Below are 144,179 nucleotides of genomic sequence, written 5' to 3'. Positions count from 1 at the left end.
TACTTCAGAAATAATTAAAAATAGATTATTTTTCACCAAATCTAGAGCTTTTTTCTCTTTGAGGCAGGTCAATATGGATTAAATTAACTGCAAATAATAAATTAAGGGAGAATTGAAAGCTAAATTCAGAGCAGAGAGGTGCTCGCAGCCTGGCAGTCAATCTTTGTTTGCAGTTGTTGGGGCAGAACCAGCCACATATATATTGTCTGGTTTCAGCCAGGAGAGACAAAAAGATTGAACATCTTGGGCAAAGGGTCTCTGAGGCATCACCCCTGTTGTCCAGTCTCATGGGAAGGATCCATAAGGATCCTATCCCAAAAGCCATCTGGGGATAGAATGGTGTTACCTAATCAGAAAGTAAATTTTATTTGCTTACTCAGTTCACTGAGTGCCACTGGGAGCCAGGCAAGCTCCCCTAGGAAATTCCTATGGAGCCAAGCAGCAGCCTGGATCCCCGACTCTTCTTTTAGGATTAAGACAGCAATCCCACCTTGTAGCCTGGTGCTCGGGATGCAGCCGACAAAGCCCCGTGGAAAAACAGCTTTTCGGCTTGGCTGCATCCCTGATCAGGTGTCAGGGGCTGCGTGCTGCAGAGCAAAGGATCGTCTGGGGGGGGGTCACTCACAGCTGGAAAGTGCTCTCTGACCATCAAAAGCAGCCTCCTGCTAAAAAGCTGTGAACCTGCCAGCAACATCCCGAGTCCCAGCCCTTGGAAAAGAAGCTCAGGAGCAATTTTTCTCTGCTCATCAGAGACTTTCCCGGTGCAGCTCATTGATCTCCAAGGCCAGCCAGGAGACAAGCAGCACATTCCACATTCTCTTTAAGCAATTTTCATTTCTGCTTCTGTCAGGTTCAGAGGGCCACGGCTGCATCCCTTCATGCAACAGGATCCAGGATGTCCTGCAGTTTTAAATGCTCACAGTGGAAACCGTAGGAAAAAGAAGAAATCTTTAGGAGCTCTAACTTTTTCCATGGCTCCAAAGTACTGAACAACTTTCTGCCAGTGTATATAGCCACCTTGGGGTCTATTATTTTATTAAAGGATATTTGAAGTGCTCCATGACATAAGCAAATCCATAATTTGTATATATACAGTGCATATGCATATGGAGCCATTTACAGAGCTAATCTTTCTAGCCCTGATAGTTTATAATGTAGAAGACCTTTAGTCTGGCATTGAACCAAAGCCAAAAGCTTCATGCGCTCTTTAAACCAGCATAACACAGAGATGTTTTTCTTTGGAGCCTCAGTGGAAGCAGGATTTCATGGAAGGTTTTGCTCTCAAAATGGCATCTGTCTGAAGGGTTTGGATTAGTGTGAGAAGCACCTGTAAAAAGGGTGTGCAGAGGGGCTGTTGGGGTCATCGAAGGGCCACGAGAAATCAGATTACTGCGTTTGTCTGTGGTGAGCTGTGGAGTTTCTATCGCGGTGGAAGGCGTCGGTGGATCGATGCCGCCGTTTTTCCACAGGGTCCCTCGTGGAGACGCTTTGGCCACACTCTGCCAGCACCCACACGTGCACCAATCTCACCCTCACAGGTAGCCACAAGCACCCACTCACACACACAGTCTAAGCACGAACCGGAGACGAAGAGGCAGGAGGGGTTCTCTGGGTGCGATTCCGAGGCGTTTAATGGAGCCAACACGCTCGAAGGGAACAGAGGCAAAGAACCAAGAACAAAGCCTGTGTGTGGTTTTATCCCAAAGGGTCCCAGGGGCGGGCAGAGCATCAGAAGCCAATGGTCTGAGGGCTAGGGGGCAGAGGCAAGGGTCAGTGACATAACAGGGGCCAATGGGAGAAGGGAGGAGAGGGGGGAGAGGGCCAGTGACCAGTGGGATCTCGGTAAAGGGAGAACTTTCTAGCACGGTGGTGTGGGGAGAGACCACCTCAAAGCAACATGGGGGGTGTAAAGTGGACTTTACACCGCAACAAGTCACCACAGCTGCACATGTGATGTGGGTTAGCATTTGGAGACAGAGCATGTGAAAACAGGATGTACCCACGAGGCCTTCACAAGGACCACAGCTGTGCCCTGTGAGGGCTGCAATCCCCTCTTCCCTCCTGTTCTGGCTGTCTGCTAAGTCTTCTTTCTCCCAAGAAAGTTATCATACAGGGAAAGTAAAACCCAGCTGGCTTCCCTACCAGCTCTCCTTGCACTAATGGCACAGTTTTAAGACCGATGAGTTGTGGTTTGCAATTTTAATATCAAGACTGACACCAACACTGCAATTACACATTTATACCATGTAGCCAAGTATTTAGTCCTAGAAAGTTAGACACAAGGATCGTCTACATCCCAAAGCTCTAATGTAACTCCATCAAGTTTTTCCTTTTTTTCATTCTGCTCTCAGTCTCTCAGCTTTTCAATACAGAAAGGGTGACCCTTTGGAGGAATGAAGAAACTCTGGAGCATAGCCTGCCAACAGGGATTCCCTGAGGGATCCAGGGACATCCCTGGCTTGTGCCCCAATCTCAGGTACACCCTGGACAGGAGAAGCTGGAGAGGTGATTCAGAGCATATTTTCCACACCACAACCAAAGAGCTGATCTGCAGTTAACACCCGAGTGTGGAGAGCAGAACAACTTCATCAGAAAAGAGAACAAACCTCAGAGGAGGTACCAGGAGTGTTGCAGGAAGCAAGTCCCAGTTGGCATTGTAATTCCCAGTTGGCATTGTAATTCTCAGTTGGCATTGTAATTCCCAGCTGGCATCAGCAGCACTGTGAAATAAATGGAGGTGCCTTCAAGACATCCTTTTCCATCACAGCATCAGCCTGGTTTTTATCTCTCAATCATCCAGCTGCTTCCCTCAGCACACAGCTTCTTGAGCTAAGCAGCCATCTGGGAGAGCTGTCTTTTGCAGAGGTGGCTGGAAAATCAGCAGGAGAGGTATGTGGAGACCACACACCTGAGTGTGGAAAGAGTCCCCAGCACATTCCAGCAGGACCCAACCATGCTGGCACCTGACTGCACCTTCCTGTTTAGTCCCTGAACTGTGTGGGGGCTCAAGGAGTGGGTCTGTAGGAGATAGAGATGTGTGGCAGGAGGGCACACGAGCTATGGAATCCATCTCTGAGGTTGTGGGGTCACTCCTAGAAGCCATTAAGCCTACAGCTGAGCTTAGTGGGACCAGGCTAGGCGTCAAAGGTGCACCACAGGAACCATCAAGAAAACCCTCTCTGATCATCACCCCCTCTTCCTTTCTTTCACCACTCCCATTTGATAAGTTCCTGGAAAGTGCAAGGTCAAAGACGGAGAAAGCAGTAAATACTTCCAGGGACTCACTGCAGGGAGGTGGCAGGGCAGAAAGACCACTGAGAACAAATCCACCCTGGGCGTTTTCACCATCTGGAGCAGCATTCCCTCAAATACACTCCTTGGGGGGATTACCCCGTCACCTTCAAGCTCAAATTACAATTTATGAAGAAAATACAGGAAAATATCATGTCAAATCTCTGCAGAGAAGGAAAGCGTCACCAGGTTGTCCCAGGATAATCTCCTGCTCTGCCTTTTCCTCCCCTCTGTGCAGCATCAGAAAGGTACCAGGCATTCATCCACAGCCACATCCCACCATCAATCCACCTGGGTGCCCATCCTTGCTCCAAGGAGGTGCAGCTGCACAGAGCCAAGGAGGAATGCTCGAGGCTGCCCTTATTGCACCTCATCTGCCTGAATCCCTGAGAGCTGCTGGGAATTTGAGATTTGCCAGCATTTCCCATCTCACATTTCCTACTGGAAATCCCTCCAGCAGGTGAGATGCTGTAATAGGTACTGCTTAGCCAGCTAATTAAACCCATATGTAATTGTCAGAAAGATAATTGACACATTAGGACTCCGAGATGTGCATTTGGCCTTTTTGCCATTTATACCTCGTGGCCTGGCAGCTGCAGGGATGGCAAACAGGCAGCATTTAACACCACTGCAGGCGTGTCACCTTCCCTCCCCACGTTAAAAGTTCTACCTGCCTGGAAAGCTGCTTTAACACAGCACAAAGGAGCCCACCTAGCCCTCATCATTCCCACCTGCAGCTGAAGTTGTGACCATCCTAAATACTTTTATAATCTGCAAAGTCTCTCACTTCAGCCTGCATTTTGGTCACAGGGAACTCCGTCAGTGACCATTCTCCAGCAAGAAGACTGACCATTTATTCCTTAGCCAGATTAAGCCCAGGGAAGGACATGGCTTCATCTCCCACCCTGACTTAGTGTTAAGAACCTTTGATGAGAGCGCTCGAGTAAAGATTTTTTGGAAATCCAAGTAGATTCTGCAGTTTGGATTGAGCTTGTTTGCCAAAAATATAAATTCAATGCAATCGCCTAAAGCACATTTTCTACAGGTTGAGCATGAGTGTCCCTGGGCGGAGGGAAAGCCAAACCCACCACACGGATCTTTGCATCCAAGGCCCTTGGTTCAGGCCAAGGTATGACTTTAAAGGAGATCCTCTGATTTTCTGTAGGAGCTCCTCAACGTGTGAACGCATATCCAGACAACCACAACGCATTTGGGCTGGGATGTCATCTGGAAATCATTACAAAGCACAGACTTGCCCATGGGATTTCCTGCACTTCCTGCCTGACATGGGAACAGCCTGCTCCTCATCGTTGGGCTGCTCCTGTTCCTCGACACATCCACTGCAGACAGGAGACACAGAGCAAGTGTCTCCACACTGTGAGCTGCCTTTTCCTCCTGCCCTTTGGAATTGTTCCTTTGACCCAAGCTTCCAGCAGAGTAATTCCCCTGCTGGCATTCTCTGAGGAGTATTCCTCCTGCCAGAACAGGGCGATGCTCCACGTTGGAGCACACACAGCCCACAGGGACCAGGGCAGTTTCCAGAGCTCTTGCCCAAATGGAATGGAGAGGTTTGGTTTTCCAGGTCTTCTTTTTTGGTTTTTTTTTTTGAACATACTTTGCTAAGCACAGAACTACGCAGAAATAGCACAGAATATAAACTTCTTTCCTTTTTCAATTAATTTCACAAACTAAACAGGATCCATAGCCTTCCTGAGCTACCTCAGGGACTCCCTGGAGTGTCTCATATGTTCATATTTCAGCCTCCTTTCTGTCTGCATTTTATGCATTCCTCCTCCCAAAATTCTGAACTCCCTCGTCTCTCTCTTCCCTGCTTTTAGAGATTTTTACAGGCATTAAGAGGCTCCAGATGAAACACAAAGAGCCAAATTCTCTATTGCCATATAATTTTACCAGTCACTTCCACTACTGAAAAGCAAAATAAAATGTCAGTAAGGACATTTCTGATTTTTACTCACTTTCTGATAACTAATGGAGGCCAAAAAATGCTATTCAGCTGCATATTCTGAGTAATTCTCCTGATTTGGTCACACACATTGAAGGTGGAGAAGCAGCAGGTAATGCATGTTCCAACAGCTTTGATAATTATCAGATGACCTCCCAGTCCTACACTGCAGAAGTCTGACAAAGCAGGAACATCTGGAGACAGCCAGAGCAGTTCATGCATAATTACTGAACAAGCTTATTTACCATCTAATTGTTTCCAAGCAGTTTGATCTTCTTAAAGCCATGTCAAGAGCAAAGACAGAGCACTCTACATGTTTAATGACTGACTTAAAGCCCCACTATCAGCAGTCACCCAATGGTAGAAGTAACACTACTCTCTGAGCTTCCAGCCAAGCAGAAAACACCTCCAGAGAACTTTCTGCAAGGGGGTGGATGAGTAAGGAGCTTGAAAATGGAGACCAGAAAACTGAGGGCCAATGAAAGACAGACAAATCATGTTTTTAAGAACTCATCATAATTCACTGAACTCCTGAGTGAGTTTTCCTGATGGAGGGTTTGGCTCATGCCATAAACAAAGGTGGAAGTGGCTGCTTAGCCCCACACACTGAGCAGTTGTAGCCAAATGGAGGCCTGGCTGGGAGTTTATAGAAATGGAGAGTGACTTTTTACATGGGCAGACAGTGATAGGACAAGGTTTTAAATAGGATGTGGCTTTAATCTAAAAGCAGGGAGACTTAGACTAGATGTTAGGAAGAAATTCTTCCCTGTGAGGGGTGGGCAGGCCCTGGCACAGGGTGCCCAGAGAAGCTGCCCCATCCCTGGAAGTGTCCAAGGCCAGGTTGGACAGGGCTTGGAGCCACCTGGGATAGTGGAAGGTGTCCCTGCACATGGCAGAGAGGTGGAATGAGAAACACTTTAAGGTCTTCTCCAACCCAAACCATTCTGTGATTCTACAGGGGATGGATGGATGGATGGATGGATGGATGGATGGATGGATGGACGGATGGATGAGCTGCTGAGCTGTTGGTCCTGCAGCAAATACCTCAGACTAGCTAAAATCAGCAACAACTCAACAATTTTTCATTGACAGCTAATGTGTTGCAAAACAAGGAGAAAACAAACAAACAAACAAGCAGCCACTTTTTATTGCCACTTGAATGTCAGCTGGCATACTCTGCCTTGGGAAAATGTTCCCTAATTATACAGCCAGCCTTCCAAACACACTCTTCAACTCTCCCACATGTGGCATTTACAGTTGCAGTAATAACACAACAGCCAGCCGAGAAGCAGAGCCTAAGCACACCTCTGACCTGCAAGTGACCCTCTAATTAGTGGATGCACGAGGTTAACGAAAGGAGCGCTTCTTACTGGAAGGCGTGTTAGCAGCTTGAACTCCAACCTCAGTAAACTGGGAAATCTATGCCAGCAGGTGTTTACACATTCATTAATGGCATTGGCAAAGCAAAACACAGCAGAAAAGCCCCTTTGTGGTAATATTTTGCTCAGAGTAAAATGAGAGGTCTCTTTTTTCTGCTCGCAACAATTACTGCAGAGGCAGAATGGTAACCATGGAATTAGGTGTTGTGTTTGGAAGCTGCAGGCAAGCAGTTCCCCAGTCAGCCCGGGATACTTTGCCAGGGTTTGCCTACAATCACTACCCAGTCACAAATCCCTTGTTTTATTTCTTTTGTTGGTAGTAAAATGGCTCTGGATGCTTGAGATTTCAAGTGGATTAGCACTTCCAGAGAGCTGGAAGCATTTGGACTTGGTTTCAGAGGGCACATCTGGCCCAGCACAAGGGGGAGAAACTTGGACAGCCCCAAGGTCTGCACTGGGGCAGGCAGAGCAGTGCTTCTGGAGCATCCCCCAGACCCAGGAGGCTGCATATCCACCCTCACTCTTTCTCTCCTCCCAGAGGCAGAATTATATCGCAATAATCCAGAAAATCAGCACATCTGATTTCTCCCCCAGTGCTGGATGGGTAGAGATGGCTCAACCCATCAAAGAGCTGTAACTCAAGACACCAAACCAGAAGCTTCAGTGTAAACGGGGTGAGATTTCCCAACTTGCCCGTCAGTGCTCCTATCAGGACAGAAAGAGAAGGCTGCTGCTGTCTCCAGTCAGATATATCAAAGCAGCTCCCAGCTCTGTGCTTGCAGTGGCAAATCAATAGCAGGCTTATTACTACAAACTGCTGATCCCAGTTTCCATCAAACAATGACACGGGCATGTCCCAAAACGTACTCAATCCTCAGTTAAACCTCCTAAGGCATGATCTAGAGCTGCCAAGAGGTATAACAGGTGAAAATTGCAGAGAAACTGATGGGAGTAGAGGCAGCCCAGGACTGTGCAATCACAGCAGCACACACGGGTGAGGGATGGAGCATGAGCAGCTTGTTATTAACAAAAGGGAGTTTGTTATTAACAAAAGGAAAACAGCTATTTTTGTCCAAAAAGTAATTTTGGTGGGAAAGTAATTTTTTTTGACAGAACACCAAAAATCTGGAAGCTATTTTAAAATTTTCTTTTTAAGGAGGAATAATGTAAATACTTCTAGCTCACTCATCACAACCCCAATGGGCTCCAAGGCTCTCTCATTTGAGAAAGGGAGTATCAGCTCTGTTGACAAAACTGATCATCTGAAGTTCTGCTAATATTCTTCCTGCAGAAATGAGGCATTTCTTGTGCAGCCCATCACTCCCAGAGCTGCCTTGGTGCTGCTGGAGTGACACAGCCCAGCGAGGGACCAGTGCCAGGTGTCCTGGCTTAAACCTGCATCCTCCAGCACTCCTGCAGCAAAACCACAGAGGAGCCAGAGAGGAGGATTTTACACTCGAGAATCCTCTCTTCTCTGAACAGCACTGATTTCTTAGGAGAGAGGAAAAGTCTGATTTTCCTGGCAAGTCCATGAGCTCTATCCAGTAAATTGATCTTTCTGTTGCTGCCAATGTAAGGAAAGACTTCCTGTATTCCTCCTGCTTTAAGGGAGGTGAGGAGCAGAGCAATACAATACAGACAGATATTTTTCAGCTGCATTTGGAAGCAAGGATTCCCTTTGACCCTTAGTCTGAGGTGGGATTTTCAGCAAAGCTGCTCCCCCCGAGTTATGGGAAGCAGCCCCACAAACTTCTGGAGGGAAGGCTCCACGAGGGAGCTTCCACATCATCCCCAGCGCAGCTGAGAAAACCCAAACAAAGGCAATGGTGGCAATTAGCTCAGCAGCAAAGGAAACAACCGGCAGCCAGAGGCTGAGGAAAGAGAAATCAGAGCAGTTTGGAAGGAGGGGTGACAGGCGGCACCAGGGGTCAGGGCAGAGACAACCCGGTGCAGTTTGCCACACTCCTGATTTCACACAAGGATAAAGCAGCAGAGTGGTTTTCCCTGGAGAGGCTGGGGTTGAGTTGCCGGGGGCTGTGGCTTATTGACTCCGCTCCAGCCGAGCAGGCACAGAGCAGCCTCTAGAGGGGAAAAAAAAAAGAAAAAGAAAGGAAAAAAAGAGCTTTCCCCCCGCTGTTGGAAGATGAGGGGATTTTTGTCTAATCCCTAAACAAACACATTTAATGCCATTAAAGACTCTCTGGCATTACTGACACGTATCATTCTCATGCTGCTGCATGCAGAGCACAGGCTGGATTAGTTGCACTGCATTCACAACCTGTCCCCAGTGGTAAAAACAACTCTCTTGTCACCGTTCCCTAGGAGTAGGAGGAAAGTGGTAAGTTAACTTCAGGGAAATGGATACTTTTCAAGATTTTATGACCCAATATCTCTAAGTAATTACAACGAACTAGTGCAAATCTCAACCCAAAGTAGTTCTCTCTTCTTTCTCTTCTTGTTCTACAACCTTTCTCTCCTTTATCTCAGTTTGCCTCTACTCTTCTTCCCAGCAATTAGTCCAGCTCAGGAAGGAGCATCTCTTCTCTTGTAGGGCAATAGGGAAGGGAACCACAAGGAAAAGAAGGAGCCCCAGCTGGACAGGGTATCTATCTCCCAGCTCCTGACACTTCAATACAAAATATTTTCTTCTTCCCATCTTAAAACTGAAGCCCAAAAGCTCTATGAAGTTGCAGAAGCCAACATCAACCGAATTGAGCAGATGTCAATATTTTTTATCAAATGACACCAAAATAGTATGTTTCTTCTCTTTTTTGAAGGAGAAATATTAACCTGGATTTTGTTTCGTTACGAATTAGTGATAATGCCAAAGCAACCAGCATTTATATGAAAAGAAAAGTCATTGCTGAAGCTGGGAGTATTTAATTCTGTAACACAATGAAAGTCTAATTATCTCTTAAAATGATCCCTCTCCCATTAAGGGCTATTTCAAAAACTGGATTTCAAGACTTATATTTCCCAGACATTCCTGACCAGCTCTTCTCTGAGTTACATGGATAGAGATGATTATGTGGTTAGGAATTCAAATCACTGACATGATGAGTTGGACAGGGGTGGCCCAGCTCCAGCTTGTACTCAGAGCCTGCTACCACTTGACTCCTGCTCCATGGCCTGAGGGCAAAATGAGCTCTGCAGACGCTCATCCCTTGCCCATCACTGTGGTAGGTCTTTTGCAGGCTCCAGGTGAACCAGTGATATTCACAGTGGTAAATACTTGCGAAGAAGACAATTTTGGAGAGGATCTGAAATCACATTTTTCTAGACTTAATGCAACCCCTCTGCACAAAGAGCATCTCTACCCCAGCTCTTCCCTGTTCACCATTCCCTGGAGCACATGGCTGCTCTGAGACACGGGTTTGGATCCTCTGGGAAATCCCAATCTTCCCATGAAGCCTGTAAGAGAGACAACACAGTGCAACTCGCCCTCCATGGAAGCAGCAGGAAGAACCAGCTCAGCCTGGTTCCTGAGGACTGTGCCTATCTCACACCCTCCTCCTGCTGCAGCCTTTCCTCCTCTCAAAACCCCACCTCCAGCTGCTCAGGAGCCCCTCTCTCCTCCCTGATCACAACAGCACAACCAGTATAAACAGCAATTCTTCCCTGGTCAGACCAGCTTCACCACGGACAGGGCAGGGAGCAATTACCAGAGCAGCTTTGCTGGTGGACTTGGGGGAGAGGATGGACAAACAGGCAGGAAAATAACCACCATTGCCAGCACAGCTGCAGCCTGAGGACAAGTCCCCAGCCTTACAAATACCCTCTGGTTTAGGGCACAGACACTTTCTTTAGGAAGTCTGATGGATTCTGGCTCTGTCTTCTCACCCTGCTCTGCTCCTCGGGCATCCCTGCAGAGATGAATGAGAGGCCAGCACCTCATTGTCCCCAGCACAGAGAATAAAACCCGTGGAGCTGCCACCGAGCCTATGGCATCGCTGCAACACTCCTGCCTGAGCAAAATAAAGCCACAACCATCCCTTTAGAAGAGGAAGAAAATGGTTTTGTAGGGCTGTAACGATGACGAGGAGTTCAAATCTAACCACACATATAAAACTTTAAAACTCTCATAAACAGATTGGAAAGGGAGCCAGAGGCTCTGGCACAAATGTGAGCTGCTCCAGTACAAAGCGGTATCAAAGACGCAATGAAAAACCCGGGCAGGGAGAAAGAAAGAAAGAATCAGTGAAGGGTTTTCCATTTTTGTGTGTGCAGAAATAGCTTGAGCACAGGATATTTTATAAGCAGGGAGAGATTGGGTTCATTTTCTTATTTTATTTGATTTTTTTGCACTCCTGATTAATTGGTAAGCACAGCCAGAACACAGACACGTGCCAAATGCAGATGTGTCAGGTTCTTCACGTGGCCCCTGGCCAGGTAAATATTTGACTGCAAAGCCCACCTAATTTTGGTGGGCTGAAGTCTGGAAAAGTGATTAACTACAGAAAGGCCAGTGTATTGCTTTGTACCTGGGGAATGAGGGAGCAAAGCAAAAGCTCTCAGGTCCTAATTAAGAAACTGCCTTTGCACTCGGTGGAAAGCCAGAGTGCCATGAAACGAAGGAAGCTGGTGCTTTTCCAACAGTGCTCATAAAGCTGTCAATAAGTGAAGAAAGTGGCCTTGATGGTGTGAAAAGCCATCTCCAAGAAAAAAAAAAAAAAAAGTAAAAACAACCTCTTTGCTGTCCAATAAGGCCTAACAAATCATCCAGGAACATATAAATGGCAAATTTAACTGCAAATTAGCAGTGTTTAGGAAATCCAGACAGCTAGCCAGCTAGAAAATATGAAAATCAGGAGCAGGAAATTCAAATTCAGCAAATACTTTTGGGTTTTTTCATCCTGGGCTTCTCTATTGGGTACTCAAGACAGCAGGGAGTTGTCCTCTTTTTGGAAGCAAAATGTTCCTTTTGGGAACACGATGCCAACAGCAAAGCCACCGGGCATGGGTCACTGCGGGCACAGGCAAAAGTGGGCACCTCCCCATCCCCGGGATCCCACCGTGGGGACCTTTCTCCAGCAGGATGAGGTTTTTATGGGTTTCCTACAGATCCATGGCATGGCACAGACCTGATTTCCAGATGCAGCTCTCGCAGCTGTGAGAAAAGTCCATCACCTTATCTTTACAGACTCCAGAGCTTCCAGAGGACTCAAATGGCCACTTCTCTTCATAAAATTAATGGTGTGCTTTTTATGGATTTCAGCTACAGCTGGGAGCCTGATTCTGCTTAGAAGGGACTGTTAATACAATTACCAGGCTGGTTTTACACCGTAAATTCTCTGTTGTTTTCTTTGCACTGTTTAGGAGTTTCATTTAGACGTGCCGTGGAAATCAGGTCGGGGTGTTACCACAGCTGTACTGAAGGCTATGCTGGCACTTGCTTTATAAAAAACATATTTTCAAGGTTTATAATAGCAATAAAATTTTCCCCTCTTGCCAAAACTTGGCATTGACAATTCAACAGAGCTCCAGAGGACACTTTTTGGACAATTTTGAAGCAAATAGGCACACACTCCATGCAGTTTTCAGGCACAGAGGTTTTAGGGGCCAAACAGGACTTGGGGGCTGTAACTGAGGTCTGGGGGCATTTCTACAGCATCCATGACATGGCACAGGTTACCCTCCCAAATACGGGCAAGCCCAAAAGGGACTTTAATCGTTTGTCCTCCATTAGGAAGTGTTACCACATTAACTTAATTGCAAGCTGATAAATCTCCTGATGTGAATACAGTTATAAATGTTTATTTTGAGGTGCTTTCCATCTTTTTTTAACTCTATTTCCTCACAGGAAAAATAAATTTTACCAGTGTAAGTCCTTACATTATTATAATTATCCCAACACAATTTTGAATGTGCAGTTATTAAAAATCCCACAGTTTTATCCAGTGTGACCATATAAAATATTAAATATAAGCCACACTTAATCAAATGAACAAGGAAGGGGGGGAGAGGAAGCACAGCTCAATTTAAGCTTATTTATTTACCACTAGAAAAACAATCAGGAAACAATTTTCTCCTCCCAAAGGAGTTTGAGATTCCCAGGCAAAATCAGATGAAAAGTTAATCTCAAGAATATTCAGGTGTTGAAAGACAGGAAGGAAAGGGGAAACTTCACTAGATGCTTGAAAATGTGAGAATATTTTGTTTTGCTGTATCTTTGTGTGGCTTGTTTGTTTGTCTTTAGGCAAGATGCAATTTTCAGCCCGAACCAGATTTTTTAAATTAAATATTTCAGAAGATGTTGACTTAAGCCATTTAGAAAGCTAAGCAAATACAAGAGGACAAGAAGAAAAGTTCTTGCAAGGATAAACCCTGTCTAGAAGCCAGGAAACTGGGGATGGTCAGGTGGGTCAGACCTTGCATGGAGCCCTGGAGAGGTCTGTGCCATTAAAAATGCACGTTCAGAAATGATCCGGAAAAGGGCGTGAGCAGTGAGGTGGGAAAGTTTGCTGACAATGCTAATTTTGAGAGCATCATAATGAGTTCCAAAACAATTTTATGATACGTTGTCAGGTAATTAAGTGGCAGATGAAATTCAATGCACGTAAATGTAAAGGGAGTCACCTGGGAAAAAGTACAATCTAAATTTCCTGTGTGAAATGATGGGCTCTAAGCTGGCCATAACCACACAGGAGCAATGCCTTGGGCTGTGAGAGATGGATTTGTGGAACATCAACTCATTGGTCAATTTAAAAAGAAAAAAAATCATTGGAAATTATTAGGACTAAAGAATAAACCAGGGAATACCTTTACATCCCTGTGTAAGTCTGGGCTTCACCTGCAGCTTCATCACCGTGCCCAGCTGTTGTTCCCTCATTTCAGAAAAGATACTGTGATGTTCAAGCCCCCACACCATTATTTTATTGATTTGGGGTTTTGTAACCAGTTATGCAGCAGGTCAGAACTTCCCAAATACTAGGATTTCTACAAATTTTAAACTTCAGGACAAAGATCAGCATAACAGATCTATAACCAACAACACTGTGTCCACTATCACATCACATTCTGCCCAGGACACCACATGGTGGTGAAGAACAGCTGGGCAGAGTTCAGACCTGGCTTTGATGGGCCACTGCTGAGAAAGACATCAGAAAATAAGACCCGAGGGCTCTTTATGGGAAAAAGCTACACGGCCGCGTCTGGTCTGCCCCTTTCTTTCAATATTTTTTTTTCCTTTCTGTGATTTTCCTTCTCATTTACCTCAATCAATCTCTTCTCATTTCCAGGCCAAAGACAATTCTGTAGGGATTCATTGCAGTTGTTGTTTTCACGGGACAGCAGCCACGCCGAGTGCTAAATTAATTAGCCATCACCTTCCACTTCCTCTGCTTCGGGCAGATTGGAACAATTACTCCTTTTTAAAGCCCACCTTCACCCCTGCCATCACCAACCTGCTCAGAGGAGACCCAGCCAGTCTAGCAGGAAGTAAGAATGAACCCTGAAAAGTCTTTGCCGTGGTATTTTTAGGATCAAGACCCCTCCATTAAGAATATGCTGCCACTGTGTGTCCATTGATTATAAGGTTTGCAGTTTAAATTAGAGTAGGAGAGCTTTTGACAGCATTGACACAATGAAGTAAGAGGTGGATATGATCTCCCAGGTTTATGAAGGACATCCTTTTCCTGTAGATTGTGGTTTAACTACATAGCTAGTAGAACTGGAGGTTTCTATCCCTGTTCCAGGATTTTTTATCCCTTAGAAATGAGTAAGAAAAGCATCTGATTTGCACAGGGAGTTCCACAAAGGGAAGGAGAGCATTTGTAGGTTAGGCCTGAGTGAGCTCTGTTGAAACAGCAGCAGCAGAACCTCTGGTCACTCACTGGATGAACTTTCTCCCTCTATCAAAACCTGGCACCAGGCAGAGCTTCAGTGTGCCCAAAGATCCTTCTCTGATGCATTCTCTGCTTGGCTAGTCTGGCTTCCTGCTCTGCACTAAGCTTAGCCCTGGGCCAAGTTCTGGTATCATTCACATCTCATCACTGTGATGATGCTAATTTGGGTGCCCTGTTACCCACATCTGTCAACTTTTTGTGATAAGTGTATTTCTGATCATTGCAGTTCCCCTTTATCCACAGCCAAGAAAACGCCTCTAGCAACATCTCCAGCAGGTCTGGTCCATATGTTTGGGGTTTTTTTTTTAGCTAGTAGCTGTTAATAGAGCAAGGGGTAGCCTGGGGATGAAAGAGACCAGAGGAGCACTGCAGAGTCATCTGCAGAGTATCAGATGGACACAACAATGAACATTATAGCTCATTTTTAGAGAAGAAAGACACCTCATCTCTGGAGCTTTCCAACACTGAAAATACCTGTGCAACCTTCCCACCACTCCTGGCAGAAGTCCCAGGTACCTGCAGCCTGGATGAACAGAAGGCACTGAAAATGCATTTCTGTTCCCAAAGGCAGCAGACAGCAGCTCCTGTGGGGAGAGGAGAGCAGGGCAGTCTCGTACACCAACGTGGCTCTTTCTGCTCCTCACAGGGAAGGTTCAGGGCACGTCAGGGCATTCCTCTGCAAATCTGAAAGCAGATCTTTCAGGGCTGCTCTCTCTCTCCCAGGAATAGATTCCTAACCTGACCTTACCTTAAGGCAGAGACCACCACTGTGAAATAAAACATGACTTTTGAAGTTGTGTTTTTATGATCTATGAAATCACCCAGACCTTTTGGGTAAATAAATTCTGGCTATGAAGCTGACCTCTTAGCTTCTAGCAGATCACTAAAGCCTTGGGGTTTTTCATTAGGCTTCAATAACATCTAGAAATCCCTGTTCTCTAGTCTTTCTTAAAAATCCCTGGGAAGTAAAGTCTCATGCTAAATTTTGCCTCAAATATCAACCAGAGATACAAGTCCAATAAGTGCAATATCTTAACTGCAGAGTGCCAGAGGCAAGCAGTGCTAGTCACACAAGGCTTTTGCAATGTTGTTTCACTGTGCAGCCTATATTGTCTCTAAAATACTCTGTCTTAAAGGTGGGCTTCACAGCTCTGACTGATTTCAGTCACCAAGCAAATGAGGAGCAGCCTAGGCCCAGAGAAAACACCAGATTTCCTCAGCCTCCTCTGTTGTCTGCCTCCAAAGCCCAACTGGGCATCAACTGAGGGGCCACAAATAGAACGAATAATGGATTAACACAGAGAGGAAGGACAAGGGTGAAAATCAGATGCTGAAGAAGTCATCCAATGAAGAACGTCTTCAGTCAAAAGGAAAAGCAATATATCAATCTCTGCATTTCTTACAGGCAATATTCCAGCACGCTAGAAGGTGCAAAACTGAAATCCAAAGAATCATGCAATTAAGCTGCAGAATTGACTAATACAAGAAGTTCTTCAGGCAACAGACTCAGCAAGAATCAATACAATTTTTTATATTACTTATTAACATAAAAAAAAATCCCGTAAGGATACTAGAGCAGATATCAAACCCACCTAGACTTTTTTCTCAGTCAGCATGGGGCACAACCCTGTCCTAGAGACAGGATACAAAACTGTGCAGGTCTGACTAGTCCAACACGATCAATTGTGGCATGAGGTTTTCAAGAAAGACTTGATTATAGTGAGAGGTCTAGTGACAGGCAAGACCAGAAAGAGCATTCCATGATCAAGGGACAAAAACTCCAAATATACTCTGCAGACCAATTTCTAGCACCTCTCTATCTCCAGAAAATGGATAACATTACTTGTAGAGAAAAAGTCCAGCTGTTGCCAATTATAACCCAGCATATCTGTCTCTTCCAAAAGAAATGTGGTTGAATACCTCATATAAATCATGGCTTTCCTGAAGTCAATGCCAATTTGCCGCTGTCCAGACTGAGCAGGGCTGTGTTTTGGTCTGGTCAGATTACAGTAGGTGTTGTGCCTATGCTCCTCAAGCACTTTGGAATTCAAACACATTGACATGAATCAAGAAATCTCCTTCTGGCTTCCCTTGTGCTTGAATCAGCCTCCACATGTCCCCCTCTGATGGAACGGGATGGGGGGGGGGGCGAATCCTTTCCCCTCCCTACACAAGCACTTGGTTCACATTAACTATAAAACCCACATAAGATTACAGAGGAGTGATTCACAGGGAAAGGCAGAGAAGGAGGAATGGCAGCTCTCAGGCAACAAAGTCTTTATTAGGAGACTGGGGGCGAGGAGGTTGTCTGGAACACACCCAGACCTTGTGGGATCCATCTTTCAGCGTGATGTAACCGAGCACACCCATGTGCCAGCTGGTTTGTGTAAAGTCCCTGCTATTGCCCTCCAGCCATTCCTCCAGCCCCTGGTATGACACTTTCCCAGCTTGCTGAGCTCACTTCCCCTTGGAAGTAGGAGTTTTGATGAAGTGGAGCAATGGTAACCACATGGCCTTATTCACCCTCACCAAGTCATTTGCTCCAGCAGGCGTCTGCTCAGGGGATGCAGGATTTCACACATTGGCTCGTAAGGCCCCAGAAGAAAAATAATAGACACTGGGGATGGAGTGCACCTTGCTGCCTGCATAATTTTTGGGTTTGGTTGGGTTTTTTTTTCCTAAAGGTCTTCATAGTCCATTTTCCTTCTGTTTTCATTTGTTGATTCAGCTGCACTCAAAGCCTGAGGCGATGGATCTGGCCTGGCAGGGCCTTCATTCCTGCAGTTCTGTTGCTGGTAACAGCTGGGATCACTGCAGGTCTGAGGGTCTTCAGGTTCTGATTTAAACAGAGGGAAAAAAAAAAAAAAATGCCCAGACTGCAGGCTAGAAACATCTCAGCCACGTAACACTGCCGTGTTTAGGATTTCCTCTTTTCCTCCACACGTGTTCTTTAAGTCATCAAAGTTTGTTCAGCCTAAAGAAGAGGAGATTGAGGGGAGACCTCCTTGTCACCTTCAATATCCTCATGAGGGGCAGTGGAGGGCCAGGTACTCTCCTGACCAGTGATAGGATGGCCTGAAGCTGATTTAGGGAAGGTTTAAGTTGAATAGCAGGAAAATGTTTTTCACCCAGAGGGTGGTTGAGCACTGGGTCATGGTCCTAAGACTGGCAGAGCACTAGGAGCGTATAGACAATGGTCTCAGACACAGGGTGGGATTTCTGGGGCATCCTGGGCAGGGCCAGGAGCTGGACTGGATGATCCTGATGGGTCCCATCCAACTCAGCCTCTTCTAAGATTCTGTGATGAAGAAAAGGAAGACCAGGAGATGGTTGATAGCATAACCAGAGCTATGCTGTGGAACTGAGGAGCAGTTATTAGGGCTAAAGAGCTATTTGTGATTAGTTAACAGGTAATCTGCTGTTACCTGCCTGATCAATGACATATCCCAGACGTTACTCTAACCATGCCTTACTATCACCTTCTATTTCTGAGACATAACCTCCCCCAAAATAAAACTTGGCTGAAGGTGTTATATGAAGCTGTCCTCTGTACAGTCTTTAGTTGCAAATTATTCCCGTCCTGATCCGTTGTCACACCCTTAATTTAAGAAGGGCTGCAAATTCCAGGAGTACTTTCTGCACCAAGATGTTCCTGCTAGTCTCCCTCACAAAGGAACCATTTGAGCCTCAGAAACCAAAACTGGTGGGCTGAAAACAACATGAAAACATTGTGGAAAATACCTGAAATCCTCTCATTAACTCTCTTCCCAGGACTTGATGAGATCCTTCACATCCAGAAGACTCTTCGGCAAATGACAGCTTCCAATGTGTACAACATTAATTCATGGCTGGTGTAACTCTCCCTGAGTCACTTCTGCTCCAACACTTCCCCCTGTGAGCTCTGCAGGTGGGATACACACGATTTATGCGTACAGAATAACTATTTATTGGTCAATATCCCCCGTAGTTTTCTAGGAGTTACATCCTACCAGGATAAGTCTTAGCACACGCGCTGAGTTTCTGCAGGCCAAGGTGGAAGTGTGCTCCCCTTCTTCACAAAGGCTGATTCCCAGTCTTCACAGTTGCTGTCTTATTCTACATTTTTCCTACACTTTTATAACTTTCTTTTTTTTTGTAACTTTTCATGTCAACAGTTTCCCTCTTGAATCCTTAAGTCATTATCCCAACAATGACTCTCTGTTTTCCCTTTTCCTACCTTGCATGCCTTTAGCCGATGGACTTTCTCACAGCTCAGAAACAATTTTCTCAGCAAAACAGAGCCAAGGTCACACAGCTGTGCTCCTCCAAACCAGGCCTTAGGTCCGAGAGAGCTGAATTCCTGGGCTGCAGGTTACATTGGGTCATCTTGGCAACCCAGGGCTCATTTTCCTGGCTTAAAAAGATCTCTGCTGATTCCCAGGGCAGAAATCTTACATGGCCATTTGAACACTCAGTTTGAAGCATGAGCAGCCAGGACAGAGCCCCAAGGGCCAGACTAAGGCTGGGCTAAGCCCCACAGCTGCATGTGTGTGTCCCAGCACACGAGGGAGAGCCTGACGTAGACCCAGCCACCAGACCCACAAGCGGCGTGTGGTGACACCACTGGTGAGACATTTCCAAAAAAAAAGACATCATTATGTCCTCAAGGCTTAAATGTGCTGAGTGGGGAAGGATGTGTTGTTGCCATTGAAGAACAGCAGCCACTGAACACCCCTGAGGTCAGTAGTTGCTGCCTGGATGCATTTCTTTCAAGGAAAAAGGCAGAAAGAAGAGGGGCTGAGCTCTCACAGAGCTCTGTCCTTCCAAACAACAGCTGGGAATTCACCCCCAGGAGTGCTGTGCTGAGCCTCACTGCACCTCGAAGGCCATCATTGCATCTGTATAGGAAATCACTGCTCTAGATGAGGGCCAGGGGATACCCACCCCAAAACAGGATGGGTGTGAGCCAGGAACGAGCATCATTTTTACATTTAGTCAAGTCGAAAGCTCTCAGCGAAGCATGGGGAGAGTGGATTCATGGGAAAACTTTGATGAAAGTGAAAGGGGTTTGGAAAACTCTAAGCCTTCCTGTCAAATAGGAACTTTTACCAAAAATACGTTGACCCTTTACATACACACACACCCCAATAGTTTGCAATACCAAGCTAATGTCTCAGCAAAATTTTGCTTCAACACAACCAATCTCCTACTGAGAAGAAATTTTAATAGACAGTTCTCAGTCAGCCCTGTCCAACAGATCATATGTTAAGAATAGGGCTGGGTAAAATGAACTTTCTTCCTTCTGAGCCTCAATGGAACCAGCACAAAACAAACTCCATCACCATTTCCCACTCTCTATCCCCTAGATCAGTCAAACAATTAACTGCAAGTAGCAGCCATCGTGGCTTCAATCTTCATCATCTGTGAACTAGGCCATGAGTTTTTGTGAGGCAGACCATGACTTCATTCCTCAAAGCTGCTCACCCCAGAGCTGGAATGAATAATTTTCATCCAATGGACCATTCACACCAGTGTGGTTGCTCTTTATTACCCAAGTGTGAGACTGCCCGTACAGGTCACACAATATCATTCCTACTGCCTTAGTGGATAATAAACTAAATTCTAAAGATAGAAAGGAGGAAACAATCCTTCTGTTCATACAGGAGTACTCTGTCCTTTCAGAGGACAAGAAGAAAGAAATCCAAAACAAGGCATACAAGTAGGAAAGGATTCTTATAGCTGTTTGAATGGCCAGAGATAATTAGGAGGATCAGCCCTAGGCAAGACAACTGATGTCATTACTAAAAGAGATGCAGACATAGACTTTGCCTTATGAAAATGAGAAATCCACCTAAAACCAACTAAAAATGTCTAAAGAGCCCAGGATATCCTGTACAAAATATCAGGATGATTGGACTTCAGCATTACCACAATAACATCCCCCAAATGCAGCTTAGATTGTCGTTAAGAACAGGTTATCATCCAAGATGTTAAAACATTACAGCATGTTTAACCATCCGAGTTATTTGTATCTTTACACGTGTTCTTCTGTCCTGGTGGTCCCTGGGGGTCATAAACCCCAATGCTACAACTGGCACACTCCAGTTGGCAGGGCACTGGGGCTGGTGAACCTCCAGTTCTCCTCCTTACACAACGGGCATTGTGCAGCTCCCCAGGACAGTGGTTTTTGAAGAACAAGCATTGTGTGAGCTCACCAGGTGTAGACAACTCATCACCTGGTAACAATCCCATTGCCAGGATTTCCATGGCTCCTAGCAGAGTGGATACCTTCTACTGCATTTTCTGTCCTTGGAAAGGTTCATCTTCAGCAGCTTTCAGGCAGTGGATGCTTCTAGGTGGAGAGGGACACACCTGCCAGGTAATGCGAGCTGTATTCCCATCCACCTGGGAGCATTCCCAGCTGGAAGCTTGACATTAAAATGTCACTCCTAGTCCTACAGCAGAGCTGGAAGGAAGCTGGCCCACAGAAAAAGTAAGTTGCTAATACACCTGCTCCAGATGAGAACATCAAGATTTAAACAGGCGCCACATTTGCATAATACCCTTGAGATAAGCAGCACTACAGCAAAGCCTTGCAATACATGAAGGATTTATTTTGTCTCTTACCCATTTCTGTATTCCAGAAGAGGCCATTCATCATTGTGCCAATACTTCAGAGATTTAACTGAAAGCCCCAACAGCTCTAGATTATCAAGGAATTATATATTTTTCCCCACTGAATAATCATTCCCAGAAGCCTGCGAGGAAAAATAAAAATCACATTTTCATCCTGTAGGCTAATGAGACTGCAAGAGATGACATTCACTTTTAATGACTGCCCAAAGACACTGAAACCTCTCTTTTTGACCAGTTGAATGGATTTGTTCATTACTGCTTCATTTCCAGCTAGATAAACTCTCAACATCTTACAGAGAGCTCTTCCTCAGTGCCCTGGCTACACAGGACCTCTACAAATAGAAAAAATTCCAAGAGTTATTCCACTGTCACTGTAATGAGAGATTGATCCCAAGTCAGGAATATGGAATGGATATTCCTGTTCTTATGGCCTCTACACTCAGCTTCTTATGCATGGGTCCTACCCCCTGTGCCACTCTGGGGACCCCACACTCACACCACAGCAAACCCAGGCTAATCCTTGCCTGAACACAGGGATGCATCTCTGACAACTCACCATTGCCTTCCTTGGCACTTGAGCTGGCCGACAAGAAACATGTCCTTGTCAATGGCAATGCATTTAATCCAAGAGTGACTATTTTGTTCACCAGTACAACATCAGAGGAATCTGGGACAGCCAACAAAAGCTCAAAACTTGTGGACAGGTGGGATATTTAGAGAGGTAGAAACTTGTATTGCAGTGGTTTGAGGGCTTAACTCACTTAAGCTCCTCTTGAGACTGGCAGGCTCAGATATATGGTGATGAGGCTATAAAACTTTCCTGTTGAGACTCATGTATTGATCAATCCAGAAGCTACATGAAATTTGTCCCATCTGGAGAGAATTCTATATGAGATATCTTGCTGTCAGTAGTCTGTGATAGCCTTTAAACCTCCAGCCTCTGCTTTGATATACATGTGGTTTAACTCAATCTGTTCCCCTTAAATAGAAAAGTGAACACATCTGGTGGTGATGTTTAGACTGGGAAAACCTTTTGATAAGGGGAAAGAGGTTACTGTATATCCAAAAAGCCCTGTACCATCACTGCTGGAATCAGTGGAACTTATTGCTCTGTTATTCCCTTGCTCTGAATCTTCTGCTGCTTCTGCAAAGAGACCCTTGGAAAACAGTATTGCAGACAGCTTGCTTATGCTTTAAATGGATGCAGTCATGGATCACGGACAAAAAGTGTCCACAAATGTCAGTACTATGATCTCTCTTACTTGCAATGCCTGTTAACACTCAAAAAACACCTTCAAAGACCAGTAAATAAATATACACAGTCTCTCAAAGGAGGAAGCCAGTGTAGGAAGTGGAACCACTTCAGGAGCTTCCTTGCTCTTCTGCTTTCAGCCTGAGTGATAAAATCAACTTGTTAATTTGGATCTTCTGACCTTGCTGTGAGACCATGGGCCTTTCTCTCCCACCCAGACCAGTGACTTCTGAGCACAGTGACCTTCACCACCCAGGCCCAGCCACAGCGTGGAGCTTTCGAAAGCACAACAGGCATGAAGATATGTGCTGAAAGACCTCATGAGACAGCTTGTAGCACAAGCCAAATCTTTATCAAGCACCGAGGAATCCCAGGGAAAGATACATGGTTTGAGTGCTCAGAGCTATGGGAACCCTTTCCTGTGGTGGGCACCAAAGAACCCAGTCCCAAAACTATTCACAAATCTGAGTCAAATCCAGGGAGCCATTACTTGCAACCTGTGAACAGCAGCATTTTGCACAGTCACCTTCCATGTGGGGCCTGCCTGGTTTTGTCACAAGCTGAGATGTCTCTGAAAACGCAGAGATGGAATAAAGGGGCCCAAACCTGTGCAGTGCACAGTCAGGCTCAGGACAGATCCCAGCCCCGCAATTCGCCCCGTCCCACAACCCAAGCTGGATGACTTCATCCCTTCTCACTGCACAGATCCCCACTGGGCTGGTTAGCAGGACAGATGTGCACTGGTTTACAGCAGGAAGACTCTTTGGTAGAGCAACAACGAGAAATAGAATCATTTTTTAAGTGAAAACCGATCCAAACCTGACAGGGATGCCAACAGAGACTAAGAATCCCAGAGGAGAGGGATTGCTTGGGAGATTTGTGGAATTTCCTGCTTCTGGACCAATTAGAAACTGTACAAGATCATAACAATATATTCTGATGACAGTGCACCATGTCACTCATCATTTTGGCCTGAAAATTGGAATTAGAGATGAAATAATGGGAAGAAGAAACTTTTTTTCACACTTGCAAGGTTTCCTCAAAGACTCTTCAGGGAGATAGGAGTGTTGTTCTTCCATCTGTATTCTCTCACCCATCCCATCTTTATAGACGCTCACCTGGCAAATTACATCTGTTTCTGGAACGTGTGCTCAGGAATTTGAGTAAAGGATATTATAGTTATAAATGAGAACATCCACACTGCCTGGCAGACAGTGCATTTGCTGTGTTCAAAGAATTAATCAACACATTTCAGAGTGCCCCAGAAAAAAAGGGAAATTCAAGGGGTCATTGATCCCTGTGGATTAGGTACTTCCCACTGTTAAAATTTCCGGTCACCTCGTAATCTTTCATACATCAAGGCCATCAATAGCCCTGGGAGAAAAGGAAGAGCTATTATCCCACTCTTCTGATTGGGGAACCAAGAGATGTGGAACACGGGCTCAACACAAAGGAAGATCTTGACTGTTGGCTTTATGAACTCTCAGTGGATACCTTCACACTGGGCAAGGCTTCCTCTGAGCTCTGTTGAAACCTGATGAGCCCTAAATCTGTCACTGCCTCAGATTTCGAGCTGGGAGAGGTGGTTTGTGCTGACTAAGCTGCCATTCCCCACCCATTCAACCCTGAACGTTGCAGCTTCCAACTCTGACGGCGCCATGGTTCCTACTGCTCTACAATCCAAGCAAACACTCACGTCTGGAGTGTTTGCACTGTGTGCCCACATAACAAAAGTAAAGCTCACAGCCTCCAAGACCCCGTGGCATTGCTGAATCACCCATAAGAAAGAAATATTTTGTGCCTAGGGTGGTGAAACACTGCTAGGAAAGAGGTTGCCCAGAGAAGTTGCGGCTGCTGAGTCCCTGGAAACATCCAAGGCCGGGTTGGATGGGGCTTGGAGCAACCTGGTCTGGTGGAAGGTGTCCCTGCCCATGGCAAAGGGCTTGGACTGTGTGACCTCGAAGTCCCTTCCAACCCAAACTGTTCTGGGGTTCTATGATCCAGCTTTGCAGCTGGAAAAAGGGATGATGTCCATAGGAAAGGTAGCTAAGAAATGGCTGAGGGCAGCCAATATCATTTACACAGCCCACTCCTCGCCTGTGTCTGAGAGGCCCTCAGGAGAGCAAGAGGCTGGGAACGGGCTCCAGGCCAGATGAATTGTCCTGGCAGGCCAGATGCTGCTCGTGAGCCAGACACCGGGCAGCCCAGCTTGAGACTATTAAACAGCAAAATCTCATCACTGTTTATGGCCCAGTCCAGGTTCACACGCAAGCCCTGTATCCCAATCTTCTGACCCAAACGTAGGCAGCAGGTTGTCAAAATCTGGACTCAAGCCCAGAACAGAATTTTCAAGCTCTAGCCACCTTTTTTCGCTGGTGGTTTTGCATTTCTGATGTCAATATCATTTTAGGTAATAATATGTTTCAAGTCAATTCACTGTCTGGCCTTCATACACATACAAAGTCTGACAGGCAAATAAAGAAAAGAAACATATATTTGGTAGATTTAAAAGCTGTTTCCATTTGGATTTCCTTTTAATAGAAACATTCTGTTGATCTTTGGTTTTGTGGAAGTTGAGGGTGCTGGATTTTTTTAATAGAAAGTAATTCAGGGGCCAAATTTGCCTTAATGGGGTCCTGTCAATCCCTTCAAATACCACCTTGGAAAACTGCAATTAAAAAAGTATTTCAAAACAACAGCACAGACACTAAGTGGAAAGGGTAAATTGTAGAAATAGCCTCCAGCTCATTGCCTGGGTTTTTGCAAATTCTGCATGATAGAAACATGCATTTAAAATACAGAGGCAAGTAGAAGAAAACAGAGAAGCTTCATAGGCAGAGGTCATATGGGTCCTGAATAACCCAGAAATAGTTGCCATTCAGGACTTGAGAAGAACACTACCTACCTGGGCTAGAAGTTCAAACCCATGAGGACACAGTGACCAAAACAACATAGGAAAACCTAACCCTGCTGGGCAAGTACAAAAATATTTACAGGTACATTTTTGTTTACACAATTCAACATCTCAAAGTAAGTCTTTGATAACAGGGTAACACACCCGTCATGTCAGCATCACCACAGCAATAAAATAAAAACAAATAAAAAAGGTCCCTAAGGACTAGAATACCAATTCTAATGTCCAAGGGATTATAAAACATCTAATGGAGGAATGGGTTTACAGGCAGAGAAGGCTGCTGTATTTATTACAATTCTTACTGAAAAACTTTCTTTTGATAGATCTGTGTTAGCACAAGTATCTGGCACAGAGAGTGATGCCAGTGAAGTTGTTTCCGTTGCCCTTGCCCTCTCCTTGGAATGGTCCAGCAGAAGCCTTGCTGCTCCAGAAGGCAGCAGAGCCAAAATCCTCAGCAATGATCTGCCACAGAGAAATGCTCAACAAGGTCTCCTGGCACACAGCTGAAGGCTGCACCCACCTCCACCCTTCATGTGAGCTGCACATCAAACACACACATAAATTAGTAGCAACACAGCTTCCAGGAGCCAGAGTCCAGCAAATTAGTTCAAGGAAAGAGTCTGCCAAATTTACCAAGCAGGAAGGCTCCCAAACCTGCCTTGAGTTTTGTGCTATTCTTTGATTATACTGACATCTAAAGGTCACCAAATTAACTGTTAAACTTCCTGGCACATTCTTCCTGCTTCTGTTTCCCTTATCTGATGTCATCTCTAAAAATCAATGAACATTTGCTACATCGTTAAGAAAAATGGAAAACTGGTAATACATTACAGACCTTTCACTGGTTTGGTTTTTAAATAAAAAGAAAAAAAACCCAACAGAAGTCTAAGTCTGTTTGTACAAATATATCTGAAGGACCAAGAAGGTAATATGCTATTTATCATACATCAGAACTGCAGGCCTGATTCCTGATTTACTTCTGCATTACCCCATTGGCTCCTAAGCAGGAATTGCAGGTATTCAGCAATACACGGAAGAATGAATCTGGCCCATATATCCTAAGTTTCAGCAGTAAATCTTCCTCTTATCACAATTCTGTGCAAGAGGGGGGCAGGGCTTTGTTTGCACAAGCTGAAATCCCATTTTGTGCCCTGGAACACCCTGGCATCTCTCTTGATGCCCTGTTCAGTGTTACCAGCCTGCAGGGAAATAAATGGGGAACCGAAGAGCAGCTGTCTAAACCAGCCATCCCACAGGCAGGAACTAGCCAAGTTTCATGCACATTGTCACTTGGTGTCACACAGCAAATGCAGATGGCTCAGCTGGACCAGCCCAGTGCCCAGGATGGGTAAAAGCAGCTCCACAGTCAACTGGAGCCACAGCAACTTGCACTGGTGGGGCCAGGAACCGGCTCTCCAGAGAGGGGTGTAAGCAGATAAAGTCACAGCCCTATCTTGGCCAGCCCAGTGTCCTCCCACAAGCAACAACCTGGAAAAGCCAGGCAAATGACCAAGGACCCTTTGAAAAGAAAGGCAGGTCTCAAAAAGGGTTAAACAGAGGACAACTAACTTATTCACATATAATGTCTCCAAAGGGGGGACATCCAAATTAAACAAGTCGTTCGCTCAGCCTTAAGCCCCCCACCACTCCTCTAAAGGACAATAACCCCTTGAGTTTCCTTCCTGCAGACAAAGCAGAGCCAAGAGCTCAAAGCCGTGCAGTGCAGGAGCCCCAGACTCTGCCCCCAAGTGCTTTGAACATGTTCATTATTATTATTATTAATAATAATAATAATAATAACAGTCCTGCACACATGGACACAAGGCAGCCATCAGCTTCTCAGAGCCAGTTCCCTTGAGGGAATGAGCACCCTGCACTCAAGGGTAAACACCAGCTCCTGAGCCCCCTAATCCAGGCTGCCGTCAGCAGACTGGCACTGAATTAGACACTAATCAGATTAGGATAAATTGCTTTAATCTGACATTCAGGAGTGAAAAGCCCCCACATCTCCTCTACAGGGGCAGAGCCCAGGGCTTTGAGCAACCCTGACTGCTGCAGCTTCACACCCAAACCATGAAGTATTTGCCTTATTCCAGCTAGCAGTTTTATCATCTTAATCATGGATTAAACAACTGTATTTGCGGGCTCAGGGAAGAAATTGATTGGGTTTAAAGAGGCAGAACAAGGGATGCTGCTCGATCTCACAGGCAAAACAGCACGGCTGGGGAAAATGTCCCCAGAATGAAGGTGGCAGAAAGTGGAGGGGTCTGAGGCAGCCAGGCTGAGCAGGGGTGAGGATGCCCTCAGCATCGGAGTGGACAGGGGGAAGCAGGGTCAGCAGCACTCATGGTGGGAACCTTGGAGATGCCCAGCAACAGCCATCAGGAGGAGCAGACACCAGAGCCTGCACACCCAAGCAGAGACACCCAAAGGAGTGCACATCTTGCTGCAGGGCTGCCTGAACAGCTGCCTCAGCACCCCTGAGCTTTGCTTCACCCACACACAGTATTTGAGAGCAAGAGGAGCAAAGTCTGGGGTTTGGGGCTTATTAAAGCCTGAAAACACAAACACACACACAGAGTCCTCCTTGTCTCCTCCCTGCAGTCACATCTTTCCACTCCTCCATCACCTGCTTGCAGCAAAGAGCCGTAGGCCCAACAGCTCTGGGACCTCTCTCCCACCATCAGACCCTGCTGCAGTCGGTTCTGAGGCTATTAGAGAGGGCTGCCAACAGAAAGCAGCAGACTTGCAAACACAGCGACATAAACCTTGCTTCCTTAGGGGATGGAACAAACAGAGCAGCCAAAGATGAAAGCAGAGAGCACTGCTGCTTTGTCCTCTGCTACAGTCAGGCACAGCATCAGCCCGGCAGCAACGCCAGAAAATTAAAACAACAATGCTGCAAGAGTGCAGTTGGGTGTTGTAACTCCACAGGTACCTCCTCACAAGTGCCCAGAGCAGAGAGGCTGACACAGGACTGATACCTGCTGTTCCCCCAAACCACCACAGAAACAGCCAAACAAACACAGGACAAGCAAAACCAACACATGCTTTTTATTTATAAATGCTCACCCTGCAGAGGCCGTATCCTCCACAGCACACAGAGGCCCAGCCCTGAAGCAGATCTATCACAGGCAAAACTTTCAGTGAGGATCACTGGGATTTTTGCCCAAGTAACACCTACAGGACTGGGCTTCAGCTGCTTTGATTTCCCTGGCAGACTGATGTCATTGCCTCCTTAACAAGGGCTTGAGTTGCCTTCCTTGCCATGACCTCCCCTTGCAGAATTAGGAGGTTTATTTGTTCTGAGATAAAGTATGGTGACACATTAAGGATGCCCTCGTTCCTCCTCTTAGATCAGCTTGACATCTGTTTCAAAAATGTTATGAAACACTCTCCGAACCTGCTGCAGAATTGAGTATTATGGTATTTCACCAGGACGCAGTTCAAGCGAACTTTCACCTCCAAGTGAAAGTTTGAGTGTCAAAAGTGAAAACAAACCACTCAGAGCCTTTCACTGGGACAGACCTCTGGGTGACACTGGATGTAGGGAAATAATTGCAGATGGTATTGTTGTGGGGGAAATATCACCTGCCACGAAATCTCACCCTGAGCGAGCACTCAGTTGTTGTAAGACCATATCATTGTGCTGCTTCGTGGTAACACATCCAGGCTGGAGCAAGGTCATTCCACAGGAAGCCCTCACACAACAACAGGGTTTTGTTCATTGTGGTTAATGGTACTAGAACGGGGTGTGGAATAAAAGAAAAAAAGCCTATCCACAATTTTTTGCTACAGATAAAGCAGGCTTTGGTGAGAGGGAGTGATTTTTCCATACCCACTTACATGAAGAAATTTCAGGTTTACTACAGAGAAACAAAGGCAGCAAAAACGTGATGTTTGGTGAAAATGAGAGAGGGGGTTTTTAACCAAAACAATTTAAAGCTTGGTATAGAAATCATGAAAAAAAGGAGAATGTTTGCCATCTTAATGGAATTTTCTCACATATAACAACCCAACCATTTTGGTGTTCCTCGCAAAAATATCTCTCTCGAAGCCCCTGGGTGAGGCAAGATTTCCACTCCTTCTGTGGAAAGGAACCTGGAAAGTCTGTTTTAGCCACACAGAGGAGCTACAACAGAAGAGTGATGCCAGCAGAGACACAGACACACACTGGAGAGCATAAAGAGGATGGGGTTATCTTGGTGAGGGTCTGGAGAGAGAGCAGAAAAAACTCATGGTCCACAGTGGAAAACTGAGGATACCATGAGACTCATCCATGATCGAAGCTGCTGCAAGCAAGCTCCACTTTGGGCTGAGTCTGCTCAAGTCCTCACCTCCATAACCACTAAGCCGTCCTTCAAATTCCTTTTTTTTATGAATTTTTTTAACTGCCTTACTAGTAGTGCCCCACCCCCAAAAAAGAAAATCCTAAAAAAATACTTTACAACCTGTTAACAGCTAAAGAAACAGCCCAAAACCACGTGTCCACAAAAGCAGATGACTGTGCTTTTAATTAAGATTCACAATTTCTTTTCTTCAAGGTGGTGCACTGTAATGAATTCATTCATCCACAGGAGTCAGCTCACCCTGTGCTGCCTCCATCATCCAGCCTCTCTGGGATAATAACGACTCCATTCACACCTCGGTGCCTTCCACCTCACACCATCCCACACCCAGGAGGGTGAAGCTCTGGGTGGCCTCGCACGAGCAAAGTGACACCAGAAAACACTTCAGTGACTTCAGCATCATCCCTAAATTTGAGTCTCTGGGAAACCTTGCTCAGCACAGAAGTGTGAGAAATACCAAACTGCCCCCCAAGGAGCTTAATGTGGGATTACAATTCCTCCAGCGGTCCCCATCTGCATCTCTGAAATGAGCAGGCACCCAGGGCACGTCCCTTGGGCCAGCAGCACACATGGAAACAATGGAAAAACCAAAAAAGTGCCCCTCCCTCTCAGTCACCCTCACTGGGGAGCCACTAAGTGCCTCCTGCTTTTGCTTTTTTTAAATCTGTGGGTGATTTTAAGGGCCACAGAAGGAGATGGCTGGACAAAGGCACCTCCTCAACACCACATCTGCCCTTGCTTCAGCATCTCCACAGAAACACCCTGCCTCTCCCGAGCCTCATGGGGTCCTTTCATGGCTCTGGGAAATAAAATCCCTTCAGATGAGCCCAGAAGCAGAGACAAACAACTGCTGACATAGCACAGATGCTAAACAAGAAAACGGAGAGCAAAAGGCTTAAGGGGCTTAGATATACTCTTACACTGAGGATGGTCTCAGGCCCTCTGAACACTGTCTGCAAGTCCAACCTATCAGTTACTGAGAGCAGGGGCTCCTCAGCCCCTCTGAGTCCTTTCCAGGACTAAAACAACACGACAAAGGTGATGCACATTGACCTCTGCAGTCACGTGTCACTACCTTTATAGGGATGGGTATCTCTTCCTTAATGTAGTGCTCTTGCAGCCATATGGCCTAATGATACACAGCAGGGAACAGCTCTGCAGGAGGGTTTGCAGGCATTAAAACCTTGCCTGTGTTTTCCAGCTATGTCAGGTGGGCAAATAAACCATTACCTGTGGCTCCAGCCTGAGCTTGGCCTGGCCAGTGTGTCTGGAGCTAGCCTGCCTTCTTCTCCATCTACTCCCTGTAGTGGCATTCATACAGAAGGAAAGGGTTCCAAATAAAAAAGTAACACTAAACCCTTCTAAATTTAGCCAAAAACCCAAAGAGAGTCTGAGAATGAAGTGTCCAGACAAGCTTTGGAAAACCAGCACTTACAGGGGCACATTTCACAGACATTTTCCTGATTAGGACTGAAAGCTTCTAGAGTTTAAACACAGGAGTAACAGCCTGACTTAAAATTCCTTATATAAGGCTGTAATGGACCCCAAAACTCCCCTGAGCTCAGGTGAGAGTGGGATCTGAAGTACCCAACAGGTCTGAGCTGCGTCTCCGTATCAGAGCAAAAGTCAGTCTGGTGGTAATGCACTGCTCCATCTGCAGTATTGCTCATGGTCAAATATTGGAGGGCAGCTTAAAGAGTTCCTGAAATGACTCTTATCTGCCATCAATCCATAAATCTCTCCATTTCTAACCAGAAAGACAACTGCCAGCCCCAAGACTATGGGCAAATCCTGAGGGAAAGAGCTGCTTGTGGGACATGGGAGCCTCTGTCAGCACAGCGAAGGAGGTGAACCCTCTTCCTCAGGAAGCCAGCAGCACAGCATCAAGGTTATATTGCACTTTTTCACAACAAACATGCTTAGACAGAGAGGAGGAGAAAGGAAAAAAATCCTCTGTGCCTGAGCCTACTGCAGGTGTGATCTGTGCCTTGGACGCCAAGCAACAGGCACACGGGTTTGCAGTGTTATGTAGCCAAGGCAAACAAGACACAGCAAGGCCCAACGTTGGCCCCCTCAGGATCCATAAAGTGGCCTCTGGGAGCTGTGGGGGGCACGTTATTCCTAATTGTGTCTTGTTTAACTTGGCTCTTTAAACAGCAAATCTTTTGCTGTCTTGGCTGGAGTCCTCAGTCTCACACCTTGGTGGGGCTTACCTTTTTGCTTGGATTGGTAAGTTAAAGAAATCCCTTATGTTGACACATGTTAAATGTTTTTGATCAAAACCCACTAATTTTTATAAGAAGTAGTTAGGATGACATGCTGAGAACCTTCCCAATGCATAGGGAGAATTCTTCGCACAGAGAACAGGATACCCCCTTTCATACTCTGATTGCCATCACCTTTGCTGGCATTTTCCCCTCCTAACCAGCAGCAAACAGAGACTCATGCTCAGCAGAGGTGATGAACATTCCTCTGTACACACAGGTATAAATCCCAATAGCCTCATTCCTCACTGATACACAAAGTGACCTGAGGAGAGCCCTACTGAGCAAGAAGCACACAATTTTCAATTTATGCTAGGCCTGCAACATCCCCGAGCTACAAGAAGTGAACTGCTGGTAGTTTTCCCACAGGAATAACACTGCACCAAACACACTTTGGAGTGGCAGGACCAGAGCCTACTCTAATGAGTCCAAGAGGGTAACTCCCCTTTTCTGCAGTCGTTTGTCACCAACCACGTCAAGCAGCCCAGGGATGCTGAAGCCTCTGGACCAGGCAGCCTCCACAGCAGCCTGGAAACTCTATGAAAGTATGTGAAGTCCCTGGCACTGGGTATCTTCCAGAGCAATCTTTCCCTCTGTTTTCCCTCCACGTTTCTTGTTTTGGCCCAGTGGGGAGCACAACTGTGTTGTGGAAACCGAACTGATCCAAGTTTGAAAAATGGAGGATGAGGTGTGATACTGTCAAGCTGCCAAAGTTTGAGGGATTTGTTAGTCTACTGCAGAGATGAAGAAACCTGAGGTACAAAAGACAAAACATTTCAGTCCTTCCTCCTGCAGACCTAATGAAAACAACATGACATTCAAAGAGAAGTTTGCTTCATGGCAAGTCCCAGGCTGGGCAGCATGGCTCCTGCTGGCCCACTCAGCTCTGCTCACTGCAGGAAGGGCTCAGGTGACACTGCCCTGCCCTGCTGGGCTGGCTGCAAAGCTCACAAGCAGCCACGGCCCAGAGGGATGTCTTAACATCACACCTCGTCTATGTTTTAGTCTATTAGTGACAAAGTCAAAGAGATATAATGGTCTTGAGGTCCACTGCTCCCATTCTCCCAACCCCTCAATGGCTCTGTGACCTTATTCCCCCTCTCACCTGCAGGTTACCCAACCAAATCCCATCCCTCTTACCCAGGAGAGCTCCTTCAGCCATCCCTCCACTCTTTCTGCAGGGGCCAACCCTCCCAGTCTTGTACAAGTCACCTTTGCTGTTGTACCTGTAACACCTGCCTGCTTCAGAAGACAGGAGTTGGGGATAAACACTCCCTTTCATTCCTACAGCAAAAGAAACCATCACCTGCTTGGCCTGTGGTGTGCTGCATGCAGGGGCAGTGCAAAAATACACTGGTTTTCCCTGAAATAGGAAATAAACTAACCACAAAACCCATCAGTTCCTTAATGCATTGCAGGTTCCTCTCTGATCTGCTCAAAGCTTTCTCAGCCCTGCCAACTCCCAAGCATCTTCCTCTGCTGTGTATGTCTTGGATTATCTTTTCACAGGAGAGTTCACTGCTTTTTTTTCTAGTTTGCACCTCCTTTCCTTATTTCTGTTCTGTATTTCCCACACTTTCTGATCAGTCAATACACTGAACACAAGGAATGGAAACTGGATAAATCAGCATCACACCTTGTCCAATTACCTCCCATTATAACCACATCCAGATGCTACATTTGGAAGTTGCAAGAAATTCCATTGGGGATGGTTATAAAATTTAAAGGGCATCTATTCCATTCCTCTGTTATCAAGTGGCAATATTTCCCCTTTCAGCATCAAATGCATATATAATTTGCAATACACACAGCCCTCATCCCAAAATAGCAGGGAAAATGCAGAGTTGGACATTTCCAGTATCTGCAGACCAGACCACACCTTACACAAAGCCAAGGCCAAAACACAAGGAAATCTGTGCCATGAGAGAACACAAGATCTTGTTTACATAAAACAACCTGTTCCTAATCTTTTACAGCATCCAGATTTCTCTAGACCTGCTTTCACTGGGATTTTTTCCTTCTTTGAAAGCTTGCAAGCAGAAGTACACCAGGATTCCCAGGTCACCGTGTCCCGTGATGTTAGTGCTTCCTGATGGCTGCTGGTGGGAGCCCGCATACGGCACTTCTGATTATATCAGTGTCTTGAAGGCATCTGTGATTGATTTACACAGACAGTTCCTTCACTTCTGTCACTGACAGCCAGGGAGGCTCAAATTCACAGCAAAAATTCCTGATCTTAATCCATAAATTCATCACCTTGCACTTACATGTCAAACCACTTCTATTGCTCCCCCTCTCCAATCCTCCTCCTCTGTTGATGCCTCCCCACAGTCCATCATCAGCAACAGCTTCACTAATGGAAATATTTAATAAAATCAGCCATAAAACCCACTTCACAAGACTCCACCTCACAACATATTTAGTCCTGACAACTCTGCTATCAACAAAATCCATCACATGTCCTTTAAGCAGCTCCCTGTAGAATAACTTTTAAAATCTTGCTTTAATCCTTTTTTTTCTCTGACTAAACTAATGATTTCCCATGTGGCACAACAGCAAATACTTGGGCAACCACAAATAAGATCCCTGGCTTTTTCTAGATAAAGACAGTGCAGTTTACAGAGTTGTCATATTTGACCAATCTGATGCTCCTAAACTGAACCTGGAACCCACTTTCCAATCCCCTATGTCTTTAACAATCTTTTCTCCAATATTCATTGCAAAGCTTTTCCTTCTATTCAGGTCAAACCCAAAGGCCTACAGTTATTCACTACCACTAAGTCTTTTGTTACAGTCACTATAAAAACACAATTAAAGCTGGATTATGGTGTGCTTATGCAGAACAGGATGTTAATCCACAAAATGGTCCTGTGGAAGCCACGTTTGGAGTCAAGTCCTAGCTGGTGCAAATAAGAAAACTGGAATTGCGCCCAGAGGAGATTAATACAAGAGTACCTCGCTAATTCACAGTGCAGGCGAGGAAACCACGCTGAATATTTGCCACTCAAAGGAGTAAGAGAGGTACAAATAAATGCATCACAAAATGCTCTCACAAAATGCTCTCCTTTTCAGTTTCAAGTAGCGATCTCTGAGCGAACATCATGGGGCACTGCAATGAGAGGAGCATGCTATATATAGCTAATGAAATCTTGCTAGCATTAGACATGGCTACAGCATCTGTTACTAAATCTTTGCTGGGGAGTGTACACAGACCAGCAGTTTCTAGAGAGCTTATAAGAAAATCAATGTACTGAAATGAAGCTTTGCCAGTTTCTATTGTGCGTAAACACAACATTAAATTGAGATTTGATATTTACTGCTGTGTCATCTCCACAGGCAATTATCATCAGTGCCTGAGGTGAGCTTCAGGTGATGCTAAACACTGGAGCACCAGTGATTTCACTGGCTGTCCTTATTACTCCTCAGAAAATTTTCAATCAACACGAAGGAAATTATGCCCAAGGTGCAGCTGTGAGGCTCGGACCCGCTCTCATGAGCTCAATCTGCATCCACAGGATGGCCTGTTCAAGGAAATTCTCACCTTAAAAATCTCTTCAGCATCTTCCACATGCTGAGCATCGATCCCACAGACCCATCCTGCAGGAGCCCCTTGCCACACTTGCCCCATAGGCTCACTGCTCCTGATCAACAGCAAAGCTGAGCAGGTGCAGCAGGACCTTATACAAGAGAAGCAAGAAATTCAAAGCTACAGGTAGGTTGGGAATCCACTCAGACACGAAGACAGCAGTGGTGCTCACTTAAATGCAGGAAGCCCACAGCAAAATATCTAGTCCCTGACAATACCTTCTGGATACCTATCCTTCATTGCCATGGTGTTAAGCAATAACAGTCAATAACTCCCTGGCATCTTGGAGAATATTCATCTGCACCTTGCTTTCTAGTGAGTTACAAAATTTCTGCCTCGCAGGACCCCAGCCATTTTTTGTGGCAGTTCTCCCTTCAATTTCACACTTAATTAAGTCCCCGGATCAAGTCTCAGGATGGATTGCTCACTAGACCAGCAGCCAGAATTGATGTCGTGTCTCACTGATGGGGCCTGAAGACAAAAATAAAAGAGAGAGCAGGAGTGATAACGAGAGAGAGAGAGGGAGAACAGGGAAAGCTGCTTTTATTTCAGGGTTAAAAGCCTAATCTTCTACTAAAATTGTATCACATGAGAGGGAAAGAGTCTCTTATCCATGTGATACTGCTGACCTAGGCTTGGTTTAGAAGCTGTAATACCATTCCAAGAGAAAATTATGTCGGCAAGTAAGTATTCTTCGGAGGCAAGTAAAAGGAAACAACTCAGAGAGAAGACAGCACAGGATGGAAAAGGGGGCTGACACGCTGAACCTCTGATGAGGAACAGTGTATAACCAGACAGCAGTCATGGGAAAGCCTACAAGGGCTCAGCGTGATGAAGTGCTCAAAAGCTTGGGTGTTTCCTTTGAACTTTCTCCAAACTCCCCAGTTTAGGCCGAAAACCTGATGAGCTAAAACCTTCCCAGGAGATTTCTGGAAGTTGCTGTTCTTTTTGGAAGTATCACGAGAGGGCTTCGTTTTATTGCTGCAGTTTGGCATTACAGTTTGCAGCATGGTCAAACCCAGGAAGGCCAAAGGCAATGAAGAAGCAGAGCTAACATTTTCTGAGTGCTGTGAAAGACTGAATCCGGGCCGTAAATCTAAGTGTTCCAGGTCAGTTTTATTGTGGGCATACACGTGCAGTTTTTCATGACAAGCAGGCTACATCCTCTCTTTAGGGCAATTCAGGGAAATAATAAGGCATCTTCCAATGTATCCCAAAGACCCTGGTAGGCTGCTGATGGATAAGGAAACAAGAGAGGACTGTAGGGGTTTCCAAAGTCCTTTGCTGGTGCTATACAATATTGTACCTATGCACTGCTGTCTGGGGCAGTTGAAAACCAGACCATTGATCATATTCAAGTTTACTGAACAAATTACTACAACAACTGACTGAAGAAGTTCCTCCACTAACAACTCACAACCCCTTTCTCCAGTTCATTTATTGACTCAGCTCCCCCCAAACACACTAGATAACCTAGATGTGATAACACATCCCAGGTACTGCAAACACTACCCACCATCCATCACACATCACCTGCTTTTCCTTCACATCTTCTTCATCTCTTGAAATGTCACAAGAGTGAATTTAGAGTTCTTTGGCACAAACCTTTTGCTGATTGGAGCACATTCCTGTCCTCAAAGTAAGGCTACAGACTCTGTTACTAACCACCTGTCCAGAAAAGTGAAAAAGTCTTACTCATTAAAAGTAATTAGGTGGATTTAAGCTGGCCACTTGCCCCAGACCTATAATGGGGCTTTCCGTTTGGTATTTCTGGATTAACAAGCAGAGAAAGAGAGGACAGATTAGAAACAGTTAATGATAAATGTGACACTTCAAACAGGTTTTGCTATCAAGCTTCTGCAGAAGCATCTTTACTATCTGGTCCCATTTTTAGCCACACAGAGAGGTGGCATCTCAGCATCAATGAAGGGTTAAGCCATGACCTCATCAGCGTGCCCACCATGAGATACACCTTCCATCCTGTAACTCCCTGGCACCCAGAAATCTACAAGTGCCAGGGCTGAGCAAATTTCCAGTACAGGAATGCCGTAAAGTGTTAACAGCAAAGTACCTAAATTCAACCCCAAAAAATCACAGTATCTGGAGGGGAGTTGGAAAAAGCCATGAAAACTTGCCCATAATTACTTGAGGAATTACAGGTTTGTTCTCTTGGTTTTGAAGCAAGTACAGTGACAAAGAACATTTACTGCCTCGAGCATGTTTATCAGAATCCACTTCTTCAATGCAAATTCTGTTAATTCCAAGGAACCTTATTCCTCTCTTCCCTAAACCAAAGTGAAAGATGGGATGGAATGAAGTGGCCAGAATGGTGTGCGTGGTCAGGGTTATCCAGATCTGCCCCCAGCTGTAGAAGATTAATAATTCTTGCAGTTGCCATATGAAGACAGCTGGTTCCATATGAATCCGCAGCACAGATTACACCCAGGTAATGATTCCAGCACCAAGGAAACCCCCTCATATCCAGGAGAAGTCCTCCAATCCCAGCAACACGAGCTGAAGAACTCAACATGAGCTGCACACAGACCCTGAGTTAACACCACAGAATTTTGACTGGAAACTGTGGATAAACCCAGGCAATAACCCACCTCCAGGTCACTACAATTCCTGCAGGGGGCTCAAGCATGGCCACGCATCACCACACTCCTGGGGACAAATGGACATCAATTACTGCCACACGGGCCAGATCCCCTGAAGCTACAGCAAGAATTTGTGGCTGCCTGAGATTTCTCTACAATATCCTGCACTTTAATTGTGCTCACACACACAGGAAGCTGTGTGCTTATTATTTTATTTGCCTGCCTGTTTCTAGAGGAAGGGGGAAGCTTCTCTGCAAGCCATCGCCTTTATCCTGACATTTGGATTTTGTGAAAGCAATTTTGGATTGAGCCTTGAACAATGACTCTCTCTGTTCTGCTTGTTCTTTTGTCTCCTTGGACACACTGGCAAATTTGCTTCAAGCTAAAGCAGGAATTCAGCAGGGTGTGAAGGGAGCAGTTAGTGCAGTGAGACAGCTGGAGATGGAAAGCAGGCAGCGTGTCACACTTTTTAATTGTTCCTGCTGTCAGAAAACAAACTGAGTACAGTAGCTCATATTATTTCCTGCACAAAATCCTAATCATAGCCTGCATGGGATCCATCCACTGGCAAAGCAAAGACTTTACAAAATTCTATGTTAGATTGAAAGTAACCCTCCACAAGATTCTGTCTTGTCCCACCTGCCTGCATGGAAAGCTTTCACTCAGCCACTCTGCCCTTTGTTCCTATCAGGGATTCACTCCTCATACCAATCTGCCATCAGAAGAGGAACATTTTTAAGATCCCAAATATGCTTTTTGTCTGTTTTTAGACTGTTTTTTTCTGCTGACCAGAAGATAAGAGCAGCTACTTCACACTCTTAATTTGTACTTCACATTTTCAACGTAAATTACTGCAAGGACACCTACCTACATCCTTGGGTACCTCTCTCCCCCTCTCTCCTTAGAAACCTAAATTTAAGAACATGTAAATAAGTCTGTTCACATTTTCTGAAAAACTTGGACCCGATGCAGGAACCTAAACACTGCAGTGACAAGATTGTCCCAGCTGTGGGGGAGATGGGCTTTAATCCTTTCTGGTGCAGAAACGGATAGAGCAGACCTCCCCAAACTCCACAGACACAGGGGAAAAAGGAAATGTGCCTCGACAGGCAGCATTGGAGGCAGAAATCTCTGCTGAACCTAAACCTGAGCAGATTACAGGGGTCACACTGGGTATATTATTCCAGTTGGTATTTTGAGAACTGAAAATCCAAGAAGAGCAAAGTATACCCACAAGAATCAATCGCAGCCATAAATCCAAGAATTTGAACTTACAGCCACCTTTTTTTTGTGTTCATAAATCAAGCAGGGAGAAGTAAAATCTTTGAAGATTTTCAGAGAAAATGTTATTATGAGTTTAAAAAAATACAGAGCAAATTTCGTGACTAGAGTTGAACTTTCTGAACATAGACTGAATGCAAATGAAGGGAGCAACTTCACAGTTTTCATGATTTTACTCTGCCAGTCATTTCACAGAACACAGAAGGGGAACATAGAAGGTGAATTCTGAGCCCTGAGGAATGAAGAGCCACGGAATGGTCAGAAGGAGCACTCTCCTTAGCACAAACTGGGAAACAGGCATATCCTCCAGCTTCACAGCTGAAGGAGGATCTGACTGAAAGGCAAAGGACATACACATCCTCTCTCTCCAAACATTTGATACATCTATATCTGTCACAGTCGTTGAGTATTTGGCCACCACCTCACAGGGGAGAGGGTGATCCCACAACCTGCAGGAATTACAGGAGTGGACTGAGGTCCACAAAGCTCTGGGGGGCATGGGAGACTCCTTCCCTGAGCCAGTGATCCCACAAGACCAACAGCATGAGACAGGAAAATGCTCATCCTTGAATTTCTGGTGAGGTGCCTCCTGTTCTCCACCAAGAGCCTCCTTCCCTGCTGATGGCAACAAAGCTAACAAGGAAATTGATTCCATATTTCAAAATGTATTCACTTCAGTCAGGCTTTCTCTCCAGCAAGAAAAGACAACATCTTGAGGTTTGCTCCAACACCTTGAGAGAAGTGATTCAGTTCCCTATATTTTCATGCCAATAGACTTTTTTGTTTCAAAAATGTTAATCTATTTAAAAGGTCACTTTTATTTTAAAAAATATTCTTCATGAAAGGTTTCAGAGTACCTTTGACACGGGATTACATCATGTTTCCTCTGACACCTGAGTCACAAATTGCTCAGAACAGGATTTCCAAGGCTTCCTTTTATTTTGTGTTCCCATGAACTCTACTCCCACCATGATCAATAGGATTATTGCCACATGATTCAACAGGAGAAGAAGGGCTGGAAAATGCTGAACACATTGGAAGGCCCTAACCTCAAAGTCAACATTTTCCAGTCAAGATAACAGCATTTTGGTTATTAATAAATATGTCAAATAAGAGGCCCATTATGAACATATCAGGCTGGTTAATGAGCCCAAAAGAAAAAAAAAAAAATAATATCATAATGTAACATGCTCCCTACAGCCTATGACAGCTCACTGTGATGGATTTGAGGTGGCTTAAGGTGCCAGTTGAGTGAATCAAGAATTAAAGCAGGATCACTGAATAGCTGCAGAAGAAGGATGAAAAGGATGCCATAAGGCTGTCTTACTGTCCTGCCTGTACCCCAAAACAGGACTGGTTCTGCCCCTGTCTTTCCAGCTACGTGTTTCCCAAGCAGATATAAAACAGTTTCACTTGTTCCATTCTTCTTCCAAACTCCTCCAGAGCTCTGCTACCTCCATGGCTGGACACTCCTCTCCTATCACCTATCAGTTACAGCCCCTCCTGTAAAGCAGACCTGGGGCAACGCAATCCAGAAGTTCTCCTAATCCTCTTTCCAACAGCTTTGGCGCTCACAAAGTCTGTTTCTCCTGTCTCCTCTTGTCGCTGTTGGGATGGCGTGAAGAACGACACAGAGTCCAAGTCCAGGATAAAATGGGATCATTTAATTAATTATAAACTCATTTGCATAACTTGATTCACGAGAATGGCTAAGGCTATTGTCGCTTGACCATCCACCTCTCAGAGTGATTGGCTAAATGCTACGACACCCATTTCAAAATATTATTCTCAGTGAACCAAGACAATATCCACAGTATTCCACAACAACCTGCACCTGCAAAGTAGTTTACAAAATAGCAAACTGTTCCTCAGCTCATTTGCATGAGAACAGAGACTTTCACAGGAGGCCATAAAAAACTGAAAAATTTTCTCTGCTAGCCTGTGCCAGCATCCATATTCTCTGTCTTCTCACTCTAAATTAAAACACCAGAATTTCTCCTCTTTTACAGGTTCACACTTTCCCAGGTCTGTAAGTACCCACCTGCAGACTCTTCTGGAGGATCAGCCTTTCCTGAATCCTTGACTCAACCCCTTGCTCCAAAAACACTCCGGTGTTCAAAGCCAAGAAGCTCCTTTTTTCCCCTGATTTTCAGAGTTCAGCCCAACCTCTCAGCTCAAATCTCAGCACGATCCTTCTCATGGTTACCTCACAACTTTCTCCTTCAGTTTTGATCACAACTAGGACATCTACTCTTTGACCTGTTTCAAAGAAGGGTCTGCTTAGAGCAGCACCTGCAGTTTCACGATTTTGTGGACTTTTTTTCTGGACATGATTCCATGAAACTTTTGGCCAGCACAAAATCAGCCAGGCCTGGAAGCACGTCCTGGCAGCAGGATCAGTGCTCCTGCAGCTTCAAGCCCAGTGCTGTATGTGCTGCTACTTAAGTGGAAGATTCTTTCAGAGCAGTATTAAGGTTTAGGACTTATAACTGAAGTGCTCTAATCCTTCCCAGTAGAGGCCAATGGTGCATGTAAGAGTATTAAGCCTGAGATACATTAAATCCTAAACATTTCCAAGTTGCAAACAGAAATAGATCACAATCAAAGCCTGAAATTCAAAGGTGCTTAAGAGAATGAGCTCAAACCCAGGCTCTGATTTCGGTAGAACTCTTCTCCGTACGTCGTGAGTGCCAGATCTGGATGAAGATATTAAAAAGCAGTTTCAGTCCTTATCTTTAGCCCATCTGAAGATCAAAGAGAATTGGAAACAAAAGCATTCCAAGGCATTGAAGTGATACATTTGTAATGAGTTTCTTCTATTTTTCCACACATTTGGGATTTTTGCCGGGGGAAGGAGGACAATTTCGGCAGCCTGCTAAGAAATGAGGATGGCAAAACATTTTATTCCTAATTTTCTTCGCTCTTCTCCTATTTTTCTTCAATAAAACCACTGAAGAGATCCATGAAATTACAGGAGATGCAAATCCTTTATCCACAGTTTGCAGATGTTGACATGCAAGACCCTTAATATGTAAATAAATTGGGCTGGGCTTTTTTTTTTCTTGCCGAACCAGCACTGGTCAGCAGATAAACAGCAACAATGCAGCCTGTGTGATGGCCCAAACAATTAACTCCTATAACCAGGAATCTTCTTGAAGCATCTCTTCAAGTCTAACTCTGATGGGGAGCAAGCTCCTCAGCTGTAGGTGAAACAGTGACATGACTGAGAATGGCATTCCACTCCAAATCAGCTGCTGTTTTGAAAATCGTGTCTCTTGATCATGAATTAGTGTCAAGGCAGATGATGAGGGATGAAGTAAGGAATGAATGAGTGAAAGAGAGCAGAGAGGGAGAGAAAGAAGCACGGAGATTCTCCAGAGGCTTATGAGAATCATGCCAGTGAAGAGACTGTGCACACAAACCATCTCCTTCTCAAAGTCGGCATTTTGCCAAAAAAATAAAAAGACCGTGATCCCTAGAAATGTTCCTGTCTACTGGCTCCCAGAGATAAGGAAGTGATATTTCACAGTCTGACACTAATCATATTTGGGCATACTAAGTAAGAACAGTCCACGGGCTTTCTTTGCAGCTTGCATATTCCAAGTTCAAAGCAAAAACTCGTTACTGTGCCTAAAAAATCCTCTTAACTCAGAAACACGAGGAAAAAGGGAAGAGAAAAAAGAAAGTGAGGGAGGTGCTTGGAGGGGGGGAGAAGAGTGTCCTTATCTTTGTATTGTTGTCCCTACCCAGCCCCATCAGTGATGTCTGCTGCAATATTTTATCATGGGGGAAAGATGTTCCCCTCTTTTCCCCCATCCATGAAAACATGACAGGAGGTTTACTAACGCAGTATTTCATGATGTGATTTACACATCCCAGTCTTCACTCCATCTAAAGGCGGAACAGCCATTCTGGAGCCAGTTCCTGGAGTGAAATCAGTGGAATTATCCCCACTGGAGACCCAGCTGGACCTGTTTGCTCCTACAGCAGGAAATCGCTCACCTGGCTCATGAGCAGAGATCACTGTCTGCCTCTCTGGTCTGGGCTCCTCATTCCACTCTACTCCCCACCAAAAAACAACAACAACAAAAAATCCTTCACTAAAGCTTGGAACAGGTGCCTCCTTTACAGCGACCTGGAGCTGAACACAGGCTGGGATGGAGAGCCAGGAGAAAACCTGTCCCAGTGTGGAGCAGCCCTCTGCACATCCCATGACCAACCAACCCTCAGCTTCCTTCACTCCCCTCCACTCCACTCCAGCTGTGGCTCACAGGGTAAGAAGGCTACAAGTACAAAACATTCCCAGCATCTCCAGGTAGCAGAGGAGGCTTTATCTAACATAGCCCTCTGAAAAGTCACAGTCCTTACCAAACCCAGACTTTGTGCTGCATCTCCACTAGACCCCACCTGCAGGGCTCAGCAACAGACAGGCCAGGGCAGACGAAAAAGATGGTTTCAGCAAACAGAACACTAAAAAAGTGAATCAGCTTGGAGAAGAGCCAAGGAAGGTCACTATGGTGGATCTCAGCATTACCCAGAATGAATGTTTCAACTCCCCTTTTGCCAAACTGTATTTTTAGCTGGAGACTAACCTACTTTTAATGAAGAGGATGAAATAACCCCCAGATGAACTTCAATTTGTTCCACAAGTGACAACTCCTACATATTTAATTTTTTATTCTGCCCTGCAAGCCAAAATAAAAGCCAGACTGCTGCTCACAGCATGAGGTGGAGCTATCACAAGAGAGTGGCTTGCCAGAAGTACTTCTCATCCCTCCAAGCTCTTCTGAACACCTCAGACTAAGTCCTGCAGACTGATCCAATTGTGAAATATCTCTGGTCAGCTTGGAATCATTCAAAGAACCTCTTTGTTTCAGTGAGACTAAACAGCTACAATTGACCATTTCAGGAGCAGCATCCTTGGGCTGGGATTCTCAAACAGGGGATTATTAAAGAGAAGAAAACTGATTAGGGTTGAAGCCAAGCAAAAACCCCACTGGTCCCTGGGGAGCCATACAGGGAAACGGCAAGAGGTGGAGGTGGATTGAGTTTTTTTAATTTCAATTACTATCTTGGAAGCGTTCGCATTACACCACCTATTGCAGTGTCTGGAGAGAAGAGCCAGAGTTTGTCGCTCATGGGGGTTTCACCTGAACCACCACCTAAGAGCTGGCTCTGCTCACCAGGGCAGACTTGTCCCTCAGCCTCCACCCCGCTCCTAAATGCAAGCTGACTTGGACACGAGCAAATGTACATCAGGATTTAGCGTATTCCCTGGTCACATCTAGGCTAATCCAGCAACACAGCATCCTCCCTGGAGCCCACACTGCTCATTCCCATAAATCTGGGTGTGGAGGGAAGCACTCTGAAAGGTACTAGCTAAATTTTTTTCCCAGTGGGAAACACACCCCTCCCTCCAGGCTTATTAAATTGTGTCCTGTCACTCCCATACTGATCACTCCAGAAGGCCAGCATTTCTGACATCAGCTCCCCCCATTCCAAAGAGCTCAGGAACTGGAACTGTTCAGGTTAGGGATGAATGTGATTTTGTGTGTTTGCTTCACAGAGAAAAAGCCCTATGCCTTACCATGCTGAAACAAAATCACCATCTAGAGTCCTATTCCTCTACAGAATACCCGCCCTCAGCTGTCTGCTGACCAGTCCAAAGGCTGTAGGGACAACAGGCAGCGTTACTAACCCCAGTGGGGAATTTCTTGCAGAAGACACCACCACTTCCACATGGCCACATTCAAGGGGGCCACCAGTGGCCCCTCAAAAAACACTACTCCTGTTTCTTGCTTTTTACAAAGTCTGAGATTCACTTCCTAGCAAGGTAAGCCTGGACACAGCTATTCCTGAAGCCTGGAGCTCCATCAGCAGCTGGCCCTGGGCTGTTCCCTGATCCTTGTCTCCTCCTGTCCGTGCAGCAAACACTGCAGTGAACGTGCCATGCCCCACAGCGAGCTGTGAGCACCTTCCCAGCTCCCTTATGATTCTGATCATCAACTAAAAATCAGTTTTACTGGAACCCAGCCTTGTAGCCACACAGAATGCAAGGAATGAGATAAAAAGGGATTACGTGTTTCTTGCAAGCAATGAGGTTTGATAGCTCAGGCAGGCATTGCCTTAACATATCCTGCACTGTGTTTGATCAGTTATTACCCCCCAGCTCTCTGAGTGTCAAGGTTTGTATTAATTACCATGCAATTAGGATTCCATTTCTGCTTATTGCTCCTGCAATTTGGGATGGTCTTTTGGAAGTTTGCAGGTTGCTCACCTTTTTCTGTGTCTTCGGGCAAGACTGATGTTTAGTAGTGAACATCCCAGAGGGGGAAGGAAAGCCTCAGATCTGAGCAGAATGAATACAAACTTCCCTCCAATTTAAGCTGGGAAATTTTTAGAATTAGGCTATCCAGTACTATAACAGAGTTCCATACCAAGGCTGTTCACAAGGTCCAGATGCTCTCAAGAATGGGACACAGGCTTTTTGTTCAGTCTCTCTTGTCATTTTGGATTGAGCGTTCACCTGTATTGCAACAGGATCCAGGTGGCCAATAAATGTAACCAGTTGTACCAAATAAAATGCCTGTATTTTATGGGATGTCAGAGGAACAGGTCTTTTTCAGGAGGCTGTTCGAGTGACTCTTACTTGAGCAGAGACTTCAGGAGTCCACAGCCAGCATTCCTTGACACACCACCAAGGCTTCCGCATGACTGACTGCTCCACACCAGTGAAAAACTCCTGATTCACAAATGCACAGGTCTTGAGTGGACCTGATCCCAACACTGCTCCTCGACTGATCTTCATCTAAAGCCAGAAGTTTAGCTGGAACAAATGCCTCTGCTCTCCACCCAGCCTGGGGATACATCATTATCCCACCTCATTGCTGGAAACACGTCTCATATCCTGGAGATATGTGGCCACAATGGATATTCTGGGATCCAAAAGGAGAAACGTTACTTTCAAAGGGACCTTTGCAGTGGCAGAACCAGCAGCCCTGGAGGCGTTGCCTCTTCAAACACAGCAGAATAGCTGTGCATCACAAGCATCCCACATCCCACCTTCTCGAGTTATCCCCACCCCAGTGAGGCATCCAATCCAGCCAGAGCTTCCCTTTCTTCCCTTCAGCAGCCAAATGCTGGAAAGGTACAATCCTTGCAATGGATGGATTGACATAATCAGAAGTAATTTAATTCATGATTAATCTGCAGCTAATGACTGCAGGTTCTGTCCAACTCTCGGTCCCCTTCCAATTTTTCACTGGTGAATGGCTCCAGTTTGCAGTTGGAGCTCTTCACAGTAGATTAGTTAACATTATGTTTTTATTAAAGCTGAAGTTAATATCCTTATTCTCTGAAGGAGACCACTGGGGTTGTTGGAATTCTTTTTTCCCTTTCAGCTTTTAACTAAGAGCCTTCTCTGCTGAGGTAAAAACAGAGCCTGCAGACCCCCAGCTGAAAGCTTAAGGGAGCCCCAAACAGTTACCTCTTAAATGATTATTTACATTGGAGTATAAAAATCACTCTGTTGGATCAGAGCAGGGGCTTGTCTACCCAGGATCCTGTCTCTGATGGTGGCCAGCTGCTCTAGAGCAGGGATGCTCATACATTTTATGTCAAAGCTCTACTGATAGATACTTTTATTTTAATACATAACATTTTTCATCAAAAAAAAAACCCTCAGCCTGCTGCCCACAGAAGTTGTGATTTCACAACAACAACAACAACACGCCCCAGTGACAGAGCTCTCTAACATGAATGATTCTGTAATTTGGACATAAAGTTTTCCATTTTCTCATCAAAGATAATTGCTTTTCAGTGAAGAGTCAGAATTTTCTGGGAAAAAGATGTTATGTGAAATTATGTTCGTATTCATCAGTATTTTCCATTAAAATAGCCCCAGCTTTTAAAATAATCCAAAGTTTCTTTTAAAAATATCTTCAGCTCTGAGCTAAAGAAATCCTTGCGGACTGTCAGACAGAAAGTTATGGTACAAGTCCCTCCATGGAAGTTTGTCCTAAATTCCGTAAAGCCAATGAGCCACAAGGCACCAAAGAAGGATGTTTTCTGTGTATTATTGATCTTTCCTAGACTGACTCAAAGATGCCACAGGAACAGAAGGCCAAGGAACAGAAGGTGGACATACCTGACAGACAGACAGACAGACAAGAAGGGGTTAACACCCTTTTCCTGGACGGACTCTGAATGTTCATTAATGTTTTTCCTTGTCCCTGGCAAGCAGGGGGGTGCCAGGACCATCCTTTTGTCCTGGGAAACCACATAAGGAAAAGGATTAATGAACTTTCAGAGTCCATCCAGGAGAAGCAGCAATTAGCAACACACCTAGGATTCCCTGGGAGCAAAGAGAGCTGAGCCCTTTTCATCTGGAGAGATTTAGGAGACAGCTCAAAATCCCTCAGGAGTCATATATTAAAGTTCATCTCTTCAATCAGAAGAGATAGAAATTGTCTTTAAAAAAAACCAATTCATGCTGAACTGTCAAATAAGCACGAGGCTTGAAGAAAAAGTCTGATTTCTCTGGACTCTCTGTGAAAGGCAAAGAAGCTGCCACAGCACACCAGAATACTTTTGAGTGTAGAAGCATGGGTGTGCAAAGATCAGAGTTTGCCAAAAGGTGGTGAAAAATCTCTCACTGAGATGGGGTCTGACAGAGAAAATAGATTTTTCAACTCTTAAGTTCATTTTTCAGAACTTCTTTCAGTTTAATGAAAACAACTGGGGGTAATGGATGAGTTCTACAAATTCTTATATGTTTGTGGGGGTTTTTTCCCTCTGGTGTTGACTCTGAGAGAAGCTAGAACCTGAAGTATAATTTGTTCACCAGCTAAAATTTCAGAAATTGCAGTTTCACGGAATTTACACAGAAAAGCATACAGTGACAGGCTCAGGTCTCGGATTCCTTCCCACCTCCACAATCACAGCCAGAATCCAGAGAATCCAGAATCCCAGAGAAGCTGTGGCTGCCCCTGGGTCCCTGGCAGTGTCCAGGGCCAGGCTGGATGGGGCTTGGAGCAGCCTGGGACAGTGGGAGGTGTCCCTGCCATGGCAGGGAGGGGTGGAATGAGATGAGCTTTAAGATCCCTCCCAACCCAACCCATTCCATGATTCTACAGCTCTGCTTTGCAGACCAGGCTGGCCACAGCTCCTGGACTTGCTCTCTCCATCCACAGCCACAATGCCAGTGCTGTGGTCCCAGGATGCAGGAGGACCACCAGGAACAGGGGATTTCTGCCGCTGGGTTTCTGCCTCTGAGCCCATCGAGGATGTGACCCACAGCACTCACCAAACCCCAGGATCTGCCTCTTTCCTGTGCACTGTGGTTTTTAATTAACCTTGGAACAGCAAAGGGTCTTCTTTTCTTCCTTTTTGCCAAACATAGCCATATTTTACAGGGATGGTGACAAGCTAATTAACTTAATTCTTATGACACCTCTCCAAGATGAGGCTAGGGTTGGCTAGCTCTGCAATGCAGTGTTGGGCTAATTAAAAAATAATTACTACTTCACCAAGGACAAGAACAAGAAGTTAATTAAAAGAATGAGGTGTAGCCTTAATGAAACTCATCAGATTGTATTCATTTAGATGTCCCACAGCCAAATCCCCCCCATTAGAATATAAATCCACGCTGCCTCCTTCTTCACAAGTGTTTGCAAATGGTGCAAGGGAGGAGGGAGAGAGGAGCCCTTTTCCCTGGGAGAAACAATATGAGTTATTTCAGGAGCACGAGAGTAATCTTGGGCTGAGATTACAAACATCCTCGAGGGCTGAGGGACAAGGTATGGATCTCCAAACAGTATCTGGGGTTATTTGCACTACCTCAAATACTATGTGCTGCACGGGGACTAGACCATGCATTACCAAAAATCCTGCTCAGCAACAGTTTGCTCATTCACATGGACTTAAGCCCTTCACAACTTTAGGTCAAATGAACCTCTAATGTTTCTGCCAAGGGAAAAACCTGAAATTAGATTTCTAATGGTAATTCACTTCTAAAAAAGGGAAAAACTTGAAATTAAATTTCTAACGGTAATTCACTTCTAAATGAGGGTAGGTGTCCCTGAGTTGAACTATGCTAAATTTTTCAGAGGCAACATCATTCTTTTAAGTGTATTTTTTAGAACCAGAATGTTTAGTCAAGAGTTGGCAAGATTTTATTATTATTATTTTAATATAAAAACAGTGAGAGTCAGACCAAAACAAACAAAAAAAGGTTTCCTTGTCTTTTGGTGCCATTGCTAACACAGAAATAAATTTTGCAAATCAAGAGCCACATCCCTGTTGGTACAAAGGCAGTGTCCCTCCATGTGTGCCTTGTCTTAGACAAACACCAGCTTATCTCCTCTCTGGCATGGAAACTGCAGAGCCATCTCCCCCAGCACGTGAACGGTCCAAGGGGGGCTCAGATTTCCCAGCACCTGGCACATCCACTTGGTAAAGGACTGGTCAAGGCTGGGAAGGTGCAGTTGTGTGAGGGATCCCAAGATTTGCTAGATACAGCAGCAGGTTTGCTCAAGCAGCATTTTAAGAGTTTCCTGGGCTTGAGAAAATTCAGAGTTTGGAAGTGATGGGAGCATAACAATAATGTTCTTTGGCTGACCCCTGTGATGGCGTAGAAGGTGACAGCACAGGTGTCCCCACACATGCTACTGCCACCTGAAAGAAAATCCGCGGAAATAAACGGAGAGAGAAATAAAAAGAAGTAGAGACAAGCCAATGTTTCCTGGCCCTGACATTAAGCACCAATTAACAGCAGCAGCACTGGACTGTGAGCAGACCCACAACCCTGAGTAGGCACCACCTGAATGAGGCACGAGGGCCTCTTTCAGAACAGATCCAGGAGTCCTTCAGTAAAAGGGAGAACAAGACAAAGACAACCAGACCTGGTGTGCCCCTTAACGAGGAGCCAGAAGGACTGTCAAACTCTGCACTAACAAGTGAAACGTGGGCTGAGCTGCTGACATGGAACAAGCCTGTTCAGGGGACAGCTCTCCCTGCAAACCTGGGGAGAAGCTTCATGTCCTGGCGGGATCTGTTCCTACAGACTGCTGAACTCCCAAAGGAAGAAACAACAGCATCAAGGGAGAGGTGGGGAATAGAGGGCTCCTTGTGCTGGTGGCATCACTCCTGCACAGGAGATCCTCCAGCTGCAGCAGCCCCAACCTGCCCATATCCGACCTATGCCCATTTCCCATTTTCAGCTCTAGCAAACACCCCGAGCACTCAAGCCCTCAGCAGGAGCAGGGGTGGCTTTACCCAGAGCCCAGCAGGAACCTTCACCACCATCACTGCACCACATTCAAACACTGTGCCAAGTGGGCAAGTTTTCAATGGGCCCAACAAATCACTGAAGCAGAGACAACCTGCTCAGAAAGACAAAAGAGGCCACACCAGGGAAGCTGTGCAGGGAGCTGAAAATACCAGATTGCTGCTAACAGACCAGTTACAGCCCAGCTCCCAGACCTACTACAAAGATCAGCTCCTCCAGGAAAGGACTCACCCCTGACAACCACCACGCCCCATAGATCAGCTCAGAATTTAAGAAACAGGTAATGAATGTTGCTGCACTGCAGGAAACGCAGCGTTTCAAGGTGTTAGCTCCATCTTCACTGCCTGGCATAGAGCAAACGTGACAATCCTCAGAAGTGTGCTCAGGAGACAGCGGGGAGTTAATTTCCAGGGACAGAGAAAGAAGGCAAAAAAGAGAAGTGATACATACATAGGAAGTCAGCATGATAAAGCAAGTTTTACAACACTGTCTTTACATTATCCAGTGTGTATACGTGAAAAAGTCAAGTCTCCATCACTAGTTAATAAATTTCTTTGCCTGGGATTCTTGTTGGCCTCTTTTGCTGACAGTGCCAAGGCTGGGAAAATGAACTCCTTTGCATACAGCTGCTCTGCTTGTGTTATCTCAGAGGCTTACTGCTGCTGGGAGGAAGCTGGTATTGCACTCAGGTGTCCTCTATTGCACCTGGGCAGCACAGACCTCAGAGACCTGGAAAAATGTTTGGCCTGATGCATAAAAAAGGCCTCCAGAATACTTCCCCCTTCCCAGTGGACACACTGGATGAGGAAAAATTCAGAGTTTCGTGTTACCTGGTCTAAAACAAACAAAAAAAAATTAAAAATCAGCAAGAGATTTGTGTCAGTCTGGCTTGTGGAAGGTTAGCAGACTGTTCTTTCAGTGCTTGTGACTGGAATTTCAGCAGGAAATTCTCCATCTATTTTTGATGCTTGGATCAAAGGGCTCCTGAAACTGCAACTGTCCATGAAGCTTTCTATAAAAGACTTTTAAAATCCCTGGTCAGTGTCCTTACCCAGACTGGGGCTGGGTTATCAGGGTAATGCTGTTCAGAAAGCTGCTGCACTTATGACTTGTATTGTTTTTTGCAGTGATTAATTCTCAACAGGCCAATTAGAGACTCTTCATTTGCTGGCATAGAAAGGTTATTCTGTTAAGTAGGCTGGACTGCACCTCAGTGAAGCTGGAATTGGCACCTTGTAGGGCCATCAAGGCTTTAAACGGCACCTCTCAGTCATAGAACTAGAAATTTTAAATGGCAAGAAGAAAACCAGTGGTGCTCTTGCCAAGGAAATCTTTCCCACCCCGTGCTTCAGTGGTGTTTAACATCTCCTGAAATGCCTCCACTGGATTTGTAGGACCTTCTAAACCCAATCTGAGATCCTGAAGGCTATCCAGGCTGTCTTTCCTCTAAGACTTTCATTCTTTATTCCCCCAATTTTTGCTTATCAGTCAGCAGCTTGAATGCCTGCTGCCTTTTACATCCTTCCAGCTTTCTTTTTTGTTGACCACCAGCATCCTGCAGTCCTTGCTGTGCCGTGTTCTGCCATGAGCTCTTCACCTTGAACAAGTGTCCCAAAACACAGTGATGCACTTCCGTCATGGTTTAGCATGATTCAACTTCATACTTAATGATTATAACTCAGTGGAGCACCTGTGTGAAATGCTTTAAAGTTGTGCCAAAGTGTGAATGGTTAAAATCCTTGTGAAAGTCAAGCGCTGTCACCTTGAAGGGGGTTCTGAGAAGGGAAAAGACAGGCGTAGAAGAATTTTCTCTGTGATCCAAGTGGGTTTTGCCTCAGAGTATCAGATGCTTTCAACTGTACTGTGCAAAGAGAGAGAAATTCTAAAGCAACACAGTGCAACCAACAGTCCCATCATCACAGTCCTTAAGCTTCAGAAAATAAGGAGGCTCTGAGCTGAGATTATTTTTAAAAAATGGTTGGGAAGTTCGGCATTTAAATTTTCTTCTGCAACCCGCAGTAACATAAGTTCTTTCTTACCAATTTAAGCGAAAACGTGGCTGTAACTAATTAAAGGTGGATTATACATTTTTCTTGACAGAAAGACTTAGCTTTGTGCTAAACCATAGATTTGCCAGTTATGTGACACTGCCAAATTTCCTTGTCTGGAGCCTTCTCTGACTTTTTCCATTTTCTCCATCAGGAAAGTTGTTTTCCCAGAGCACCAGCCACAAGTTCTTCTTCCTCCTGCTACATTTTTGCTCCTTGTTCATGTACACTTACAGAGTTTATTTATGTGCATATTTTTCTTTTCTAGAGTCTTATAGAAAATAAAGATGGAACACTAGATATTATCAGAGATTTTCTTTTTTTTCCCCCCTCTCACTCTCTTTTTCCTTTTCTCTCATGCCTTTGCACTTTTCTTGTTCTTCCTCCTCCCTTGTGATCTTCCCAAATCCCTTAATTCAGAGTAAAGGAAACCTAGTTCAATGGAGCCCTCTCTTGGCCTCGTGTGGTAATTTAGCTCTGCAAAACTCAAGACTTTTTTTATGAATGAATTCAAGATCAGTTGCGTAACTTGAATTTGCTGGGGGCCACAATTCCTGTTGGTATTGCTAACGTTGCTGCTGTCCCTGTGGTTATTGTTTAAACAGCTGTTTGGTGACCGTATTTTATGTGTGTGTGTCTGGAAGTTGGAGCCTGGGTGCTGCGCAGAGAGACAGACATAGACCAGCTCAAATCCAAGAAACAAACGACTGCAAAGCTCTGCGAATTTCCCCTTAAAAAGACGACAAAATTCAAAAACCTATCCAAACCATCTTTTACTCCAAGTAAAGCAGAGAAATGGGTGGTCTGAGGACAAATAGATCAGCAAAAGTGAGAAGACAGCTGAAAAACAAAGATAAGATTATTTATATCCCTACCTTCACCTTTAGCTCAAAACTTTGAGTAACCTAAGGCTGATGTCATCACTTTGTTGCTACAAAATGAGAGGGAAAAGCTGTGAATGTGTCTGCCTAGACCTGAGTAAAGCCTTTGACACCACTTCCCACAGCATTCCTGGAGAAAGTTTCCCCAAGGTCATCCAGCCAGTGTCCTCCCAACTGCTGGGCTGCTGAAACCCAATTTAGGATGCTATCAAAGAGCTTGGGGCCACAGGGGTCCTAGACTTTTTGAAAGGTTTATCCTCAGATCTTTCCCCATTTCAGGCTGTTCCAGCCCAGCAGATTTACTGGCTTTGGCAGATCTACCAGACTTAAATCAGTACAAGCAGAGGCGAAATTATTTGCACCCCTGTGCCACAACAGCCCCACAGGAGGCTGAGCACCCGCAATATGAGCACTGTGGCCCTGTGGATAGAGGATTAGGATGTGGGGAGTCTCTTCCCCACCCTAAGGATTCCCTCTTGGTCTTGTGATCCTCTGGAAAGTATCTCTTTGTGCCCCTACCAAGCACTTGTGAAGCAGAGCCAACAGCATTTAATTTTTGAGACCTCCAAGGAAAATCTGCCCTGAAGTATCACTATCAGTGCGAGGCAAACACCAGCTTTGCCCTTCTGTTGCCTTTGGTGTGAAGTTAAGAACTGTTGAAGTGTACAAATTACAGAGCCCAAGTGAAGTCACAGCTTCGGCTGAGGAATAAAAAGCTCAGGTGCACACTCCAGTACAGTTCAAGAAATAAATATTTTGTTGCACTTCAAGCAGGATGATGATGAAATGAGAAGACAGTCAAACCACCCTGGAAAAGCCCAGTGGTGATTATGTGAGGGTGGGAAGTGTACATCTCAGTCCACTTCAGTACTGGGTGGGAAAATTCCCAATTAAACCCAAAATACAGTACCTGTAATCATCAGGGGAGAGGGAAAAATAGCCAGGAATGCAAGTAGAGGAAATCAATTCTTGTTGCAATCAAGTGTCTTCCTTCCTCAACTTCCCTGCTCAAATATGAGTTACACTTTTTTAATTCAAGTTCACTGCAGCTTATAAAATCCTTCAGCTCTCATGGCTGGGTTTCTACTGTCCCATTTAAATTGAGGACACCAGCAAGAAAAGTCAGCTCACAGAGGGAAAAGAAAGAATCACACCTTTCATCCTAAAGAGGAGCATCAAAGCAATTCCACATCAGAACACCAGAGCCTGAGCACCAGCTGTGAGATGAGGAGATTCCAATCCCGTTTTACTCCATGGCAGCACTAAGGGGAAAGCTGCTGCTGCTTTGGGCGAGAGTGTTGTGTCTCTGCTCTCCCTACGAGCAGGGAGCAGTGGTGGCTCTGCTCCCAGCAGAACAAGTCCTCTGCAGAGCCACTGCCCATCTGTGCAGTCTGTCAGGCCCCAGATGGACCAGCTGTCCACTCTGTGCTGTCGGGCCATTGGTATTTAATTCTGGAAAGGGTGAAGAAAGGCCTGCACTAAACACTCCTTCCTAATCCTCATCAAGCAGTGGTTCCTTCATGCTCTGAAGAACAAGGGTTTGTGGCATTTACAGCTGCTGGAGCTGGGAATACTTTTGTTATCCACCCAGATGTGAAAACTACTGAAGCACGACTCAGCTGTGCAACCACCTGGGTACCAGGCAGAGTCAGGGTACACAGAGCTTTAAGGGGTTAATCCCAGTGCAGTCCCAAGGTAAATACAAGGCCTTCAGATGAGGGAGTCAAGCAAAATCATACTATAAATAAAAATAATAACCCTCAAAAAGCTGTTGCCAAAGAGGCTAAGCCTCTGCATCCAATTTGTATCACGTTCAGAAAAGCGATGTTACAGAGCTGTGTCCACAGGTTATGCACTCACAGGAACGTGGCTTTCATCATGCCACTGAAGAGCCCCTTGTTGTGACTCAGCCCATACCAGAACAGAGCTGAGTCAGCACAGACTGAGCTCCTCCACGTTCCTCCTGCCTGGGGAGGCCACTCAGGGTCAGCAGGAAGCGCCTGCAGCCCCCAGAGTGTTCCTGGTGGGGTTTGGCTTACAATGATGCCTTCTTCAACCTAGAAACGAAACAACACACGCTTTGGAGATAATGTTAATAGAGGAGGTAATATAAAAGTGGATCTTTATTGGAGGCCACCAGGGCAGTTGTGGAAAATGTCCACAAAAGCCCACCCCCCATGGGGGTGCATACAGTTTTATAAAGTTTAGTAAATTAGCATAATTGACAAAAAAGCACCAATTAGGAGCACAAGAACTGATGCAATTCCCCCCCAGTCCAAGCCCCTTCTAAGTCCTCCCCCCTCCTCAGATGGGTCTGTACTTTGTTGATGAAAATGTGTCTCAAAAAGCTGCTTTTCAGCCTTGGTTTCTAAGGAGAACTAAGATAACAACCTCAGACTGTGTTTGGTCTTCCTGCCTAGAAAAATGCTGAAGCTAAGCTACAAAGCTACAAATATATGGGTAAAGAACAGAGGGAATATAGAAAAGAAAAAAAGGTAAAAACCAAACCAGCATCAACACGAGGAACAGGATTCCCACAAGACCCTTCCAAAACATTCTCCTCCTTATCTGCAGCACCAAACATAAACCAGATGGTCAAGTGGGTATTCCCTGCAAGGAATTCTCACATTCACAAAGGGCATGAGAATGGAAAGGAGCCCACACCACACAGGCCAGGCAATCCTTCCCCTGTTTCCAGGGAAAACCCGGTGCATTGCAGACACATTGCTCCTCTCCCCACCACTGAGCAGTCAGGGAACAATGCTGGAAAAAAACCCTGTGGGTTTATAATAGTTACCCAGGGGAATAAAAGATTGAGGTTGAAGCTTCAGTAGTAGAAATAGGACCAAGCTTTGTTGCCTCAGCTTAGGTGTTGACTGTTCCTTCCTAGAAAACAGGGTTGGACCAAAAGCAGCCAAAAATGAAATCCAAATTGCCCTCAAAACTATTTTCATGTCAATATATTGTAAGTTGCTTCTGGGGAAAAATGAAGTCATGCTCTTTTTCAAATTTGCATTAAAAATAACAGAAATATTAAGAGGATTAGAGCCCTATTTACAGGTTACATGACAGGTGACAAGTCATTTCAGTATTGCTCGGATGGCTCAGATGTAACTTGTCAGTATTTTTTTAATAGTTATTACAAATGAAAATACCTTTGTAAGCAGTGATTTCCATTCAATAAAAGAGCCATTTATCAACAGCCTGAAAGGTTATTTGGTTTCTTGCCCCATACATACTTCAAAGCACTAATTGGGTATTATAGATGAAGGCAAGATTCAAAACTGCACAGAGGCAGAAGCTGAGGTTACACAAACTTGGAGACAGCCTGCACTTCCCAGGACATCAGAAAAGCACCACAAAAATCCTGGAAATTTCGTGCAATGGGAACCACTTGGCATTCTTCCACAGCAAGGAACATTAAAGGGCATGATTGGATTTATACAATCCAATGTAGAGTAGATGGGGCCCTCACAGATGCCATGACCTGGAGTCACAGCCATGCCCCTGGATATCATCCCAATTACTCTCACAGCCCCCTTCTCCCCAGCATGCTTCAGATCTTCCTCTCTGGCTCTCCCCTACTTTACATCTCCCTGGTTCCTTCTGCTCCTCTACCAGCCTTCCGAATCTCATCTCTCCAGCACTTTCTCCAGGTTCCCTACACCCCAAAGGCTTCCTTGCAGGCTCCCAGTAAATGCCAGATTTTTTCTAAAGTGAAGTTTTTAAGCAATCAGAGGAGCCAATTCACAAGTCGTCACATCCTTCACTTATCATTTATGTCCCTCCCCAGCTGCTCCAGCAAACAGCCCTTGTTGGTTGTGTTTTATTTTGGTGGCGCTCATTTAGCAGCCACATTCAGTATCCCTCCACAAAATTGCACTCATTTAATTTCCCATGTGAATCTGGTGACTGTTTGCAGGAGTTCAAAACAGCAGCACTTCTGTGTAGTTCATAAGCACTTCAGAACATCTGCTGGGCACTGTGGGGAAAGCTGCATCTGAACCACAGGCCCTTAAGTCTTCTACAGAGTTCAGCTCATACAAAGAACTCGCTTTTTGTTGAAATCTGCCCTAAAGAGAGAGGCTGGAGAAAAGGAACAGGGTTCACCATTGCCAAAATGCCTGACATGTTAACTGCCAGCCAAAGTTAATCCAGAATCAAGCAGAGCTCATTATTTTCCTGACACAATCCCCTGATGGGTTCCCTCTGCTTGGGCCACAAGACAGCCCCAGCTCCTCACGACAGAGCTGGGCCCAGATCCAGCTCAGGTTTCCAAGTCCCACTGAAATATTTGCATGATCCTGGGTTTTATTATTTTAGCTTAGGCTGCACAGACTGTACAGTCAGCAGTACACATCCCATTTTCAAATCCTATTCAGCAGCACCTGAAACTGGCTCTCGATCAAAACACAACCCAAGCCCAGGTCTCATTTTTACACTGCCTTTCCCAGCAGACAGCCAATAAGCTCCCCTTCAAAAGCCTTTTAATCCTTCTACAATTCTAAGCTTAACCCAAGATTTCTTCACTTTAAAAATTAAACAAGTGTAAAACTCACCTCAGCTGAACAAGGATGTGCCTACCCCAAAACTGTTCAGGCACCCAGTCTGAGCAAGCCTGGCCGTGCTATCACAGAAATTCCTCTGTTAAGACATACGTGCAGGATACATACTTAGAGAAAAAGTATTTTATTAATTTGTCTGCAAAGTTATTGTCTTCAGGCCAACAAGCTGAGTTTTGCAAGGACAGATTAGGTGGTACTTTTATACTGTAACTGAAAAGAATAAATTCGGTGCTTTATTTCCACGACTGCTTTTGAAATATATATTTAATTCTTGAAATAGGGATAAATATCTGCAGATACGTTGTCTAGAGAGGGACAAAAATAGGTCAGCACACCACAGTGCCTGCTAAATGACAACTGTGTCCCATGAGAGCACACGGGGTCATAAAGGAGATCTGCTCTAATACAGACAGAGAAGGTGTCTATATTACATGAATATGATGATCTTTTTGCCTTTTCTTTTATACACCTTTTACACCTTTTTACAACTTCTGTATTCCTAGAGCTTTTTGCCTACATGCTTGGACTTGTTTGTTAAGCTAGGAGACAAAACTCCTCAGAAGCTTCATAGTCAGGGATCAGTGTGCCCCAGAGCCCAAGGTCCTCTCCAGAACACATTCTGTAAACTGAGATAGAACCATCCAGGGGAAGGTTCCTTGGGGAGGGGGGCTCATTCCAGCCTCTCATTGGGGAATCTTTGATAGATCTGCTAATTAGTAACACCTATAGTGTTAGACCAGATCTTTTGGGGGTGGGCATTGTGGGGTGCATCTCGATGCACATGACCTGGATGTGTGCATTTAAGGATCCTTAAAATAAACACCAAGGTAAAATCCCTTTTTCCCTTCTAACCGTGTTTGACTCTTCATTTTAAGACCAGGAAAAGGCATCAAAGGGAATGGTGTCTCTACTGAAAGGAAAGGGAGGAGTAAGGGATAATTCATTTAGCCTCAATCCATCCAAGACGTTTACAGACACACACCATTTGACAAGCTCTCAGCCAGAGCTCTTAATCCAAGAGCTGACTGACCAGAAAATTCCTCCAGTTCTGATGGCCCAGCCAGACAGCCCAAAGGGGCCCGGTGCTCCAAGGGCAGAGCTGGTGCTCTGCAAAGAACAGGCCCGTCCAAAACGTGTTGAACGAGGCATCAAAGCTGAGGCACACAACAGCGCTAATTGCTTGTGAAAATCTAAGCTTCAGTGCCTGCAAACACTTAAGCACATGAATAATCAGGTCCTCCTGTTGACTTCGTGGTTGGCCTTGCCTGGCTATGCTGGGAAGTAGCTGCACATTCTTGGGATGAGGGAGTGCTGTTAATAATGATAATATTGGGATCTCACACAGCCTGGGGCACACTGGAGCTGGGTGATTATATAGGGAGGTGAGTGAGGAGAAAATATCAACCTCCCGCTTTATAAAGAGCAGATTTCAGCCTGACAAATACAACACACTGAAAAGCAGCTGAAGCAAACAAGTCCTGAAAAAATTCTGTAAACCAGAAAAAATGCAGGCATTGTGGGCAGCTATGGAAAAAAAATAAGTCACTGCCCAGTGGTCAAAATAAGCAAACTAAAGGTAAATGCTGTGAAATCCAAGTGAGAGCAGCACTAAAACATAAGATGCACTCTGTGTACACCCTGCCCTGGAGTACCCTGTCTGCACTATTTCAGCCTGGATAGGAAGGGGACAGGCAGATTCATATTCAACTCCCAGCCAAGAACAGGAATTATTTTAGTTCTGGTGAGATAATCACATAGAGTGATTGCAAAAATCATGATTTTTTCATTCCAATTCCTACAATTATGTAACAGCTCAAAACAGCACAATGCATAGCAAAGATGAATTCCACTTCCTCAGTGCACAAAAATGAATCTTTCAGATGAACTGAGCCATGACACATCTACAAGAGCAGCTCTGATACCAAACTCACCAACTATCCCCTATTGGGGATTAAAAAATAAAATACCAGGGAAAATGTCCTTAGAAACTCCTCTCCTGAGCAGGGCAGATGGACCAGACCCAAAAATGGCTTTTCCCACTCTGCAAAACCTTCATGAGAAAGAACTGTTGTGTGACCATTTTCACTGCACTAACAAATTGGAGACAAGTTCCCAGCTGCCTCGAAGCTATCAGATATGCCCCAAATTATAGAAGACAGTTGGTGTGTAAGAAACAGTCCCCTCAAAAACTTGAAGCCCTCCCAGTAAGATGAAATTATCTGGATGTGAGTGGGTACCCCCATAGCCAAGACCTTTGCAGGATGCTGTGACAGCAGTGCCACCCTCCTGGGCAGAAAAAGGCCACTAGGATTCCTCCTGCCTTAGTTGAGGCACTTTTGTTTAGACAACATCAAGATTTTCTCTAACCAAATCAATAACAAGTCTTAATTTATCTCAGAATGGGGTGAATTACCTCCTGGAGGCTCCTGTGTCTCTCTCCACCAAAAAAGGCAGCAATTCCTACATGGCTAAGATCAGGTGTATTGAAGTCCTTCCTAAATGCTGAAGGTTATCAGAATTAAGTGTTCTCTGCAGACATATTACTGCAAACATTCCTCTGCTAACAACTCTTTTTGGTCCTTTCTCTGGCTCTGGCCACCATGAGCAGCAAAGTGCCAGACTCCGTGGAAATCAGATTTGACTAATCATGGGAATTATTGTGTACCAATAAGTTATCCTTTGATTCATGGCATATTTCAGATTAAAGTTCCAAAGAGCTACAAGAGGAGAGGCAATTCTCCATTTCAGTCCTGAGGGCTGTGCTGATTTATTATTTCTGGCACCACACAGGGCATTGTTTGGTTGAGATTGGCTGTTAAAATCCATACTTATGAAATGTAATATTCCTCTGGAAATGTCCCATTCTGGTTCTTTTTTTAGATGGTATTTTTATTGAGAGGAAGGGACAGGAATGAGCCTAGTAATGGTGTTCTAAACCATTTCAGCTGGTAAAGTCAGGTAGACTAATATTTTATTTCCATTTGGCCTTTTATTTCTTTTACCAAAACTGAGATGAGACCCTTGTGAGAATTCTGGCAGAATAATTAAGGATATGGCTGTCTGTCTTCCCAAGAAAATAAAGGCAAAAATGCCAAAGGACTGGAGAATGGCTCCCTCCTCAGTGTCTTCTCACACCAGCATTGCTTGACAGCTAAATAAGAGACAACATGAACTCCAGTAATGCGAGTGGGCCAGGCAGGGGTTCACAACCACGGGCCTCTCCAGTGGACAGGTAATGCAGAGCCCTCTCTCCACTGGCTCAGGAGACACCTTGGCAGGTTGCACAGGCACAGGGCCAGTAAAAAGTAACTGCAGAGGTTGACAGAATCGTGTAAAAGAAGAGTTTTCCCAAGCGCTGTGCCATACCTCCATCCTGACTGATCACCTGTAAATCACACTCGTTGTCAAGTTATTAATAACTCCTTGATATAATTCACAGAGGCCAGACCTGCAGCTCCTGCTAATCAGTGTCACTTTACCACAGCTAGCGAGCTTGCCACTTCAGAGATCCAACCCCTGGTGCTGGATGCCAACAGCAAGCACTGCCTGGGAAATCAAGGCAGGACTTTGCAGTAGGGGTAAAACGCAAATTTTTAGGAATGGGCCTCCTCTCTCCTTGGGAGGATTGACCCTTTGTTTCCACAGAGAGACCAGAGGCCTCCACGCTCTTGCTGTGATGGAGCAATCACAGGGGGAAAGGAGCTAAGGATAATACCTGGAAATATTCCAGGCGAGGCTGGACAGGGCTTGGAGCAGCCTGGGACAGTGGAAGGTGTCCCTGCCCATGGCAGGGGGTGGGATGAGATAAGCTTTAAGATCCCTTCAACCCAAACCATTCTGTTTCCATGACAAGCAGAGAGCAGCAGCACCATGCTCTACAGGTGATCTTGCTTTTTCCCCATCCAACATCACAGCCCCTACCAAAGTATTTGCAGACAGCAGAGATTTGCACCTCCTGCAAGCCTCACTGAGAACACAGCCCCCACGTCCCGCGCTGTGGGAAGCTCAGGAGCCCTGGCACTGCCACCAAGCCTCATCCAGCCCGTGTGATCTTCTCCTGACACCTGGTGCCCAGAGCCTGGGACAGGCAGCTCCAGTCCCTCCCTGTGCCCGGCCACAATAGCCCCTCACCCCCTGGCAGCCATCAGCACCCATCATGCAGGCAAACCACTGAATTTGCTGTGTTTCAGGTTTGCAGGGTCAAACTCAATACTTGCTTCAGGCTACTCATAGCAGCACTAATGCAGAATCTGGTTAAAACCACAACTCCACAAAAACGAACTTTGCTTTTGACTTTCGTAGGGGCCGGGAATGCACCTTTTCCTTGTCACTCTTACGGGATTCTCTGGGTGCAAATACTTAATGGAAATATTCCTGGAAACACATTACCATAAAAATAAAGTGTGATCTCAGCAACGTTTGCATGAGACAATAGTCTGTAGCTCTGCATCATCCAGATCCAGATGTTTCTGGTGAGAAAGAAATAGATGACCTGAGAATTAAACCCAGGCCCCTTGGCTCCCCTCCAGATGCTCTACCAGCTGCTCACACCAAATCCCCTCTGGTCAATTACTTTACTTGATGCTTCTAATCAACAATATTATATATGTGATGCTATAAACTTTTGTATTTAATATTAGCTCATAACTCAGCATCCAAAACCAGATGTTTTTGGTGAGAAAGAAATTGATGACTTATCAGAGGACTGAACCCAGGCCCCCTGGCTCCCTTCCAGACAGTCTACCAGCTGAGCTGCAAGGCAAACCAGTCACCTCCTGCTCCCCCCACCCCGCTGCCTTTCATGAAAGGAAAAGGATTTCACATCTCCCAGTGCAGGAATACGTGAAAGATATTTTAATAAACGCTTTTCAAAGTGTAATGCAGGCTTGCCTTGAGTCAGGAGAACACGCTGCTTCCCAGAGGAAACCTTTGCAGACAAGCTCCTTTCTTTCCTAACAGGAGCCCACATTGAGGGCTCACGTGCAACTGCCTGCAGAAGCAGCATAATAGATGACTAATTTAAATCTGAACTTCTTCAGCTTCTGCATGCCCTGTTGAAGATCGTTACAAGACACTCCCTGCAAGGTTGCATTTCAGGGCAGCTCACTGGATCAGAGGGCGCTGCAAAATATGAATGTTAAAGGAGCAAGAACAGGTTCCTGCAGGGCTGAAGGGTGGGACACGGGCATTTCTGATTTATGGAAATTTAATATGCTCCAATCACGCAGAGCAGTTGAGCAAGTGCTTCACTTCCAACCTGCATTGATGCCTTGAGCTCAGTGCAATTCCTCCTGCGGCTGAAGCTGAGCACATACTTCAGTGCTGCCCTGTACAAGGCCATGCTTTGGTAATCCAGAGCAGAGCACAGTAACTGCTCTGCTCTTGCTGAACAACTCAAGACATTAAATCACAGCATCAAGTATTTATTAAAGGCAAGAGCATCAGTTTTGTAACTATGAATTCACAGCGTTTTGCTCTTAAATTATAGCTGTATAAGACGTGATGAAAAGCAACTTCCACGAAACCCCAAAGCCCACAGGCCTAAGAGCTTTGTTTAGGATTAGAGACAACATCCACTGCAGATCTACAGATTGTAAGGAACAGAACTGGAAGGAGCAACTGTGAAAATATTATTGCAACTGAAATGAATCTGAAAGCAAAACCAGCACGCTACAAAACTGTATTAGAGAACATCTTCCAAAGAGGCAATTCCAGCTTCCCAAACCGATGAAGACAGTGTACCTTTTCCAAGGAAAAGCTACTTTTTAAGAAAAGAAAATATGTCTGCAAACGTACAGAGAGCTGACAGTGGCGTTCAGAGAGTTCAAGCCTCTTGTTGGTTCATTTGACTAGATCTTAGGACCAAGGTCTTACCATAAGTTAACTTAATTATAACAATGTTGTTGTTTTGCAAACTTCAGTGAGAGTCAGTATTCACTTGCTAGGGCAACTTACCCTACCCAGCCAATGAAATTAGGCAAAAGCTTGGATAGACCCTCCAACTGCTGGAAAAACAAACCTAATCCTCAATGAAAGAGATTTCTAAATTTGGCTCTGTTCTGATCTGAAGACTCAGCATTATCCTGCCAACATTTCCAGTATAACCAAAGCAGCTGAAATCAAAGCTCAAATAAAATATTCTGGTTAAACTGCAGTGGCATAAAAATCTTTCCATTCAAGGACTAATATCTGAAAGAGTGTAATCTCATCGAGTCATCTCATCTTTTATCAAAAATTTCAAGTGTCTCTGGTCAAATTACTTTCCCAGATAGCTTCAAGCTGTTTGGGAGGATGTATTGTACCAAGGCTAATTAGCACAAAGAGAATCTGCATGGAAAGGAGAAACAAAGATGGAAAAAAACCCAGATTGAGAGAGCTTAAAGGGTCAGGTGGGTAGAGACAGACACAGGGGCAGGACCAGCAGGTCAGGGAGAAGTCCAGGGAATCCACATGTCTGGAATCAGCACACTCAGCACCTGGGGCTGACCAGACCACAGCACCTGCACAGAGTGCTGAGAGCTGCAGGACATCAGCAACATTTCACTCTCAGGAGTTGGTACAAATCATGCTGGGCTTGACTCCAGTGATGCACCAGGACCTGTGGAAGCTGATGAGAGACGAGGACCACAGTGTCTCCCTGGCTGCTGCCCGTTCAGCGGGATGGGACCCACACAAGAGCTCTGTCCAAAGAACGAAACTTAAACCCCATAACAAGAAGATTATTAATATATTTAGAGACCAATATAGTGCCTGGTGCACTGCTAGGGGCATTAAGCTCAGCACTGTGGGCAGAGAGGCAGAGCACAGCAAATGATGAGGCACTGAGCTGCAGCCTGAAGGCACAGGTCTCCAGGACCTGACACAGCACAAAACACGTGGCCTGTGAAAACACAACTCATTCATCTGTTCTTCCGCAGACAAAGTCACATTCCAAAGCTCTCAATGCCTCGGCTCTCCTCACATTTCACCAGTGTTAGTTCTCAGCAGATCTCACTGCCAGAGAATGAGTTTTCAGCCAGTGGCCTTCAACTAAACCCTGCAGTGCCTTAGTGTTCTCTTGCACCTTTCGATCCCCAGTGCAGCTCTTTCAAAGTATTGGTGTGACTGACTCTGACAGACTCAGTCCTAAGCAATACCAAAAATGACAACACCATTTCAGAGTTTCCAACCTTTCCTTTTAACATGTTAATGAAAACACTTATATAAATATATGTATTTAAGAGGAGAATTACCTCAATGGCGTATCACAGAGTCCATCCACCCTGGCTGAACAACTACTGCAGAGGAGAGGAGGCTTTAGACACTTGGTACTAATTTGATGGTCCGAGTGCTGCAACATCCATCACCTGTGGGAGCTGGGACCTACAGAACTGCAAGGAGCCCTCTGGGAGCCTGAAACACTCAAGGGTATTTCCATGAAGAGCAACTAAACCAGTGGATTGTAAATAGTGTTTTCCACTGGGTGCTCCTGGCACAGCAACACAGCATCCTCTGGCATTACCTTTCCTCTTCAGCCACATGCCAACAGGCTGAGAACCTGCTCCTGTGACAGCCCAGAGACATGCAAACCAACATGACCAGCTACCACCCAGACTGTGCTGCTGACTCCCAAGTCCAGGAAAAAAAATCTCAAGACCAAAAGGCAAGAAATACTGCTCTGCCTTAAAATCAAACTTCAAGCTGCGTGGAGGAAGGGCTAAGGAAGCAAACCAGAAACAAGCACAGTAATCAACAGGCTGGGAGAGAATGGTGTTTCCTATTTCCTTGTTAGGTGACTGCATTTCCAACACCAGCTCAGGCTGCCTTTAATTAACCCTGATTGCACTGAGTCATGATTTGTGAGTTGTCAATACCAACATAAATTCAGAGAAAACCAACACTGTCCCCTCAATTCTTTCCCAAGTCTGCATTGATTTGTAGATCATCCAGGGCTTCAGAGAGCAAATTCCAGGTCTTGAACCAGATCTAAAAACAAAATGAAAATGTCTGGTTGTAAAAACTGAATGTTTCCAAGGGTTTGGGGGTTGTTTTTTTTTGGGTTGTTGTTTTTTTTTTGCATAATTAACTGATACACAATGTTTTAGAGCACTGAACCATGCTCTAAAACACTTCCCTTAGAGCCTCCTCTCCTCCTCCCAGTCTGTTGTCTGAAGATACAACATGGACACCAAGTGATTAAATCTGCTTGTTGCCTCATATATTTTTTTAATCATAAACAGGATGCTGTCTGGGAAGGAGCAGCTGGAACCACAGCTGCAAAGCTCTCACTAATGTGACACCACACAGTCACACTTGATAGCAGAAGAGTTCTCTGGAGGAAATCACTCCAGGAGATGGGCTGTGATTGAGCAGGACTCCACTCCAGCAGCACTGGAAGATTTCTGTGCTTGTCGAGCTTTTGTTAACAAAACAGAAGATCTTCTACCAAGACAAGTGCACTGAACTGACAAAAAAATTTTTAAAAAAACCCCAAACACATAATACCAACAGATATAAAGCTGAAAGACAAACAGCAAGTCCAGAAAAAACAAATTTGCTGCTAATCTGCACTCTTTGGGGCATGATCCTGGGCGGAATAGCCCAAATTCTAGGGTGCTACATGCTGCAGGGGCAGTGGAGGAGGAAGGGGGCTGAGCTGCATCCTCCCAAAAGCAGAGGCTGGCTGTGATCCTGCCTTGGTGTGGGAGAGGGAGAATTTTAAGGAGAGGATGCTGGAGGACCCCTCCCAGCCTGACAGTTCTAACAGGATGTGTAAAAACGTAGGAAAGTGTAAAATGTGGAGCCAAGGATGCAGCGGGGGCCCAGGCAGCCACGTGGAGTTTATAGCATTCCATAGATATGGAGAGTAACTTCTGGAGCAGCTGGATGCCAGTCAGTGTGTGACACCCCACAGCTTGGGGATGTGACAAGTGGTACCTGCTGGGTTGTAGAGGGTCCCAGTGCCCTGAGCCAGAGCATGTGACAAGGAGTCAAAGCAGCACTGGAGTCTCTGTCACTGAGACTGGCAGCAGTTCCTCCAGGGGATCCCCACCCCAGAGCAGTGGGAGCTTTCTGCTACACCAGGGCACTCTGGAGCAGGGAAACCCAAAGGGTGCCCTATGGAGGGAAGGCAGACGGGAAATACACTCATTTTGTGGTGGCAGGATGAGGCTTACCCCTCCGTGTCTGGTTCCTTTAGGTAGTTCTGAGGTGCCTGGTTAGGATGCTCGTGGGATGGGCTGTCTGAAGAAGGCTGTGGTTCCCTCCCTGCCAGACGAGCTCAAGTTGCAGTAAGAGCACCTGGAATTTTACTGGGACACTGGCAGGACCTGGAGGTGCAGTTTCAATCAGCTCATTCACCTAATCCCCAGTCACAGGCACACTGCAGCTCAAGAGCTGACAACCAGAACAGAAGACAGCAGATTAATTGCGACAAGATAGGAGGGATATACTCCAACTCACTGTTCCCCAGATCAAAAGAGAAAACACTGCTAAGATTTACTGGCTTTGCTTATCAAGAGAACAAGGGAAACCAAGGTAAAAGTTCAGACATGTGGGAATGAAACCCTCCTTGGGCAGCTTGTCCTGAGGACTGTATGCAGCATAGGAATGGAGAGGGGAGTGCAAGCCTCAAAGGAGGTTTTGTCCTTGTTGCTTCAAAGGACTCTGGTGAGCAGAGCTCCTGCGAGACTGTGGCCTTTTTCTGCTAATCCAGTGAGTTAGGACTCCATTTTCAAGTCATTCCACGCCCCAACAGGGATGATGATGTCTTTATCAGCAAAGACTTGTGTACAGAAAGCATCTGTAGGCAGTGAAACAAGACAGCTTCTTTCTCATTAATGCTTCTTTCAGCCTGGGCTGAGAAACTGAACTACAGACAGAAACCTTGGACCAAAGTGGGAGTGGATGGAGGAGCAGAAGGAAGAACACTGATGCCTGTGCAGCAAAAAGATTAAAGCATCTTTCTCCACGATCCTTGACCTCAGCACAAAAAGGGACCCAGCTGCAAACTTCAGCCCATGGACATGGAAAACACGCACGGCAGAGCCATCTCCGTGGCCAGAGGGGGAGATCAAGCCTGGCTGCAGGCAGAGCTGTGCTCACCACGTGTCCCCTGTCACCCCGTGTGTCGCTGAGACAGCTCCCTGTGCTCTGCCACCACCGGGCTTTTTTAAGTAGTTTCAAAGCACATTTATTTCTTGGAAGCCTATGAACATCAGATGGAACTAATTAAAACCGGCAGGGCTCAGGGGAGCCGGGAGGTGCAATTTGGTTTCCACTTCAAAGTGGTTCAGCAAAATAAAAGCACTCAGGCCCCCTAATGCAAGTGCATGTCCATGGGGACGGGAGAGAAGAGGCCACTCAGTGCTCTCAAGTGGCCACTCTCCCCCCACTTTTGCTCCCCAGGATCAGTGGGGCTCAGTTTGGATGATCTGCCAGTTGATTAGTCAGGGCACCAGAGGTTAATTGCAGTGATTCCTCCTGTGCCCTCCCATCAGTTGTGCAGAGCGGGTGGTACTGCACGGGGAGGAGGTGGCATCGTGGTCACCAGCACCCACCCACACAATCCACAGGAATGGGGATCATCTTCAGACAAGACAGCAGCTGCTGCTGTGAGGTTTCTGGGCGAGTGTGAGGCACTGCAGCCAGTGACAGGCATGGTCACTGCCACAGCCTGGCTGCTCCAGGGCACAGCTCCTCAGGGATGGAGGGACTCCTTGCAGGAGCCCAGTGCCCCACAGCTTCTGCGTTCTACCATCCCTGTGCCACTGGGGTCCCCACATGTTTCCCATGGGGGTACCAAGGCTCCCTGGACCCTTCCCCCCTGCACGGCCCCAAACCCCACGGCACTGACCCCTCATGAAGGCCCTGACCTCCTGGTGCCCAGCCGTCTCCCCCCAGCCCACACCATGCTTGGGGTCCCTGCACTCAGACAGGGCTGAGGGGCGTCAGCAAGGAAAAGCTGCTCACCAGCATTTCCCCCTGTGCCTGCTCCATCCAGGGGTTTTCTTGTTCCTTCTTTAAAAATCGTGTTTTCCCTCTAATCTGGTATTTTACACCCCACTCTACACCCTGTGTTAAAATGGGGGCTGGACTGGCTGGCAGCTGTGGGGCTGCAGGATCACCCACATCCAAACCCCTTCCCATCCCTCTCCCGTAGTCACCCAGCCCTCATTCACACTGATGTGCATCCCAGCCTGGGGATGGGTTCTGCAGCAGGAGCTGTCCTTGGAGCCACAGTGAGGGCCAGCAGCTGATGTCACACAGGTCACAGGGAGCCAGCTGGGCAGCTACCAGTGCCCAGCACCCCTCCCACCCCAGCCCACCCAGTGACCCAGGGTGGCAAGTGCAGTCTGATTGATGTCCCATCCTCCTGCATCCACTTCTGTTTGTTCTTCCCTCATTCTCTGTGGCTGGGGGAATGCAAGGGGAAGAAATCAATAAAAATTAACTCTGAAAATAAAAAAGGAATGAATCGGCAACTTGCATGTGGCAGCAGATAAAGTGGCCCGTGATGGCCCCGTAAACTATCTCTCAACACACCATTTATCACCAAGCCAGCATGTCTCAACATCAGGCTTAATTTACTCAATATTGAAAGACAAAAACCTGGCCTTGCAAATTTAGGAAAAGGAGTTGCAGTGACAATTCAGATTTTAGCATGGCTGATGCCTCTGCTTGGAGTTTTCTGTTGTTGGGGGTGTGCAGGGGGCCTTTGGCTGGGCTGAGCTGTTGGGATGGGTCACTCCAGGATTTCAGCTCCCTGGCAACATCTGGTTGCAAAAGGTGAGGAGCAGTACAGACCTAAGCATGTCATAGCTGGGAGGCTGGGATGGAGTGATCAGACTCGCTCTGCATCCAACACCTTCAGCAGTGTCCAGCTGCTGCAGCCCCCAGGATGCTCCTGCCCAGGACTCCAGCTCACTGTGGCTGTGCCGCTGCAGCCACTGCCCTGTGAGGGGAAGCTTCCTCCATGCCCTGTGTGACACAGAGAGCTTTTGTGAGCTACAAATCACAGCCCCAGCAGAGCCTCCTTGGCTGCAGCACAAGAAGAGGGGATGGCCCTTGGGTAAAGCTGTCTGGGCTTCGTTCTGCTGGTTTTTCTGAACACACTGCCCAGGACATAGCTGTACAAGACATGAATAACATTCACTCATGTGCCTGTTCGTACAGCTCAGGGCACTGCACGTCAGCCTGAGGAGTGTTGTAAGAATGATGCAAGGCCCCAGCCTAGACAAGCAGAGAGCATGGCAAAGGAAGATAAAGAGGCATTCACAGGGCTGTGTGGGGTCCAGCACACAGTAGCTGAAGGTCCAATAGGTCACCATTTCAATGCAGGTCCTTGGGCTGCCCCTGGGGAAATGTGGCTCTTTTCTGACTGCACAAAATGTCGTTATCAAACTCACCTTTGAAAGCCAGAGGGGGACAGACCCCCGTCAGCCCTGGAGAGAAAATGTGTGACTTAGGGAGGAGAAGCCAAAAGGAAGTTATGTGACACACGTGGCAGGGAAAACAGCTGAACGTTCTTGGAAACCCCAGCTAGCCACAGACACGTCCTGTGCTCCCACGTCCGTGCCGTGTCCCCTCATATCCACCTCCTCACTGTGCACCTCCACAGCCTCACTCAGAGCCTGGACTCTGCTGCACCACTGAGTCCATCTCCACAGCTTTGTGGTTGGATCTCCATGCCCTCAGCTGCTCCAGGTCACTCCTCATTAGCTCTTTCCTTGGCATCCTAGTGAGAAAAGGCCACTGAAGGTAGAGAAGGATGGGTTTATTCCAGCTTTCCAACAAGAGGCAGTTGTTTTGCTTGTAACTCACTGTAAAGGGAGTAAAGAGAAGCCTGCTTGGAAGCAGTGGCACAGCCAATATTTTATTAGGAGAACAGATCCAACCAGCTGAAATCAAGGAGCTCTCAGTCCTTTGTGAGCTTTGCATCTCTGGCAGCCCTCAGACAGGTTTTACAATCAGGACTAAGGGGAATCAAGACCTGCAATCCTCGGGTGGCTGTGGAAACTTGTCCTCATCCCCCAAGTCTCTGGTGCACTTGAGTCCTGCCAGTCTCTGGTGTCACCACACACCCTTCCCACGTGTTATTCCTGACATGCCAACTGCATGGCCCAGCAGAGAGCGGCACACGTTACAAACGAGGTGAAAGAGAAGCCAGAACCCACTACTGGATTCTTGCAGCCCGCTGCTAATTAGGTGAGACATGGTGAGAGGAAGCCCTGCTATCAGCCAAGCCAAGGGAATGTAAATATTTGCAAGTCTAGGTCACCAGGCCCATTATTTACTGTTCTGTCCTTTGACTTAAGGTTTGACACAAGACTTGAGGTTTTTAGAGGTTTGTTGTGTTTGGTTGTTTTTTTTTTTTTCTTTTTGCTCTGAGCGTCCCTTGATTTCTTGCCAGTTAGGTAACTGTGAAAGGGAGGGCTGCCTTCGGCATCCCACACCCACAAAACAATGATGTTACTGTGAACTTTACCCATTAATCCCAGTTCGCTGGGTGGCACAAGGTGTTGGGTGCTATGAGCCAGAAAGGAACGTGAGGCAGAGCTCTCAGCCTCCTGTCCTGCAGACACCAGTGCTGTGTGCATGGCCAGCACTGCTTCCAGTGGGGGAAAAAGAGGGACGTGTGCCACAAAACCAGGCAGGTCCCACCCAAGGCTCGGCCACGGGAGCCACAAATTCTCTCTTTGTTTCAGTAAGAACCTTCAGTTTGTACATTGCCACTGGGCCCTGTCCACAGGCTCCCATTTCTAATTTCTCTGCCAGAAAGTGGGGAAGGAAAATGATTTTTTTTTTTAATTTATTTGAAGGCAGTATTTCACATTCAAGGCAAAAAGCTGTATTCATCTACCCATATTACCCAAAACCTTCTGTCTGTCAGCATCAGGCTGCTGCTATCTCATCTTTCCAAAGTTACTGATTAGATACGAGGATTTCAAAGGTTTGCTTCTCCCTCTCCCCAGTAAGCTGGTTCTGCCCACTGAGGGGGATCACATCCATCTCGATGCAGGCATTGTCTCCTGAGCAGCCCCATTCCCCACTGCTGCCCACGGCTTCAGGCTTCCCCACACTGCAAAGGAGCTATCATTAGTACAGCTACTATTAAATTAGTATTATCATGTCTCTCATGGAAGGACCTGGAAGAAACAAGACCTCTGGAGCTGGGATATTGCAGAGGTAAAGCCACATGCTTCTAACCCAGGTCCTGCAGGCTTCCAGTAGCTTTGTGCAGCATCCAGCTTGGCCTGGGAGACCAGGTAAAAAAAAGCAGTGCAGGTCTTCCTTCTTTGGGGAGAGCTCTGAAATGATCAACCATTTTCCATTTTCACTGGATTTTTTTTTTTTAATTTTTTTTTTTTTTTTTACTTTTCTTCCAGAATGCAAAAATATAGAGCAGACATTTCCTATGGGACTTTTGTTTCCAGAGATGTGGTTTGCCCCTTAAAAAAGCATTTCAATTTAAACCTTCTCACTGGCGTAGTCCCCTGCTCCTCACCCACAGGGTAAAAAAGCATTTCAATTTAAAAATTCTCACTGGTGCAGTCCCCTGCTCCTCACCCACAGGGTCTGGGGGCTGCAGCTGACTCGATGTGAATGGACTGAGATCTCCTGCCTCCAAGAACAGGGAGGCAGTGGGGAAGGAGCAGCAGCAAACTGGAAGGAGTCACCCCGAAGTGGAGACAGCTCAAACCAAGCTGCCACAAACACACAAAGCTGAAGGAGCACAGCAGGCAGAGGAGAGGAGATGGGAAATTTAATTTTATACAGCTTGTAAGAAAGGAGATTAAATGGGGAGTGTGATAATGCTATAAATACCTCCAGGGAAATACCATCAAAGGAGAGAGGGGGATTATTCAAATGATCTGGAAACAGTAAAACAAGGAGAGAGCTGGGGCCAGGAGCTACAAATGGACATATTTCAGGAAAGGCATTAAGAAAAAGTGTCTGAGAAGTGAGAGTGATTAGGTGCAGAAATTGGCTGTCCCAGCAGAGTCAGGGCCTTAGCAGAGGTATTTGAAGGTGCTGTAAGCACTCGTTGGGGGGGCATGTGGGTGTGACTGGGGGAAGGACAGGGGTCAGACCTCCTAAAGGGGTTTAAAACCCCCCTCACCCAAGATGTTCCCATGTCTGATAGCTCACCATCAGCCCTGCTACACGGCCTTGGAGCAGACACAGAGCCCTGCAGCCACAAAGACACCTGCAAGCACCAGAGCTGCTCATCCCTGACAGCTGCATTAGAGCATTCCCAGGCATTCCCTTCCTCTTCCTGTCCTGCCTCTCAGCCTTTCTCCATTTTCCTGAATTCATTTCCCTATCCTGTGACCGAAGAAAACAAAGGCTGATGGAGCCATATGCTGACTTTTCTGGTCCAGGATGAAATGCCACATAAAATACTCCAGCCAGCTCGCCACTGTGTAACTTGGCAGAGTAGCGTGAGTAGCTAATGAGTAAAGCTGAAGTTGGCTGTGCAATTAAAAGTGATATATTTTTATATATAAATGATGAGTTTTCCATCCTCAGAGCTGATAAATTTCTCAGGCTAAATTTCTCAAGCTAAGAGCCTTTTGTGGCCACATTTTTTACAGAGCACTATTTTTTTTTCCTCTGCTGCCCTCCAAAAAAAATGACCAGTTTTCCCATCTACTTAATGGGCTGTAAATACTTTTCTGCTAAGATGAAAAGTCCATTCGATTTGCATTAAATCTTCATCATTAGGAGCCCTTGAGAGACTGCAGCAAGGCTGGATACTGACACAGAATACTGCACCTTTTTCTGGAAACCTTCCCTTAAAGATCCCAAGGGGGAAGAAGAAACAAAAGAGGGCAAGCAAGGGGTGAATAAAACCCCGTGGTTTGGTATGGGGACAAAACTACTTGCTGGAAAGGGAATTTTAAGCCCTGGGGTCTCCTTCCCAGCCTTAGTGCTGTTAGGGCAAGATCTGCCCTGTCTCAGAATGTCTTTGATGCAGGAGTTTCCCTGATCTTCCAGCCCTCACACAAGCCTGTGGACGTGTCCGTGAGCAGCATCCCCATCGCTGTCCCGTGGCCCCTACATGCCAAGCAGGGTAGTGACATCTCCTCTGAGCAACATTCCACCTGTACCAATCCCACCTTAAGCCCCCCAAAACACAAAAGAGGGCAGAAGAAAGTTCAGCACCAGCAGCTACTTCAGGTCTGCGGGGAACAGCTGTGGCCAGCACCAGAGCTTCTGACCTGTCCTCTAACACAGAAATGCATGCAGGGGGTCTTGAGCTGCCCTTTCAGCTTCAGGCACAGCTATCATCTCTTCAGCCCCTGATCCTGCCACGTCTCTGGACTGACCTGCATCACTGCTCAAAAGCTGCCTGCTTTGCCTTTCTTCTTGGCAAATTACAGATGATTTTAGAACGTTTTGATGATTTTTGACAATGATGAAGAGTAAGGTCTCAAACTGGAGCACTGAGCTCAGCACGGGGCTGTGCTCCAGCCAGAATCCCGCTCTGATTGTCAGCTCTTCCCTTGCAATGGGGATTCTGCTCTTTGCCTGATCTCCTGCACAGGCAGGACTTAAAGGCTTCCACAACCTCTTCAACCTTTGTCACGATGTAAACCAAGGGAGGCCACACTGCAGCTGCAAACAACATGATCCCAGTGAATAAGTAATTCACGTGAGGAACAGGGCCACAAGTGCCACCTGCTTCTTGACAAAGGTGTGCTCACAGTGCTGCAGAGCAAGCACAGCAGAACAGCTCTGGAGCCTGACCTGCAGACCAGAGCCCCGTGACTTCCCCCGAGTTCCTGTGCTGGAGAGGGGGACTGCTGGGGACCCACCAGGCACCTCAAAACCCATCACAGGGGTGCAAAAGGCTTCCACCCAGGACCTTCCAGTCTCAATCTAGTGCTCAAAGACACAACAACAGGAGAAGGGAGGTGGGGTGGGCAGAGAAATCCCTTCCAGAGGCAGCTGATGCTCACCTGGGAAGGGCTGACAGGCACAGCATCCCTTCCCAGCCGTGGGGGCACAAACGCTCCCATCGAGGCTGTTTATGGGCTCTGCCATAAAAGGGTTTCAATCAAGCTGGGACAGTAAACTCTAGTTTAAATTAAACTACCCCATTTACTCACGATGAAGGCTGTTTGCATCTGAAACCCTGTCTCGGACAAATAGTGCTTCAGAGCACAGATTTGGCTTATAGCGTTTAAAGCAGCTGTCTTCATAAAAGCTAATAAAATGCCGTTGGATAATTAAAAGCTTTAATTAAAAATGCAAAGTCCAAATAGTTTCATATTAACAAGGAAACTTGTTTTGACATCTGAAATTGCTGCACAAGCTAAATTCCCGTGTATTCTCTCCAGGCTATTTAGAGTTTGCTGCGTAGCTGGAAATGTCTCCTAGCTCAGTGCAATCGCCATGTGTTGCTGGGGACGTGCACCGAGAATTGATGCTGCTTGTTTTACAACTTCACTTTTAATTATCACAGTCTGAGGCAGCAGTGGGCTTATTTGCATGGCAATCCCTGAACGAAGCCTGGGGATGGAGCAGCTTGGCATGCAGGGGATAAAATATGTAACTTCCAGGCACGGGCTGCCAAGCTCAAGTGAGAGCTGAGCAGAGCAGCAGAGCCAGCCTTGGGTGGAGTTTCCAGCAGCTCTGCCCTTAGCTGTGGCACTGGGACATGGGCTGCACGCAGTGTCACCACCATGATCCTTTCCTGCAGCCTGGAGCACCCACACACCAGTGCTGGGAAATGGAATTTGGGGATGAGGAGCCTGAGCCTGGATACAGGAGTTGGTTTTGCAGCTGAATGTGGGAGCTGGGTCTGTGGCTGGGTGCCATGTCTGCAACAGCTCAAATGCACGAGTTTTGTGTCTGTTTCTCCTTTTAGCCACATCGGAGGGAACTGGAGCACATCTCGCTTACATGAAATCCTGTTTGTTGAAGGACAAGCGCAGGCCTGGACACAGCTGGGGATGTTCCAGCTGTGGTGCACCCACAGGAGCACAACACAGTCAGGAGGAAGGAAGCTCCAGGAAAAGAAGAGGGAAGGGAAGGGAAGGGAAGGGAAGGGAAGGGAAGGGAAGGGAAGGGACGGGAAGGGAAGGGAAGGGAAGGGAAGGGAAGGGAAGGGAAGGGAAGGGAAGGGAAGGGAAGGGAAGGGAAGGGAAGGGAAGGGAAGGGAAGGGAAGGGAAGGGAAGGGAAGGGAAGGGAAGGGAAGGGAAGGGAAGGGAAGGGAAGGGAAGGGAAGGGAAGGGAAGGGAAGGGAAGGGAAGGGAAGGGAAGGGAAGGGAAGGGAAGGGAAGGGAAGGGAAGGGAAGAGGAGTGCTCTGCCCTGTCCCTGGGATTGCTGAAGGCTCACTTAAGTCCCAGTGCTTCTCAAATCCTCATTTCAAAGCCCCCTGAGGCTGCAGAGCCAGTGGGAAACCTCTGCTTCATCCACACTGTTCCCTTTGGACCCTCCACAGCATCAGATCCTCTTCTGCTGGGGCTGATGGGGGTGCGATTTACAGCCCCTCTGCTCCAGCATCTTGGAACAAAACACTCCTGTAATGAGCACTGGTGAGACAGCAGTAAATCCATCAGTCCACCCTCGGGAATACAGATCCATAAGGCTTAAAACCAACTGGGACTGATTTAATTGTGTAATTTGGCATTTCTCACAGCACAGACCAAACAGCCTCTCTAAGCACCAGCTGTTACACACCCTGCACATCTCCACAGCAGCTCCTCCTTTGGCTACACAGCCCCTCGTTCCCTGGCCTTTGGCAGTGGAAAAGCCACCCCGGAGCTGCTAAGGGGATGTGGTTGTTACTGCCCTTACTTTGGAAATGGGTGCCACTGTCCAGTTTCATCCCCAAGACACTGGATCCTGTTGGACCATTTTATGATTCGATCAGTTTGGAGGTCTTTTCCAACCTTAATGATTCTATGACTTATTGGATCATAAGAAAGCCAATTTCTTTTCCCATTTCATGTACTTCTAAAGAGGTTTAAAGGGAGTAAACTTAAAACATTCGGATTTCAACAGCCAACGGCTTTGTTTTGGCCTTTTTTTTGGAATTTTATTGGTATTTTTCTCTCCAGGAAAACCATCAAAAATTAAAATCTGTCTTTTGTCCAGGTCTTTTTAAAACTATGAGCACAATAAGCATTTCTCCATCACAGCCCCAAGGCTGGAAGTAGCTGGGATAAAGGCAGTGACTTGGCCCAGTGCTGAGCAGGCACCTGGATGCATTTCTCTGCCAGGTAACCACTGGCAAGTCGTTTCTTTAAGTCCTGCCTCGTTTCCCCCACCTGCAGAATGAAGAGATGATGGATTCACCCACTCTGCAAAGTGCTTTGCAAAAGCCCCTTTATCTCATGGCTCTGCTGGCTTCTGGGGGACGGAAGTTTTGGGTTTCTCAGCACTCTGTGCAGCTCCACCAATCTCTGCTCTCAGCTTGATCCACCCTGCTGAAGAGCCATGGTGTGTGCAGGGAGTTTTGCCAGCTTCCCACCCATTTCTGTCCTGGCCCTGGGTGTAAGGGGCTGCAAAGGTGACTTTGGGTGCCCAGAGCAGACCTCTTACAGCAGCTCCCTCTCTTGCAGCAGTTCCCCTGCAGTGATGGTCACTTTTTGGTTGTCTCCAGCTATGTGTCACACGCTGGGGGAAACAGAAAAAATAGAAAAGAGTAAGTTTAAAACATCAGAGAAACCTTTTTTCTTTAGTGTTAGGATGGTCTAATATTGGAAAAATTTGCCCAAAGAGGTTTTGGAGTGTCCATCCTTGCAGATATTCAAACCCAACTGGATATGGTCCTGAGCAGTTTGTTCCAGTTGAGCCTTCTCTAAGCAGAGGGGCTGGACTTGAACCTTCCAGAGGCACCTTCTAACCACAGTGATCCTGTGCAATTGTTCATGGGACCTACACAGGATCATCCTCCATCCTGGGTACCCAACGTAGCAGCTTTGCATTCCAGTCTGCACACAGCCACAGCAGCATTTTCTGTGACTGAGGGAAGCTATGGCCATGCTAGGTTTCAGTCAGCCACAATAAAACTAATTAACATGTGAAAAATCAAAGGCAAACTATGCAAGACACTCAAGAAAATTAAACTGAATTGATTTTTCAAGTGGATTAAGATAAGTCACATTTTGCTTCTTTGTACTGTTTTTAGCAGAATTAAAATGACCATGACTCAGTTTAGTTCTCCTTAAATGAATGAAAGTAAACTGAATCCCTTGTAAGAGCCTCCTACCAAGGAGTTTAATCCATAAACATTTATTTAATTTTGATTTTCTTTCCTAAGTGTCCTTAGCCAATACCTGAGGCTTTCTCTGCAGTCAGTGGCAGGAGACAGATACCACTGGAATGTGCTGCACCGCTGCTGACAGAGGTGTGTGTCCAAGACAGGTGAGAGGCATTTCACTCAGCATCTCCAGGGAATCTCTCAGAAAACTCCCCCTAAAACACAGGACAGTAAAAAAAAAACAGCAAACCCAGGACCTGCACTTGAGGAAATCACTCCCTGTCTTTGCCTGGGGGGCAGAGGTGTGATGGGTGCGTGGTCCAGTTGCAAACACCATCATTTTGATCGCACAGGTCTCTTCAGGAACAAAAGGAAAGGGAGCGATGATCACTGCCCAGCACTACCGGGGCTGTGGTACCTGGGACTCACTCAGTGTGGGGACTGGGACAACAGGCCCTGGCTGTGCAGGAACAGCTCCTTGTGTTGTCCAGAGGATGAGAAATTGCTGGCCAGCACAGGAGGGAGGATTTTGTGAGCACCTGCAGATGTGGGGCCTGATTCCAGCTTCACGCTGGGCAACCCCACGTCAGCCTCACGGCGCTTTGGGGGACAGCCTGGGGCTCGGGGTGCTCTGCCCTGCACCCCTGCATCGTCCAACCCACAACCACGTACAGGGATGGAGGACTGAGACCAGAAGGGTCTTCATGATGCCAAGATGGGCAGGTGGCTCCCGCAGAGCTGCACGCAGCCCAGGGCTGCTTGTCCAGCCCGCATCAGACACGCTCTCGTGCCGCCTGCAGGCATCAAGGCTGTTTTGCATGGCTGCCTCCACTCTCATTTTCATGAGAAATTATTCCTGCCTGACACCGGGAGAGGCCGGTTCAGCATCCTAAACACACCATGAGATTCGTGCTTGAGTCCCATCTCTGCTGACATTTGGGGTGCAAAGCACTTTCCAGCACTGATCCCAGGCAGCACAAGCCCTCCTCCTCATCACTGCTGGTACCCAGTAGTTTTGCCTTTGCTGAGGAAACTGGGGTGATATTATACACTGCTGGGATTTATGAGGCTCAGCCACATTACCTTGTGTAGATACAAACCCAGCCAGTTCTTATCTTGCTGGGATTTCTGCTGGAGACTTAAAAGGAGCCGGGATAGGGACACCGATAAAGCTCTGGCTTTCCACATAATAAATCACTATCGGCTGACTGCTGCTGTTTATCACTGTAAAGAAAGACCAGGACAAAGTCAAAGTGGGGGAGCATAAAGCCTTGGTCTTTCTTGCCCTCTGCTCTAAGGTGGCATTGGAGTGAGACCCAGCATCCCTCTTGGTAGGGGGAATTCCTCCCCTCTGCCTTTGATCACCCCACAAGCTGCTAACGCCTCATCACAGCCTGTCACTAAAGTGGGGCAAGAAACAGCCCTGAAAACATCTTGTAATCACCACGGTTTTCCCATTCCCTGTCAAGATGAGACCTGGAATTATTCAGCAGGAGATAAAGCAGAGTTAGCTCCCAGCCTGACCCTGGTCTTGGGGGACTCACCAGGATGCTGAGTTCATGCATCTTGTCTTGAGTGAGATGGGCCGGGAGTTTGGTCTTTGTTGCTCACACTGCGGGTTCGTGCCCTTTTTATCTGGCTGTCTCTCATTCTCTCTGGGCCTGACAAGAAAGTCCCTCCTGGATTTGGAAAACGTTCTCCAGGGAAGTTTTATCAGGACTTCTGAAAAGTTCCACTTTTAGCAATTAATTTAAAAAACAAAAATCCATGAATTTGCCAGCCTGCTGTGCTTGCTGTCACGGCAGCCAGTGGGATGCTGCAAATCCAAAGTGGTGACCTTATCACACAGAAAGGTAATGGTGCCCTGGTGGGCTCTGGTGGGTTCCAGCCTGGCTCATGTGCGATTTTCTGGGATTTGCTTTTTCCACTTGGTGACAGCAGCGAGCTGTTTATAAGCAAGACATGCCCTCAGACGCAACTTTGCAAAAAATGAGTAAAAACAGGCATCAGACTCCACAACTCACCTGCTTAGAGACAGTTTGTCCTTCAGCATCCACATGGAGGAATTCCTGAGCTCACAGCACTCCTAGACACAAAATAAACAGAAAGGTCCCCCGGTTTTGGCCACGATGCTTGTGTCAGAGGCATCTTGCAGGTTGCAGCAGGAAATAAAATTTCTGCTAATAAATGAACTCAGGCAATGTTCCTTGTACGAATGCAATCCTGCCATCCATGACTTTAAAAACTGCTGGAAGGGGAGTATAAAACAGCCATCCCATTCAAGCTCTTAGCTGGGGGAAGAGATTCAAACCCAAAATCTGGAGAGTGGTGGAAGAAGACCTGCCAGACAGTCAGTGCCCGGCCTCGGAGAGCTGGTGCATGGTCCAGCCCTGCCAACTGCTCCAGAGCATCTCAGGCCAGGTGGAAAAGAGCAGGCACAGGGAACCCTGCCAGGGTAAGGCTCTGCAGGCCTGGACTCACACTCAGGCCATTGGACCCTCACCCATGAGCAGAGCTTTCCAGGCAGCCAGGAAGGTGCAGGGCAGATCATCCATAGCACAGCACCACAAAGTTTTCCCTTTTTACCGTAAGTTTTACTAAACTTTCCATCCCTACACTTTTTTTAGAAGTGGAGACCTGCTCCTCCCGAGGGGAGAAAGTAAATCCATACAGGCAAAGGACAGAGAACAGTGTTTCCCAAACCTCACTCTTCCTGCTTGCCTCTCAAACTTGCTCCTGGGGCTATACTTGAAAACATTTGCTCTTCACTTACTTGGGCTGATCACTCATGATCAGGTTTCTGGGTGTAGAGTTCAGTGCTCCAATCCACAGGCTGTCAGCTCAGTATCCTCGGAGGGGCTGCAGGTCCAGCAGATCCACAGCTCGCTGTTCCCCAGGGCAGCTCCAAAGTGCAGGATGTCACCACCTCCATCCTTTCTGCTCTCCTGGGCACTGGCTGCTTCCTCTGAGCCCTTCAACACCAGCCTGCACAGGGCAAATCTGGGTGCATGTTGCAATTATTAAAGGATCAGGGGCATGGATCATTGATAGAATGATGGGATCAATAAAAGAACTGTAGCAATAGGCCTGTAAGCAAAAGACCTGTGTGTGAGAAAAACGCTCCATGAGAAAATTCTTGTGTGAAGAAAAAACAGGGCTGGGAACAAAGAGGGAGTTTGAAGATTTGCAGCTGTTCAGGTAAGACCGGGAGAGAAGGGAGGTGAACTCTGAATTCTTTTAATCATAACTGTAGAAGCTTGCCAATGTAAGTCCAATTATGCAGAAGTAGAAATTCACTTTGATAAGTTTTAAGCCACTTAAGAGTTAACAAGCTGGTACACTATATATATAAGTGCCCTTGGATTGCTAATAAACGGAGTTTTGCTCTTATCAACCACATTGGTTTTAGTCTGCAATTTTCTCCCCCCACCGGAGCCGGGCCTTTCTTCTTTTTACAATTCCAACAGGTGCACCCTTTGCTTTGCCTTCCCCACCAACAATGTCCTCTGGGCCAGCTTTGTCCCTCATGGCCCCACACCACAGGGATGGACACTCCAGCCTCAGGTTTGAGGGCAGTTCTCCTGGGAGAGACATGTTCTAAGTTGCCCCCAAAGCCTGGCAAGCTGGTGCTGTTACCCTGGAGGCCACACCTGAGCTCCTGAGACCCCCCAGGAATGCTGTGGCTTAACCCTACCCTCATTATGGCAGGACAACTCTGTAAGGAACCTGCTCAGCCCAATCTTCCCTCCAAGCCATCTCAACCTTCCCCCTTTCACCTCTCGGTGTGTACACCTGCAGCAGTGGGGGCATTTTCTCCTTTCTAACCTCATACAGGTAGTAGGAATCACCAGGGGATGGTGGATGGAAAGTACCAAAATAGGAAAAAATAACTGCCTTTTCCAATTATTTTTTGCTGACGTGATGTTAGGCAAAAGTTCCTTTTGGCAGAAGTTTGGTTTTCAAGCTGCTTTAAAGCAGAGTTCATCCCAATTTTGCAAAAAAAAAAGATTTTACCAGAGCTAGTTTTCACCCATTACTCAGAGCAAAGCTGAGTGTTGGGCTGGTCGAGCGCCCTGATGTGCTCTGCCTCCAGACAGCCTGTGCCTGGGTACAGCCTCAGCAAAATCTGAGGGAGAGTGTGAGATTTGGCTTAATGATCACACTTAACACCTCTTTTTCATTTTATAAACCTGAGCTGGTTGTGGCTGAAAGCAAGAAGCAGATGGTTTTAACTGCAGAAGTAAGTTGCACCCCATTCAGAGGACACTTTTCTGCATAAACTTTTGGGAAAAAAGTCTCTCTCCTTTTCAAGATCCAAGTCCTTCCATTGCCCAGGGTGCCCCAGCTAGATCCCACGCAGTGATGCTTTTTGTCTCCTGTCCCATGCTCAAACCATCAACCCCTCCTAAGCAGGGATGTGCTACCCAAGGAATTTCTCCAGCAAGCATTTCTTCTTTCAGAAAGCCAAAGCCAAGCAAAACCAGTTTTTCTGCAAGCTCATGCAGCTAGGGAAGAGAGAAAAACATGCTGATAAGCATCTTGGATGGCTTCAGGATAAATTTATGTCTGATCTGTTCCCTAATACAAAATGTTTTGGTTGTCTTCTCTCCTCAGCAATTGCACATGAAAATCCAAGTTAATGAGATGAGGATTAAATACCCTCAGGTTGGGGAAATAAACCTTGACTTCTGGCAAGATTTGAGAGGTTTTGTACAAAACAAAATCATGTGAACAGCAGTGTAAAGGCTTCAGCATGAGATTTCCCACAGCACTTTGTACCTTAAAGCCCATTTTACATGCGAGGACAGAGGAGCATCTGCTTGGCTCCATCCTGTGATGTGACAGGACAGAGCCCTGAAGCCACCAGACATCCCATAAGAGTGGCAGGAGCGTTCACCAGGCTGGGAAAAGGCACCAGCACTCTCATGTGGGCCAGGACCCCACTGGATGATCACTGCCTGTGGGTGCCATAGGGACAAGACCAGTCAGGACACGGGGCAGGTCCACTCCATCCTTGATGATACTTTGGGATGTGCAAAGCTTCCCGTCTCAAGTCTCAGTCTGGGTCATTTTGGGTCCTCCAGACCAGCAAGTTGAATGCTGGAGGGGTGATAAAGGGTGATAAAGTGGTAACAGCCCTGCAGGCCGAAAGGTGGGCTCCTGTCACAACAGAGGAGAAACCCAAGGAAATGAAAAACGATTAAACCACCGGGGAGGGAAATGTGCTGGGGCAGTGCCAAGGGCAGGCAGTGTCCTGTCACCTCCACAGGATACTCTGTGCCCCTCGTGCAGCATCAGGAGATGGAGCCGCTGTTCCCAATCCCACGTCCAGGGCACCATCAGCAACCTGCAACACTCTGTGCATCGAGACAGGTGGCAGGAACACCAAGCCGGGATATTTGCTGACATTAATAAGCTTCATTCACCACCATTAAACATTAAAAGCTACTTATTTTAACAGGAGAACTCACTGACCTGAGGTAACTTTTGGAAACGGGCCAGAAGTAGAATAAGGGGGAGGGAGCCAAAGCCAAGAGTGCTCCACTTTCCCCTTCTCCCCATGCAGCACAGACACACAGTACCGAGCCTCCTGGAGAAGCTGCCATCCCAGACTGGGCCCTGAGCAGGGGACACATCTCTGTGACGTGCAGCAGCTCCTGATCTCCACTGGCACATTCACCACTCATTAAACACAGCGCCTCAAGCAGGAGGCTTGGATGACAATCTGCTTCAAATTCATCCTCCTACTCTGGTTAGGATTCATTTTCAGCAGCTCTACCTGGAAATACCAGCCAGTAGCAGCCTGCAGGATCCCCCCTTGCTAGTGGTCACCTGGGTCACTGAGGCTCCCACAGAGGAACTGGAGGCAGATGCTGATATCTGCTTGGCCATGAATATGGCAAGAAACAGACCCATTTTTCCCATATCCAGATCTCCCAACCCACTGAATACACTGTGCTACAGGTTTTCACTCACTAGATGTCAGCAGAAGAATAAAAATCACTCTGGTGCTCCAGCTTAGACCTGGCAGGGATTTCCACTGGGCCGCTAAAACTCACAACCTGACACCAATAAATCCATTTGCTGCTGCAATAACCAGACTGGGCAGAGGCTGGCAGGGAGAACCCACCCAGAGGAGACTTGGTGTCTCTGTAAGTCCTGGATGGAGAAAGCCACAACCCTGGACTGACTCATCTGCATCAGCAGAATCCTGAGACACTCAGGGACAGCAAAACAGAATTTCTTTTGCCCACTCATTTTCAGTGGTGGGGGATCTGCTGCTGGCCCAGGGCCCAGCCTCTCTAGCAGAGCTGATTTAACCACCCAGCACTGCTCCCCAGCTTCTCCTGCAGACACCTTTGAAGCTGGGGATTATGACCTGCCCCTTGCTCCACCAGGAGAACAACAAACTGCGGTATCAAACACCTTTCTACACCAGGAGAAACAGTCCCGTGCTATCAGCTTTTGTATCTTTATGGTTTATGCAGCAATAAACTCAGACTGCAGCCCTTGCAGTAGAGGGAACTGAATCAGTGTAATAAGCCACCCCAAGGCTGTACCTGCTTGTCCTGAGCTGGGCTGTCACCATGTCCCAGCAGCTTTTACCCACTTTTGCACAGGACTGACAGCTGGGAGAGTTGAGGTCCTGCGCTGGCATCTCTGTACAAGAGCAGGAGAACGGATCACTGAGCCTTAGGAAACCCCCACCCCAAAAATCTGCCCCTACAGACTCAGCTGTACCTTCATTGCACTCTTGACTTGGGGCCACCTGCCTGGTCCGGTCAGGGAGTGTCTTAGAGCACATCCCGAAATATCCATGTGGGATTCCCAAACCCAGAGGCAGGCAGCAGCCATGGGGTCCCCTTCACGTTACACCAGTGTGTGGAGATGCCCAAGAGTTTGGGACATTCAAAGTTTCCCTTCCAAACCACATTCTTACCTATAGCTGCTAAACCACCCAAAATGGCATTGCATGGAGGGTGGATGCAGCTTCTCGGATAAATCATGGGTCACTACTTGCCCCCAAATTCTTCTTCCTGGCTAATGCCCTGGAGATGGATGGGCTCTCAGGGCTCTCCCAGGCAAACTGGTCTCCCCTTTCCCAGGGTCTAGGATTTCAGACCCTCCCCATCCCAGCCCAGGGTGTCTCCCCGTGCGCTGACCCTGCAGGACACAGTTCAAAGCCTCCGACAGGAAAAACAGGAAAAGCCGCCCCGGCTCTCTCCGTTGACATAGTTTCGGTCTGGTTCTTGGTGTCAAAGGAGGCATTCAACTCCACCTCGGCCCGTGGGCCCTAAGTGCTGCTTGGTCCCTCTCAGCAGATGCCAGGAGGCCCCCGAGGGAGGACACGGTGGTGGGGAGCTCCCAGCGGGTGCCATAAATTCCTGCCAGAGCAGGTTTGGGGGGGTACCAACCCTCTGCCCTGCTCCGGGAAGCAAATCCCATGTTTAATCGAGGCACGCAGGGGGAAATCTCTGCTCCCCTCTGAGACAGATCAGGGAGGCACCGGAGCCTTTAAGCATCTCCCAGCTGCAGGGAGCAGCAAGAAAACACGGAGAGGCTGCAAGGTGTGAAACGAAACCTTGTGCTGGGTTCGCAGCCAGGAGATGGCGACTCAGGCCAGGCAGGGAGCGGATAACTGGGAAACACGGAGACTCCGTGTCTGCAGCCCTGCTGTGCTGATGGGGCCACGGCAGGAAGGGCAGCACAGGTACTTGGGCACACACATGGAGAGCACAGTCCCAGGGCCACCAGCTTGTGGCTCTGGGGAGGGACAAGGAGGAGCTCAAATGCAGGATCCCTCCCTCCGCTCCGTCCGGCAGGCAGGGTGTCATGCTGCAGCTAGGGGAGACATTCAGAAACTCCTCCTGAGAGAGGTTTGTCACCCTCCAGAGCACCGAGACTGCTCTCATCTCACCTCCTGACTTCCTCAGTTACCATCTATTTATGCCCCCAGGCCCGGCCCTAGCCTCAGGCCAAGAGGTGGGGAGCAGATTTCATGGGGATAGGGAGGCTGCATTTCCTGTTGAGCAGGTTCATGGCTCTGCTCATGCACGGGGCTTTAGCTCCTGCACCCAGCTTGGAGCAGGGCAGTGCCCAGGGCAGAGACCCAGCCCGTGTGTCACCCCTGGGTCACGAGGAAGGGTGACACATTGGCCAAGTCAGGAGCTGGAAGCAGGCCCAGAGGGCAAGGTCTGAGCATCCCTGAGCATGGGGTCACACAGCACTACCACTGCAGTGCTGCCATCCCGTTAAAAGGTGCCCCAGTGATGAACCACTGATCCCTTGGAGATCCGGGGCTGTGCCACCCCCACCAGGGACACAGGGGATGAGCAACACCCCCCAGAACCCTGCTGGGGCTCCCTAAACCAAAGCCTCATCCTCCACAGCCTGCACTAAACGCCGTATTAACAGCCTCATGGAGATCCCAGTTCCAGCCCTTCACCTATGGATTTCCTACAGCTGTCTCACATATGACTTCGGGCAGCAGCTCAGATCTGAGCAGCTCCAGCCTGGTCTGTGCTCACCAGAGGGAGATGCTTGGGAGTGGGAGGCAGCCCATCTGCAGAGCAGGGCCTGCCTTTGAAGAACCACCCTCTGACTTTTGGCTTCTCAAAAATGCAACCACAGAAAAGAATTTTTCTCTCCAGGCCTCATCTGGCAGGGTCCTTGCTCTGAGGTCTCAGCTTCCAGCATAAAACCAAGAAATTCTTCCAGATCTAATGCTGTAACTCCCAGGGGCAGATGTGGCATAAAGTAGGGTCCCCTCTGGTTCTGTCTGACATCACTCATCTCCCCAGATGGCAGCAGTCCCACTTCCAGACGCTATCCTGGCTGCAGTTGCAGAAGATGCTCCAGCTCTCCGATGCCTTCTGCATCCACCAGCTCTTTCCCACATCTCCTTCCCACTCCTTACGCTGCTGTCTGCTGGGTCTGTCACCAAATTCATCAGCATCACACATGGATGGAGACTTCCTGTGGGTCACACACATCCTATTGTTGACCTCATGCTCAGTCTCCCTGCCCGAGCACACACAGTCCCAGCACTCAACAGCATCTGTCCTTCAAAAACCACTTTCCCAGGGCGTATCCACCTGGGACCTTCTGGAATTCACCACACACTGAAGAGCCAGCATGTCCGCAGGTCAGCTGATCTGTCGAATTCATGGCCAGACTCACAGTGCCCAAGTGACACTCAGGCCAATGAGGTAAACAACATCCCTGTCCTGTGCAAGCACCTGAGGCAGCTGGCATTTCCCTCCCAGATGGGGATGAGCCAGCACAACACATGCACTGGAGCTTCTTCTCCAGGGCTGATGGGACACAGAGCCGTGGTGCATCTCCCAAGCCTAGGTCAGATCAGTGCTACCATAAATACCCTGCTTTGGACCAATTCAAACACCCTCTTGCAGATCAAAGCATTGGGGAAAGCAAGGACACATTGGCCCCACTCTACAATCACACAGGGGAAGTCAGAAGAGGGTCCTGCAGCCTTTTCAACCCCCCTGCCCTGCTGAGAGCTGCTGTCAGCAGCAGTTGGGGTGACAAAGTTGTTGAAACAACACTTTCCCACTCCTCCCCCCACCATGGGGTGATGCAGCACTGGCTTCATGGCTTAATGTGAACCAGCTTTGGTAAATATAATGAAATCATAAAAAGAGGGGAAATTTCAGCACGAAAGAACTGGAGTCTCTCATGCAACTGTACTTCCCCCTCAGCTAAACTGATGTGAATGGTGGCTGGACCCTGATTCTCGTGGGAACTCATCCACTTGCTGTTTATCTACAATGCAATAAAAATAATATTAAAAATAGTCTGTGGAGCAGAAAGATCAGGAAAAAAAATTGACACCTGATGTTGTTCTTCTCCCTTGTCTGAAATCCAATAGCTGAGCGCTGGGAACAGGCATGTCCATGCGATTACAGCTCAGACACTCCCAGACCTTGTCTTGAACAGAAACTGAGATGAAATTGTCCTTCTAGAGGACTGAAATGTTTTTATGAGGTTACTGAAGCAGCAGGTATGGTGCTGCCATCTCACCCTGGGACCAGAGCCCATCGCTCTGTTCCACCCTCCTGTAGTGGGGAGAACAGATGAAAATACCAAAACCCACAAGGCATTGAGGTATTGTGTTAAAAGGCAGCGTTGTAAAAACCTAAATGCTGCAGGAAAGCCTAATTTTGCAGCATTCAAACTTCTCCAAACTACATAAAGGAGGGAAAGCTGTCATAAAATGCTGAACCCAAGTGCCAGAGGGACAGGGCAGTGCTGGAGCTCCAGTCATGCCCCCAGACAGGCTGTGCTCTTCAACACAGACATGTGTCCAGGGTGGTTTGCTGAAGAAGTTTTGAATTAAGACTGCTGGGGAGAAAAGCAGAAGGCTTGGGAATCTCTGCAAATCAAAGGTGGAGAGGGAGCAAGGTGCAAGCTCCTCCTTGCACTGAGCCTTGGGTTCAGGACTACACTTTTCCTGGGCACTGCCTGGCTGGGCAGCACCTTTGCTGTTACAAAGTGAAGTTTTTTCAGTCATCATTCACTTTTACTCCTTTTTACAAGTTTTAGTAACACTCCCATAAACAGGTTTTTAAAGCAATCCTTTTTCTCTGACACACTGCATGTTAAAGATTAGCAGAGGCTTTTTATTGCAGGTAATAAAGACCCTGATGCCAAATATTTTAACAAACCAAGTGCTCAGTGGGAAAAGCCCAAGGGGCTCCAAATGCATTTCTGCTCTGCAGCCTCTGTCAGGGAGAGGGGGAAGAGACAGAGAGTTTTCTGGGAAAATATCTTAGATTTTATCTAATTTTTGGAAAAGAACAAAGTGGCTCCAACCTCAGGAGCTTCCCAGCCAGGCATTTCCCACACTCCATGCAGAGCTAGCTGTTCCCCCCCAGCATCTCCACGGATTGGTTCAAGGGAGACACTACCCGAAGAAAAGAGTGAATTTAGGCTTGTCTTTTGTGAGCTGCAGTTTATCCTCTCCAACACATCCACCCAGAGCTGCCTGCAGCCACGCAGGGACCAGCAGCAGGTTGATGTTATGCACACCATATGACCCCACAAGGGGGTTTTCTTCCCCAAGCCATGCTGCCGGCTGGAGGCATCACATCCCTTGGCTGCAGCCAGCGGGGAGGAGGAGGTGGTGAAGCCCAGCACGCCATCCCACCACTCTCACAACACACAGCAGGGACAGTGCCCTTCGCCAGGGCCTGGGGTGCCTCGGCCCGGTGACACCCGTGAAAATGAGATTGTGCTGCTGCTTGGTCCCAGCACGCCGGGTTCCTGATCAGGACAGCTGGGAGAAGCAGGGCTTGGCAGCTCTCCTTGCTGCTCTCCACAGCCTCAGCATCTCCCTGCTTTCTCTGCTCCTTTGCACAGCCCAGATCCCTGGCGAGTACCACATCCTCCGCATCCCCCACTGCTGAGCATCCCTTTGGATTTACTGAGAAAAAAACCGGGCAGCGGCCATTCCAAAAGCATTCGGGGATGGGCTCTCCGCCCACACACAGGATTAGGTTTCCACCCCTCAGCTCGCTTTCAGAGGGGGCTGCAGCCTGAGAAACCAGGAAGAGTCGCACACACACGAGAACAGCCCACGCAGTCACCGGAGCAGCTGCCAAAATTATCACTGCCCACAGACTGAAGAGGGAAGAGCCTCGTGCCATTCTCCAGGAGCCCAAACACATTTTCCCATTCCCTTTCCCCTCTCCTCCCACGCGCAGCCATCCCTCCTGGCCAAGGCCGAGTGCTGCACAAGGGCTCAGCCCCGTGAGCAGGAGAGATTGCGGCGCTGCTCGCGCGGGCAGGGAAGGAGTCCTGCAGAGAAGGAGATGTTGGCAAGCCAGACGTGATCCTGCTGACATTGCCTGCAAAGCCATGGGGTCATAGAATCAGTAAGGCTGGGAAAGACCTCTAAGATCATTAAGTCCGACCAGGGCTGCAGGATGGGCTGCAGGGACCTGCAGAAGCCCCACTGCAGCACCACAAGACCCTCAGTGCCCTCCCTCCTCCTTCCAGCCCTGCTGAAATAAGCAGAGCTGTTTCTTCACTTTCCCATGACTGGATTCTCCTGAAAACAGCAGAAAACACTTGTGCTGATGGTAATTAATCTGACAAGAAGTCAGGAGACACAGATTAAATGTCTCATATCACTGGGGATCACAGATAATTGTAAAGATAGGCTCTGTTACAGAATTGGCAGATGGGCTCAGTGTGCATTTAGAGATCAAGGGATAGATAACCAACCCTACCCTGGGATTCACCACAGCCTCCATGGTGATTCCCCACCACTGCTGGAGCTCACACAAACACACCCTCACCCCGGGTTTGGTTTGCAGGGCTCCCCATCCTTCTGCGGTGGCAAGCAGGGCCCAACATATTTTGGGCAGCTACCATGGGGGAGTGTGGCGACATGGGCACACTCCTGGGAAGGGTAAAGGCATTTCTGAAAGCTTTTAGCTGTGGCCCATCCCTGGTCCCAGCAAGGTGAATGACCAGAGAGAAACAGAGGAGTTATTCAGGTACTGACCTCCTACAGCAGTGCTCCCCCATGGTCCAGTCCCTCTTGCTGAGACCCCGAGGCTCTCCCCACTCAGCAGACGGAGGCACCTTCCTAAGGCCTCTGGGAGGGTCACCTGCCTCTTTCCACAGACTAACCCAGGCACTTCCATAACTGCCAAACTCATAAATATTCTATATTCTGTAAAAATGCAGCCACAGCCCTGCACTGCCACAGCCAACTTTCTTTAGGAGCAAATCAGCAGCCACAACTTTCTCTGCCATCCAAGTCCCACATCACAGGTCTCTAGAGCTGGTTCTGGTTAAGGTGATTTCTCCCAGCACCTAAGTAGTCCTGAAAACACTTGGAAGTTGTATTAGGGGACACCTTTCATTAAGCCTTCAGCACCTGCTTCAAGCCAATCTGAGGGACCTTGGAAAAAATCCACAGGCTGTGATAGCAGAGCAAGGCTTGCAGTTTTCCAAGTTGATGCCAGGTAGGTGCTCTGAAGGAGGACACTGAAGGCTTGGGCTGTTTGACCACCTGTTGAGAGCAGCACAGTCTTAGAAATGGAAGAAGTTGTCCTTGAGGAAGGGCAGACTGCAGGTGCAGCAGCATTTGCATAATGAGCGGGAGCAGAATAAGAGAATCGGCCCTCAAAGGAGCAGAAACCACCTCTGATCACTTTTTCTAAGAGTAGATACATGAAGTAGATGCTTGGTAACCCATCTGCAACTGCACATCATCCTTTTAGGATAACCCATGCGAACTTTGCAGCCAGCATCCATAACCACACAACCCACCCACGGGTCCTGCACCACTGCTTTGGCTGTGTCTTTCAGAGGACTTGCCTTTTTTCTCTGAAACATGAGAAGTTGAACTTGGACCCGAGATCAGAGTGGTTGTGCTTTAGCTGTGCAATCTTTGGAGTTTATTGAGGCCAAGCAGGCCCTGACAGCACAGATGTGTCTCTGAACAAACCAGCCTGGGCTGTGCCTCAGTCTTGGAGCATAGAGAAGGCTGTGGCTGGGTTGGGGTTTGGGGTGGCTCCTCTCAGCACAGCTCTTGCTTCCCGTTCATCAGCATGGGATAAGCTGACCTCACTGCAAATGCAGTCCGTGGCATCTGGATCTCAAAATTATTCAGGGCATCTGCTGGTTGGCACTAGTTGGAGCAACCTATGGATTTTCTTTCCTCAGAGCTGCCAGGTTTTCTCTTCCTTTCATATCTATGTCTGTAAAAGCCAGAAGATTTTTCTCCCTAAGTGCTGAGATGGAGAGATCAACCAAATTAAAAAACCAGTTAAAACCAGGGGTCAGTGCTGTGCTCTGGGGAGCCAAGCCCTTCAAGGGAGGGCTGGGGTTCAGCCACAAAAGCCAGGAACCTGCAGAACCTGCTGGTGGTAGTTCCCCAGGACCTCTCCAAGGTGATTTCTCTTCAGGAAGCCCCTGTGCAGCTGCTGTCCCTCTTTCATCACCCTGGCCCAACTCCTCTGCCTGCAAAGGAGACACTGTCCACCACCACACTGCCAATCTGCAGCTGCCTGCCCAGTGCCCACAGCGTCCCTCTCCCATCCCCACCTCTGGGAACAAGCTCCACCAGTAAAACACCCTCGCAACATTGCTGCCATCAGCTTGCATAACTCTGATTCCAGCTGGGACAAACCAGGAGACCAGAAAACAAGATTGAACCAGCCTCACTCACATGTTTCCAGCAGCCTCTCAGTGAGGCAGGAAGGTTTTGCTAGTCTGGGGGGTTTTTTTGTAAAAATACAAAGAAAGCAGAGAATTTGACCGAAGGTGTGTAGAGTTCACAGTGGGCCAGGGCAATGGAGATGCTGTCCCACTCCTGGCCCTCCAGCATTACTTTCTCCTCTAAAACTCAGCACAGGAAGGAGGACAAGAAACTCCCAGAGAGGGTTAGAGACCCAGCATGGATCGGAGCTGAGAGCTGAGCACAAAGCAGTTTCCCTCTCAGCGTACAGACTGCGCAGGGTCTCGCAAGATCCCACCAAAAATCAGAGTGAACTGCTTTCTCCTCACAGACAAACCCACCACTGGTCCCAGCATCCTGACCGGGGCCAAGCAGGGGTGGCACAAGGATCGCCGAGTCAGGTGCTGTGCCCAACACACCCATACAGGAGCTGAGCAGCCACGTGAAATTTCCCCAGGAAACGCTTTTCCAGGCTGGCCAGTAGATGGGGATGGAAGAGCAGCCAAGGTCTGATCGCTGATCCATGGGCAACCGTGTTCCTCCAGCCTGGCCGTGCCCTGATGGTTGTCAGGGCTCAGGGGGCACTCACTGGTGGCTGTACTGGCCATGTGCAGGCTGAGATAGGGGCTGCATGACTTGGATGCAGAGGAAACACCCCAGAGTTTAAGTGTCATCCCTAGGGCAGCAAGTGTAGGGATAAACCCTAAAATAACTCCACCAGATGTCCCTGGGGTCTGCCTGTCCCCGATAATCCAGGGTGGAGAGACCTGTCCTCATCGTGGATGTCCTCGCTGCTTGATGGGGAAGTTTAAAGAGGACCAGAGAGATCCAGGTCCAGGTGGCTGCAGCACCACTACCCAGTGAAACTATGGCCAAGGGCAGGAAAGAGAGCCCTCAGAGCCCATCACATGCCCTGCTTGCCTGTACCTGCACGGTGTAACCTCCTGAGAGCACTCGGCACCCACCACCCAGATCTGCTTGTGTTCAGCCAAGACGCTGCATGGAGGGAAAATTTGGAAACCCCAGGAAGAGCCCAGAGGCACAGAGAAAACTCCCTCAGCTCAAACAGCCCCGCCTCGTTCAGCTCTGCCCCTAAAGGGTGGCCAGGTGTTCTGGATCCCCACTGGTTTGTCCCATTGAGGATTTGCCCAGGGGATGATGATGGCCAGTGAGCCAGATGGGCAATAAGGAATGACAGGACACTCGCCAGCACAGCAAAGGAACATGAGGGTTTCTGTGGGGTGCTGGTGCCTTTGGACACAGCACTGGTGCAAAAGGGCTTCCCCCACTGGAGCTGGGCTCTGAGCAAACCCCAGAGCTGCCAGCTTTCACCCTCCAAAATAAAGAAACAGGAGCAAACAAGGAGCGACACTCAGTGCCCTGCCCCTGAGCTCTGCCGTGTCAGGAGCTGTCATTATGTCGGTGTGTAATTATACCATTAATTACTGACCCTAAAGCTCTAAAGAAAACAGACCTGAAATGAATCTAGTGCTGGAGCAAAGTCCTGAGAGATACCTCTGTGGCTGCTAAGGCGATGGAGACTGAGATTCAATTTCTAAACCAAAACTGAATTTGCAATTAGCTCGCCTTGTTGCCTAAATCTGACAAAAGACCTTCCTGCATTTAGTACCAAGAAGGGATGTCTCTGAACTGCCATCAAACCACAGAGGCTAACAAAAGCCAACTGGAGCAGAGCAGAAGGAGCAGAATCCCAAATGTCTCCTTGGGCTGAGCAAGGCTCTTGTTTGATTTTGGATTTGCTGCACACTCAATGTACATCTCCGAGCAAGCCACTTAATCTGACCCTGGCCCGAAGTTTAGCTGTCTGTCAAATGTTAGAAAAGGGCTTTGTCTCACTCACAAGGACTTGGAGGTTTAATTACCGGCTGTGCCAAGATGCCCTTAGGTGGAAGCTGCAATGCAAATGTAAAGTATCATTATTAGAGCTTAGCAAATAACTCAAATGTTTTTCTGCAGCAACTCCCTCGAAAAGAAATTAGATTCCTTTCTGGTGTGTTTGGGCGTCTTTCCAGGCTCTCTTGTTGTGACACTCGTGAGCAAGTGGAGAACTAAGAATATGAAGGTAATTCACCAAAAGTCAATGCCTGGCTCCTAAACCTGAGCCTTCGCACGGAGCCGCACTCCTGCCACAGCCCCTGTGTGTGCCCAAACCCAGCACCAGGGGAGCCAGGGAATGGGGCTGCACCCAGGCAGGGGGGCCCATCAGCTGCCTGTGGACACATCCAGCCCATCCAAACAGCCCAGGGACCCTTGGTGGTGTGCACACATCAGCCACTGCCTTCTGCACTGTCACCAGTGCGAATCCCTGGGGGTGGCTCCCAGCCTGGGCACTCTCAAGGCCTTGCTGAGCCAGGGGAGCATCAAAGAGGAGAGAGATAAGGGAGAGAGGCTTTGCTGAAAACGTTTTCCCGGGGAGCCACACATCCCAATCAGCTCGTGCTATGCAAATCCCGATGATTTGAGCCATTTCATGCTTGCCCCTGAAAAGTCTGCAATGAACATTTGCATCATAAATTCTTTGGGATGGCTGTTCTCTGGGGCTGGGCACTTGCTATAATGCTCCAAGAGTTTATGAGGACCTGACAAAACCTCCCAGCTCCTGCTGTAATCACTCAGTACCTTCCTCAGCACCGTGTGCTGGACTGTGGCCACTGAGTCCCGGACCAGGGAGGCACAGGAGCATCGCCACAGCCCTGACCTCCCCGACAGCCTCGTGTGAGTGGGAACAGCACAGAGGAACATTTTCAATTAGCTTTACAGAAAACATTTGCCTGAAACTGGATGCTGTGTGAAACTCCTGAACTCTCCTTTTTCTTTCAGAGCCGGGGGTGATGCAAGGGAGGGATGGGGGGTGGAATTGGAAGAGCTTTTTATTTATTCAGATCGGCGTTGCACTGCCTCAGAGCATGTGTGGTTTGGCCAGGCAGAGCCAGAGCAGGATAAAGGAGCTCCTGCTGTGCTCCACATCCAGGCTGCTCCATGGGACTGGACCAGGACACGAAAGCAGAATGCTTTCAGTGTCCATGGAGGAGCCAGCCTTCTCAGCCCACACAGTGCCTGCACATCACAGAATCACAGAACGGTTTGGGTGGGAAGGGACCTTAAAGATCATCTTATTCCAGCCCCCTGCCATGGGCAGGGACACCTTCCACTATCCCAGGGTGCTCCAAGCCCCATCCAACCTGGCCTTGGACACTTCCAGGGATCCAGGGGCAGCCATAGCTTCTCAGGGCACCCTGTGCCAGGGCCTGCCCACCCTCACAGGGAAGAATTTCTTCCCAATATCCCATCTAGCCCTGCCCTCTGGCAGTTTGAAGTCATTCCCCCTTGTCCTGTCACTCCAGGCCCTTGTCCAAAGCCCTTCTCCAGCTCTCCTGGAGCTCCTTTAGCACCTTAGGTCTCCCTGGAGCCTTCTCTTCCCCAGGATGAATAACCCCAGCTCTCCCAGCTTTGTCTCCAGGGCAGAGGGGCTCCAGTCCCCTGTGTCACATGGGCCCCCTCCCTGACACACATCACCTGTAGGGTGGACACCAAGCAAAAAGTGCAGCAGGAGAAGGGCAGTTGGACCTGCCAAATGCCAAACATCCCCACACCTTCCTCGTACCTTGAGGTTAAACCTGCAGCACCTAAAGCCCAGATCCTTCCCCTGGCTCTGATGAAGTGTCCTCGGTGCCAGTGGGTCAGATCACCCAGTTCTGGGACAGTGTGGCCAGACAAGGATGCCCTGCCTGCCGTGCTGCCCACCGTGCTGCCCCCCATGCACAGCTGCTCCTTACCCACCACAGCTTTCCTGCGCCCCTACCCCAGCACACGCTGTGACGTGATTTATTCCATCTAATTAACTTCTCCTCCCCTCTGCAGCTGATTTCTTCACAGCCAGAGCTCCACAGCCTCTCCAGCCCACTGAGCTGCCAGCACAGTCTTTTGTTTCAGCACTTGCCTCTCCCAACAGCCCCATTTGCTCCTGTTCCCCCCAAAGCCCGCCAGTGCCAAGAGCAGCATTACTGGAACCAGCCAGGGTTACAGCACAGTAAACTGAGCTCCTGTCCCACCATGAACTCCTCTGAGGTTTGTTTGTGTTTTTATTTGAAACAGCAACAATTAGGAAAACAGCAAGAGCTTTTATTTAATTTGTTTTTCCTCCTTGGCTGGGCGTTTCCCCCCCAGACACCACCCTGCAAAGGTGCCTCAGCCTCCGCATGGCTCTGCAGGTTCCAAAACATTCGCAGCTGTCACTGCAGAGCAGAAACTCTGCTGCAGAGAGATAAACACGGGGGTTTTCCATCTGCAGCTGACAACTGTGGCTGCATCATTTGGGACTCCTTGGGTGTGATTTCTCAGCAGTTCTGGGCTTCCATCCTCTTGCTGAGAGCTCTACACCCCACTTTTCTTTTTGGAGTTCCCAGTGTGTGCCTGGTCCTCTGCCAGCAGATGTCCTGATGGCTGCGTGGCCCATGCCTGCACTCCCAGCTGAGCCACAGCTTCTACAAATCCCTCGTGGCTGAGGCACGTGGTTTTTAAAAATCTGTATCTGCCATGCAGACTGTGACAAGATGAAGAAGTAAGAGCATTTGTAATTACAGAAACCCATTGCAAATTACTTAACAGCACAAGCTCACGCCAAGGCCAAGGCTGCTAACAGTCTGAAGCCATTCAGCCAAGTCACACTCAAGCCATGACAAGTCAGAAAAATAAAGTTAATAAAATATCCTTGAAATGAAATGCAGGTCATGGTACTTGATCTGCATATTTATAAAAGCTGAGCCTAATCCAGCCAAACTTTGCAGAATAAGAATCTTGCTCGTCTTTGATCCTGCCTGTGGCTCCTCAGGGAATATCAGCTTTCCTTCTGCAAATTTAGATGGGATTAAGAGTCACCTCAAAAGGAGCAATATCTGCACAGGGTGGGGAAGTGATGGAGAGCTGTCCCTTGAAGCTGACGGACGTTGAGCTGGCACCACAGGGCAGCTCCCAGGCACACTCTGGGCACACATTTGCAGCACTTCAGGCAGCCAAACTTTACACTCTCCTGGCTGAGGTCCGGGCTACTTCAGCACCTGCCAATCCAGCATTAAATTCTGTGATCAGCTGAAGCAGAAAGAGCCTCTCTGCCTGCAGCACCCAGCTTAATCTGCTGAGTTCACCCTAGAGCCTCATGGCAAAACATTCTCTTGGCAACTCACTTACCCAGCACCGGATGATGACATTTTTGCATAAAACCCTAACCTTAAAGAATCCCCCTCACACCAGCAACAGCAAAAATGATGGTGAGGAGCATGCCCAGGACTTCACACCAGGATGGATCCTGCAGGCTGGAGGCAAACCACCTCCTGGATCTCATTATCCCCTGCTGCTGCTCCAGCTGTGCTCATGCAATGCCACAAGGCTCCATTTCCACAAAAAACACGTCGGGGAAGGCAGCCCCACAGGCGATGTGGCTTGTGCCTCCTCCCCTGAGAGCCCTGAGGAGTAACACGAGGTGCAGAACCCCTCTGCTCCAGAGCACCCGGGTGGCTCTAAACCCTGCAGGTTTTAGTCAAGCTCTGTCCTAGCAAGGCGAGGGATTTAGCACAGCGAGTGTGAAGGAGTGTGTCTCAGGTTGGGAGATTAACAGCTTTGCCCCAGCTGGAGGTTTGGGGGAAGGAGAAGTCTTTGGGACATCAGCTCTTGGAAGTTTAAGATGCTTCTCTGCAGTAGCAGGGGCTGAGAGTTTCTCTGTGTGTTTGCAAATAGAAATACTTGTGCAAACACAAGGAAACCACAGATATTATTCACCCCAAAATTGCCCAGGAAGTGGCTCCAGAGATTATCATCTCAGCTACAGAGTAGCAGGAAAACACGGTTTCGGGCCAACAGGACCAGCGGTCTCAATGTGTTGAGGTCAAGAGATTGAAGTGAAAATCAGAGAACCATTGTGATAAAACCAATATTATTGAAAACCTCTCACCAGACTGGGTCCTGCAGAGTTCTGTGAGAACCAAAGCAGCGGTACCAAGCCCTGGTCCTGCCCCCCAGTTTGGCCAGTGCTCATCCCCAGTCTGAGCTGGTGTGACATCACCAGCCTCTTGCTGCTGCCACCAGCCCGAACGCCAGTCCTTGCTCTGACCATCCTGTCCTGCAAGAGCCCAGTCCCACGTGTGGGTCATAACCCCCTTCCATCCTAGGTCACAAGGGACACCATCTCAGAGTCTGTGCAGCCCTGCAGGTAAGGGCTGCAGGCAGGATTCAGCCTTTGGCTCTGCTCCTGGCTTTGAAATCCCCCCTCACCATCCATCGTCCTTGTGTGAGTCACTGCCTGCATGCTCGATGATGAAAACAATCCTTCATCCCCCTGGCTGTGTCTTCGCTCTCTGGAGACAGCGGGTTGCATGCTGTCACCACAAAAATATGACAGTTTCTCTGTCTCTTGGCTGCAGAGAGAACCAAAGTGAACAAGTACCACTGAGGCTCAGAAATCAGGAGGCAAATCCTGAGCGCACACGTGCTCACCATCCAGCACACACCGTCCAGCATGCACAGCTGTGCTTGCAGCAAGAGGGTATCCATGGGCTTTCTGCATTTTTGCACAGCAGAACAGCATCAAATCTATTCTCTGCACTCTGATCTTTTCCACCCCCTTCTCTCTGCTTCCATTCTCCATTTTAATATATTATCTGTTTACATATATTAAAGCATGAGCTTTAACCCCCTCCATGTGCATTCTAACCCACACCCATCTCTTGGTCCCTGCTCAAGCCTGGGGCTGGTGCACTGCAGAACAGAACATCAGCTCCAGCTCTGCTCACCACAGAGACAGGAGTCACAGGGTGCTGCAAAGAGGGAATCGGACTTCTCACCTCCCCACACGAGGCCAGAGATAGTGATGATCCACAGCCACTGTGGCAGGAAGGAATTTGGGGTGGTGAAACCATCTACCCAAGGCTCAGGGCACAGATCACCAATGCCAGCTGGCAACAAGAAACCTGTCGGGCAGAACCCAGCTCCAGCCAGGGCTTTGTCCAGCCTGGGGACACTGCAGCCACCTCCTCCTCCTGGGGGATGGTGGTTCAGATGCTCGGAGAGCGTTGCAAGGACAGGGAAGACCAGCCCCAGGCTGCAGCTCAGCCTCGCTGCCCAGCGCACTGCAGGGATAAGCTAAGGCACACATGGAGCTTCTCCACCCAAAACGGGACTTTCCGCAGGCTCAAGCCCTGCGTTTCCAGCCAGAAGGAAAGCAGGGCTTTGTAGTTACACAAGAAGTTTGTGGAGAGGAAACGAGCCCGATTTTTCCAAGTCCTTGATTATCCCCCCAATAAGGGGATGCACGGCACTTCCTCTGTAAGCCGCAGAGATTCTTGGAGGAGGGAGGTGCCAGGACTCCCGCTCGGAGGTCAGGGAAATGCCGGAGGCAACCAATGCCTCCCCCTGCTTTCCCACCTCTCCTCACAGAGCACAGGGAGCCGTGGGCAGGGGGCTGCCCCGCTGCACCCCAGGGTCCCGCAGAGCCCCATCCTGAGTCATGGAGCGCTCCAGCCCCAGCACATTGTATCAGGATGAATCACTCACTGACCTCTGCCTTCCACAGTGTTCGGTTTCTAATTTTATGGGCTGTATCAGCAGGGTTATTGAATCCAGATGTCTGCAAAATGCAACTGCAGCACACAGAAAGCCACAAGGAAAGGCGTTGGTGGCGAGGACCGGGGCATGTGGTTCATTTTTCATATGCAAACCCTGGCTTAGAAGGGAGAGGAAGGCACCTCCTGTCCCCTGCCTGCTCAGGGCTCTGCAGGAGCCAAGTGATTTCCATAGGCCATCTTGCATTTCCCTCACTAACGCATCCTTGCCCTCCCTTTACCTGAAAGCATCTGTTCCCCCAGGCAGCGGCTGCGCATCAGGCTCAGGTGGGTCCCACCTGAGGCACCTCTGGGAGATGCTGCAGAAATGTGGGTCCCGTGGAGCCTCTGTGCCTTGGCAAGGACGTGGTGCTGCCATGGGATGGGCACCGGACTGGAGAAGAGCTTCAGCTTTCCCAAACTGACCTCTCAGGCACAGATCATGGCACAAGCCAGCCAGGGGCAGCAACACCTGACAGCTGTCAGGGATGGGCATCTGGTTTGCATAGAGCACAGCTGGCTCTGAGACAACACGAGAGCATTTGTCCCTCCAAGGGGAGAAGTAAAGAAAAGAAAAAGAGAAAAGAAATATCCAGACCTTGCCTAAACTTCAAAGAGAAGCCTGTGGCGTGACCTGGCTGCACTGGGGTCATAGGAACCCCCAGCACTGCCTGTACCACGTGGGTGGTTCCTGAGCATTGACACAACGTGGGATCAGAGGTACCAGGGGATGGAAAGGATTATTTATTTATTTGTCTGATGTTTTTAAAGATCTTCCTGCCCCTTCCCTTCCCTGCAGCTCTGACATGGCAGACCCGACCTGAGCCTCTCCAAGCTGGAGATTCCCAAGAGCTGTGTGTGGATTCACATCCCCCAAGGGATGGTGCCCAGCCCCCTCCACCACCAACAGCTTTCTGCAGCAGTGCAGACCCTGATCCTTGGTATGAAAACGAGCAAGGTTGTGTTCAGGACCCAAACTGACAGCAACAGGCCATGACCCAAATAATTGCATTTTCTGCTTAGCTCCATTGTACAGTGACCCCAAATAAATCATTCACTCCCAGGTTTTAGTTCACCTGACATCGTGCACTGACACATCTTCACCTTCATGAGGAACACTGGCCTACAGGTGGAAGATTTCTAGTGGTGACTTGCTTCATGCTAACTGAAAACCCCACAAACCCTTACTTGGCTCCTGATAACTAAAAGTGACTGCAAACTGCTGTCAGGAGATCAACAATTTGGCTGTCTTGTCCACACCTTGGCCTCCAGTCCTTCTGAATAAGCCCCAAGAGAACATCTGCCTTCTACAGAGAGGCCAGCACTGGTCCTCTGTGCAGCTCATGGGAGGTGGAAGATACACCAGTGCTTCATTCTGAGATTCTCCCTGGCTTTGTTGGCATGCCCATGGGGAATTTCTCTGCACCCACCTGCTCTCCTGCTGCTGTGGAGCTCAAACTGAGCTGAGACCTGGCTGGCAAAGGCCTCCTTTGCTCTCAGTTTTTCCCTGCATCTTCCACATCTCACTGCTCAGGACAGACAGAGGTTGTGCAGAGAAGCAGAGCTCCAGGAACACATATGGGTTTTCTCACTTTCTACTTTGTCACCTTGGAAAGAGTGAGGTATAATACATAAAACAGGGACAGACAGTAATAATGAAGTTGACCTTCACCGTGGCATTCCCTCTGACACGGCTGCGCCTACGCCGAGTCTCTCCTGACCTTGGCTGCTCTTAGGGCTGCTCCTGCCTCTCAGGAACCCAGAAATGAGTCTTTTAGAGCAGTCAGTGGATCTGGGCTGGTATTTCTCCTGCACACTGGTCACACACAAACACTTTGAGAAAGCTCAGAAGACCTGCAGGGGATGAGTTTAACGTACAGATGGACTTGGTGCCAAGTTTCAGCCTAATGGGAATCACAACAGCTGACTTACAACACTCCCCCTTTAAAGTCAGGGTTTATGGGGAAGGAATCTCTGCCAGATCCAGAAACTATAGCAACTGCTGTAATAAAATAGCATTTCAGTGTAAATCTATTTTTACAGCACATCGCCACGTTTGTGGCATGGCAGTTTCCAGTGTTTTTCAGATGTCTGCTGCCAGAAGATTTAGCTGGATTAGTAGTTAAACAGGGAGGGATCATATTGGGTTGTCAAATACACCCCTTTGCCTGCAATGGGAAAAATTATATCCTACAAGGTGATTCATCAGGTATTAAATTAATATCACACTTGATCTTGGCTGACTAAAGGGCCAGGCTTGCCCCAGGGCCCGAACCTGGTCGCATTGAAGTCAACATAACTTTTGCAATTGGCTTCGGTGAGGCAGCTGTGATCCAAGCCACGATCAGACTTGCCTGAAGCCTAGAAACCCTTATTCACACTGCTCACAATATGAGCAGCAAGGAGTTACGATCTGTAATGGATTAAGGTTTATCTCAGCTCAGCCCAAGCTGATGCAAATTTTACCACTCATTTGCATGGGGCCAAAATGACAAACAAAGCTGGACTTAATTCTGGGTGGCACCATTTCTTCCTGTCGTTCCAGTCCAATGTTTGCCTCTTCCACAGCTCTTTGGTCTTTTCTGTCACAGGAAAATTTACTTCAATGTTTATGAGGGTGGAAAACGTAGGCCTATGAGCAGAAGAGAAGATTTACCAGTATCTGAACTTAATTTTGCACCAGCAGACAGATAAATTGCTCCCACAGACCTCACCCTTGATGGCACAGAGGAGAAAAAACACTAAAAAGAAAATCAAATTCTAGTTCCAACAGATACTGATATCCTATCTGACACTACATGAAGCTACTGCTCAGAGAACTGCTCGTTCCTGATAACTCAGTGCAAGGGGTCCTGGCATCTCTGTGAATATGACAGACTGACTTCCATAGCTTGAAACAAGCTGCTTCAGTCTGGCAACCCCAAGATGCCTCAGGCCTCCCCTGTACACCAACTCCCCCATCCTGTATTTAATCCATGGCTTTAGTGATGGGAGAGCCACCGGATTAAACCCCATTCTTGGGCCAACCTCTGTCTGCCAAAGTATCTTTCTATTAATCTGCGCCTTCTTCCCACAACTAGCTTTGGGTTTTGTCACTTTATTGAACACTTTGGGCCCCCACCATGGTTTGCTGATTCAGCCTGGGTCTCCCCAGCCCTACCTCCTCTCCTCCCACCACGGTTCCCCACATGCTGCACTCTGCCTGCTGGAAGGGGTGCTCTGTACCCACACACCAGAATCCACAAGCACCACCTGAGGCCAAGGTGGCTTAATCAGGGTTGAGGTTTTGCAGTTGTCTCTCTTCAAAACTCCCCTGAAGCTGTGACCCACCGTGGAACTGTACCTACTCCTGTTTCCCCTTCTGTCAGTCCAACACGGGTAAAAAGCCCAGGGAAATCATAAGTGATCATCCACAAGGGAGAAACTTGGTACTAACTTTTGGTTTCCCAAGAAATATTGGCAATGGATGAGGTTTAAAGCAAGGGACAGATCACACCAAGTGCACACCTTGTAAGGCAAGGACTGTGCCCCGTTTGGTTTGGGGGGGGCTCACGCCCACAAAAAAGGACACCTTGGGCAGCCTGAAGTGAACAAACCTGGCCAACATCCTTCTTATTATGTGGAAAACACATATCCTGCTCAGCCTCTTAAATAAACCCCTCAATGCCCTGCTGGGCTTAGGACTGGCGAGGGAGAGCTGCCCTTTTGCTGAGTGTTTACTGGAGTCTTCTCTGCACAACTCGGTTGTGGCGCTCAAACAGTGAAACTCTGTGGGTAACTGGGTAGGGAATGACCCATGGCTCCCACAGAGACTGGGGTTGGTGTAAGCAGTGCAGGAAGGTTTGTTCATCTCGGCTCTCTGAGCCAGACCAAACCAGCCCTCACCTTGTTTATTCACCCAGGGCGCCTGTGAAATGCGAGTGGGAGCTATTACACACCCACTCGGGACAGCAGGAATGGCAACACCAGGTGCAGAGAGATGGAGAAACGGACAGACAACCAGGCAGCCTCGCTCCCTTGGGCGAGGGCTCTGCAGCTGATACCAGGAATTACAGGGAACAGCCCAAAGGGCAATGGCCAGTGTAGAAACGAATTAGGAGAACACCAAATCTGGTCCCCCTGCCGCAAAGGAGGCTCTGGGGTGAGCTGGGAATCCGTGGTGGATGATGATCCCAAGAGCAACTGCACGGCTCATGGGTATCCATCACCCAAACTGCCTTTCCTCCCTCAGCTTTGCCATCACTCTCCCACTTCTCAGCATGAGCTGAAGATCAGACACTGTGTTGTGACATGGTAACAGCACCCCTGGCATGTTGGAGGATAAAACCTGAATGCTCCCAGAATCAGAGGCACCTTTCCAAAATGTCAGCCTTCACCCCCATGCTGGTTTGCCTCTGTGTAAAATGGGACTAAAAAACTTGCTTGCTGCCGAAGGGGGAATTTAAGTCTTCATCAGGAAATCTTCAGAGATTCCTTTGAAGATGGAAAGTTTTATTAAGTGTTAGAATGGAAGATGATATATCCATTGATATGAAAGCTCTCTACACAAAGAGATTTCATTCACTTGAAAAGTGTATTCACACTTTACAAAGTGACCTGCCCATATGTAAAGCTGCAAAGTGGATGTCTGGGGGCTCATCCCCAGCTGGTACAAAACAGCTCAGCTCTGAGTGACTGTGACAACACTGTCCTGATTTACCACTGTCCTGATCACCCAGCCCTTGGCACAACTTAGAAGAGAGGAGTACTTTTTTTCTATTATTTAACGGATCTGGAAGGGAGGCGAAGAAAGAAGCAGTGAATTACTCAGGCTCATGATAAATGTTGGGGTTACTTTCCTGAGGTCTCCAGGGGCATCAGCCACCTCAGTCACCCATCCCCTCGAGCCTGTTGTGTTGGCTGATACCCCCATCAGCCTGAGGGGTCAGTTTTTAGCAGGGGAAGAACAATGCTTACGCAGGAAATATAACTGGTGCTGAGGAAGCTGAAGGGGGAAACACATTACCTGTGCAGGAAAGATAACAAACACCTGCAGCATTGCCATACATAACAAAAAGGGAAAGAAAGAGCACACCTCCGTGGAACAAAGATATCCCTGTGACTGACAAGCAATACCCACCACCTCCCCTCAGCCATCACCTGTGGTTTTCAGCACAGAACCTTTTTGTACCTCACCACTGTTGTCTGATCTGGTTTTTGCCCACTTTCCTCATTTTGCACAGCAAGGAGCTGCATCCTGGCCTGGCTCGTGGAGAAGCCCAAGGTGCCTCCTGCTCTAGCCCAGGAAAAGCCCTCGAAGCCCAGGCACAACAGCACCACCAGGACACAGCTAAATCCATACTGAGCCAAGAGCACGAGGAGCCACAGAGCTGGAGAGGGAGACGCGTGCTGGCCCCAGCCCAGCCTGTCCCCTCAGCCACAGCTCTTCACCCTTTGCTTTCTCTGCCATGAATTCCTTCACAGACACGCAAGAGGCCAAAGCAGCCAAGGCAGAGCTGGAATCTGCATGTCCAGCACCTGGGATCCACAGGGGAGGGAGACCCTGCCAAGAATTATTTTAACCTTCAATATTTCTGGCAGCAGAGCTTCAGTCAAATGGTTCCTACTGGTTTTTTGGGTTATGTCACACTGACACAAGTTGGTCCAGACCAAAACCATCCACGTGCTCAAAGAGAGAAGGGTTTGTTTTCCATCTTAATGGACTTTCAGTAGCAGGGGAAAGGATGCCTGAAATAATAATCCTTAATAAACTCAATAGCTTCAAGAAGGAAAATCAGGCTAGATACAGCCCATGTCCCATACAGATGCAGGGTATATTTTTCTCCTCCAAACCACTCATCAGGCCAGTGGTGGGACACTTCCCTTCTGCATCCCAAGTGCTCCCTGCAGAGCCAGGTGGAAAGTGCTGTCCAGGGACCCATGCCTAAACTGGCATTTTTAGTGCAAGTTACTTGCAAAGAGTATTTCCTTCTGGAAAAGGAGAAATGTAAATGAAAGATTTCACTTGATGTGAACTATGTTGGTTCCAGTTCACCATAAAAATAAATTTAAAAAAAAAAAAAAAGGGAATGGTGAGTTTTTAGACTAATTTGGAAGATCTTAGGGAAACTATTAGGCCACTATTAGGCAAGGGGAAGAGTGGCTGTGTACCATTTCTTGTGGTCTTCTGTGTGTTTGTTGCTGCAGGTGGAGCTTCAGAGGAAATTCCTGCCCTGTTGGAGGATACTGGGAGCTGTACCTGGGTTAGGGAACTCTGTCAGGGCTACCATGGGAGCAAGGGGCAGATGCTGATGCACTGAGATTACTTTTGAGAATTACTTTTTAAAAATCATGTGAAAAGCAACAAGAGTGGCTTTTTCCATCCCATTATTTGAATCCAGCTGCTGACCTTGGCTCTGGGAAAATAATTATTCTTGACTTCGAAGTGGGGAGATTTTTTTGTGCCAAAGGCAAATGCCTATAGATTTATACTATTTGGAAAAATCAAACGGCTGCAAGCCAAGCCATCCAGCTTATAAAACACAACCAACCCTCCAGGGATAATTTAAAACTGACCCTGCAGCACTGAAATTCCAACCATAGATGATGCAAAACATAACTCACCATTTTCTTATCTCCTGGATGCTCCCATCAATGTGGGCTTCAGGGACAAAGACCAGCCAGGGGAGACTGAAAGAAAGTAAAAATAAAAACTTCAAAAAAAAAAAAGGCTCCAAAATGAGTTTGTGCTAATGAAGGCAAAAAGGCCTCGCAGGCCAGAAGGCAAATTTTGTCACCCACACAGCCAAGAGATGCAAAGGCAGCCACAGTCCGTGCTTTTTCCATTGTGCTCTGCCAAAATAACCCACAAAATTCTCCTGGGATAAAACAACCCACTCTCTGCTTCTCGAGCACTCCAGGCTTAGATGTGCTTCTGACTAACAAAACTGAGCTTTGATGGTTCGTTCCTACAATCAGGACTCCTCTGCTGGTGGTTGGTGTCTCCAGACCCCAAACCTCTAAGCACAGGGCAAGTTTCCTTAAGTCTGTGAGATCCCCTGCAGCCAGGGACCACCTGAACCAGGATGAAGCAGCACCCGGTCCCATCACAGGTACCAGTGCTGGTGGTGAGACAGTTTGGCAAGACAGGAGAAAAAAACATTTACTGGGTAAGAAGCTCTTGTGGAACAGAGAAGCTGGAGGAGATTTGGCCAGTTGTGTTTCCCACAAGCAGGAGCACCATGAGGAGCGTAGCTGCTGGGGAAGAAGAGGGTTTACACTGTGCTGTGTACTCCACCTTGCAACTCACTGCAGCAGGATTCTGCTCCAGTTCACCAGGACACGGTGACTTCTCTGAAAAACAGTTGGTACAGGGCTCATCCAGAGCAAACAGAAGCAAGACTGACAGCAAAAAACAAGATACATGCCAAGGGTTCAGTGAGAATAGAGTGATCATTCCTACAGTCTCCAACTCTGAGCAAGGGCGTGCTGATAACACATCCACGCTGAGCCATCTCAGCATTCAGCAAACACCAGCTCCAAGTTTGTAGCACACATTGCTCTACCTGTCAGGACATCCTGTTCCAGACGAGAGTTTCAGTTCTTTGTAATAAAAGAAACTCCACCAGACCAAACCTCTCAACACCAGATCCTTCTCCACCCGTCTCTGTCAGTGAAGCCACTGGTGGCTCTCTGGGAGCCCCGGGGTGTGTGTACACACCCAGGGTGTGCAGTCACCCCCAGGGGACGACCAATTCAATGAGGGAGAAGTTTTCATTTTGAATTTCCAACTGGTTTTGGTCTCCAGCCTCCAATAAAGCAGAGAGAGGAGCGTTTTAGCACTTCACAGCTGTAGGCACTGGGGAGGATCCACAAAAATCATCTTGCAGCACTTTAGGATGGTTCAATTACCCCATGTGCTGCATGCAAAGTGCAGGCAGCTGAGATCACCTCTTTGCTAATTCCCCTTTTTACCCACAAGCCCTTCACAGATGTCAGAGCATGCTTTGGTTCCACTGATCACTCACACTAGGAAATTTTGAGAGAGCCCAAGCTTGTGACTCAAAGAGTTTTGCCAAGTAAAATATTGGCCTGCAATGATGTCCTAACAATACAAAGTAGTTGACACCATAAAATAAACAATTGCACAGAGCATAGCAGAAGGGTATTTGGAACTGCCAAGGATCTCGTGGAGGTATTACTAAGCCAGACTGGAGTTAGCAAAAGCAATTTTTATTACAAAAACAAGTGTCAGTCTTTCCAACACCCCAGTCCCCACACAGAAAATTCATCTCTGCCTAGAACTGGCCACACTGCTGGCTTCTTCCTTCAAGTTTCATAACTTTTACAGCGTGCAGAAATAACAGAAACAGTGAAAACAGACCAGGGCAGAGTATCCATAAAAGAGCGAGTGTACTTACGGTTACACAGCTCCACACTCGGAAATACAGCCACAGATAGAAATGGCAAAAGGAGAACTAGAGGCTGCCATGTTCTTGTAATAAAATCACAAGAAAAGCATTGTAATTCCAAGCAGAAACTCTTCGAAAGAATCAGCTGGGCTCGATTAGCAGCAGCAGTGTAACTGCTTCCCCATCGTGCTGAGAATATCAGCAGAGAGAAAAGAAGAAAATAAAAGAAAAATATCATTGTTAGTTGTCAAGAGAACCAGAAAAGCCCCTACCAGTTAGAATTTCATAATCTCCAATGTGTGTCCTTTGCTGTCACTATGAAGAGTGCTAAAATGCTCATAGCCAGCAGCATCAAGCACACCTGTAAGTCTCCCTTAGTGAGCAGAAGGACACGAGCATCCTCAGAGCACACCCCCACAACCACCTGCTTGTCCTGATCACGGTATCTCCATTCAAGAAGCTATTGCACTTTATTTTCAGAGACAGCTCAGACTGTAGGACCATCTAGCAGCATCCTACCCTGTCAGAGGCTTCAGAGCAGTGTGGGCATCTCATAGCAACCGGCTGGTGGCAATATCTGCTCATCAGCTTGATCTCAGTCTCAGGCTGAGCTCCTTGGTAGAGGTGGACTAAAGCCCTGCATTAAAACACCCCTTTTTGGTTAAGCCACCACTGTGAACTGGGACAGCTTGAGTGGGGTTCATCTGCCTTCAACAGGGTGTCTACAAGTGAGATGACCAAATCTAGTCACCCTGAGCACTGGTGAAGTCCATGATGACAAGCAGTCACCCCAGCAGATGGGCCCCCACCTGTCCTAGGATGAAGCACCTCCAGGGGGGAAGTTACTCTATTTTGAACCTATTTATTCTGATCACAAAGAAAATAACAACTTAGCCTTGGATATCTTGTAGGCAGCTACAGTTTGGTGAGATGACTCCCACTATCACTATCATATGAAAGGCTGGCGCACCCTTGGGCCCTGTATTATGACAGCCTCTATTTGCCCAAAGCGCTATTCACCCAGGGGAAGGAGCAGCAGCATGGCAGGGAGCACAGCAACTGAACACAGCACGGTGCTGCCAGGCCGCATGAACCTCCCAAAGATTCCCACTGCCTCCTGAGAAGCTGCCCAGAACACTGCTCGCCGTTCCCACGCCTCGACTGAGCACATCTTCAACACCCTGCTCAGCAGAGCATAGCCTGGACGTGGTTTTAAAGGCCTTACGTTGCCAAGACAGGGATATTTCTGTGACCTTTCTCACCATTTCCTATAGCAATCTAATCCTAATTTAAAATGTCATGCCCTGCGGCTTCTCCACGAAATTTAAAAAACACCCAACACACAAATAAACAAACAGAGCAGATGAGTTTTTCTATAAGCAGCAGAAATAACACAGGGTAGTTTCCTGGGGATTTCTGCATTGTGGTTGGATTCTCTGGTGCACGATAAAGGATGTGCTGTGATTGAAACTCCTTCTGTGGTTGGAGCATTTATAGCATCCCCCTATGTGGATTCTCTGCAGTCTACTAAGGGTTGAGCTTAGATGTCAATCTTCTCGCTGTGGTTGTTAATAGAAGTGCTTTTTATCTTTTGAACTGCGTATTTCACACAACTTTAGAGATCTATAGACTCCAAGAACACTATCAAACTGTCACTTTTTTGCTGAAATTTGTCCAGGGGCTCAAAAAGCAGCACGTAGGAGTGAATGTGGATGGATAAACAAACACATGCAAACACACACACACACAGCCCCACATGAGCACACCAGCCTTTCCTCCTCGGGGAACTAGGATTAAAATAAAATTCAAATACTGTTTAGAACTTGAAAATCTGCCATGAGAGTCTACATCATTTCCTATTTTTAGTTGACTTTCGTAAAGAAACAAGTCTTTTGTGATCACACCCTGCAAGCCTCTCTGCAGCCCCAGAAAGGTTTGTATTCAGCTGGCTGGGATCAGCAAGACATAGGTGCAAGTGCTCCAGGCAGAGTCACTGCATGGTTTTGGAAAATCAGCACCTGGCTGAAAGGAAGAATCCTGACAATGCAGGAAAGGCAGACAAAGCTTCTCTCCTTGCCCAGCCAGAACACAGATATGGGCTGACACACAGCTCCACACCCACCTCTACAAAGATTTTTCAAATGGCAAACCTCATAGCTGGAATTTCTGAGTGTAGGACCCACAAGAGGGACAGATTTCTAAAGGACAGAGCACCCCATACTTATGTTTCGGTCTATTCCTGATCATTATAGAAGCATTGAGACACAGATTTCTGCATGCACCTCTCTAGAGGTGGTAGATGCACAACTCTGAATCCTGGCCTGTTCTCTCTACAGCAAAAGTAGTTTGTCATCTTGTTTTCCTCACCAAAATGCATTTTGGCAGCCCTTGGGTATCTTTTTCACATTTGTAAAGCAGCCCAGTTTGTTTCATAGGTTTGATAATGCATCCGCTTCCCTTGCCTTGTTTGTGTGATGGTGTGCAGAGAAACAGAGTGTTCTCAAAAAATAGAAACTACCTCTGTAAATCCCTCATCATGTCATTGTCATCAGCCATTTTCCAGAGGCATCATCACATCAAACTCCACGTCCACTTCAGGCTTTGAGTGATAACACAGTCCCATTTAGCTGACTGAGAAGGACGTAGGACACAGCACACAAAAATTAGTGTCTTTCCAACACGTTTGGGTCAGGCACAGTTTTCGGGAGATATTCCTGCTGTCAGCTTCTGGAGCAACATAAGAAAGTGAAGCTTTGAGCAACCACCATCTCTTCCTATTGACCCACAGCCCTTCTGAGCCAGGACAGCAGTGCAGAGACCCTCAACGACATCACACAGAAATGAATCAGCAGCCAAACCACAGGAACAGACCAGGGCTCTTCCCATAACCACACTCAGCTCTCAAAAGGTGTCTCTGTTACTGTTAAAGCAGTGGAAGGCCTCCACAGGACCAATGGCCAGCACAAACAGTGCCTGCCAGGTGACCTCCCAGCTGGTCCTTCCACAGGTATGGAGTTCAGCAACGAGTGTCCAGATCTTCCTTGTTTGACTGGCACTGGAGGCTGAAGGCAAAACCCCCTTGCCCTTCACCATCAAGGGCTGGCATCCCACACACATGAAAATGTAATTTCAAGAGCCTTCTTTGAGGCCTCAGGACAGTGTGGAAGTGGCAGGTGCTGAGCTGTTTGCCTTCGCTGGCTCTGGAGTGCCCACTGTTTGCATGTTCACAGCAAGCAGGAGAGAGACACATGAATCACTGTGCCTGAAAGAAGCTGACACTTAGGAGGGCCATAGCAAAAACAATTACAATTTCTCCCTTTCTGAGCTGAGCAGATGTTTAAAACTATGTCAGCGACCTCCAAACCATAAACATTTCTCAGGAACATGTAGATGTGGTTTGCAAAAACAGAGAAGTGTCCGATGTAAAGCAGAGGTCCTTGCTAAGGACCAGCCCCCTTCCAGCAGTGGGAATGTCAAACATGCTTGACCTCCAAATCAGCAAATAAGCACATTATAAACAATGTTATTAATGGTTGTGCCTTCACTACAATGAGGAGTCTCCCTGTTTGTTTAACGTGCAGCAAACTGGTTAGAGTGTACATAGTTTCAAGGCCAAGCCACATTAAAGCAGGATGGGGAATTTGCTCCCATTGTTTCTAGCCCCGCTGCTGCAAGGAGTGGTAGGTGGCAGGAGGGGAGAGACACGGCTTATCCCAGCAGCATCAGGATCCCTGACACCATTTCATGTTTAGATACTGAGCCTGTGCCTTGGATCACCAAGGAATCACCACCCAGCAGTTGGGATAGATGTGAGAGGTCATCATTTCTTTACGAAAACAGTCTCCAACTGCAGCAAAAGCAGATGTCCCCATCCACATGCAAAGTCCACTGAGGACTTAGCCAGCCCAGAAAAAGGTGCTTTTGCCTTGAGAGGAGGACAAGAAACAAGTGAGGTGCTCTACCAGGATCTGGCTCTCTTCCCCATGTATTCCCTCACACACGATGTATGTTACAGACAGCGCAACTGTACTACATTTCCAATAAAAACATCCCTGTGATCCTATAACCTTCCTGCAAACAAAGCTGGGCCTAGGCTGCCAGTCTACATCCTAACTACATCCCACAGAACTCTGGGGCTTGTCCACCACAAAAATTAATGTGTAAAAAATTCCCTTTTCACACAGCTCTAACCCAACTGCCAGGCACAGGGACAGCTGGAGGGCACAGCAGCAAATGAGATGGCAAATTTCAGCTCAGGGTGTCGAGGCAGAAGTGTGCAGGGTGGCAGAGGTGAATATCACATAGACCACTGGTTTCCAAGATCCTCCTTTGCATCAGCCAACATCAGCTGCAGGGAGGCCAATGGACACATCTCCTGAGGAGTGGCTGTGATAACAGCAGCATGGTTACAGGTCTGCCAAGGCCAGCAAGGAAATTCCTAAGAAAAATCCCACTGGATTTGCTCATACCTGACCCAGCCCAGGTGCTGTGTCCCTGTAACCGAGTGGAGCTGGCTCTGATGTAAAACAGGGAAGAGCTGAGCCACTTCCACTGTCGTTCATGAGTCTGAATACTTCAAACCTGATCCTCAGACTGCTAAACCTTCCCAAGTGGCCTCACTGCTGCAGCCAAAGATCTTGCTGTAAGGAGCTCAGGCTCACACTGAAAATGTACCAGATCAAGGGTTAACACAAACCCCGAGAGAAAATACAGAATGAAAGGAAACAGAATTGTCCAACAGCCTTCCTACCTGTGCAAATCAGTAACGATGTCCCAAGCACAAAGAAAAAGAGTAGGAACCCAACCAAGGAGCAAGGCAACAGCAACAGCAGTAAAGGGCAGGAAACAGAAGGAATTTAGTATTCCTGCACTGAAAGTCTGCACTTTGAGATGGACTTTCCTGCATGACCTTGGGCAGCTCACAGAGGCCAAGCCAAAACTGTTGGATCAGGGTGGCCTTGGGAGCCTGATGTGTCCCACAGGGCAGACAGAGAGCAATCCCTCCCTGCTCAGCTCCATCCCATGACAAGGATAAGACATTCCTTTCCTGTTTCACTGGCACACTGAGAAGATGCACAGCAGCATCAACGAGGCTCTCGGGGACTGTGGTGAGGAGACCACACCGATTGCTCTGACAGCATCACCCAAGGCCACGAGCATTTTGTTTTAGGCAGCTGACTAATTATTTTTACCACTTAAGGACTCATCCACATCTAATGAGATACCTCCAGGTCAGCCCGATTTTCTCCACTGATAAATCCCTTCCCTCCACCCCCAAGACATCAGTTACTGTCTCCCTTATTTGATGAGCACAGAAAAAACCCACAGCAGACTAAATACCTCCCTTGTCTTGAAAGACTTTGTGGAGCAGCAGCTTGCCATGAAGGACAAAACAAGCTGACAGCCCAACAGCATCCAAAGAAATGAAAAGCAGATGAAGACACAGTTCCTATAAGCTCCAAAAAGATCCCGAGAGGCACAGGAGAGGTGGCAGGGCATTTGCACAGTGACAGGACAGGACTCAGGGATGCCCAGAGGTGAAGCCCACAACTGTGATTTATACTGAATGAGTGCTGGGATAAAACTCAGTGTACCCATCCCTTCCCATTGGAATGGTATTTGCTCACAGAAAGTTCCTCTGCCTCCAGCTTTGACCACATTATGGAGGAAGTCACAGGGACTGAGGAATGTGCACCAGGGAAAGCAAATAAACAGAGGTGCGCAAATCTGCTAAAAATAACCCAGGAATTGTGGCTCTTGGAGGGGAACACAGGCACTCAGTTGTTCACCACCATCTACCACAATTGAGGCCTTGTCTGAACAGGTGGGTGGCTTTCTGGGCAAATCCTATCTTAAAGAAAAACACCACACAGAAAAATCCCTCCTCAATCACTCCTGCAGCCCCTCTGTTTCCATCTAGATTCTTGCCAGAGGTTGTCAAAACAAGAAAGAAAAATAAAGCTCCAACATGTTCTTTGCTGTTTTCCCACTGCTTTCCAGGGCATTGATGTGCTGTTCCAGGCAGCCCAAAACTGATGCCAGCATGCTGGTGACAAGGGGCAGGGCTGGCAGGGGACACGGCAGCCAGCAGTGCCACAAACAGGCAGCAACCTGTCTGAGACTCCCATGCAAGGAGCCCTGGAAGGAAAGGGTCCTGAAGAACCCAGGAAGAACTGGAAATGGGATTGAATTATAGATGCCTGTGTTCTTGAGGTCTCAAAATTGAGTAACACAAGCATCAGGCACAGCAGGAGGAGGGGGGCATGTGATGGAAAGCTCAGCAGAGGCACTGGAGAGACTGGGTTGTGTAAGATTGGGAGCTGCAAACCAAACCCGCTGGTAAGAAACCCGATGTTTGTTTCCAATTCCAGCCTCTAAGCTCAGTGTGGGTAAATCTCCCAATGTCAGGAGTGATCTGTGTGTGTTAAGAAATCGCCTTGCATCAAAATGTCCTGGTGATGTCTTTTATTTCTTTGACTCCTCCCTTAATTTAAATGTTGCAAACCCAGATAACCCCAAGTCTCTCAAAGCAGAACCTCAAAGCAAATATTTCTTTTTTGGCTTTTTTTTTTTTCCTCCCCTTTTTGGCCAGGCTTCTCAGAAGTCTCCTTTCATCTCACCCAAGTCTGAAATTTGCTGAAAGGCTCCTTACAGGGTACTGAGCACATTTCCCAACACCAGAGAGCACACGCAGCAACAGAACAATCTTTTCCATCTTTCACTCTCCACAGTGTAAAACCCAAGCTTAGACGTGGATTAGCTGATCTCCACTGGGTGCAGAGGGTGGGCACGATGACCACGGACATTGTCTTTGCTCTAGCCCTTCACTGGGGGTGAGGCAGGCCCAGCTCCTGCACTTTTACACCCTTATTTCTGGAGCAGACACGATGGGTGGCAGGAGCCCAGCTCCAACAAGAGTGGTGAAACTCCTCTAAAGAGACGTGGGGAACAGAACAGACCATGGCACCAGAGCTGTTAACCACCATAAAAACACAGCACTGGTGCTCTCCCCACCCTTCGTGGGTGTCAAACCCCATTCTGGGCTGCATTTAAGGTGATTTAATCCCTGGTGCACCGGAGTGGTCACTACAGCCTGTGTTGGCAGCAGAGACCAGGTAACTGGCCTCAGCTCACCCACAGCCTGCCTCCCACCAACACTGGGGGCCACACAGCAAGGGTTGGGGTCAACAGGCACAAGGCAACCGGCACAACAAGGTTTGGGGTCTCAGGGCTCTGTGCTGTGCCACAGACTGGTGTTGGTTTTAAAGAAGTTGGGTGCCACTGCTCTCTGTGGTCTGGGACTGGGCCATCCCCTGCTCCAGCTCACACCACAGCAACCCCTGGAGCTCCTCAGCTCCCTGTGCTGGGGCACCGTGGGGGCTCCAGACACCCAAGAGCCAGGCCAGTGGAGCTGAGCAGGCTGGACAAGCATCAAGGTGTTCTTCCACTTGGTCCTGAAGACAAAAAACTGCACCTTAGGACACCAATAGAAAGAGCAGACTGTGCATGCGTGGTGTGATACCCAGGGAGGCTGCACCAAGCTGGGGATACCCCACCCAGCACAAGGCAAACTGGGGATTCCCTTCCCTGGTAACCTCAGCACAGCTCCCCAAATCTTCCCATTCTTGGCCACTGATAGAGTCAAACACAGCAGGAGCAGCCCAGCTGCTTTCTGAGTGACTTCATGTGACCTCAGTTCAAGTGCCTGATAAGGATAATCTGCACTCGTGGCTTCCTCTGGGTCACTGGGGATCCTACAGACCCTGATCAAAGGATCCCCGAGCTGGGCTGCAGATCTGGCTGCTCCTCTGCTGCTTTAGCAGTACCAATAGCAACCAAGTCCAGCCTGGGCCAGGCTGGTATTAACTGTAAAAATAATTTTCAGACTGCGTAGACATAGGAAAGTCTTTAAAGAGAATAAATAACTAACCTCACTTGCAGAGGCACATATTTGACCATATTACCTCATCTCAGCTGCGAACTGTCCAGCTCACAGCTGGTCCTCCTGATTTCTTCCCCTTCCAAAACTGCATCCAGCTCCCCTCAAAGCTGATTTAACAGCCTGTTTAACCGGTAATATCCTTGGCCATTTGCTCCCTATTTTGGATGAAGAAAGCAAGCTTGAAAATTTTTATGTACCACTTCAACCACTTTTTCCTTGCTCAAGACACCTGGTTATAGCATTGCCATTTCATAGCTGCTATAGAATAAAGCCTCTTTATAGCAGTCAGGACAGGATTTTTCTGCTTACTTAGTCTAGTTTTCAGTCTGGTTAAGCTCCAATGACTACAGGAATCACTTTTATTTCCAACGCTGCCTGCAAGTCAGCTTAGAAGCTGGCCTGATACAGTTTCCAGGCACTTGGCCCCCATGTTTCACAAAGTTATGGGTAGGAATGGTATTCCAAGAGACCTTCTGAAGGAAAAAACCAAGGCAGCAAAGAGAGGGAATGGAATAACATATCTTTCAGTTCAGCAGTTAATGTCTAGTCTGGGCTTTTAAGTTTTCCACCAGCTCAGGAAATAACTTTGGGAAGGTTCAAGGTAACGAGGATACAAGAGCCAGTCTTCCCCCATCCTTAGCCATGAAGAGGTCCAAAATTTGCTGCTCTTATACACCCCAAAGAGTGCTCCAGGTGAAAACCCCTGTCCTGCCCCATGCCCTGCAAGGTGCCACAGGAATCAGCCTCCTGAGGCATCATGAGCACTGATGGGACATGGTCCCTTGGATGAGCATGGATTGCTGGAACACAACAGCACCCATCAAGAATGGCAAACCTCTACAACCCTTGGCTTTGAGGAGTTTTGCACATGTATGGCTCCATTCACCCTGTGGATGAGGGCTGCCTGTGAAAACCCCTGAAATCCTTGGCTGTTGGCAGAGGAAAACAGAGGTTGGGTTGCTCTTTGTTAGCTGCACCACAGAAAATAGAGACAGCACTAACGTAGGGTTCAAAACTACCATCGGGTATGTAATTAGCGCTCTCAGGACTTCTTGAATCCTCCAATAAATCCATTTATGGCCTCAAGAATGCATGTGTCAAACCAGACAGTCTCCTGCAAAGATGTAATTCAGAATGTGCGTTGGGTAGGTCAGCCCTGTGGTCTCAAACAAGACATTTACACAAACCCCAATCTATCTTAGCTTAAAAATGAAGGGTCTTTCATCTCTAGGAACAGAACATAAATTCTATTTGTTTGCCTGCTGGTACTGAGTCTATAGAGTGAAAAAGATTCACGTTTTCCAGGTTTTCTCTATGACTCCAACAGGTAAAGCAGTTTTCTCACTCAGATTCCCCCTGAATCAGAAGGAGGAAGAAGGGCTGTTATGGAAACATTGAAGTTGCCAGGATTTTGCTAAGGACATGGAAGCAGACACAGCCACCCTGGCATCACGGATGACGGAGGCAAAGCAGACTAGTGACTGATACCACATCCAGCAGACACAATCCGAAGTAATTCAGGTCAAAAGTGCTGTGTTTTCCCCTTTCGTTTAAAAAGCAAGACAGGAAATGTATAAAAGCTGACAGGATCATTAGGGATTTTATAAATGCTGCTTCCTGTGGTACAGAAAAAGGAAAGGAGAGAGGCACGGGGCCAAATTATGTGCTGGAGCAGACGCATGCCGCTGATGCAAAGCAATGCTCTGCAAACTGGTGGACCTGCACCCGGAAGAATAAGGTGATCCAGGATCTGGTCTGCTGTGAAAATCAAGGCAGAAGCTTAAAGAAAAGCCTAAAAACTGTCCCAGAGGGCAGGTGGTGAGGTGGTGCTCCCCATGGGAAGGCTCCAGCACCTGCACATTCAATGAGTCAGCAGCCTTGGCCCCGACCTGAAACCCGGGACAGGAGGCCCCGGGATGGGAGGGTGAGTTGGGTTTGTTTTATTTTCTTCAAGGCTTTCTCTATGAAAACATAACCTCCTACCAACATCAGACTGTTTTACCGAGCTGACAAAGTCAAATCATGAATTTGGCACTTTCCTTTGGTATCTGCTACCCCTGCTCTAGTCATGCTCTGGGAGTCTGGAGGGAGAAGGGCTAGCAGGGAAGCAGGCTCGTGTTTGTCTTGGAAAGCTGCACACAAACACAACTTGAAGCATCACTCAACACACTCCACTCCTCGTTTTGCTTTCATCCCTGGCCGCAGGCAGGGAGCCCAGTGTGCTGATGGCTGCTCCCAAAGCCTCGTGCCTTTGGTACCCATATTCCAGAACGCTCAGAGAAGCAAAGTGGAAAGGAAGTGGTAGCACATGGATTTGTTTAAGAGCAAAGGAACAAGCAAAGAAACAACACTCTCCACAGGACTATGCTTATAGCTTTACTAGCATGCCATGGGTTGGAGGTGTCCCCAATGGGCACAGGAGGGGACCACTGGCCAGCCCCAGCCTCCCATTCAGGGCAGGATGGGAGCTCCTTATTTACCAAGCAGCTGTTTCCCAACCCAGCTCAACACTGTCCAGGGCAGGAGCTGCCAAACCTCAGCTTCAGAGGGGCTCCAGAGCTGGCTATCAAGTACCAGCACAGCAGCAGTGTCTCCAGGGGCTTTAGGAGTTTCAGACCAGAGCATCCCAGTCCTACCTCGATCCCTTTGTAGGTGTATCCAAGAGCAATTACAGCAGGGAGGGTGGGTGAGGTGTGTGTAAGTCAGGCTGGATCATGGCTGTTGAGCTGCAGGGATGTGCAGCATCGTTGGGCCCTCTGCACCCAGGTGGATTTGCCTGCCTGTTCCAGCAGATGAGGATGAGATTATGCTGGAGGAGCCACTGGCTGCGACTCTGACACAGCTCTGACACAAATGCAGATGAACCCACTGTGCACAGCGCAGCCAAAGCTCTCCAAGTGTTTAGGTTGTTCAGGAGCCAAAGCAAATACATTTGCTCTGCAGGTTATAGAAGGCTGTTAAACCAGCCGTGCAACCAACTCCTCCAAGCCAAAAAATTATCACCTTCCTCTGCACTAGAGCCTAATACCTACAGTGACCTTGTTCAGCTCCAATTCTCCTGCTGCTCAAAGGATGCACATTATAAATAAAATGTGTCAAGCATATATGTCAAATTTCAGATTCAGCCCAAAATTGTCTTTCTTTTTTAATGGGTTTTTTTCTACTTGCAATTGAGTTCAGTCTTGGCCAAAACAGGGGAGAACAGCAAGGATTCTCCCTTAAATATTTGACTCTGAAAAGACAGCTGATAAATCCCTACAGCAGAAGACAAGGGCAGAATTCATGTCTGGGTTTTATGTTATGGGTGCTGTCAAGCAAACACCTCCTGCTCAGCACTGCACTTGTTCCTGCAAGGAGCTCCTTTGTGACCACGTTCCCTGAAGGCTGGTGAGACAGGGCTGGCAGCAGCTCACTTGGAAGGTGGTGGCAGAAAGGCGTGTTGGGCTCGTTTCAGTACAAAGGGAGGAGTCTGTGGCTGTCCCTTGCTCCTCTCTTTGCACAAACAGCAGGTCAGCTGCAGATGCCAGGCACCAAGGGCCCAAAGCTGCCCATGAATCAGATGCCAGGGATGATCATCAGAGGTGGCACATGGCAGAGCACCTGCCTGAGGTGGCAGTCTGGTAAAGGCACTTCCAAGGCACCATCAGGCTCGAAAACAGGAGAGACTTGGAGGAATATTAATTACAGAGCACCTATCTTGTGAGGTTTTTCTGATCTCCAGTGTACTTTGTGCCTGATGAATCATGCTTACCTTGCAGCACCAACCTCTGCCCCAACTCTGTCAGGACTAAATTCCTGCTTTTTTTGCCCTGAGCCCCAGCCCAGCCTGCCCTGGCCTGGATATTCTGCAAACACATTCAGCTCCCAGGAGGAAAAAGACCCTGCTTCTCTAAAGCCATTTTCAGAAAATACTTGTAGCAGCTCTAAAAATCCCCACATCTCTCCAAAACACCCATTGTAGGAGTGCTGTTTGTGTGGACCAGCAGCTCTTATGCCACACGCTGTTGCAATACCCGCCTATCTCATCAGATCTTCCCTTCTGTCAGCAAACAAGTCCTGAGCACCACTCAGCATCACACAGTCCTGCTTGCTGCCACAGCATCTTCTTGCACAGCCCTTGCACAACAACCAGACAGTCTGGATTACTCACTGGCGCACGGCTTGCTCAAGTTCCTTTGCTTATCAGAAATCAAAGATGGATTTTTTTAATTGTCAAGACAACAGCACCTAATGTTACACCAGGCAGGCTTACGACTGTCAGGGTTACAAAGCCTGCAGCCTTCAAGCCATAAACCATCCTTTTAGGGATTAAGGAAGAACTTTCCCCTGAGTATAGGTTACTCCTCACTTGCTGACAAGAGATTTCTTTCCTCTTCCTCACCAATGCCTAGCCAGTCGATGTAGGAGCAGGATGGCTGTGGGACTGTGCACTGCCTTCCTCAGAGGCTTGGGGGAGCCAATCATTTAAACAAGAACAAAACAGAAAGCAAAAAACAACAAAAAAAAAAAACCACTTTCATTTATTTTCGCCTTCACTGACAGCATAAACACACTGCAACTGCTCTGCAACAGCACAGTACACCCAAATTATTCCTGTGGTTGTTTATTTACTGAGATTACAGTCATGCATCAAGGCCTCATCTTTGATGTCTGAAACTTTGTGGGCAAAATTTTCTGGAGGAAAAAAATGACTTCCAGTATTCCCCATCCAGCCCTGGGCCTGGCCCAAGGTCACACAGCTGGGCAGTGGCAGAGCAGGGACATCACACCTCTGCAAGGGCAGTCCTGGGATGACCTGCCAGCACCCACTTTCTGATTCCAGTAGCAGAAGCATGAATGACCATGTCATCAGGGTGAAATCAGTGAAATTAGGCAGCTCAACCATGCATGGGATCTTGGCTCACATCCATTAAAAAAAAAATAGAAAACAAAGTCAGTTTCACTGTGAGTAAATCCTTTGCTCTACAGGTCTAGCAAAGAGTGTAAATAGGAAATCAAAAAAATCCCAAAAAGAATCTCTATGATCAGCAAGAGAAAAGAGTTCAAGAACATCTGCACAGCAAAGGACAGAACTACCTTCAGTAACTGAACTTAGCTGCACTCAGGAGGGATGGGATAGATTAACAGATAGAGCAGACTTCATTTCTTCAGCAGGTACCAGAACCAAGAAGTAGCAACAGACACAAAAACCACGGACTACAGGCTAATGAATCCTCAGCTGAACAAGGCAGCAAGTGAGGAGAACACTCACGCGAGCCCCTACAGGAAGGGCAGATGCTGAAACAGGAGATGCTTTGCAAGCCCAAGGGAGCTCCCAAGGGCTGAGCACAGCCCAGCCTTTGTGGCCTAACAAGGTCCAGGGACACGCACAGCAATTTATAGAAAAGCAACTTTGACACAGGCTGCAGGGCAAGGAGGGAGATTTCACACCTATTAGGAAACACTGTAAAGAGGAGCCTAGGCAGAGGGAGTAGAGTTTCCAAAAGGCATGCTTTGCCAAGGCACTGATGTTATATAATTGGAATATTTCAGACAAATGAAAGCAGAAAGGCCAGCAGGAATTTCTCATGTGTAATGAGTGGGGAGAATATCACCTGTTCCATCTGAAGGGGTAGCAAAGGAAGGATAGCCAAGAGCATTCTTCCAATGCAGAGCCTGATAAAATAATGTATTAGACTCTCTTTTTGGCAGGAGGAGCCACACTTTAAGGGTCTCAATACAGGTACAGAGAATCTTTCACCTTTCCAAAGCCCCCAGTCCAATCTCCACTTAACGCCACCTAAAATTTGGTGATCCAGCCGAATCCCCAGTTACAACATGAAGACACCACACGACTTACCATGGAGGGATGCCAGCGTTGTTGTCAGAAGACATAAGCAAGGAAGACACAGGCTGTGCTCAGGTTTAGGCTCACAGTTTCACATTGACATTCTCTCAGTTTCTGCTTGTTTGGGTGAGATCAAAAACCAGAAAAGTTTGGTCAACAGCTTACAGTTGTGCCTGGTTTCTACTTAAAACCAAACGGCCTGCACCAAACTGCTTCCAGATTTGCTCCGAGGACTTGCAGCCTTTGAGGCATCAGCCAGGGAATCTGTAGGAAATTCAAACTTGAACCCAAGTATGGCAATGGCATCGTGGCTCACAGCTTTCAGCAAAGCCTTCTTCAGCCTCTCTCCATCCCCATCCCTGTGCCTTTGCTGCCAGGAAGCACTGCACAAATGCTACCACAGACCCACATAAATGTGGGGTTCTTTCTGCTGACTTCAGAGAATCATGAAATGGTTTGGGTGGGAAGGGACCTTAAACCTGTTCCACCCCCTGCCATGGACAGGGACACCTTCCACTAGCCCAGATTGCTCCCAGCCCCATCCAACCTGGCCTTGGACACTGCTAGGGACGGGGAAGCCACAGCTGCCTGTACCAGGGCATCACCACCCCCCCACAGAAGGATTTCTTCCTAACACCTAAGCTAAATCTCTCCTCAATTAAGACCGTTTCCCCTTTGTCCTTTCACTATCTGTCCATGTAGTAAGTCTCTCTCCCCCTTTTCATAAGCTTCCCTTAAGCACTGAAGGGATTTCTCCTTGGAATGCCCTACATGAGAACAAGTGAGGAAGCAACTCAAGAACAAGGATGACAGCAGAGACCACCTCTATCCCAGCAACTGCTGCACTGGCTGCTGGACCCTCACAAGGCAAATAAATACCCAGGGACATCAGCTCTGCAAACGTGCTGTGTTCACAAGACAAAGGATTCAGATGAAGCAAAGAATCTGGAAACAATGAGTGAGCATTTTTCTGAAACATCTTGGTGATGCAGAGAGTGGGATTTAACAGTGTGTTACACTACTCAGAAGCTCTGCGAGTTTCTCCAAGGGCTGCCCTAGATTCAGCTCAGTTTTATGATATATTGCTTTATAGGACTCACAACTGCCTTCCCAAAATAAGACCCTCGAACTCTCTGAAGATACACCAGCACCGTGACTATTCTAAGATCAAGAGCAAGTTATTAATACATAGCAGAAGCGTGTGAATTGAAGGGGCAGGATGAGCTGCCCGCAAATAAACAAAACTATAATGTTCTATTTTGAGGCACAAGTGTGAGCGGATTGAAGTGCTGGAGGGGCCCTGTCAGAGCTTTGGACACAGCCCAGTTCAATGCCAGAAGTCAGAGCAAACACCACTAATAGTTTATATGTGGGGCACAGAGATTGAAAGTTTGGTCTAAAATCCCCAGGACAATGTCCCCATTTCCCCTACAGGAATTCAGAGAACTACAGAGTGAGCTGCTGTGATTCCCTCCTCACTCCATTGGCACAGGGTTTGGATTTTGGTGAAAGTGCCTTGAAGTGGCACTGAAGCAAACTTTAACTTTGGGAGCAAAGAAAGTCACTGGAATTCGTTTCTCACAGAATTTGTCCCAGTAGGTTAAAGTTTTCTCAGTATTTGCCTGCCCAGTAGCTGAAATTATGATTCTTTTCTCTTGTGCAAAGTCATGAGACAAAGGGTAACAGACAGCAGGCTGCACTCTGAGCAAGAAAACACATTAGATACCTGCCCAAACATGAGGCTTAGATAGACATTTTGTGCATCTCTCATCAGATTTGTTCAACCCTTGTACAACTAAAGAGTCCTGAGACTTTATTCTTTTCTAAGAAAACACTGGGGTTCGTGTAAAATGGGTGGTTCCTGGAGATACTCCCTTTGGGTTGTTAAGTTCGTTGTGGGTCTTGAGACCCCATAAAGGGAGAGCAGACTCCCTTCTGCCAGAAAGTTAATAACCAGCACAGAAAGCAGAGCTGCTGCTGACAGACATTGTTTCCATAACCTAGAGACGGAGAGGGCAGAGGGGACAGGGGAGATCAATAGGCCTGGAGTGTGTGTGGAAGCCAGCGTGTCTCTGATCAGGTTTCCTCCAGGGACTGGATCTCCATTTTTTTAACTTAACAGAAAAAATATCTTCCAGCCCTAAAGAGTGAGTTTGGATATAGATCTTCAGCCATAACAGAAAAAAAAAAAAAACAAAAAAAGAGAAAAGCATCTTTTTCTGCCATTTACAGTGGTGTGAAACCAAGAGATTGGTTTACAGTGCTGTGGCTGGAAGCACAGATTATCTTATCATTTTACATGTTTTCATCCAGATTAATGAAGCTTTCATGCTCAGGGCATTTTGGTCAACACTTAACAGTAACATCCCATGTTTAAGTGTTTGTAAAAGCGTCTGTAAAATGATGAGTAGGGTTGTTATTTCTACAGCCAAGATTACAAAGAAAATGAGTCATATGCAGCAGCACTGCCTGTTTCTTTGTCCCTTCCTCTCATTACTCCTGCCCCGGAACTCTGTAACCTCATGGCACATTTCAGTCCTGTTTCACAAAGGAATAGGCATCAGGAGGATATTCAGACTCCACCAGCTCTGTATTTTCCAGACCCCCCAAAGAGCATCTAAGTCTCCTCAACCCTCCTCAGACCTCAGAGAGCTGCACTGCTCCAGCTCTGAACTGAACACATTTCCATACCTACATCTGGGTACCAGAGAAAACCTAGAAACCATCAGATCTGCTTTCTGCCGTGGTTTGTCTGAGGTCTTCTCCTGCCTCTGAAGCAGATGCACAGAGACGCAAGAACACCCTACCACATGCTTTTTTGGTGGAGCATCTTCAACTAGTTCATAGAAACACAGGTTGGAAAAGACCCTTAAGGCCATCAAATCCAACCTTAAATTGAACATAATGAGACTTGCTTCTTCCATGAAGTTGTATGACAAGAACAGCCCGGCCATTCCCAGGTGGAAGACGAGCTCTCAACTCATGAGGAACCACATCCAGGGCTGGAAAAAGCCCTTGTCACAAGCGTGCATGAAGTTACACCAAAACACCCCTACAGCAGCCCCTGCTTACCACTTTCACCCTCTCCCCAAAGTTTTTAAAACTCCTGCTTGTGTCTTTTCCTCAGTTTTACCATGAACTTTAGGCTCCACATCCTTTGCACACCAGCGAGCACCGCTTGCTGCACGGGGAGCTGAGTGCTCAGCCACCACTGCTAGACAGAAAGTGGGTGTCAGGTTCTGTGCTCTGCAAAGGGCTCTTCCTCCCCAGCAAAATAGTGTCATTCATGCAAGGCTCAAACGCTGGACATACACATGCCAGCCCCTCAGACCTGACATTTAACATCCCGAAGCCATTTATCACTCAGCACCCTTATCCTGGTTGAAAATCCCCGAGTCACAAGGCAAACAACATTTTTCTGTGCTTTTGTATGTTTCTGCCTGCCTTTCTCCTTCTGTCTATTCAGCTGCTTCAATGAGCTCCCCCTGCGATCCCAATCTCGGCCGTTCTCCTCAGTGCCACCATTGTGTACCCACAATACCTTTGGGGCTGCCCCATCCAAGCATGTCCATGCTCGTTTCCCCATCAATTCCTCCCCAGTTTAGCAGTGCCGTCTGATTCACAGCTTTTTTATGTTCCTTGATAGCAGAGACCCCAGCGAGCTGCTCTGGCTGCCTTAGCATTTTAAACAGCTTTACCCTGAACTGGTCAGCCGAAAAGCACTTATTTCTACAGAAAAGGAGATGACATCAGCTGATGTGGGATAACCATGACAACCTCCCCAGACCAGCAGGGCCACATGCTATTTGAATAAGAAAGTTTAACTCTCAACAACTTCCTAGGCAGGAGCTCCAGTTTTAATTGGCAGAGTGAGCACATGTCACTTTTGCACACTCATGTGTTCCCCCCCAGCATTTCCATGAACTGAAGACTCCTGAGATGTGGAGCAGATAGTGGTAAAAGGAAATCCTTCCAAAGTGCCATTTTGCATTCCTACCTGCCACAAAGCTGATGTGCAGATAAAGAGGATATTAGCCCCAAAACCATTCTTCAGTTTGTTTTCTAGCAGACTTGCACCAGCATCAAACAATTGACTATTCTTCCTAAGAAGTGCACTTTGGGATTTGACACATGGCAGGACTTCTGGAGTCAGGCTGCTCATCTTTACTCATCTGCTAGGAAAGCAGAAGAAGGTATTTCAAAGCTTGGGTTTGGATCCAAAGCAAAAACAAATCCATCTTCTAAACTGCATCTTCCTTCTGAAAGGGGTCCATACCTGGTTGGTGTTTCTTGCTCAGGTGGGGTGGAATCACTTTTAAATGGGCTGATGTGCAGAATCTAGAGGCAATGTGCTGGATCCAGAGAGGTTAACTCTGCTCTACTGCAGTTTTGAAGCATAGTTGCATTCTGGAAAGCCCCACGTTCACTTTCTACACCACTTCTTTCCAGCATATAAACTCTTTGTCAAAATAAATAAGTGTAGAAGGATTAGCCTTCTGGATGCAGAATCTCTTACTCCCCACTTCTTCATAATAGTGTATTTATAAAACACATGTGTCCCATTTTGGGGCAATTTAAATTTTGCCTAGTATATAAATGCTTCATTAAAACAGCTGCTCACAATCTGTCAGTGTAAATATTTTCCACCACTTTCTGATCATCCTGAAAGGAGGCCAAGGCCAGAGCCATGGATCCAAACAGCCCTGCATGTCGGAGGTGTTCACTATTTACTTTCACATACATATTTCAGGGCTTGAGCCTGTCAGCCATGGCTCCCTTCCAGGCTCTGGGAACAGCTAGATTGCACCACTTGGGTCCTCCCTGATGGAGAAACCTCCAAGAGATGAGGGCAAAGGGAATCCAGGTGTGTTTGCAGGAGGCCTCTAGAACATCTCTGTGCAGCAAGACTTCACTGGATACAGCTAATCAGACATTTCAGCTCAGCATTGACACATCCACTGCCAAAAAGGAGCAGTCCCTGCATCACCACATGCCCGTGCCCATCCATCCCTGCTCCAGACCTCTCTTCATGCAGCCCTACAGTCGACTGGGTCAGAAAACTAAACTAGAAAACTAATTAGGCTGAAATAGAAGATTTTTCCCTCTCTTTCTCACCTCTGCTTCAAATGTTTCCTGCAAGTTTAAACAAAAAGTAAAGAACAGAGCAAAAAACAAAACCCCAAATATGAAGGATGCAGCCCAGATTGTGCAGCTCCAACCCTAATGAAGGCTCCCAGCCCAACATCAGCAGATTGGATATAACTCACAGACAAAATGAACCTCTCATCACCTACAACGACATCCTAATTTGGGACCAGCAGGCCCCAAGGGGTCTAGCTGGGAACAGGGAAGTCTCCTCCTCCCAACACGTCCCTGCCAGTGTTGAACAAAGACTTGTTCACTGGCCCAAAAGATCTGTTTGACTTGGAAAAATTAATCATGCCCAGAAAGCCAGTCTCCTTGAGATCAGGAGGCTCAATTCCACCTTTCATTAAACCCCTGCCCTTCTGGAATAACTGCAACTGAGGCAGCAGGGTCACATCTGATTCATACTGTGACTGGGAATGAAACCTGAACCGCAGGCTCAGATCATTAATCCTGTTATCTGCTGCCTCCCTGCATCAATCCAGAGAGGAGGAAGCCTCTTTATCGCGGCTCTATGCCTCATGATGAAATAATTCAACTGGATTAAATCAGCTCTTTGGGTGCATCAATCACGCCATTGTCCCTGGAGCAGGAAGTTTCCTCCTCAGCCTTTAGCCACCTCTGCCCTGACCCATATTCCAAGGACTTCCCTGCACATTTCGCTCATGTCTGTATTTCGCATTGACTTACACAAGCAGTTGTGTCCCGTGAGCAAGAGCAATAAAAAAAAGCTAATAAACAATAAAGTTAATAACTCTTAAAGTCATGCAAGATGTAAGAGATACAGACAGAGAGATGCCTGGTGAGATTTTCATTAGAAGCAACTTACAACTTGCTGAGATTTCCTCCAAGTAGGGTGTTGAACAAAGCCTTGGCATTTTGAAACTACCACTGAGCACCTGCCTGAATTGAAATCTCACTCAGGAACCCACATCTCCAGAAAAAATGTTGAATTCCAGTAGGACTCAAGTGGTATCAGATGCTGAATCTCTCTCCAAGGCAGCACTGCAGCAAGATACCAGTCAGATACATTGTCCATGTGATTTCTCAGCTAGAGCTTGTGGGTAAGAACTGGGAAACTCGGGGACCAGAACAACTAAACAGGACAACAACGACTCTGGTTCTTTGTTAAAAACCAATAGAAGCATTGGGATCTCCAAAGGAGAAGCTTTTAATCTTAAACCCATTTCTTGCCATGGACATGACAGCAAAATCCACATCCCACTTTATGGCTCAGTTGCTGTGCTTTGAGAGATCAAAAATCAGACAACACAGGAACAATTTTTCCCTCAACTTGTAACCTGTGGGGCTTCTGCTAAGCTCACAGGACGAGTCTGGGGGCGTCAGTGGGGACTGCTTGTTCAGCAGTGCTGTAAGAGGTACAGAAAAAGCACAGGAGCAGCATTTTCCCTGGGAACTTTGCACCCAAAAGCACTGGTGTTGTCCAAGCAGGAAACGTGGCCTTTTTCCCAAAATTAGTCCAGAAATATCAAGGAACCCTCCTGCCCCTGACTAATCCCCATCTGAACTCACATCACGGAATCAATTGTTTGTCTTTAGCAGAGATGTGGTGCAAAGGGACTCTGGGGGAGGGGAGCAAAAGTGATCAGAAAGGATCAGCTGTTGGGCTGTGTGGGATTTGGAATCTGTACGTGAACTTCACAGTAACAAAATAGGCTTTCCACGGCATTATTTACGCTCCTGATGCAGAGATAAACCACCACTTCCTTGCATTACCCTCTTCCAAGTGAGAGCAGTGAGAAACATGACAAAAAGGCATTCCCATTTAAATTCATGCTCTTTTTCCCCCTCTCCCTCTCACAAACACACATTTGCTTTGAGCCTCAGGTTAACAAAAACCACAAAGCCCCACTTATCCAAAACCACAACATTTTCCTTGATTTGGGGTCAAAACTGACAAGTTCTGCCTGTTTTCCTCTTGCAACCACCAGACTTCTCAGGTTCACTCTCAGAGCACCTCCGTAACACTGAAAAGTTCACAGACCTGGCACAAGTTTGGGATTTATTATTAAACCTGCCAGATTTCAGGTTTGATTTATGACTCTTTCACAGGGCCCCGTTATCGAGTAGAGACAGGCCCTGCAGTGCATGCTGTGAGGCGTTCTCAGAGCTATAAACCAAAGCCAAAAGGGACCACTTAGAGCTGGTCTGCCCCACGTAGAAATGCAGAGCAGCCACCACCTACCAGGACCAGGGGTGTAGCTTTTAACAATACTTCTGTATTTTCTGTTTCTGCAACTTTCTGTGGTTTCTAGAGGCTCATTGCAGCAGAAAGGACACTGTGGAGTAAAGGAAAGGGCCGTCATGCCCTTGGTTCTCTCGTGGCTTGGCCTCTTTCTGCAGTGATGCTGAATGGTGCTGCACAGGGAGGTGAAGCTGTTCCTCTTACCGGGGTGTGAGTTTCAGAATTTCTCCCCTGGTCAGTGCATTTCAGTTTTGTCCAAGACCACAGCATTGCTTTTCTCACTTTGGTTGAGAGAGATGACAGCAGTTTTCCATTCAGCCTCGTGCCCCCACACTCAGCAATAAGGCTCTTTTCCAGCTCCCCCCAGGACACCCCTAATGTCCAGGGACAAGGCAGGATTCCTGCAGCATTTCATGAGCACTGCTGCTTCTGGGTACCTGCCTCCTGGATCCAAAAGTCACAACTTCAAGCACTTCCCCAGGATTATAGAAGTAGGGAAGGGTGGTGCACACACAGCCCCATCCTTGAACACCTGTCTGCAGATGGAGGCAGAAAAATAGGTAAATTTAAAACCCACCCCAAAAACCCACTCAGTACTTCTGTCACTATGACCCACAACAGAAACAAAAATTGGGACCAACTGACATTGTCCCAGGAGATAAATCTCCATTTATGTGAGCTTCCAGAGGTCTTGGAGAGATTACAGAAAGTGTGGAGAGGAAATAGTAAAAAGCACACACAGGAAACCCTGACGCGGTGTCGCTAAGCCATATGGTCAACATAAAACATTGAATACTTTTGTTTGGATTTGCAATGTGACATTTATATTATTTTTATACATTTTATGTGTGTGTGTATATATATATCCATATACATAAAAGATAAATATAATTTATTTATTTTACGTTTTAAACTCCGAGGATGTCAAAGGCAATCTGCAGAGATGAAGGGCGATTTACTGCCAAGGTTTCAGGAGCAGTCCCAGGGGCCCCGTTCACAGTTATAACAACACATTTTATCTCTGCACAAGCAGGAAGGGGGGGCGTAGCGAGACGGAGGGGCGGAAGCAAGAGCTGGCAGTGAATCAGATGATGCATATTAGGGAGATAATAAGGAGAGATTACACGCTTGGCAACTGCTCTGCGCTGTGCCCTCGGTTTGTAAAGCTCAGGTTCCCCCGCCAGGATTCCTCGCTGTTCCACAGTGCCTCCGGTAGTTTAGTCTAAGAGCACATCCCGCCAGGAAAAGCTGGTGTGGCCAAGGCACCTCGTGCTCCCTCTCCCTTCTCAGTTTCGGCGAAACTCTCATCTCCAGGAGAGGATCAGCACAGGCCCGGAGAAGCACTTCAGTCCCAGCCCTTCACAACTTCCGAGGACTCCAAGTGCTGCACATCCAGCTCTCCAAGTGGGTGGTATGCCCAGCTGCCAAGTTCTCATGTTGAATAGTATCATTCCAGCACCAGGGTTTTTTTTCTTTTTTTTTTCAGGCAAACAGCTGCACGGCAGACATGCACAAGGGCTCAGCAGGAGCCGTCACCATCAGGTAGCTGCCCTGCCTCTAACAGTGCAAACTGCTCATTTAGGGTGGGGTCTTGGCCAGGCAGCAACACAGTGGAAGACTGTCTCCAGTTCAAAGTGGCTGGCACTAAGAAATTCTTAATTTAACAGCATTGCTTAATAGAAAAGTAAAAATATGACCCATTCAAAGTTATTTCTACATTTCCTTGTTCACCTGAAGACAAGGTGGCCAAAGCTTCATAAATTACTCAGGTGAGCTCCAAATGTTGCATTTCATTTCTTTCATAGAAGGGTTTGAGATGGAAGGAACCTTAAAGTTCATACAGTTCCACCCCCCAGCCTTGGGCAGGGACACCTTTCACTAGACCAGGTTGCTCCAAGCCCTGTCCAATCTGGCCTGGAACACACCCACAGATGCAGCATGCACAGCATTGTGCAGTTCTTTTTACAGCAACTCTCAATCCTGGCTCCCTATAAAACTTCAGAAGCTCCAAAGGAACAGCACTTGAGTCCAAAAACCATTTTCTGACTTACCACAGTGACTCACTATTTTCGTTCCAGTAAATGGTCACAAACTTGTTAGGTTTTGCTGATGCTCTCCGGATCCTTGCAAGCATCACTCTGCCCTTTTGCTTTGGCACTCGAAGGTTTCTTGCAGCAAACCACAGCGCCACGTGCCCAGGAGGGACCAGCTAAACCCATCAGTGCTAACAGACCTGTGGTGACCGTGGGAGCAAACAAAACATCGTCCCTCCTCCACTGTGAGGTTTGTCCGCTTAGTTGTCTGCACTAGAACCTTAATTAAGTCAGGTACAGCTGCAGGAGTAAAAGCAATGAATCAGCAAGTTCCCTTGCCACCAAACAATTCCCAGCACAGAGCAACAAGTGTGGGAGGCAAGAGGAAAGAAACCAAAACAATTATTTTTAGTAATGATTTTTTTAGGTGGTATGACCCCAACTGCCCAAAACAGGAAGGTGATCAACACCACCATCTCCAGCAGCTGAGGCTGGGTCTCTCTAATATATATGCCAAAGTAGGAGATGACAAAACCAGGAGGTAAATTTCTTTGGCCAATGCTGGGAGCAAATATAACTAGGTGACTGGAATAGGCACTTTTGGACCTAAATTGCACAAAACCACGAAAATGCTCGAGTATTCACTTGAGCATGTGCTGAAACACTTTGCTCAATAGTTCTAATTTAGACAGATACAGGACTAACACTATTTAAACATCTTTTAGAAATGAGTAATAATTCATTTCTTTTTAGTTGTCTAGCTGTACAGCCTAATGAATGAGTTTTGTCCCAAATACATCCACATCTTCATCTGTTCTGTGTATTAATTCTCAAAAGGAGCTTCAGTAGAGGATTTCTTATCTATGCATTCATCGGTTCTAACTCCCTAGTGAGGTTATTCCTGAAGTTTTTAATAAAAAGAGACTTTCGATTCTTGAGGTCATGTTGCAAATTATATCTTCACTAATCTAGCAGAGGTCAAAAAATAAGTTAGAGCCAAAGAACATCTCTGGCTCCTTAGTACATGTGTGTCTCAAGGCTTTTAAAAATACACAGTCCTGCTGCTATAAATAGAGCGTTCTTCTCAAAGGTCAAAAGCTTTCAAAGTCCAGGAAAACAACACATTTTCTTTCTTTTTATAATTATTATGTGTTTTGTCTCCTCAGAAGAAGGGTGCACTAAACTGGGACAGGAATTGCTCTTGGGGACAGAATTTCAACCCATCTATTTTTACACCTTCGGAGAGTTAACATGAACATCAGTGTCATTTCCTTTGTCAGACACTTCAGCAGCACAGCACTGAGAACAGCAACCAGACACTAACACAAGAAGAGAAAAAGAGCATTAAAAGTCAAGAGTGAAGAGGAACAGTTTTCCACTGAGCCCTCTTCAAGGACACGAGCGTGGGAAGGCACCATGGTAGGGTAAATCCTGTGCTTGAGGCTCTGATCAATTCTCTTACATTAAAAGGTGCTTGAACATGTAGAGAACTGCTCACATGAGTTTGAAGAAGTAAAATCTGCTGAGTAAATACACAAAGACAACAAACTATGTGAAAAGAAATCCAAGATGTCAGCTGGTAGCTGAGATGTGACGAGACCAGGGGATTCTCTGAAAAGGTGTTTCTCCACACAGTGGGCACATATTCATAGCCTTCTTGGTTCTCCAGGCACAAGAATCCCTCTTCCATCTCCAGTACTTGGCCATTTCCTTGGAGATTGATGAAAAGAGCAACCTCAGTCAGTTCTCTAATTGGCTTTACTCAGGAGTGATCTCATATAGCAACTCATGTCTCTACATGCAGGATCTCTCCTTCCTGGTGAGGTGGAACTCTGCATGGAGACAGCTCTGGTGAATATTGCCCCAGGTTCTGCTTGCAGGGCTGTAGAATGAACAGGACCCTGCATTTGTGTGATACACAAATCCAGGTTTTATAAAGAAAATTTAGTTCTTCCAGGGATCAGACCTGCAAACAGCAGTGCAGTGCCCAGAGACTGGTTTAGCTTCTACTCTTGAACAGTCAAGATATAAAGCCTGGTTTGTTTTCAAAACAGTCCATAGAGTTCTGTCATGGGGTTTGATCATAGTCTCTGAATTCAGCCTAAAGTCAGGGAATCCAAACCAGGCAAGAGGTGCCATCTCCTTTTAGGTTACTACCACTTCTCTCTCAGGCTAAGCTTGACATGACTGATGAGGATGGTGGGATCCTTGAAATAAGGAAAGCATGTGCATTCTTCCAGAAGAGCAGTATCAGGACACCAGAGGTTTATTGAGGGACACGTTACTGTGCTGACCCATTGCTTTACTTGAGGCTTAAAAATGTCTCCTTTGGACCAGCCTGGGAAGGCTTACCTGCTTTTAGGACCTCAGCTTTTGAGGAGCTGCTCTACAATGTGATAATGTACAAGCTTTCTTCAAGCTTTTCTGCTCCTGTACTGACACAAGGAGATGAAAAGGGTGTGGAGTGGTGCTGAGCCTCTGGAGGGGTCATTGACATCACGTGCAGTACTGGAGTGATTCTCACTGGTTCAAACCATCCTAGCCTGCTGATGAGCAGGCAGGGGTCAGAGGAAGTTGCTGTGGTCATAGAAACACATCCTTTGGGGTCTATCCCTCCTCTCCTTTCTCCAAGACACATTGAAGCTCTTGGCCAAGCCCAAAGCCATTTTTCCAACACCCTGAGCAGCGCTCCCCCCAGCTGCACTGCCCACCACCACGACTGCTTTGGAAGTGCAGCAGCAGTGCAAGGACTGCATTTGGGGAGCTCTCCTAGCAGAGCCCTTGGCAATGTGGACCACGTGTGAATTTTACCAGTCCCAAGACCAGAGCTCATTATTCATACACACACCACCTCCTTCCACATGCTCAGACATCTTCCCCCAAAAGCCCTGTCAGCTTTACGCAACCTCAGCAGCTCAGTTGCTTCACAAAAGTTAACACCCAAGGGCAGTATGGATATAACACCCTGAACATTAGGGAAGTGTGAAAGTGAGGTGCTTTTCCCAACCTTCCTCCTGCATCAATTCTGCCCTGGCCAGTCCCTCCAGTGAAAAACTATCTCAGCAGGCCAAGGGAATGCCTCCCAGGCTCAGAGATGGTCCCTGTAGTGGAGACAGCAGTATCCATCCCCAGCATTGCTTTTGCCAAGGGTCACCTCAGTGAAGTCTTTCCCAACTCCATTCTTGCCCTGCCACAACAGCAATGGCAGCTGTGCCACCACCAGTGGCACAGGCAGGGCAGAGGGAAGAGGTGGCACCTGCCTGTTGAGAGCATCAGGAAGCAAAAGCTATGAGCAGCCACCATACACAGGTGTGGGGGTGGGAGAAAAACAAGACAAGGTAGGAGCAGAGCTCAAAAGGACCTGCCAGAGCAAAGCCAGACCTTCTGCCAGAGAAAAGCCAGACCTTCTGCCAGAATATCCCCACAAGCAACTCAGCACATCCCATAGGACAAGTTTCAGTCTAAGGGCAGGGTGAATCTCACCCTGGGGATTCTGCCCCTCTGCTTCCCTCAGGTGAGACCCCACCTGTAGAGCTGCCTCCAGCCCTGGGGTTCCAGCACTGGAAGGACATGGAGCTGCAAAAGTGAGTCCAAAAGAGGCACCAGGATGATCAGAGGGGTGGAGCAGCTCTGCTGTGAGGAAAGGCTGGGAGAGTTGGGGTTGTTCAGCCTGGAGAAGGGAAGGCTTTGGGGTGACCAAACTGTAACCTTCCAATACCCGAAGGGAGCCTATAGAAAAGATGGAGAGAGACTCCTTACAAGGGCCTGCAGTGACAGGACAAGGGGAATGGCTTCAAACTGACAGAGAGCAGATTTAGACTAGATATCAGGAAAAAATTATTTAATGTGAGGTTGGTGAGGCCCTGGCACAGGGTGCCCAGAGCGGCTGTGGCTGCCCCATCCCTGGAAGTGTCCAAGGCCAGGCTGGACAGGGCTCAGAGCAACCTGGGATAGTGGAAGGTGTCCCTGCCCATGGCAAGGGGTGGAATAGGATGATCTTTAAGTCTCTTCCAACCCAAACCCTTTTGGGATTCTGTGACAGTGGTGTCCATCCCCTACCATCCACAAAGAGCCTTGACTCTTTCCAAATCTTATTTGTCTTCTCTGCTCAGCACTGACAGCACCCATGGCAGCACCATGGCACCCATCTCACAAGGATGTGTGGTACTGTGACATGGGGTCAGATAAAATCTAGTAGTTAATCCTTCCGTGAGACTTAAATATCTATAGCATTTTCTCTACCAAAAGACTTCCAAAACCACACAGTCTCTCCCTGCCATTATATCTCTTTCAGTAGCCTGATCTTTCTATGTGAGTGGGGAAAAAAAAAAATTAAAAATCCACCTTTCCCCTCCCTTTCCAAGCAGCAAGTCCAGCGGGAGATCAAAGCACACAGTAATTTAGACCATGGAATAATAAAAGTCAATGAGAACAGCGTGCTGCTGACAGGGGAGTTGTGCCATGCCACAGTGGGGAGGAAGGCTCAGGCAAGCCAAGAGCTATTCCCTGGAGCTGAAGAGACCAAACAGAGCAGGAAAAGAGGGAGCTCTTGTTTAAGAAAGTTCTAATTTTTTTAAGAGGACCCATGGATCAAACCACAAAGCCAGCAGTACGAATATTTATGGGGTCAAACTCAGCAATCCCATACCCCATAAAATTTTCCACTGGCTTTAATAGGTACTTTGCCTTCTTTTTGGTAGAACCCCCTTATCACCACGGCACTGTGGAGTGTGGTTGTCTCCTCCACTGCATGGACACTGAGCCTTGCATCTGGAGCAGCTTCAACTTTTTGTGCATCAATTCTCCTTTTTGAGCTTCCCTCAGACACAGCTTGTGTAGGTGGAAAAGACTTCTGGAATCTCCAGATGGAGAGCAAGAGGAAAACAGAGCATGCACTGTAGAAGGTGGCAGGTCCGAGTTGATGCTCCTTCTTTGGTTTGCTTAGGAAAACCTTGGTTTGTTCCCAGCTGGGAGCAATTGGCCATCACCCAAAACACAATGAAATGAGAATAGCTGAATAAACCCAAAGTCTCCTGACACCAAATAGAAAAGAAAATCAAGCTGCAGGACAGAGTCAAAAATAACTTCCCAGTTCGCCAACAGCCCAGTTGCCACCTCCAGCTGAGGAATCCTGCCAGCCACGCATGCTCATTCCACATGAACTCCTCATCTGACAGAGGAGGGAAGGAAGTGACAGCTCCACAGCTGCCAGCCAAGGGCTAATGGGTTAATGATCCACCTTTAATATTGCACATGGAAAAAAAGAGTTTTCCTTGGCCTGCCACACATCCCAGGAGATTCACTGCTGCATCCCTTTCCTTCCTCCTCCAACCTCCGCTACCATCGCGCCAAGAACGTGGTGAATGGAGCAAGCCTGCAGAAACGCTGGAACGACAACCCCTGGCCAAAGGACAATAATTTGATCGAGCGCTCATCAGCACACTTTCCTCAGGCTGCAGAAACAGCTGGGGCTTTCTGAGGCTGCTCTGGGAGCCCTCCCTTTTGGCCAAGGCAAGCAAGGCCTGGTGTGAGGGTTCACTGCTGCCACAGAGGTGATCTGGGGGGCTGAAGTACCCCAGAGAGCCAACACAACCACTGCACACGTGCTCCAGGAGGAGCCCGGCCCCACTTCCCTTGTTCTGCTGGAAGGGTGGAAGCAGAAACACCCAAACAAAACAAGCTCCAAATTTGGGTCTGACCTTATGATTTGGACAAGGTCATCTCCTGTTCCTCCCTCACAGGAGGAGAGGAAGGTCCTCGTCACAGCTTCTGAGGCGCTGCCACTGCTCGCAGCAGACACACAATGATCAGGGTTTGGTTCCTGATGTCCGCCAGGGCCTCTGGTTTTGGATTCAGCAAAAGAAGCAACCAGCCCAAAGCTGAACCAGCCAGACTCAAGCCAACCCTCTACTGAGGTTAGAAAACATCAAGCTAGCGTATTTTTTTGTCATGCTTTATTTCAGCATTTTTGCACATCTCTGTATTTTGTTGGCTTTGGCAGGTACCTGAAGCCATAATACTGCAAGAGAAGCTGATCTCTTCATGCTCCATTCTGGCAAAATCAAGGAGCAGTGGAAACCTCATACTAGTTGCTTCTAATTTTGTGAAATTTCCAGAACTCAGTCTGGACCAAGAGCTTCTAATGAGTTTGGATAAACTCTGAATAATCCTCTGAACTCTCAAATGTCTCAGGGAAACAGTCAAATATACTATCTGGAACTTTGGAAGATGCTTCAGAGAGCAGCGTTCCTGGATCAGCACAAGTATTAGAGATGCAATAACCATTGCATGCCCATGACTTGCATTAAAATTAAAAAAAAGAAAGATAGAGAAAGAAAAAAAAAAATACCCACACGTGTTTTTACTAAACTTATGGGAAAGAAAGGTAACCCCAATTCTCTCATTATATACCAGCCTAAACCTGCAGAGGAGTTCACCAAGGCACACCAGAAAAGTCAAACCAGATTTATCTACCAGGCTTAAAGAAGGGAAAGGATGAATGACAGCTCCTTTCTTAAAAGGGAAAGAAAAGAAACATTAACTCCTGGTGTTAAAATGCTGTAAAACTGGCTTTTGACTCAGCACAGCATAATGCTGCTTGTAAATGGGGTAATTGGTTTGTGTGAGGTCATGAAATGAAGCATGCCTGTTCCTGCCCATTGCCTGAAGCACAGTCAGCTGCAGGAGGACACAATACTTGCACAGCACAGGTGAGGGCAAAAAGACTCAGGTATCATGCAAAATAAGGGATAAAAGGTATTAATAAATTTAAGTGTGTGAAGAGCTAAATATCCGAGAGCTTGAAACTCCCTTACCCTTGGAGGTGACACTGTGCTTTCTAATCCCATCCCTCTTCAGCAGCGCAGTGATCAGCAAGTGCATAGAGTCTCCTTCTGCTTTGCCACCTTTCTGGGTTGGAGGTCCTCAGCAGACCCAGACTGCAGCAGAACTGAGCGTGCAGAGAGCAATCCTGTGCTGGAAGTGAGACACACAGATGTTGGGCGGGTGGCAAAGCACAGAGAACGAAACACACAATGTGGTTCAAACATCCAGACACCGGGAGAGCTGCTGGAATCCCTTCTGTTTATGTTTCCAGACATCTCCATCAAGTAGGGGGTAATTAAACACTACAGCAATTGGGTGATAGAATGATTTATTTTTAAAGCACCCTCACAGCCTGGGGCTTTGGGAAGCACATGGAGACATGAACATTTCTCCAAAGAGGAAAAAGAGCAGAGCACTACATGGAACCCCAACTGAGGGCAGGCAGAGGTACAGGAAGGAGAAGTGAGCAATAGGCCAGCATGGAAAAGTGATGCAGCTCTTTATTTCACTGTCAGCTCAGGCTCTTTAATCTTTGCAGGCTTTATTTATGAGTTCAGAGAAAGAAGGGAGTGGTGCCAAAAAATGTGAAAAGAAAATAAAATTACTTATTTGAATAGGAAACGTCCCACGGAAAGCAAAGTCCAGCATGCAGAGAAGGAATCACGGAGACCATAACCACAGATCAGTGGACAAAAATAAAAGAGCCAAACCAAGATGGAAGAACCTGCCCAGGGTCACCATGGCAGGTCTGGGGTAGAGGTGAGAGAGGTTTTTCCAAGCTTCTGTCTGTTTATCAGCTGCACTTCCCCAAAAATTGCTGTTCCCTGGGTTCCCTGGTTTTAAGAGAGAAGAGAGCAAGGGGAAACAGAGAAGTGCGCGATCATAAGAGCTGTGACAAGAGACAAAGGACTTATTCCCAAAGGAACAAACAACAGGGGCAAAGGCTGCAGGAGAGATGTTGCAAAAGCCATTTCTACCTCCACAGCGTTGAAAAGTAAAGGTCCAAAAACATGAATGACATGGGACCATTTGGCTTCAGGAGCTCTCCGGTCCCTGGATTTCTTTTCTGGTCTTGCTTGTCCTGAAGCCCTTCCCAGAAAAATCATGGAAGAAGGAAGGAGAGAGCAGGCTGACCGTTTGAAATACACAGAGCACCAAGGCATCCTCTCCTGCCACAGAGGTCAGGAGAGCAGATCCTTGAAGCCAAGGACCATGGGAATTCAGCTTTACATCCAGGCGCGCTTCAGTCCGTTTATTTTACATGTTTATTTAACATCTACATGAATCAAGGCAATATTATTTCATAAAAAAAAAAGAAAGAAAAAAAAAAGAAAACTTGGCTTCATTTATTCAAACATTTGGACAAGGAAGGAAGAAAGCCCAGCTCAGGATTTGGCTGGGTGGAAGAATAGGAATAGGCAGTTATTACCCTGTTGTCAGTGGTTCAAAACCAACCCGATTGGAGGAACTGAAGCAATTTTCATCTGGCAGCTGTTGGAGGAACCTCCCTAAAAGGAGTCATGGCCTCAGCTCAGATCCAAGCAGATAAGAGTCCTGCAAGGACAGGGAGCAGGACAGAGCCTTAATTTTTTCCTGGAGAACAAGAGAAAACGATGGACTTTCTGTAGGTTGGAGTGTCGCAGTGAGAAGGTGTTCACACAGCTCTTTCAGTGCCCATTCCAGACAGAAGGAAAAGTCAGACCTTCACTGAACCTATCCAGACCCACCACGCTTTTACTTACCTGGCATCTCCCAAAACATGTCAGTGCCCAGAATAACAAACACCCAGAGCAAAGGCTGGTCAAGGAAACACTGCTAAAAGCTGCAGAATAATACCAGCAGCACGAGGTCATAAACTAGAGCTGCCAAGGCATTAAAACAAGCAAGGGTTGTTACCCCTCCCACTCCTCTCCTCTCCTCAGAATAACATTAAACACCAAGGCAGCTGCAGAAGCCATATTTTTCTAGGCAATTCCCAAAGCTGCTACCACGTCTTGCCTTTAAATCAAGGCTGGATGGGTTTTTGGAAGATGCGCTTTTGTCAAATGCAAGTTATGGGGTTCAATAAGGGTTGAAATTCTCTGGCCTGTGCTATACAGGAGGTCACAGCCTGGATGATTTAAAGTCTCTTTTGGTTCCAAAACCTATGGAAAGAGCTACGAAGCCTCCTGCCCCAGAAATAAAAGAATAAACAGCAGCAAATAATAAAATTGTCAAACACGGACAGCCTTCACCCACAGAACAGCCGTGAGCAAAATGAAGGCTCTTTGGCTCTGTTCATTAATCACAAGGATTCAGATTCATTACTGAGGTCTTTTCTCCCACTTTCCAAATGAAGCAAGGTTTATGGAGTCACACTGCACACTTGCTCCGTCCTATCCAGTGTTCGGGCCTGTCATCCACGTCCAACAAGGAGTGCAGGTCTGGGATATTAACTTACTTCACTTCTGGCAAAAGAAAGTAAGTGGGTAGAAGGAAAGAGAGCTCGATTGATATCCCCAGTGAAAGAAAGGCAGTAGCATAAAAATCAATCCTTTGCACACCAGGAAAAACCTCTGGGAGCAGGGGAGGAGGTTAGGCCCCCCCACCTTGGGGAGGGAAAACCTCTGGTCAGGATTTTCATACCCTGAGGAACCTATTCCAGCAACATTTCATACTGGCCTGGATTTTCTGACTTCTAAGGACAACAGAGCTCATGCCGTAGTTTTAATACAATTAATAAAACTCCAACGAGCCACTAGACACCAATCAAGGGTAAACTGAGCCCTAGGAGTTTCAGAACTCACAGAATTACTTTTATTTATGGCTAATAAGCCACAGCACGGATGGCAGAGCTTCAAAGCAGTTCACAAGCCCCTCCATCACACAGCCTGCAGTGTGGATACCACTGGGAGTGTGGATGAAGCTGGGGCCAGAGCCCCTGCAGCCCCCTGTGTACGCACTCCTAATGAGCAACAGAGCTTTCTGAAGAGTTTATATGGTCTCCACCAAGGCAGGACCTAATTTAATAGTTTATTCTCTCCATTTTCTTCTGGGGAGCAGACCACGGGGAGTAAAAACCGCCCCAGTGCCATTTAGAGCTTCCCATGTGTTGGTTATTGTTATAGTTTTACTCTCGTTGCTCGGGCACCCTGTGCAGAAGGCAGAATGTAAAGAATTCCTGCAATGACCTCATCCTCTGGTTGGCAGGCACTGCTCTCGCTGTGTCCTCGGGTGGAATTCATCATGAACTGGCTTTTGCTTGTGTCCCTGTATATGCAACACCAGTGACATCAGCGTAGCTGTGGGAGCAGTGGTAGCTCACAAGCACTGACTGCAGAGGCCTGAGAAAGCCAAATGGTGATTTATATAAGATACTGTATAAATTTCACTCCCACCCCTGTGCCATTTAACACTAAGAATTAAAATACCTTTTTATTTAGTATAAAATCAGATAGGCCTTTCATCGGGGATGACACCACAGTAGTTCTACATGCCTGGGTTCATCACTGCCTTGACTAGAAACCCCAATGAAATCCGAGGATTAAGTGTATCTTTCTGGCATAAATCCAGAGTGAACTTTGGGAGCCTGTAGGAAGGCCCAGGGTGGGTTCTGACATGCAGATCACCCAGGACAAACAGGTGTCAGTGGGTGCAGGTTCACTCCAGGGCTGTCCTGGAGCCAGCACAGGACAAGCACATTTCCAGAAGAGAAACAAAGAGCTCCTAACAAATGAAATATTTTTTAAAATATTAACACTTGTGTCGAACCTGCACCCCATGATTACTCTACTTCACAGTCAAAGCTAAACTTATTTTCCAGAGACAATACTGCTTTGAATCCAACATTAATTCCAGCACCTCTGAAATCCCAATAATTTGGTGTGTTTATCTGAGTTGAGAAGATTTAATGAATCTGTCTGTGGCTGTTGATACCTGTAATTTTTGCTAGTTTGCTCCATCAATATACAGTCCCATCTGCTTTCAAGTAGGGTCAAATCCAGTTTTCTTCACACCAAATAATCTCAACAAGTCTTCAGAAAATCCATTCTGGCCAGCTACTATGGAAAAACCTGGGTTCACCTGGAACTGATGAATGAGTAAAATAAACTGTGAATGGGACAGTCAGGAGCAATGCGTTCCAGGGAAAAATCTGTCATTTTAACAACCAGGTACTGGAATCAACCCATGATCCTCTTCCAGGCTGGATACCAGGCTGAATCAGCTGCTGCAAAGGCACAGTCCTTTCTTATTCCAGAGTTTTCCCTCACTAAACCTAAGTCAAGAATTCCCCACCACCTCCACCCCGATGTTTTTCTCATTTGGGCTCTCATTCCTGTATCTGTAAAGCCCAGCAGGAGGATCATTCCAAGTGCATTATATTTAGATGCTGGATGTGAGAAACCAAGTAGTTTTCCTTCCCTGAGCCCCTCCATATGCAGAGCTCTGCTGGACTCTGCTGTGCCCATCCCATGGGCTGGCAGGTGTCACTGCTGAAGGCAGCACAATCTTCCTACAATCTTTTCCTTTACTGAGTTTCAAAATATGTTTAAAACCCTTCTGATGTGACTAACTTATTGGTTCCACATCAAGGTGTGGATTTATGGTTTGTTTAGCCCAATACTTAAATGCCTTCTCTGTGCATTTATACCCATGTAGAAGATTTGGGAGGGGAAATTAAAAGAAAAATCAGTGGAAAATGAAAAAGTTCTAGCACTGCTGAGAAATAATCCCCTCTCCATTGCATGATTCTGACATAACAGATTGGGCTTATCCTCATCCTGCCTTACATCACAGCCTCTGAAGCACAGCACACACATGCAGGATGTCCATTGCAGAGCCAGAACCACGTGACAAAATCTCATCCATCGGTCCCTTGCCATGTAGCTTGGCCATCTGACCAAAACCATGTGTCCTCATGACTCCAAGCAAGGACAAAAGACCCTCTCTGCAGCCCTCTGGCCGGGACCAAGGTCCCTGTGTGGCTGGCACACGCTGGGCTGTGCACGGGCAGACCACTGCAGTCGTCAGGGAACCAGGGCTTGGGTTCAAATTAAAAAACAGAGAGAAACTTCCAAGCCAAGAACAACAATACAGCTGGAAACAGTGCAATGCTTCACACTGAACAAACATGAGATAATTTACCAGAGCACTGACTCCAGCTCCTTCCCGAGATAGCACTGGCGGCACCTCTGAGCACACCAGACAGAAGCACCAGAGGGGAGGGTAGGTAGGGCATGGAGAGGGAAATTCAACCAAAATAGCCTTTTAGAGTGAATTAGACTAAACCAAAACAAGGACAGAGGGCTTGGAGCTCCCTTTGAGCTTTGTTGCTGACTGCAAACACAGTGCACTTAACCCAAAGGATATCAGCAGAAGACAGGCACTGGAATAACATGAGTGCAAAAAAAGACAGAGATGTATAAAGACACACACACTGCCCTGTCTCACTGTGCCAGGGTGCTGGACATACCCATCCTTGAGGAAAAGTGCAGCTCAGCTAAGTCTTTTCAGCTTGCTGTAGGTCACTCCTGTGTTTAATTTCATCTCAATTTCAATTTGTCCTGGTACTGTTGTTGTGCAAAATTTGGCTTGAATATAGGAGGATTCCAAACAAAGCTCTGTGGAGAGCATTTACAAGTGAAGAATGAAATGCAAACAGAGCTGCCAGTGGTTTCCAGTGTCCCAACCCCTG

The 144,179-nt window shown here is 47.3% G+C and overlaps 1 long non-coding RNA gene across 10 annotated transcripts; it reads right to left on the bottom strand.

Annotated features, from left to right (window-relative positions):
• Nucleotides 1-77,099: 77,099 nt before the first annotated feature.
• On the bottom strand, nucleotides 77,100-138,694 carry LOC116453650. Of its 10 annotated transcripts, none has more exons than XR_004243882.1 (10): nucleotides 131,699-132,083; nucleotides 108,537-108,716; nucleotides 107,414-107,469; nucleotides 106,741-106,806; nucleotides 81,086-81,312; nucleotides 80,337-80,398; nucleotides 79,857-80,257; nucleotides 79,396-79,536; nucleotides 78,389-78,527; nucleotides 77,100-77,726 (listed from the first exon to the last, which is right to left on the bottom strand). It is a non-coding gene; the product is annotated as an uncharacterized LOC116453650 (long non-coding RNA). The 10 variants fall into 10 exon arrangements; XR_004243883.1 differs by having other exon boundaries at nucleotides 79,857-80,034; nucleotides 131,699-132,081; XR_004243884.1 differs by having other exon boundaries at nucleotides 79,857-79,973; nucleotides 131,699-132,081.
• Nucleotides 138,695-144,179: the final 5,485 nt, after the last annotated feature.

This window comes from Corvus moneduloides, chromosome 19, assembly GCF_009650955.1.
Source record: "Corvus moneduloides isolate bCorMon1 chromosome 19, bCorMon1.pri, whole genome shotgun sequence".
NCBI classification, from domain to species: Eukaryota; Metazoa; Chordata; class Aves; order Passeriformes; family Corvidae; genus Corvus; species Corvus moneduloides.
Note: the sequence above shows the minus strand (reverse complement) of the source record. Positions and strands in the feature narration are given on the sequence as shown.